The sequence below is a fragment of the Hyperolius riggenbachi genome, chromosome 10, assembly GCF_040937935.1.
Source record: "Hyperolius riggenbachi isolate aHypRig1 chromosome 10, aHypRig1.pri, whole genome shotgun sequence".
Classification (NCBI taxonomy): Eukaryota; Metazoa; Chordata; class Amphibia; order Anura; family Hyperoliidae; genus Hyperolius; species Hyperolius riggenbachi.
The window spans coordinates 278,258,228-278,395,571 of NC_090655.1; the positions used below are offsets into that span (position 1 = coordinate 278,258,228).

The 137,344-nt window shown below is 46.7% G+C and overlaps 1 protein-coding gene across 1 annotated transcript; it reads right to left on the reverse strand.

Moving 5' to 3' along the window:
- Positions 1 to 19,212: 19,212 nt before the first annotated feature.
- On the reverse strand, positions 19,213 to 100,845 carry LOC137537233 (zinc finger protein 850-like). The gene is made up of 15 exons (XM_068259328.1): positions 100,775 to 100,845; positions 90,703 to 90,822; positions 90,442 to 90,576; positions 90,233 to 90,356; positions 89,301 to 89,398; positions 88,531 to 89,188; positions 71,156 to 72,519; positions 46,659 to 46,738; positions 44,035 to 44,110; positions 30,428 to 30,547; positions 30,158 to 30,292; positions 29,949 to 30,072; positions 29,027 to 29,124; positions 28,338 to 28,914; positions 19,213 to 23,457 (listed from the first exon to the last, which is right to left on the reverse strand). The coding sequence occupies exons 1-15, from the start codon at positions 100,817 to 100,819 to the stop codon at positions 22,022 to 22,024; spliced, it is 5,190 nt and encodes a 1,729-aa protein (XP_068115429.1). The 5' UTR covers positions 100,820 to 100,845; the 3' UTR covers positions 19,213 to 22,021.
- Between the last annotated feature and the right edge of the window lie 36,499 nt (positions 100,846 to 137,344).

Below are 137,344 nucleotides of genomic sequence, written 5' to 3' on the forward strand. Positions count from 1 at the left end.
CCTTCAGCACGGTACACGGCACGTATATTTGGGGGAGGTTGAGCTGTTACTTTTTGTTTTTTGATACATAGTTAGCAGGGATGTCACTGAAGTGAAAATACATTTGATATGATTGATAATTATCACAATAAGTATGATACAGAAAATTGGTATTTTAAAAAAAACGATATCGTAAAATGGACTAATAAGATCTTGCAGTGAGAGCAAATTTGTACTAAACATATTTAGATGTCGAAGGCTCAGTAATGTGGGGGAGACAATAACGCCTATAGACAGCAGGCAGAAGTAGTTTTGTGCTTAAATTCCTTTACACATCAATGGCAAATAACAGATAGATTTCCATAATAGCCTAAAGGTGGCCACAAACTGTACAATAAAATCACCAAATTTCCAAGCAATTCGATAAAATGGTTCTCGGTGCTAAAATTAAAATCCAGCAGCCATCCTATGAAAGAAAGTTTATACTTACCTGCGCTGCCTTGTCCCTGGAAGCCAATCCGAAGACCCCGCATCACCTGACTTTACAATCTATGTCCTTACTATTGTTATATCCCCCAGCCAGAGACCTCAGGCCTAGATCAGGACTCTGCTGTAGGGAATCAATGTCCTTACTATTGTTATATCCCCCCAGCCAGAGACCTCAGGCCTAGATCAGGACTCTGCTGTAGGGAATCAGTGTCCTTACTATTGTTATATCCTCCAGCCAGAGATCTCAGGCCTAGGTCAGGACTCTGCTGTAGGGAATCAATGTCCTTACTATTGTTATATCCTCCAGCCAGAGACCTCAGGCCTAGATCAGGACTCTGCTGTAGAGAATCAGTGTCCTTACTATTGTTATATCCTCCAGCCAGAGACCTCAGGCCTAGATCAGGACTCTGCTGTAGTGAATCAGTGTCCTTACTATTGTTATATCCCCCCAGCCAGAGACCTCAGGCCTAGATCAGGACTCTGCTGTAGAGAATCAGTGTCCTTACTATTGTTATATCCTCCAGCCAGAGACCTCAGGCCTAGATCAGGGCTCTGATGAAGGAATCAATGTCCTTACTATTGTTATATCCCCAGAGCCAGAGACCTCAGGCCTAGATCAGGACTCTGCTGTAGGGAATCAGTGTCCTTACTATTGTTATATCCCCAGAGCCAGAGACCTCAGGCCTAGATCAGGACTCTGCTGTAGGGAATCCATGTCCTTACTATTGTTATATCCCCCCAGCCAGAGACTGCAGAGACTCCTTAGTAGGAGTAGCTGATCCCAGTGCGGTTACTGATTGGCTGAGTGGCGCAGGGCGGCGCAGAGGAGCGCTGCAGTATATATAGATCTTGCTGGTCAGTCTCTGGTTGTCTGCCGTTGCGAATACTTACGTGTGAGCACTCAGACCTCAGTCAGATCCCACAGTGTGTTAGAACCAGGTGGACCTGGGAATTCACACTTAGCCAGATTACTGCTGTATTATACTTTAGACCAGTTCCGGGGTGTTGAGACCAAGGACCTCACACCCAAGCTTAGGATCACTGTGTCATTGCTGTGTTATACTTTAGACCAGTTCCGGGGTGTTGAGACCAAGGACCTCACACCCAAGCTTAGGATCACTGTGTCATTGCTGAGTTATTATCTAGACTAGTTCCTGGGTGTCGAGACCAAGGACCTCACACCTCAGACTAGGACTGTGCTTTATATCTGTTATGACTATTTGCTCTGTCGACCTCTCTCTTGCTTTCTGATTCGGTACCTCTGCATATCTGCCTACCTGATGCCAAACCCTGCCTGTACCCGGTTACCGAATCAGCCTTCTGTCTCTGTACCTTATCTGCTCGTGTGTTGCCGACCTGGCCTGCCCGACCCTCCAGGCTGTCACTCATCCCTTGAGTGCTCAGTCTATCTGTACTAGCTGTGACACTATTCCACCAAGTGTCAGTTAGCTATTAGGACTCCTGCTCCTCAGAGAGTCCGGCCTGCTAGCAGCCAGTGGCCTCTACTCCTCTGGAGTCCCCTGGCTGCAGTACAGTCCATTATCTGATCACCAAGTATCACTGGTTGCCAGGTTCTCTCTATTCCCTCTCTCAAGGAGATAGTCCCTGCACAGCCGAGGGCCACTTGCCCCTCAGGTGGTTCCTGGCCGAGCTGCCTGTTTCTCCCGCCTCACGGGAGATAGCCTACAGTTACACCAAACACTTACACTTCATTGGGTGTCCAGAGGTTAGTCATACTTGTATTATTGGTGATTCTGCAGATCATTGATAATCAAGTATACATCTGTATTATTGATGATTCTGCAGATCATCAATAATCAGATTCTCTCTGTGTGCTGACACCAATTGTTTACAGGGATATAACAATAGTAAGGACACTGATTCCCTACAGCAGAGTCCTGATCTAGGCCTGAGGTCTCTGGCTGGGAGAATATAACAATAGTAAGGACACTGATTCCCTACAGCAGAGTCCTGATCTAGGCCTGAGGTCTCTGGCTGGAGGATATAACAATAGTAAGGACACTGATTCCCTACAGCAGAGTCCTGATCTAGGCCTGAGGTCTCTGGCTGGGGGATATAACAATAGTAAGGACATTGATTCCCTACAGCAGAGTCCTGATCTAGGCCTGAGGTCTCTGGCTGGGGGATATAACAATAGTAAGGACACTGATTCCCTACAGCAGAGTCCTGATCTAGGCCTGAGGTCTCTGCTGGGGATATAACAATAGTAAGGACACTGATTCCCTACAGCAGAGTCCTGATCTAGGCCTGAGGTCTCTGGCTGGGGGGATATAACAATAGTAAGGACACTGATTCCCTACAGCAGAGTCCTGATCTAGGCCTGAGGTCTCTGGCTGGGGGGATATAACAATAGTAAGGACATTGATTCCCTACAGCAGAGTCCTGATCTAGGCCTGAGGTCTCTGGCTGGGGGATATAACAATAGTAAGGACATTGATTCCCTACAGCAGAGTCCTGATCTAGGCCTGAGGTCTCTGGCTGGGGGATATAACAATAGTAAGGACACTGATTCCCTACAGCAGAGTCCTGATCTAGGCCTGAGGTCTCTGCTGGGGATATAACAATAGTAAGGACACTGATTCCCTACAGCAGAGTCCTGATCTAGGCCTGAGGTCTCTGGCTGGGGGGATATAACAATAGTAAGGACACTGATTCCCTACAGCAGAGTCCTGATCTAGGCCTGAGGTCTCTGGCTGGGGGGATATAACAATAGTAAGGACATTGATTCCCTACAGCAGAGTGCTGATCTAGGCCTGAGGTCTCTGGCTGGGGGATATAACAATAGTAAGGACACTGATTCCCTACAGCAGAGTCCTGATCTAGGCCTGAGGTCTCTGGATGGGGATATAACAATAGTAAGGACATTGATTCTCTACAGCAGAGTCCTGATCTAGGCCTGAGGTCTCTGGCTGGGGGATATAACAATAGTAAGGACACTGATTCCCTACAGCAGAGTCCTGATCTAGGCCTGAGGTCTCTGGCACTGGGGATATAACAATAGTAAGGACAATGATTCCCTACAGCAGAGTCCTGATCTAGGCCTGAGGTCTCTGGCTGGGGGATATAACAATAGTAAGGACACTGATTCCCTACAGCAGAGTCCTGATCTAGGCCTGAGGTCTCTGGCTCTGGGGATATAACAATAGTAAGGACACTGATTCCCTACAGCAGAGTCCTGATCTAGGCCTGAGGTCTCTGGCTGGGGATATAACAATAGTAAGGACATTGATTCCCTACAGCAGAATCCTGATCTAGGCCTGAGGTCTCTGGCTGGGGATATAACAATAGTAAGGACATTTATTCCCTACAGCAGAGTCCTGATCTAGGCCTGAGGTCTCTGGCTGGGAATATAACAATAGTAAGGACACTGATTCCCTACAGCAGAGTCCTGATCTAGGCCTGAGGTCTCTGGCTGGGGGGATATAACAATAGTAAGGACACTGATTCCCTACAGCAGGGTCCTGATCTAGGCCTGAGGTCTCTGGCTGGGGATATAACAATAGTAAGGACACCGATTCCCTACAGCAGAGTCCTGATCTAGGCCTGAGGTCTCTGGCTGGGGGGATATAACAATAGTAAGGACACTGATTCCCTACAGCAGAGTCCTGATCTAGGCCTGAGGTCTCTGGCTGGGGGGATATAACAATAGTAAGGACACTGATTTCCTACAGCAGAGTCCTGATCTAGGCCTGAGGTCTCTGGCTTGGGATATAACAATAGTAAGGACATGGATTCCCTACAGCAGAGTCCTGATCTAGGCCTGAGGTCTCTGGCTGGGGGATATAACAATAGTAAGGACATTGATTCCCTACAGCAGAGTCCTGATCTAGGCCTGAGGTCTCTGGCTGGGGGATATAACAATAGTAAGGACATTGATTCTATACAGCAGTCCTGATCTAGGCCTGAGGTCTCTAGCTGGAGGATATAACAATAGTAAGGACACTGATTCTCTACAGCAGAGTCCTGATCTAGGCCTGAGGTCTCTAGCTGGAGGATATAACAATAGTAAGGACACTGATTCTCTACAGCAGAGTCCTGATCTAGGCCTGAGGTCTCTGGCTGGGGGGGATATAACAATAGTAAGGACACTGATTCCCTACAGCAGAGTCCTGATCTAGGCCTGAGGTCTCTGGCTGGGGGATATAACAATAGTAAGGACACTGATTCCCTACAGCAGAGTCCTGATCTAGGCCTGAGGTCTCTGGCTGGGGATATAACAATAGTAAGGACATTGATTCCCTACAGCAGAGTCCTGATCTAGGCCTGAGGTCTCTGGCTGGGGGATATAACAATAGTAAGGACACTGATTCCCTACAGCAGAGTCCTGATCTAGGCCTGAGGTCTCTGGCTGGGGGATATAACAATAGTAAGGACATGGATTCCCTACAGCACAGTCCTGATCTAGGCCTGAGGTCTCTGGCTGGGGATATAACAATAGTAAGGACATTGATTCCCTACAGCAGAGTCCTGATCTAGGCCTGAGGTCTCTGGCTGGGGGGATATAACAATAGTAAGGACACTGATTCCCTACAGCAGAGTCCTGATCTAGGCCTGAGGTCTCTGGCTGGGGGATATAACAATAGTAAGGACACTGATTCCCTACAGCAGAGTCCTGATCTAGGCCTGAGGTCTCTGGCTGGGGATATAACAATAGTAAGGACATTGATTCCCTACAGCACAGTCCTGATCTAGGTCTGAGGTCTCTGGCTGGGGATATAACAATAGTAAGGACATGGATTCCCTACAGCAGAGTCCTGATCTAGGCCTGAGGTCTCTGGCTTGGGATATAACAATAGTAAGGACATGGATTCCCTACAGCAGAGTCCTGATCTAGGCCTGAGGTCTCTGGCTGGGGGATATAACAATAGTAAGGACATGGATTCCCTACAGCAGAGTCCTGATCTAGGCCTGAGGTCTCTGGCTGGGGGGATATAACAATAGTAAGGACACTGATTCTCTACAGCAGAGTCCTGATCTAGGCCTGAGGTCTCTGGCTGGGGGGGATATAACAATAGTAAGGACATTGATTCTCTACAGCACAGTCCTGATCTAGGTCTGAGGTCTCTGGCTGGGGATATAACAATAGTAAGGACATGGATTCCCTACAGCAGAGTCCTGATCTAGGCCTGAGGTCTCTGGCTGGGGATATAACAATAGTAAGGACATTGATTCCCTACAGCAGAGTCCTGATCTAGGCCTGAGGTCTCTGGCTGGGGGATATAACAATAGTAAGGACACTGATTCCCTACAGCAGAGTCCTGATCTAGGCCTGAGGTCTCTGGCTGGGGGGATATAACAATAGTAAGGACACTGATTCCCTACAGCAGAGTCCTGATCTAGGCCTGAGGTCTCTGGCTGGGGGGATATAACAATAGTAAGGACACTGATTTCCTACAGCAGAGTCCTGATCTAGGCCTGAGGTCTCTGGCTTGGGATATAACAATAGTAAGGACATGGATTCCCTACAGCAGAGTCCTGATCTAGGCCTGAGGTCTCTGGCTGGGGGATATAACAATAGTAAGGACATTGATTCCCTACAGCAGAGTCCTGATCTAGGCCTGAGGTCTCTGGCTGGGGGATATAACAATAGTAAGGACATTGATTCTATACAGCAGTCCTGATCTAGGCCTGAGGTCTCTAGCTGGAGGATATAACAATAGTAAGGACACTGATTCTCTACAGCAGAGTCCTGATCTAGGCCTGAGGTCTCTAGCTGGAGGATATAACAATAGTAAGGACACTGATTCTCTACAGCAGAGTCCTGATCTAGGCCTGAGGTCTCTGGCTGGGGGGGATATAACAATAGTAAGGACACTGATTCCCTACAGCAGAGTCCTGATCTAGGCCTGAGGTCTCTGGCTGGGGGATATAACAATAGTAAGGACACTGATTCCCTACAGCAGAGTCCTGATCTAGGCCTGAGGTCTCTGGCTGGGGATATAACAATAGTAAGGACATTGATTCCCTACAGCAGAGTCCTGATCTAGGCCTGAGGTCTCTGGCTGGGGGATATAACAATAGTAAGGACACTGATTCCCTACAGCAGAGTCCTGATCTAGGCCTGAGGTCTCTGGCTGGGGGATATAACAATAGTAAGGACACTGATTCCCTACAGCAGAGTCCTGATCTAGGCCTGAGGTCTCTGGCTGGGGGATATAACAATAGTAAGGACATGGATTCCCTACAGCACAGTCCTGATCTAGGCCTGAGGTCTCTGGCTGGGGATATAACAATAGTAAGGACATTGATTCCCTACAGCAGAGTCCTGATCTAGGCCTGAGGTCTCTGGCTGGGGGGATATAACAATAGTAAGGACACTGATTCCCTACAGCAGAGTCCTGATCTAGGCCTGAGGTCTCTGGCTGGGGGATATAACAATAGTAAGGACACTGATTCCCTACAGCAGAGTCCTGATCTAGGCCTGAGGTCTCTGGCTGGGGATATAACAATAGTAAGGACATTGATTCCCTACAGCAGAGTCCTGATCTAGGCCTGAGGTCTCTGGCTGGGGATATAACAATAGTAAGGACATTGATTCCCTACAGCACAGTCCTGATCTAGGTCTGAGGTCTCTGGCTGGGGATATAACAATAGTAAGGACATGGATTCCCTACAGCAGAGTCCTGATCTAGGCCTGAGGTCTCTGGCTTGGGATATAACAATAGTAAGGACATGGATTCCCTACAGCAGAGTCCTGATCTAGGCCTGAGGTCTCTGGCTGGGGGATATAACAATAGTAAGGACATGGATTCCCTACAGCAGAGTCCTGATCTAGGCCTGAGGTCTCTGGCTGGGGGGATATAACAATAGTAAGGACATTGATTCTCTACAGCACAGTCCTGATCTAGGTCTGAGGTCTCTGGCTGGGGATATAACAATAGTAAGGACATGGATTCCCTACAGCAGAGTCCTGATCTAGGCCTGAGGTCTCTGGCTGGGGATATAACAATAGTAAGGACATTGATTCCCTACAGCAGAGTCCTGATCTAGGCCTGAGGTCTCTGGCTGGGGGATATAACAATAGTAAGGACACTGATTCCCTACAGCAGAGTCCTGATCTAGGCCTGAGGTCTCTGCTGGGGATATAACAATAGTAAGGACACTGATTCCCTACAGCAGAGTCCTGATCTAGGCCTGAGGTCTCTGGCTGGGGGGATATAACAATAGTAAGGACACTGATTCCCTACAGCAGAGTCCTGATCTAGGCCTGAGGTCTCTGGCTGGGGGGATATAACAATAGTAAGGACATTGATTCCCTACAGCAGAGTGCTGATCTAGGCCTGAGGTCTCTGGCTGGGGGATATAACAATAGTAAGGACACTGATTCCCTACAGCAGAGTCCTGATCTAGGCCTGAGGTCTCTGGATGGGGATATAACAATAGTAAGGACATTGATTCTCTACAGCAGAGTCCTGATCTAGGCCTGAGGTCTCTGGCTGGGGGATATAACAATAGTAAGGACACTGATTCCCTACAGCAGAGTCCTGATCTAGGCCTGAGGTCTCTGGCACTGGGGATATAACAATAGTAAGGACAATGATTCCCTACAGCAGAGTCCTGATCTAGGCCTGAGGTCTCTGGCTGGGGGATATAACAATAGTAAGGACACTGATTCCCTACAGCAGAGTCCTGATCTAGGCCTGAGGTCTCTGGCTCTGGGGATATAACAATAGTAAGGACACTGATTCCCTACAGCAGAGTCCTGATCTAGGCCTGAGGTCTCTGGCTGGGGATATAACAATAGTAAGGACATTGATTCCCTACAGCAGAATCCTGATCTAGGCCTGAGGTCTCTGGCTGGGGATATAACAATAGTAAGGACATTTATTCCCTACAGCAGAGTCCTGATCTAGGCCTGAGGTCTCTGGCTGGGAATATAACAATAGTAAGGACACTGATTCCCTACAGCAGAGTCCTGATCTAGGCCTGAGGTCTCTGGCTGGGGGGATATAACAATAGTAAGGACACTGATTCCCTACAGCAGGGTCCTGATCTAGGCCTGAGGTCTCTGGCTGGGGATATAACAATAGTAAGGACACCGATTCCCTACAGCAGAGTCCTGATCTAGGCCTGAGGTCTCTGGCTGGGGGGATATAACAATAGTAAGGACACTGATTCCCTACAGCAGAGTCCTGATCTAGGCCTGAGGTCTCTGGCTGGGGGGATATAACAATAGTAAGGACACTGATTTCCTACAGCAGAGTCCTGATCTAGGCCTGAGGTCTCTGGCTTGGGATATAACAATAGTAAGGACATGGATTCCCTACAGCAGAGTCCTGATCTAGGCCTGAGGTCTCTGGCTGGGGGATATAACAATAGTAAGGACATTGATTCCCTACAGCAGAGTCCTGATCTAGGCCTGAGGTCTCTGGCTGGGGGATATAACAATAGTAAGGACATTGATTCTATACAGCAGTCCTGATCTAGGCCTGAGGTCTCTAGCTGGAGGATATAACAATAGTAAGGACACTGATTCTCTACAGCAGAGTCCTGATCTAGGCCTGAGGTCTCTAGCTGGAGGATATAACAATAGTAAGGACACTGATTCTCTACAGCAGAGTCCTGATCTAGGCCTGAGGTCTCTGGCTGGGGGGGATATAACAATAGTAAGGACACTGATTCCCTACAGCAGAGTCCTGATCTAGGCCTGAGGTCTCTGGCTGGGGGATATAACAATAGTAAGGACACTGATTCCCTACAGCAGAGTCCTGATCTAGGCCTGAGGTCTCTGGCTGGGGATATAACAATAGTAAGGACATTGATTCCCTACAGCAGAGTCCTGATCTAGGCCTGAGGTCTCTGGCTGGGGGATATAACAATAGTAAGGACACTGATTCCCTACAGCAGAGTCCTGATCTAGGCCTGAGGTCTCTGGCTGGGGGATATAACAATAGTAAGGACATGGATTCCCTACAGCACAGTCCTGATCTAGGCCTGAGGTCTCTGGCTGGGGATATAACAATAGTAAGGACATTGATTCCCTACAGCAGAGTCCTGATCTAGGCCTGAGGTCTCTGGCTGGGGGGATATAACAATAGTAAGGACACTGATTCCCTACAGCAGAGTCCTGATCTAGGCCTGAGGTCTCTGGCTGGGGGATATAACAATAGTAAGGACACTGATTCCCTACAGCAGAGTCCTGATCTAGGCCTGAGGTCTCTGGCTGGGGATATAACAATAGTAAGGACATTGATTCCCTACAGCAGAGTCCTGATCTAGGCCTGAGGTCTCTGGCTGGGGATATAACAATAGTAAGGACATTGATTCCCTACAGCACAGTCCTGATCTAGGTCTGAGGTCTCTGGCTGGGGATATAACAATAGTAAGGACATGGATTCCCTACAGCAGAGTCCTGATCTAGGCCTGAGGTCTCTGGCTTGGGATATAACAATAGTAAGGACATGGATTCCCTACAGCAGAGTCCTGATCTAGGCCTGAGGTCTCTGGCTGGGGGATATAACAATAGTAAGGACATGGATTCCCTACAGCAGAGTCCTGATCTAGGCCTGAGGTCTCTGGCTGGGGGGATATAACAATAGTAAGGACACTGATTCTCTACAGCAGAGTCCTGATCTAGGCCTGAGGTCTCTGGCTGGGGGGGATATAACAATAGTAAGGACATTGATTCTCTACAGCACAGTCCTGATCTAGGCCTGAGGTCTCTGGCTGGGGGATATAACAATAGTAAGGACACTGATTCCCTACAGCAGAGTCCTGATCTAGGCCTGAGGTCTCTGGCTGGGGGGATATAACAATAGTAAGGACACTGATTCTCTACAGCAGAGTCCTGATCTAGGCCTGAGGTCTCTGGCTGGGGGGGATATAACAATAGTAAGGACATTGATTCTCTACAGCACAGTCCTGATCTAGGTCTGAGGTCTCTGGCTGGGGATATAACAATAGTAAGGACATGGATTCCCTACAGCAGAGTCCTGATCTAGGCCTGAGGTCTCTGGCTGGGGATATAACAATAGTAAGGACATTGATTCCCTACAGCAGAGTCCTGATCTAGGCCTGAGGTCTCTGGCTGGGGATATAACAATAGTAAGGACATTGATTCCCTACAGCAGAGTCCTGATCTAGGCCTGAGGTCTCTGGCTGGGGATATAACAATAGTAAGGACACTGATTCCCTACAGCAGAGTCCTGATCTAGGCCTGAGGTCTCTGGCTGGGGGATATAACAATAGTAAGGACACTGATTCCCTACAGCAGAGTCCTGATCTAGGCCTGAGGTCTCTGGCTGGGGATATAACAATAGTAAGGACATTGATTCCCTACAGCAGAGTCCTGATCTAGGCCTGAGGTCACTGGCTGGGGATATAACAATAGTAAGGACATTGATTCCCTACAGCAGAGTCCTGATCTAGGCCTGAGGTCACTGGCTGGGGATATAACAATAGTAAGGACACTGATTCTCTACAGCAGAGTCCTGATCTAGGCCTGAGATCTCTGGCTGGGGGGATATAACAATAGTAAGGACACTGATTTTCTACAGCAGAGTCCTGATCTAGGCCTGAGGTCTCTGGCTGGAGGATATAACAATAGTAAGGACATGGATTCCCTACAGCAGAGTCCTAATCTAGGCCTGAGGTCTCTGGCTGGGGATATAACAATAGTAAGGACAATGATTCCCTACAGCACAGTCCTGATCTAGGCCTGAGGTCTCTGGCTGGGGGATATAACAATAGTAAGGACAATGATTCCCTACAGCAGAGTCCTGATCTAGGCCTGAGGTCTCTGGCTGGGGATATAACAATAGTAAGGACAATGATTCCCTACAGCAGAGTCCTGATCTAGGCCTGAGGTCTCTGGCTGGGGATATAACAATAGTAAGGACATTGATTCTGTACAGCAGAGTCCTGATCTAGGCCTGAGGTCTCTGGATGGGGATATAACAATAGTAAGGACACTGATTCCCTACAGCAGAGTCCTGACCTAGGCCTGAGGTCTCTGGCTGGAGGATATAACAATAGTAAGGACATTGATTCCCTACAGCAGAGTCCTGATCTAGGCCTGAGGTCTCTGGCTGGGGGGGATATAACAATAGTAAGGACACTGATTCTGTACAGCAGAGTCCTGATCTAGGCCTGAGGTCTCTGGCTGGGGGGATATAACAATAGTAAGGACACTGATTCTGTACAGCAGAGTCCTGATCTAGGCCTGAGGTCTCTGGCTGGGGGATATAACAATAGTAAGGACATGGATTCCCTACAGCAGAGTCCTGATCTAGGCCTGAGGTCTCTGGCTGGAGGATATAACAATAGTAAGGACATTGATTCCCTACAGCAGAGTCCTGATCTAGGCCTGAGGTTTCTGGCTGGGGAATATAACAATAGTAAGGACACTGATTCCCTACAGCAGAGTCCTGATCTAGGCCTGAGGTCTCTGGCTGGGGATATAACAATAGTAAGGACATTGATTCCCTACAGCAGAGTCCTGATCTAGGCCTGAGGTCTCTGGCTGGGGGGATATAACAATAGTAAGGACATTGATTCTCTACAGCAGAGTCCTGATCTAGGCCTGAGGTCTCTGGCTGGGGGGATATAACAATAGTAAGGACACTGATTCCCTACAGCAGAGTCCTGATCTAGGCCTGAGGTCTCTGGCTGGGGGGTATAACAGTAGTAAGGACATTGATTCCCTACAGCAGAGTCCTGATCTAGGCCTGAGGTCTCTGGCTGGGGGATATAACAATAGTAAGGACATTGATTCCCTACAGCAGAGTCCTGATCTAGGCCTGAGGTCTCTGGCTGGGGGATATAACAATAGTAAGGACATTGATTCCCTACAGCAGAGTTCTGATCTTGGCCTGAGGTCTCTGGTTGGGGGAATATAACAATATTAAGGACATCAGTGTTCTCCCCAGAATTTTTTTCCAGCCGGGTGGCATGAAATAGTAGCCGGGTGGCATAAAAAAGTAGCCGAGTGGGGCAATATGAGAGAATGCAGGGCTGGTGCTTCTTTGCGCAACTCTGCTTATAGCAGAGGGGGAGGTGAGCCAATGACAGCCTGGTGCTCACAAATACTAGCTGGGTGGAGCACCCGGCTAAAAGAGCCTGGGGAGGACACTGGACACTGATTCTCTACAGCAGAGTCCTGATCCAGGCCTCAGATCTTTGGCTTAGATTTGTTAAAAAAAAATAAAAATGCAAAACTGACACGTCTGAATAAAAAACATGAATTTTTCATTTTGAGGTTATATTTTCCATTAATTTCCACCAATAATCTATGCTGCCAAAATTATCAACGTACCCATCAATGGATACCTCAGTGGGTGTAGTTTCACTAATGGGGTCATTTTTGGTGGGAATTGAACAGTATCTTTACCTCAGACTTCAATGAATGCGGCCTGTGCTGGAAAATACAAGCATGTGATTTCTGCTCTTAGAAAGTTCAATTTTTGACAACATTTTTTTTTTTTACAGCTATTGAGAAGCTGAGTGAGGAATGCTATATAGTATGCTACCTTCTTGGAACAAGCTGTTTGTGCATCCGATTACTTCAACATTTGTGCACATATTACTGATCTGCCTAAATTATTTTGAAGGAGGATGCCAGTTATTTTCCTTATTACATTAAACTGTGCTTATTCACTTTAAAGGAGAGTGTCAGCCATGGTGCATCCACGTATGTGCTATACACAGATTTGATGTCGGATGAAATCCACTGTTGCACTTTTCATTGTCATTTTATATGTGTAGACGGTTTTATGGTTATTTGACGTCTAAAGTTTTCATTCGTATATTCCATTTTTGAGAACAAATAAAATTGAGTCCTTTATACCGCCAATTATGTATTTTTCTTATGATAAACAATTGTTCAAAACTGAGGTGCCAGATAAGTATAAAATTGTTAAAAACACAATCAGTTATTCACTGAAAAATATCTTTATTCAAGTATACTCCAGAATGATAGCAATGCGTTTCATGGGCTACATCCCGCTTCATCAGGCAATATGTGGAGCTAGGAGGAACAAATATACAGTGGTGTGAAAAACTATTTGCCCCCTTCCTGATTTCTTATTCTTTTGCATGTTTAACACACTTAAATGTTTCTGCTCATCAAAAACCATTAACTATTAGTCAAAGATAACATGATTGAACACAAAATGCAGTTTTAAATGATGGTTTTTATTATTTAGTGAGAAAAAAAACTCCAAATCTACATGGCCCTGTGTGAAAAAGTGATTGCCCCCCCTTGTTAAAAAATAACTTAACTGTGGTTTATCACACCTGAGTTCAATTTCTGTAGTCACCCCCAGGCCTGATTACTGCCACACCTGTTTCAATCAAGAAATCACTTAAATAGGAGCTATCTGACACAGAGAAGTAGACCAAAAGCACCTCAAAAACTAGACATCATGCCAAGATCCAAAGAAATTCAGGAACAAATGAGAACAAAGTACTGTAATTGAGATCTATCAGTCTGGTAAAGGTTATAAAGCCATTTCTAAAGCTTTGGGACTCCAGCGAACCACAGTGAGAGCCATTATCCACAAATGGCAAAAACATGGAACAGTGATGAACCTTCCCAGGAGTGGCTGGCCGACCAAAATTACCCCAAGAGCGCAGAGAAAACTCATCCAAGAGGCCACAAAAGACCCCAAGACAACATCTAAAGAACTGCAGGCCTCACTTGCCTCAATTAAGGTCATTGTTCATGACTCCACCATAAGAAAGAGACTGGGCAAAAACGGTCTGCATGGCAGATATCCAAAGCGCAAACCACTTTTAAGCAAAAAGAACATTAAGGCTCGTCTCAATTTTGCTAAAAAAACATCTCAATGATTGGCAAGACTTTTGGGAAAATACCTCTTGGACCGACGAGACAAAAGTTGAACTTTTTGGAAGGTGCGTGTCCCATTACATCTGGCGTAGAAGTAACACAGCATTTCAGCAAAAGAACATCATACCAACAGTAAAATATGGTGGTGGTAGTGTAATGGTCTGGGGTTGTTTTGCTGCTTCAGGACCTGGGAGGCTTGCTGTGATAGATGGAACCATGAATTCTACTGTCTACCAAAAAATCCTGAAGGAGAATGTCCGGCCATCTGTTTGTCAACTCAAGCTGAAGCGATCTTGGGTGCTGCAGCAGGACAATGACCCAAAACACACCAGCAAATCCACCTCTGAATGGCTGAAGAAAAACAAAATGAAGACTTTGGAGTGGCCCAGTCAAAGTCCTGACCTAAATCCTATTGAGATGTTGTGGCATGACCTTAAAAAGGCGGTTCATGCTAGAAAACCCTCAAAAAAAGCTGAATTACAACAATTCTGCAAAGATGAGTGGGCCAAAATTCCTCCAGACCGCTGTAAAAGACTCGTTGCAAGTTATCGCAAACGCTTGATTGCAGTTATTGCTGCTAAGGGTGGCCCAACCAGTTATTAGGTTCAGGGGGCAATTTCTTTTTCACACAGGGCCATGTAGGTTTTGAGTTATTTTTCTCACTAAATAATAAAAAAACATCATTTAAAACTGCATTTTGTGTTCAATTATGTTATCTTTGACTAATAGTTAACGGTTTTTGATGAGCAGAAACATTTAAGTGTGACAAACATGCAAAAGAATAAGAAATCAGGAAGGGGGCAAATAGTTTTTCACACCACTGGACATGCAAGGAAATTATTTAATATCAAAAATGAGTTTCTGCATCAAAAATCCCAGTATTCTATAAAATTATATACAACAGTAAAAAAACAATTGTATGTGTATGAGAGGTCAATCTGAACAATTACACATGATTATAACACTACAATAAAACTCCGTAGCAATAATAAAAAAAAAAATTAAAACATTAAAAAGTCATTAAATACCAAAATTATATATTCACCTGTGTCTATTCCAGGCATGGGCAAACTTGGCCCTCCAGCTGTTAAGGAACTAGAAGTCCCACAATGCATTGCAGGAGTCTGACAGCCACAGTCATGACTCATAAAGGCAAATGCATTGTGGGACTTGTAGTTCCGTAATAGCTGGAGGGCCAAGTTTGCCCATGCCTGGTCTATTCACGATTTTAGATGCATTTGCCAATAATCAATTTAGTTCCTCTAGTCTGTAAAGCATTAAGTTATTCTTTTTATGAAGTTATCTGGTGGGATTCTATGTATCACATGTTTTTTTCTTTTCCCCTACCCACATTTATAAAACATTAAAGTGGATAAAGCGGATTAAGACAAAGACTCAGAGAGAGGGAAATCTCCTTAACTCCGCTCAGTCTGGATGAATGGGAGCTTCTAATATCCCCACATCTGCAGCTCACAACAGGTAAATAACAATGTTATATAGAACTTTCCTGGATTCTCACATTCTTATTTTCACTTTAAGGGAAACCTTAACAACTTGCCGACCGCCCACTACCTATGGGCGGCGGCAAAGTGGACCCCGCAACGACCGCAATACGCCGATCGGCGGCGGCTCATTGCAGACTAGCTGGCATGGGGATCGCACGCTGGATGCGCGTGCATCCGCCGGCAATAGGCTCTGCCCACCTGCCGGCAAATTAGCAGCGCCGGTCGGGTTGTTAACCCCGATCTGCTGCGACATAAGCATATAATACGCTTTGTAATTTGCAGCCCCCCTAGTACACAAACACACACACACTGATTCTGCCCCCAACCCCCCTCCCCCCTGCCTTCTGATCGCCCACATCGATAATTTTTTTAAATTTTTTTTTTTAAACACAACTCTCATTTACAGAGACATTTCTCCCACCCAGCATGGGTATGTGTAAAAATACACCCCAAAACACATTATACTACTTCTCCTGAGTACGGCGGTACCACATGTGTGGCACTTTTTTGCAGCCTAACTGCGCTAAGGGGCCCACGTCCTATTCACAGGTCATTTTGAGGCATTTGTTTTCTAGACTACTCCTCACGGTTTAGGGCCCCTAAAATGGCAGGGCAGTATAGGAACCCCACAAATTACCACATTTTCGAAAGTAGACACCCCAAGGTATTCCGTTCGGTGTATGGTGAGTTCATAGAAGATTTTATTTTTTTTGTCACAAGTTAGTGGAAAATGACACTTTGTGAAAAAAAAAACCAATTTCCGCTAACATGTGACAAAAAAAAATAATAATCTATGAACCCACCATACCCCTAACAGAATACCTTGGGGTGTCTTCTTTCTAAAATAGGGTCACTTGTGGGGTTCCTATACTGCCTTGGCATTTTAGGGGCCCTAAAGCGTGAGGAGTAGTCTAGAAACCAAATGCCTCAAAATGACCTGTGAAATCCTAAAGGTATTAATAGGACGTTGGGCCCCTTAGCGCACCTAGGCTGCAAAAAAGTGTCAGCACACCAATTTTGCTTAGTGAATATATATATTGACAAAGGCAAAAATACATACAGCATTAGCAGAAAAAGTTGAAGCACACAGCATAGCAGTTAAACTGGAATGACTGAAACCTTATGCAATCCAGTGAGAGCACAAAACAGACGCAGGAAACATATGTACAAAGTTTAGGTTGCTAGACAAGTAGCAGCAAGTGATGTGTATAATATAGTATTTGAACAAAAGGCTAACAATCCAAAATGTACACACAGTTAACTGCACAGAAAATCACCCTGCATAGTTTACAATGAGAAAAAAGCATCAGAGTTCAAAAAGAGCAAGTAGAGCTACAGGGATGCAGGGGATGCCAAGAAACAAAAAGTGCTCAGAGATCCATTTACCCTGACAGCGCTGTTTCGGAGTGAATACTCCTTCCTCAGAGGGTAGCCAGGTACTGCTGCAGTGGGTGGGTGCACCCACTGCAGCAGTACCTGGCTACCCTCTGAGGAAGGAGTATTCACTCCGAAACAGCGCTGTCAGGGTAAATGGATCTCTGAGCACTTTTTGTTTCTTGGCATCCCCTGCATCCCTGTAGCTCTACTTGCTCTTTTTGAACTCTGATGCTTTTTTCTCATTGTAAACTATGCAGGGTGATTTTCTGTGCAGTTAACTGTGTGTACATTTTGGATTGTTAGCCTTTTGTTCAAATACTATATTATACACATCACTTGCTGCTACTTGTCTAGCAACCTAAACTTTGTACATATGTTTCCTGCGTCTGTTTTGTGCTCTCACTGGATTGCATAAGGTTTCAGTCATTCCAGTTTAACTGCTATGCTGTGTGCTTCAACTTTTTCTGCTAATGCTGTATGTATTTTTGCCTTTGTCAATATATATATTCACTAAGCAAAATTGGTGTGCTGGTATTTTTCTAGTTACATTGTTATTTAGGACCTCCCCACGGGTCTGTCTTACTGTACCAAGCACCCAGCAGATCTGCTTCATACTATGCTCAGGGTGTGCAAACCTCTTATTTAATATTGCAAAAAAGTGTCACACATATGGTATCACCGTACTCAGGAGAAGTAGTATAATTCACTTTTGGCACCATAGTTTGTAAACGCTATAACTTTTACCCAAACCAATAAATAGATACTTATTGGATTTTTTTTAATCAAAAGACATGTAGCACAATAAATGTGGACAAAAATGTATATAGCAATTTTACTTTATTTGAAAAATGTCAGCACAGAAAGTTAAAAAAAAAAATCATTTTTTTTGACAAAATTCATGTCTTTTTTGATGAATATATTAAAAACTAAAAATCACAGCAGCAATCAAATAGCACCAAAAGAAAGCTTTATTAGTGACAAGAAAAGGAGGTAAAATTCATTTAGGTGGTAGGTTGTATGACCGAGCAATAAACCGTGAAAGCTGCTGTGGTTTGAATGGAAAAAAAGGCTCTGGTCCTTAAGGGGTGTAAAGACTGTGGTCCTTATGTGGTTAAAAATGTATACATACCTGGGGCATCCTCCAGCCCCCTCCGGCCATATTGCTCCCACACTGCCATCCTACCCGCAGCCTCCGCAAATGTCCCTGAAAAGTCCTCCAGTCAGGGGCATACCGCATCCTGATTGGCCCTGACTGGAAGACTTACTGAGTGTAGGCAGTGGATGAGAGCGGCGTGGGAGCGATCTGGCCAGAGGGGGCTGGAGGAAGCCCAAAGTAAATATACATTAAAGGGGCACTACAGCGAAAAAAATGTAAAATTTTAAATATGTGCAAACATATACAAATAAGAAGTATGTTTTTTTCAGAGTAAAATGAGCCATAAATTACTTTTCTCCTATGTTGCTGTCACTTACAGTAGGTAGTAGAAATCTCACAGAAGTGACAGGCTTTGGTCTAATCCATCTCTTCATAGGGGGATTCTCAGCAAGGCTTTTTTTCTTTATAAAGATATTCCCTAAAAAGAATTTAAACAATGATGCTGGCCAGCATCCCTGCTTCCTACACAGTTTGTTGGCAGTTGGAAAGAGCAACTACCATTCACTAAGTGCTTTTGAAAATAGATATATCCCTGAGAATCCCCTATAAAGAGATGGATTAATCCAAAGCCTTCTCAGGGATATATCTATTTTCAAAAGCACTTAGTGAATGGTAGTTGCTCTTTCCAACTGCCAACAAACTGTGTAGGGAGCAGGGATGCTGGCCAGCATCATTGTTTAAATTCTTTTTAGGGAATATCTTTATAAAGAAAAAAAGCCTTGCTGAGAATCCCCCTATGAAGAGATGGATTAGTCCAAAACCTGTCACTTCTCTCAGATTTCTACTGCCTACTGTAAGTGACAGCAACATAGGAGAAAAGTAATTTATGGCTCATTTCACTCTGAAAAAAATGTACTTCTTATTTGTATATGTTTGCACATATTTAAACTTTTGCAGTTTTTCGCTGTAGTGCACCTTTAAGTGGGATGTGAACTCCTCCATAACTCAAAAGAAAGCGCAGCAGAGGTTGTTCTTCCTCAGGCAGCTGAGGAAGTTTGAAATGTCGCAGGAACTGATGACCAACTTCTACACTGCCACCATTGAGTCTGTCCTCTGCTCCTCAATCATCGTCTGGTACTCCGGAGCGAATGCAAAGGACAAGCACAAACTCCAGAGGGTAATCAGTGCAGCTGAGAAGATCATTGGGTCACCCCTGTCCCCCTTGGACCTCCTCTATACATCGAGAATGACCTCCAGGGCCAACAGGATTACGCTAGACCCCTCTCACCCTTGCAGTCGATTCTTCATCCCCCTTCCCTTAGGCAGCCGCTACAGGACCATTCTCACCAAAATCACCAGGCATAGAAACACCTCCTTTCCCAAGCGGTCCTCCTACTCAACTCAAGCTCCCTCTACACTGACTAATTTACCTAAGCCGCCCCAGCGGACGAGAGTACGCGGCCTGCAGGCTTGCCCCCAGCCGGTTGCACTGCACCATACCGTGTCTGTCTTAAATAATTGACTTGCCTAAATGCACTAGAGTGGTCGCTATGTGTTGCATTGCTGCCATTGTGTTCTTGTTCTTGTAGCGAATATCTGTACCATATTGAGTCATTAATGCACTATTGTAAAATGCCAATTGCCATGTGTCCACAAATAATTCCGGGTGCGTGCTTGTCGTACTTGGCGAATAAAGTGGATTCTGAAGTGCGCTTACAGCACCCAGCACAGCACTACAAACAGCCTGTGCCTTTAGCACCATACTGGCAGGGGCCACCTCTCCTCCACCTAAGTGCGCTTACAGCACCCAGCGGAGCACTACAAACAGCCTGTGCCTTTAGCACCATACTGGCTGGGGCCACCTCTCCTCCACCTAAGTGCGCTTACAGCACCCAGCGCAGCACTACAAACAGCCTGTGCCTTTAGCACCATACTGGCAGGGGCCGCCTCTCCTCCACCTAAGTGCGCTTACAGCACCCAGCGCAGCACTACAAACAGCCTGTGCCTTTAGCACCATACTGGCTGGGGCTGCCTCTCCTCCACCCAATTGGGTTGCAGCACTACAAACTGCCTGTGCTTTTTGCTCCCAGTGCAGCACTACCAACCTCACACTGGGTTTAACCCAGCACTCGCCCTCCACCTATTACCTCTAATCAAAACCGCATTATTATCCAGCCAAAACGCTGGTCTAAATTACTTTTAAAGAGAATCTGTACTGTGAAAATCTTACATAAATAAATGTACCAGCCTGTTTGTCGTCTTCTCCTAGCCCCCCCTCTGTGACATTTTTGCTGCTTCCTGCTGCTTTCTTGGTGATAAAATCACTGTTGTATTCATTGTTTTTGTAAACAATGAAGATGGCCGTCAAACAGGAAATACATCATCAGAGCAGGTGCTTGTTTGCAGAGGCTCCTCTCAAACGTGACTTCACTGCTGTAATATTTCTCCTACTTGTTGCCTTAGCTGCTTGTCTGGGCTTTGAACTGATCTTTTTGCACTCACAGCTGTTCACAAGGTCACATACAGGCTGGCTGTGAGCAGAGACGCTGGCTGTGACTCATACACACAGAGCCTGCAGGGGGCATGGAGGGGCGTGCATAACTTCTCCCTATCACAGCACATTACTCTCTGGGCTGACAAGGTTCGACAAAGGAAAGATGATTAGTTATATTACAGAATCAGTGTAACTAGTAAAGGCTGCAGTAATGCAGACTACATTAGAACATGTATAGGAACTTATAGGATAGAACAAATAAGGCTGAAAATGTTGTTACAGAGTCTCTTTAAGCCTTTACACAGACAGATTGATTCCCATATAGGCACCCTAATAAAGCCCCTGGGATACATTGGTATGGCATATTTGTGCCTGAATATGCAATATATTAATAATCCTTGATTAATCTTTGACTAAATTACAGACACTTTTATGCAAATATTGTGCCCTACTCTCCATAGACTATTGAATATACCGTATTACCCGAGGACTCCATATGCCCCCAAAAACGTTTTTAACTGTATATAAAGACCTGATGTATGATGTATTAATGCAAATTTTATCTGAAGTGGTTCAAGAATGCAATTTTATGTGAAGTGTTTTTATTTGATTGTAATTGGTCCTATGAAATGTCATTGATAATTGAAATCTTCAGTTTCTGAGTGCCCTGTTTGATTTATCTAAGGCACTATTACTCAACCTGAGGAAGCAGCTTACGCCATGAAACGTGTTGTCTTTTTGAGTGCTCAATAAATGTCCTTTATTATAGCAAGGCCTACTGAATCCTTAAGATAGGACCACATTACATTTATGTATTCCAATAGAGATTTTGCTATCACTAAGACACACTATATTGATCTGGGCACCTCCTACCACTCTGCTATCTCATTTTGGACACTTTCTGTTCAAATGTAAATAAAAGCTGAGAAATGTTTTGGTTTCCCCCCCACAATAATGCCTCTTGTACGTCGTCTTTTCTTTTGGGAGACACCGATGTCATTTCCCGTCACAAAATGAGTTGCTGGTTGAATAAAAGTAACTTTAAGTCAAAATTTGCCAGGATTATGAATAATTATGGGCAGCACTGTATGTCACAGGCAGAGTCCTTTACCAGTACACTATCCTGTCACAGCTGGGCACATATTTATCTCATCATGTCAGCTCACAGTTCAGGGACTTTAATGCTTTACAAACCAATGCACTGAGCAAACATGCTTTCTTTTGCAAATCAACAAAGTACATCAGAACATTTATAGCGAATACATTTTCCACACTCAACACAAGTGTCTAATAAGGAGTGACTTACACCCAAAACATTTCCCGCACTCAGCACATGAATAGGGCTTCACAGCAGTATGAGATCTCTCATGTTTGACAAGATTTGAATTCTGTGCAAAACATTTCCCACACTCAGCACAGGAATAGGGCTTCTCTCCAGTATGAGATAGCTCATGTCTGGCAAGACTTGGTTTCTGTGTAAAACATTTCCCACACTCAGCACATGAATAGGGCTTCTCACCAGTGTGGGATCTCTCATGTCTGACAAACGCTGATTTAAAGCTAAAACATTTCCCACATTCAGCACATGAATAAAAATTCTCACCAGTGTGAGATCTCTCATGACTGACAAGACTTGATTTACTCACAAAACATTTCCCACACTCAGCACATGAATAGGGCTTCACACCAGTGTGAGATCTCTCATGCCTGACAAGATGTGATTTACATCTAAAACATTTCCCACACTCAGCACAAAAATAGGGCTTCTCTCCAGTATGAGATAGCTCATGTCTGCCAAGAATTTGTTTCTTTGCAAAACATTTCCCACACTCAGCACATGAATAGGGCTTCTCACCAGTGTGAGATCTCTCATGTGTGACAAGGTCTGCTTTATATCTAAACCATTTCCCACACTCAGCACAAAAATAGGGCTTCTCTCCAGTATGAGATAGCTCATGTCTGCCAAGAATTTGTTTCTTTGCAAAACATTTCCCACACTCAGCACATGAATAGGGCTTCTCACCAGTGTGAGATCTCTCATGTATGACAAGGTCTGCTTTATATCTAAACCATTTCCCACACTCAGCACAAGAATAGGGCTTCTCACCAGTGTGAGATCTCTCATGTGTGACAAGGTCTGCTTTATATCTAAACCATTTCCCACACTCAGCACAAGAATAGGGCTTCACTCCAGTATGAGATAGCTCATGTCTGGCAAGACTTGGTTTCTGTGTAAAACATTTCCCACACTCAGCACATGAATAGGGCTTCTCACCAGTGTGGGATCTCTCATGTCTGACAAACGCTGATTTAAAGCTAAAACATTTCCCACATTCAGCACATGAATAAAGATTCTCACCAGTGTGAGATCTCTCATGACTGACAAGCTTTGATTTACTCACAAAACATTTCCCACACTCAGCACATGAATAGGGCTTCTCACCAGTGTGAGATCTCTCATGTGCGACAAGATGTGATTTCCATGCATAACATTTTCCACACGTGGAACAGGTATGAGACCCTCCAGCAGGAGGAGAGCTGTGCTGGGTAGGAGGCCCCTCAGGGTTAGACAGGTGAGGGGAGTCTGGAGGAATATTTGGGGTCACCAGGATATCTGCAGGGGACTCTTGTCCAGTGACATCATCCGTTGTACAGTCTGTGGATACAGAGAGATGGGTCTCTGAGAGGTTCCTGATGCCGGGACTCCGCCCTGCAAATAGAGAAACATCATCACTTCCTGTTAGAGAATTCTGAGGGAGGAACAATTATCATTAGGGATGAAAGGAAAGAGGATGGTCGGCACTGCTGTACAACTTCCTATATTTGGCAATGTGCAGACAAGTAGGTTGTGTGTTACATCATCACCTCACAGTCCATAAGAAGAGACTAAACAGGTACCGGTGCGGGGGTGGATAATGGTGGGTGCTGGTTGCTGGGAGCCTGACGGCAGTTTCACACACAAGTGCTTCTTCGGAGGCTATGACAAGAGGGCGGGGCTATATCTGCTCTAGTTGGAGAATAGTAACCTGCAATCCAAGATTACAGTGTGGGGAGGTCAGGGAGAGCGAGGCCAAACAACACGGCCGCTATTCCTAATGGAATTACAAGTCCTGCTGCAGCAGCTAATTATACAAGCCACTAACATAATATCCCATGATGAATATAGGTCAGGCCATGCAGAGCAGAGAATCTGGCTGACCTCATCCTCATATACAAGGACTGCCTGATTAGGGGAAGCCGGGGTTAGGAAGGTTTAACAGTTGTGAAAAACTTAACTCATTTCAATTTAAAAGAAACAGGGAGATTGGCCATTAGATGATGGGCAACAGCGAAATTCGAACTGGGGAGGAGATTGTGTCTCAGAAGTTCAGCAGAATAGGTGCTGTATCTATTCCTGATTCTCTCCTCTCTCACTTCAATTCAGCCGTGGGACAGATTAAGAAAGATGCCTGCTGGGTAAGTTTAACCACACCCACCCCTCCCCCTGCACACAACCACACTAATTAGGATTTAGAGTTGATCTCTGGATTTCATCCGGAGATCAACACTAATTACCACATATCGATCAGTATTTTAAAAGGACAACTGTAGCAAGAGGTATGTGGAGGCTGCCATATTTATTTCCTTTTAAGCAATACCACTTGCCTGGCAGCCCTGATGATCCACTGCCTCTAATACTTTGAACTATAGACCCTGAACAAGCATGCAGCAGATCAGGTGTTTCTGACATTGTCAGATCTGACAAGATTAGTTGCATGCTTGTTTCTGGTATGATTCAGACACTACTGCAAATAAATAGACCAGCAGGGCTGCCAGGCAACTGGTATTGTTAAAAAGGAAATAAATATGGCAGCCTCCTTATTCAACTCACTACAGTTCTCCTTAAAGTGTTAATTCACTAAAAAGCAAGACGTTGAGAGTCAGGATGACAGGATAACTTAAAAGAAGAGTAAGCTTTTGGCTGGGCAGCCTTCGTCAGACTCAATCCTGTTTGCTTACAAGCTGTAGGAACAGACAGCTGTATACATGCAACATCAGAAGGGACATATAGATTTTTTTATTTTTGCAAGCATAAATATATGTCATTAACTACTTGCCGATCGCTCCATGCCAATTGGCGTGAACGCGGCAGCAGGCCCAGGACCGCTCCACGCCGATTGAAGCCTATGACAGACGATCACACTGATTGGCTGGCGGGGGGAGGGTGGGAGTGGGTAGAATAAAAAAAATAATAATGAAATTTATTATAAAAATAATATAGAAAATATGTATACAAAAAACGGGGGAGCAATCAGACCCCACCAACAGAGAGCTCTGTTGGTGGGGAGAATGGGGGGGGGGGGGAATCACTTATTTGCTGAGTTGTGTGGCCCTGCAGCGAGGCCTTAAAGCTACAGTGGCCAATTTGACAAAAAAATGGCCTGGTCTTTAGGGGGGGGTTTAACACTGCGGTCCTCAAGTGGTTAAGATACCTTAAAGGGAACCTTAACAGAGGGATACGGATGTTTCCTTTTAAACAAGACCAGTTGCTTGTCAGTCCTGCTGATATCTATGGCTGCAGTAGTGGCTGAATCACACAACTGGAACAAGCATGCAGCTAATCCCGTCTGACTTCAGTCAGAGCACCTGATCTGCATGCTTGTTGAGGGGCTGTGGCTAAAAGTATTAGAGACACAGGATCAGCAGGAGAGTCAGGCAACTGGTATTATTTTAAAAAGGAAAAATCCATATCCTTTTCAGTTTAGGTCCCCTTTAAATGAAACAGAACATCTAAATGGGGTCTTCAGAGGTTGTTAGCTGATGCTGATTTATGACTAATAGATAAGACTCCTTGTTTACCGAATCCTCCCATAATTGGGACTCAGACTGTCACAGAGGCATAGTAAATTCTGAGTTCACAAGTTTTAGCTACAAGCAAAGTGAATGCAATGTTTTTCGAGGCTGTCACTGCCCTGAAGGGGGGCTTCAAATCATCAACAGAGAGATTAATAGCAGAGACAAAATGTATAAATTGGTTTCAAAGCTGCGGACAAAGGATTGAATAAAGACAAGAACTTTTTATATTGGTATGAGGCCAATGATGTTTAAAGAGGAACCGTAACCAAGAATTGAACTTCATCCCAATCAGTAGCTGATACCCCCTTTCCCATGAGAAATCGTCTCCTTTTCTAAAACAGATCACCAGGCGCTCTGTATGGCTGATATTGTGGCAAAACCCCTCCCACAGTGTGATATCAGGACCATGGTTCTGACATCACACTGTGGGAGCATTATTGCATTGTGGAAAATAACAGCGTTTTCCAACTGCCATAAAAGCAATCAGCATCTCCTTCCACTGACATCACCTGCCAGCAGTAAAAATGTCACCATGTGCTAAATGTCAGAATGTAAATCAGGGAGAGGAAAGATTTTAAAATGGGCAAACACTGACTCAATCATCTAAACATAATTATATAATTATTGTAAAAATGAAGCACTTTTTTATTACATTATTTTCAATGGAGTTCCTCTTTACTGGAATAACTCTTTCTCAGCCTAGATAAATATAGCATCCATTCTGCTTGTAGCTAAAACTTGTGAACTAAGAATTTACGATTCCTCTGTGACAGTCCGAGTCCCAATTGTGTGAGGATTGAGTACACAAGGAGTCTTATCTATTAGTCATAAATCAGCTAACAACCTCTCACCCCATTTAGCTGTTCTTTTTCATTTAAGGCATCTTAATGACATGTATTTATGCTTGCAAAAAATCTATGTATTCCTTTTGATGTTGCATGTTTACAGCTATCTGTTCCAACATCTTGTAAGCAAACAGGACTGAAATCTGACAAAGGCTGCCCAACCGAAAGCTTACCCTTACTTCACTGACTCACTAAAGAGGCTTTCTTTATTAATATATAGGGATAAGCTTTCACAGTGAGAGTGTTGTCTTATCACTCTAGTCCTTAAGTTATCACCTTATTTTCACATGCAGTAGGTGGAGAGGGGAGGAGCACGAGCAGGCAGGATGTAGCTCCACCCACCCACTGCTGCCAGGATGATTACAGCAAGCCTGTGTAGGACAGCAACGGAAGGAGAGAGAGAGGCTGTGTCTGTGTGTAGTGTTTGTGCGCAGTGTATGTGTATACACACTTGGGGCTTGATTCACAAAGCGGTGCTAACCTACTTAGCACGTCTAAAGTCTTTAGACGCGCTAACCAGGGTGCTAAGTAGGTTAGCACCGGATTTCTCAATCAGATCGCGCGCTAACTTTGCGCGCGCAAAGTCTTACGCGCGCTAAGTGCCATAGGCTTTAATGGGCACTTCGCGCGGAGCGCCCTGCGCTCTGTGCAGTACGCGCGTAAAGTTTTACGCGCATAAAGTTTTGCGCGCGTAAAGTTTTATGCGCGAAAACCTTGTTTAGACGTGCTAAGGGGGTTTTCACAGGCGTGCTAACAGTTAGCACCGCTTTGTGAATCAAGCCCTTGGTGTCTCTCTCTCCCTCCCTACCTCTCTGTCTATGACAATGAGCATGTTTACTCAGCTTCCTTGGTCGCCCATGGCGAGGCCTATTCTGAGTGGAACCTGTCCTGTTGAACCTCTGAATGGTCTTGGCCACCCTGCTGCAGCTCAGTGTCAGAGTGTTGGCAATCGTCTTATAGTCTAGGCCATCTTTATGTGGAGCAACAATTCTTTTTTTTAAGCTCCTCAGAGTGTTCTCTGCCATGAGGAGCCATGCTGAGCTTCCAGTGACCAGTATGAGGGAGTGTGAGAGCGATAACACCAAATGTACCACACCTGCTCCCCATTCGCACCGGAGACCTTGTAACACTAACCAGTCACATGACCCCAGGGAGGGAAAGGGCCGGAACCAATTCCCTTCCTCTGCTAAGTTCTCTCCTAGGACATCATTCTTCATCTTCTGCTTAAAATAACTTCTCAACACTCTGTAAATGAAAAAGTACTGCAAAATTATGTTTTTTGTTGCTTGCTGGTGGCTTAAATGGCCATTTATTGATAAGATATGAAAATATCACCAAGGAGAAAACTTAGGAAATAAGTGAATTGGATTGGGCCCTGAATTGTCTAATAGAGTAGAATTTTGACATTTGTCACTTATAATCTGATCTGATAATAATAATCTGAACATTTGTATAGCGCTTTTCTCCTGTCGGACTCAAAGCGCTCAAGAGCTGCAGCCACTGGGACGCGCTCAAGAGGCCACCCTGCAGTGTTAGGGAGTCTTGCCTTGAACTCCGTACTGAATAGGTACTTGACCTAGCCAGGATTCGAACCCTGGTCTCCCATGTCAAAGGCAGAGCCCTTAACCAGTACTCTTTCCAGCCACCACTTAGGGGTGTCCTCACTTTTGTTCCCAGCGGTTTAGACATTAATGGCTGTGTGTTGAGTTATGTTGGTGGAACAGCAAATTTACACCATTATACAAGCTGTACACTGACTGCTTTACATTGTATCAAAGGGGTAGATTCATGAAACTGTGGTAATATTACCCCACATACTGAGAGGAAGATGATCTATACTGTGCCCAGCAGGGACATATCTGTTACTCAGTTTAGTAAGGCTTTTGAATATCTAATGTTTATCACTCACCAATTCTCATCTCTGCAATAATGTCTTCCTCCTTAGATGTCATCATCAGGTTCCCCTCCTCCATAGGCTGCTGATCACTCTTCACATACGCCTCTTCCTCTTTAATTGTCCTCATGTCTCCCTCCTCCATAGCCTTCTGATCACTCCTCACATATGTCTCTTCTTCCTGTTTAATTGTCCTCATCATGTCACCCTCCTCCATAGACTGCAGATCACTCCTCACATACGTCTCTTCTTCCTCTTTACTTGTCCTCATCATGTCACCCCCCTCTATAGACTGCTGATCACTCCTCACATACATCTCTTCTTCTTCCTCTTTCTTTATCCTCATCATGTCACCCTCCTCCATAGGCTGCTGATCACTCCTCACATACGTCTCTTCTTCTTCCTCTTTACTTGTCCTCATCATGTCACCCCCCTCTATAGACTGCTGATCACTCCTCACATACGTCTCTTCTTCTTCCTCTGTACTTGTCCCCATCATGTCACCCCCCTCTATAGACTGCTGATCACTCCTCACATACGTCTCTTCTTCTTCCTCTTTAACCACAGCACTTACATGAATCCGTTCTCCACCCTAATCACACAAAATAAGAAGCACTTTATAATGTGAGCACAGATAACAGCATAGACAACAGGAAACAATATCACATAGTTTGGGGTCTCTAATGACACTCAGTTCCACCTACCTGATAATGGCGGGGGGTGGTGGGAACTTCCTGTGGACAATCCCGGGAATAAAGAGGGCCTGTATATCTCTCTGGTGGGTCTCTGTTACTGGATCCATCTGTAGGAAACACACACACTGACTTTATACCATGGACTCAATTAACTAAGCGTTCCCTCATTGGAAAGTAAAAATTACAGACTAGTGAGGTAAATTACCGACTTGTGCAGTAAATACATACAAAATGTAAATTCACTAAGATTAGAGCATTTGGTAAAACAAATAAAATGTTGGGTATTTTTAAGATCTGGCTGGACCTGTCAATAACTAGAAATCAGCATGTGGTAAAATTCACAGACTAGGGAGAAAGCCAATAGGAAGAGCCACCTGGTCCTGCTACTCATCCCATTTGATCAGATGCACTGCCGGGAGGGACATCAGAAAGATAAACAAAATACAATAAAGAGACATTTACAGAGGCTGCCCTGTATCCCTTTAGACATGCAGATCTATATACTGGTACACAGAAGAGGCCCTTTAGTGGCATGCATACACATCTAAAGGGATGCAGGAAGCCCTTTACTCTCTAGTAAGCTGTCACACAGGAATGGGATATGCAGACACTTGTAGGAGAGAACCTCAGCTTGCTGCAGAGACCTCCTCCACAGCTGTGAGACTTCTGCATTACCGAGCAGGTCTTACTGAACTGAAGCAACATTTCTCGTTAGATTACCTATTACAGCATGTGTGACAATCTTACTGCACTTGGGAAAGAAAAGTCTTAAATACAGAATTCAGTATTTTACCAAACATTTTTTTTTCTGCGCCAAACTGCCCTTAGTGAATTGAGGTCATTGTGTGTTTGTGTTTATCTGATGAGGGGAATCTAGGAGGACCCCAAGCACTGCTTTCTCCATTACAAGTAATAAAGAATCTCCTCTTACCCGGTGATGTGAGGGGTGGCTGATTCTCCATCATGGCGTCCTTGTAGAGGTCCTGGTGTCCTTCTATATACTGCCCCTCCTCCATGGAGAAACTGATGGTGACATCCTGACACCTAATGGGAACCTGACACACACAATGATACAGTCACCACCCAGACACACCCCTTGCTGTTACTGGATAATATCCCATAATTCCCAGCACCGCTCACCTCTCCTGTCAGCAGCTCCATCATCTTCCTGGTGATTTCCAGAATCTTCTGCTTGTTGTGTTCCTCAGATATCAGGGAATGAGGTGGGGGCACCGTGGTTGTCACATGATCACCAGACTTCACTGGAGCAAAACTCTGTATTGAAAGACCAACATTAACGTTGCATGACTGTCCAAGAATTCACTTTCACCTCTCCTTTCACACCAGTCAGGTGTGTTTTATTAATAGAGATAAGAGTTATGTCATGTGACCTCCCAGAATACTCCTCACCTCTCCAGTCAGCAGATAGATGATCTCCAGGGTGAGGTTGAATATTCTCTCAGTCATGTGACTCTGGTCCTCATCCATACTCAGTGATTTGGTCATGTGATCTGTACAGGATGCTGCTGCCTTTGGATAGATAATATGGGAAGGATAATCTATGTTATACGGCTGTCAGTGGTGAAACTACCAATACAGGACCCCCCTCTCCAGCACTCCCCATTGCTGTCACTTGTGGGTGGTGGGGCCATGCAGAGTATTGCAGGAAAGCATAATAAGCTGGCTTAAAGGCTACATGTGCACAGTAGAATCCCTTTATAGTAAATTCCAAGGGACCAGGAAAACTAGTTTATTATATCAGAAGTTTACTATATCAGAATAGGTCGTACATTGTATATTTCTACAGACACATTTGCTGGGACCTGTAGACTGAGATTACAAAAGCCAGAGGTTAACTATATCAGAGTTTACATTAATTAGATTCTACAGTACTGGGAAAGAAATGGCATTACTGGGGTGGGGACATTACATACTGGAGGATAATGGCAATGCTGGGGGACACAGGAGGGACATGGCTATACTGGGGGAGAAATGGCATTACTGGGGTGGGGGACATTACATACTGGAGGATAATGGCAATGCTGGGGGACACGGGGGGGGGGGGGGCATGGCTATACTGGGGGAGAAATGGTATTACTGGGGAGGGGGACATTACATACTGGAGGATAATGGCCATTCTGGGGGACACGGAAGGACATGCCTATACTGGGGTGGGGGACATTACATACTGAAGAATAATGGCAATGCTGGGGGACACAGGGGGGACATGGCTATACTGGGAAAGAAATGGCATTACTGGGGTGGGGGACATTATATACTGGAGGATAATGGCAATGCTGGGGTACACAGGGGGGACATGGCTATACTGGGAAAGAAATGGCATTACTGGGGTGGGGGACATTACATACTGGAGGATAATGGCAAGGCTGGGGGACACAGGGGGGACATGGCTATACTGGGAAAGAAATGGCATTACTGGGGTGGGGGACATTATATACTGGAGGATAATGGCAATGCTGGGGACACATGGGGACATGGCTACACTGGGAAAGAAATGGCATTACTGGGGTGGGGACACTACATACTGGAGGATAATGGCAATGCTGGGGGACACAGGAGGGACATGGCTACACTGGGGGAGAAATGGCATCACTGGGGTGGGGGACATTATATACTGGAGGATAATGCCAATGCTGGGGGACACGGGGTGGGGAACATTACATACTGGAGGATAATGGCAATGCTGGGGGACACAGGAGGGACATGGCTATACTGGGGGAGAAATGGCATTACTGGGGTGGGGGACATTACATACTGGAGGATAATGGCAATGCTGTGGGACACGGGGGGGGGGGGCATGGCTATACTGGGGGAGAAATGGTATTACTGGGGAGGGGGACATTACATACTGGAGGATAATGGCAATTCTGGGGGACACGGAAGGACATGCCTATACTGGGGTGGGGGACATTACATACTGAAGGATAATGGCAATGCTGGAGGACACAGGGGGGACATGGCTATACTGGGAAAGAAATGGCATTACTGGGGTGGGGGACATTATATACTGGAGGATAATGGCAATGCTGGGGTACACAGGGGGGACATGGCTATACTGGGAAAGAAATGGCATTACTGGGGTGGGGGACATTACATACTGGAGGATAATGGCAATGCTGGGGGACACAGGGGGGACATGGCTATACTGGGAAAGAAATGGCATTACTGGGGTGTGGGACATTATATACTGGAGGATAATGGCAATGCTGGGGACACAGGGGGACATGGCTATACTGGGGGAGAAATGGCATTACTGGGGTGGGGGACATTACATACTGGAGGATAATGGCAATGCTGGGGGACACGGGGGGGGGGGGGCATGGCTATACTGGGGGAGAAATGGTATTACTGGGGAGGGGGACATTACATACTGGAGGATAATGGCAATTCTGGGGGACACGGAAGGACATGCCTATACTGGGGTGGGGGACATTACATACTGAAGGATAATGGCAATGCTGGGGGACACAGGGGGGACATGGCTATACTGGGAAAGAAATGGCATTACTGGGGTGGGGGACATTATAGACTGGAGGATAATGGCAATGCTGGGGTACACAGGGGGGACATGGCTATACTGGGAAAGAAATGGCATTACTGGGGTGGGGGACATTACATACTGGAGGATAATGGCAATGCTGGGGGACACAGGGGGGACATGGCTATACTGGGAAAGAAATGGCATTACTGGGGTGGGGGACATTATATACTGGAGGATAATGGCAATGCTGGGGACACAGGGGGACATGGCTACACTGGGAAAGAAATGGCATTACTGGGGTGGGGACATTACATACTGGAGGATAATGGCAATGCTGGGGGACACAGGAGGGACATGGCTACACTGGGGGAGAAATGGCATCACTGGGGTGGGGGACATTACATACTGGAGGATAATGGCAATGCTGGGGGACACGGGGTGGGGAACATTACATACTGGAGGATAATGGCAATGCTGGGGGACACAGGAGGGACATGGCTATACTGGGGGAGAAATGGCATTACTGGGGTGGGGGACATTACATACTGGAGGATAATGGCAATGCTGTGGGACACGGGGGGGGGGGGCATGGCTATACTGGGGGAGAAATGGTATTACTGGGGAGGGGGACATTACATACTGGAGGATAATGGCAATTCTGGGGGACACGGAAGGACATGCCTATACTGGGGTGGGGGACATTACATACTGAAGGATAATGGCAATGCTGGAGGACACAGGGGGGACATGGCTATACTGGGAAAGAAATGGCATTACTGGGGTGGGGGACATTATATACTGGAGGATAATGGCAATGCTGGGGTACACAGGGTGGACATGGCTATACTGGGAAAGAAATGGCATTACTGGGGTGGGGGACATTACATACTGGAGGATAATGGCAATGCTGGGGGACACAGGGGGGACATGGCTATACTGGGAAAGAAATGGCATTACTGGGGTGTGGGACATTATATACTGGAGGATAATGGCAATGCTGGGGACACAGGGGGACATGGCTATACTGGGGGAGAAATGGCATTACTGGGGTGGGGGACATTACATACTGGAGGATAATGGCAATGCTGGGGGACACGGGGGGGGGGGGGGCATGGCTATACTGGGGGAGAAATGGTATTACTGGGGAGGGGGACATTACATACTGGAGGATAATGGCAATTCTGGGGGACACGGAAGGACATGCCTATACTGGGGTGGGGGACATTACATACTGAAGGATAATGGCAATGCTGGGGGACACAGGGGGGACATGGCTATACTGGGAAAGAAATGGCATTACTGGGGTGGGGGACATTATATACTGGAGGATAATGGCAATGCTGGGGTACACAGGGGGGACATGGCTATACTGGGAAAGAAATGGCATTACTGGGGTGGGGGACATTACATACTGGAGGATAATGGCAATGCTGGGGGACACAGGGGGGACATGGCTATACTGGGAAAGAAATGGCATTACTGGGGTGGGGGACATTATATACTGGAGGATAATGGCAATGCTGGGGACACAGGGGGACATGGCTATACTGGGAAAGAAATGGCATTACTGGGGTGGGGACATTACATACTGAAGGATAATGGCAATGCTGGGGGACACAGGGGGACATGGCTACACTGGGAAAGAAATTACATTACTGGGGTGGGGGACATTACATACTGGAGGATAATGGCAATGCTGGGGGACACATGGAGGACATGGGTATACTGGGGAAGAAATGGCATTACTGGGGTGGGGGACATTACATACTGGAGGATAATGGCAATGCTGGGGGACACATGGAGGACATGGGTATACTGGGGAAGAAATGGCATCACTGGGGTGGGGGATATTACATACTGGAGGATAATGGCAATGCTGGAGGACACAGGGAGGACATGGCTATACTGGGAAAGAAATGGAATTACTGGGGAGGGAGATATTACATACTGGAGGATAATGGCAATGTGTGAGGAAACGCGAAAAAGCCGCCGCTAATACTCAGAGTAAGGCGGCTGACTCCGCGTTCAACATGGCAGCTGGTGCGCAGTCGGAGCGCGGAGAAACCGCCGCATGCTCAAACAACAGGGCGGCGTATTCCGCGTCAGACGCGGCAAGTTGCACGCATAGGCCTGTTCCTCACAGTAATGCGGAATGCGGAGAAAACGCTGCATGCACAGGCAGCGGTGCGGCGGATTCCGCATCCAATACAGCTGAAACATTACAACAAATGACTGGTGTGGCTGGGACTGATAGTCCACACTGGTTTAGGAGGACGCGCGCGCAGAGAGGCAGGGCCTTTATGACAGTCAGAAGGGGGTCAGCTGACCAAGCCGGTCAGCTGACAATTTCAGCAACTTTCATTGGTCCAGCACTTAGGGGAGGCGCTGGAGAGCGCTGGTGTATATATACTGGGTGCTGGTCATTCATCTGGTGTCTGGCGTTGCGATCACTACGTGGTAGCACTCAGACCTTGTCTGTATCTGTGTTATTAGACCAGTTTCTTAGGTGTTGATGATCACGGAGCTCACACCTTAGTCTAGGAATTCTGTTATTATCTGTGTTATTATCTAGACCAGTTTCCTAGGTGTTGACGATCAAGGAACTCACACCTTACTCTAGGAATTCTGTACCATCTGTATTATTGTTATTATAGTCTAGTTCCAGGAGTGTTGAGTAACTTGGCGCTCACACTCAAGCCTAGGCATTGTTGATTATCTGTTATGACCTTCTGCTTTCCTGACCATTCTTCTGATCTCTGATTCTGTACCTTTGTCATTCTGATACCCCATTGCCAAACTCTGCTATTCCAAGTATTCTGCATCTGTCTCCTGTCTCTGTACTGTATCTGTCCGTGTGTTAACGACCTGGCCTGCCCGACCTCGAGAATTATCTCTCCTGTTAAGAGATAGTTCACAGATCTGTTAGTGACACTTCCCTATTTGGTGTCACTCACGTTCTGTCCTTCCCACTCTCTCAGCCTGGCTCCTCCCCTTGGGGAGCATCAGACCTGTGGAAGGAATCTGATCCTTAGCAGTATCTCTTACTGTCTAGCACCCTTCTCACGGGTGCTTTCCTCAAAGTATTACTGTTGCACCAAACACTTGTATCTCTCAGGTGTCCAGAGGTTAGAGATATATCTGATTATCGGTGATACTGCAGATCATCAATAATCGGGTATATATCTGCATTCTCGGTGATACTGCAGATCACCGGTAATCAGACCCTCTCTGTGTTACACCGATCGTTACACAATGCTGGGGACACAGGGGGACATGGCTATACTGGGGAAGAAATGGCATTACTGGGGTGGGGGATATTACATACTGGAGGATAATGGCAATGCTGGAGGACACAGGGAGGACATGGTTATACTAGGAAAGAAATGGCATTACTGGGGTGGGGGACATTACATACTGGAGTTTAATGGCAATGCTGGGGGGGGGACAACAGGGGGACATGGCTATACTGGGAAAGAAATGGCATTACTGGGGTGGAGGACATTACATACTGGAGGATAGTGACAATGCTGGGGGACACAGGGGGACATGGCTATACTGGGGGAGAAATGGCATTACTGGGGTGGGGGACATTACATACTGGAGGATAATGGCAATGCTGGGGGACACAGGGGGACATGGCTATACTGGGGGAGAAATGGCATTACTGGGGTGGGGGACATTACATACTGGAGGATAATGGTAATGCTGGGGGACACAGGGGGGGCATGGCTATACTGGGGGAGAAATGTCATTACTGGGGTGGGGACATTACATACTGGAGGATAATGGCAATGCTGGGGACACAGGGGGGACATGGCTGTACTGGGGAGAAATGGCATTACTGGGGTGGGGGACATTACATACTGAAGGATAATTGGTGGTATTCTTCAATGTAATTTTGCCAGAAATTTCCTGTTGAATATACAGAAATGTGTAAAGGTGAAATTTATTGTGAATTTTCTTCAGTTCTGCAAAAAAGTTCAGTGAATGAAAATGGGCCAATTCCCATGAGATCAAGCTTAAAGAATGTGCTGCTCTTCCCTATTCACAGGCTTAGAAGGCATCTGTGAGAGCAATAGGGAGAGGGGAGATTGCAGTACATGAGCTGGTATTCTGCACATTATCAGCTGTATCGGGTGTAACAGGAGCTGTATAGAGATAGTGCTGGTATTCTGCACATTATCAGCTGTATGGGGTGTAACAGGAGATGTATAGAGAAAGTGCTGCTATTCTGCACATTATCAGCTGTATGGGGTGTAACAGGAGCTGTATAGAGATGGTGCTGGTATTCTGCACATTATCAGCTGTATGGGATGTAAAAGGAGATGTATAGAGATAGTGCTGCTATTCTGCACATTATCAGCTGTATGGGGTGTAACAGGAGCTGTATAGATATAGAGCTGGTATTCTGCACATTATCAGCTGTATGGGGGTGTAACAGGAGCTGTATAGAGATAGTGCTGGTACTCTGCACATTATCAGCTGTATGGGGTGTAACAGGAGCTGTATAGAGATAGTGCTGGTATTCTGCACATTATCAGCTGTATGGGGTGTAACAGGAGCTGTATAGAGATAGTGCTGGTATTCTGCACATTATCAGCTGTATGGGGTGTAACAGGAGCTGTACAGAGATAGTGCTGGTATTCTGCACATTATCAGCTGTATGGGGTGTAACAGGAGCTGTACAGAGATAGTGCTGGTATTCTGCACATTATCAGCTGTATGGGGTGTAACAGGAGCAGTATAGAGATAGTGCTGGTACACTGCACATTATCAGCTGTATGGGGTGTAACAGGAGCTGTATAGAGATAGTGTTGGTATTCTGCACATTATCAGCTGTATGGGGTGTAACAGGAGCTGTATAGAGATAGTGCTGGTACTCTGCACATTATCAGCTGTATGGGGTGTAACAGGAGCTGTGTAGAGATAGTGCTGGTACTCTGCACATTATCGGCTGTATGGGGTGTAACAGGAGCTGTATAGAGATAGTGCTGGTACTCTGCACATTATCAGCTGTACGGGGTGTAACAGGAGCTGTATAGAGATACTGCTGTTACTCTGCACATTATCAGCTGTATGGGGTGTAACAGGAGCTGTATAGAGATAGTGCTGGTACTCTGCACATTATCAGCTGTATGGGGTGTAGCAGGAGCTGTATAGAGATAGTGCTGGTACTCTGCACATTATCAGCTGTATGGGGTGTAACAGGAGCTGTATAGAGATAGTGCTGGTACTCTGCACATTATCAGCTGTATGGGGTGTAACAGGAGCTGTATAGAGATAGTGCTGGTACTCTGCACATTATCAGCTGTATGGGGTGTAAAAGGAGCTGTATAGAGATAGTGCTGGTATTCTGCACATTATCAGCTGTATGGGGTGTAACAGGAGCTGTATAGAGTTAGTGCTGGTACTCTGCACATTATCAGCTGTATGGGGTGTAACAGGAGCTGTATAGAGATAGTGCTGGTATTCTGCACAGTATCAGCTGTATGGGGTGTAACAGGAGCTGTATAGTGATAGTGCTGGTACTCTGCACATTATCAGCTGTATGGGGTGTAACAGGAGCTGTATAGAGATAGTGCTGGTACTCTGCACATTATCAGCTGTATGGGGTGTAACAGGAGCTGTATACAGATAGTGCTGGTACTCTGCACATTATCAGCTGTATGGGGTGTAACAGGAGCTGTATAGAGATAGTGTTGGTATTCTGCACATTATCAGCTGTATGGGGTGTAACAGGAGCTGTATAGAGATAGTGCTGGTATTCTGCACATTATCAGCTGTATGGGGTGTAACAGGAGCTGTATAGAGATAGTGCTGGTACTCTGCACATTATCAGCTGTATGGGGTGTAACAGGAGTTGTATAGTGACAGTGCTGGTATTCTGCACATTATCAGCTGTATGGGGTGTAACAGGAGCTGTATAGAGATAGTGCTGGTACCCTGCGCATTATCAGCTGTATGGGGTGTAACAGGAGCTGTATAGAGATAGTGCTGGTACCCTGCGCATTATCAGCTGTATGGGGTGTAACAGGAGCTGTATAGAGATAGTGCTGGTATTCTGCACATTATCACCTGTATGGGGTGTAACAGGAGCTGTATAGAGATAGTGCTGGTATTCTGCACATTATCAGCTGTATGGGGTGTAACAGGAGCTGTATAGAGATGGTGCTGGTATTCTGCACATTATCAGCTGTATGGGGTGTAGCAGGAGCTGTATAGAGATAGTGCTGGTACTCTGCACATTATCAGCTGTATGGGGTGTAACAGGAGCTGTATAGAGATAGTGCTGGTATTCTGCACAGTATCAGCTGTATGGGGTGTAACAGGAGCTGTATAGAGATAGTGCTGGTACTCTGCACATTATCAGCTGTATGGGGTGTAACAGGAGCTGTATAGAGATAGTGCTGGTATTCTGCACATTATCAGCTGTATGGGGTGTAACAGGAGCTGTATAGAGATAGTGCTGGTACTCTGCACATTATCAGCTGTATGGGGTGTAACAGGAGCTGTATAGAGATAGTGCTGGTACTCTGCACATTATCAGCTGTATGGGGTGTAACAGGAGCTGTATAGAGATAGTGCTGGTATTCTGCACAGTATCAGCTGTATGGGGTGTAACAGGAGCTGTATAGAGATAGTGCTGGTACTCTGCACATTATCAGCTGTATGGGGTGTAACAGGAGCTGTATAGAGATGGTGCTGGTATTCTGCACATTATCGGCTGTATGGGGTGTAACAGGAGCTGTATAGAGATAGTGCTGGTACTCTGCACATTATCAGCTGTATGGGGTGTAACAGGAGCTGTATAGAGATAGTGCTGGTATTCTGCACATTATCGGCTGTATGGGGTGTAACAGGAGCTGTATAGAGATAGTGCTGGTATTCTGCACATTATCAGCTGTATGGGGTGTAACAGGAGCTGTATAGATATAGAGCTGGTATTCTGCACATTATCAGCTGTATGGGGTGTAACAGGAGCTGTATAGAGATAGTGCTGGTACTCTGCACATTATCGGCTGTATGGGGTGTAACAGGAGCTGTATAGAGATAGTGCTGGTATTCTGCACATTATCAGCTGTATGGGGTGTAACAGGAGCTGTACAGAGATAGTGCTGGTATTCTGCACATTATCAGCTGTATGGGGTGTAACAGGAGCTGTATAGAGATAGTGCTGACACTCTGCACATTATCAGCTGTATGGGGTGTAACAAGAGCTGTATAGAGATAGTGCTGGTACTCTGCACATTATCAGCTGTATGGGGAGTAACAGGAGCTGCATAGAGATAGTGCTGGTACTCTGCACATTATCAGCTGTATGGGGTGTAACAGGAGATGTATAGAGATAGTGCTGGTACTCTGCACATTATCAGCTGTATGGGATGTAACAGGAGCTGTATAGAGATAGTGCTGGTATTCTGCACATTATCGGCTGTATGGGGTGTAACAGGAGATGTATAGAGATAGTGCTGGTACTCTGCACATTATCGGCTGTATGGGGTGTGACAGGAGCTGTATAGAGATAGTGCTGGTATTCTGCACATTATCGGCTGTATGGGGTGTAACAGGAGCTGTATAGAGATAGTGTTGGTACTCTGCACATTATCAGCTGTATGGGGAGTAACAGGAGCTGTACAGAGATAGTGCTGGTACTCTGCACATTATCAGCTGTATGGGGTGTAACAGGCGCTGTATAGAGATGGTGCTGGTATTCTGCACATTATCAGCTGTATGGGGTGTAACAGGAGCTGTATAGAGATGGTGCTGGTATTCTGCACATTATCAGCTGTATGGGGTGTAACAGGAGCTGTATAGAGATAGTGCTGCTATTCTGCACATTATCAGCTGTATGGGGTGTAACAGGAGCTGTATAGAGATGGTGCTGGTATTCTGCACATTATCAGCTGTATGGGGTGTAACAGGAGATGTATAGAGATAGTGCTGCTATTCTGCACATTATCAGCTGTATGGGGTGTAACAGGAGCTGTATAGAGATAGTGCTGGTACTCTGCACATTATCAGCTGTATGGGGTGTAACAGGAGCTGTATAGAGCTAGTGCTGGTATTCTGCACATTATCAGCTGTATGGGATGTAACAGTAGCTGTATAGAGATAGTGCTGGTACTCTGCACATTGTCAGCTGTATGGGGTGTAACAGGAGCTGTATAGATATAGTGCTGGTACTCTGCACATTATCAGCTGTATGGGGTGTAACAGGAGCTGTATAGAGATGGTGCTGGTATTCTGCACATTATCAGCTGTATGGGGTGTAACAGGAGCTGTATAGAGATAGTGTTGGTACTCTGCACATTATCGGCTGTATGGGGTGTAACAGGAGCTGTATAGAGATAGTGCTGGTACTCTGCACATTATCAGCTGTATGGGGTGTAACATGAGCTGTATAGAGATAGTGCTGGTACTCTGCACATTATCAGCTGTATGGGGTGTAACAGGAGCTGTATAGAGATAGTGCTGGTATTCTGCACATTATCGGCTGTATGGGGTGTGACAGGAGCTGTATAGAGATAGTGCTGGTACTCTGCACATTATCGGCTGTATGGGGTGTAACAGGAGCTGTATAGAGATAGTGCTGGTACTCTGCACATTATCGGCTGTATGGGGTGTGACAGGAGCTGTATAGAGATAGTGCTGGTACTCTGCACATTATCAGCTGTATGGGATGTAACAGGAGCTGTATAGAGATAGTGTTGGTACTCTGCACATTATCAGCTGTATGGGGTGTGACAGGAGCTGTATAGAGATAGTGCTGGTACTCTGCACATTATCAGCTGTATGAGGTGTAACAGGAGCTGTATAGAGATAGTGCTGGTACCCTGCGCATTATCAGCTGTACGGGGTGTAACAGGAGCTGTATAGAGATAGTGCTGGTACTCTGCACATTATCAGCTGTATGGGGTGTAACAGGAGCTGTATAGAGCTAGTGCTGGTACTCTGCACATTATCAGCTGTATGGGGTGTAACAGGAGCTGTATAGAGATAGTGCTGGTACTCTGCACATTATCAGCTGTATGGGGTGTAACAGGAGCTGTATAGAGTTAGTGCTGGTACTCTGCACATTATCAGCTGTATGGGGTGTAACAGGAGCTGTATAGAGATAGTGCTGGTACTCTGCACATTATCAGCTGTATGGGGTGTAACAGGAGCTGTATAGAGATAGTGTTGGTACTCTGCACATTATCGGCTGTATGGGGTGTAACAGGAGCTGTATACAGATAGTGCTGGTACTCTGCACATTATCAGCTGTATGGGGTGTAACAGGAGCTGTATAGAGATAGTGCTGGTATTCTGCACATTATCAGCTGTATGGGGTGTAACAGGAGCTGTATAGAGATAGTGCTGGTACTCTGCACATTATCAGCTGTATGGGGTGTAACAGGAGCTGTATAGAGATAGTGCTGGTATTCTGCACATTATCAGCTGTATGGGGTGTAACAGGAGCTGTATAGAGATAGTGCTGGTACTCTGCACATTATCAGCTGTATGGGGTGTAACAGGAGCTGTATAGAGATAGTGTTGGTACTCTGCACATTATCAGCTGTATGGGGTGTAACAGGAGCTGTATAGATATAGTGCTGGTACTCTGCACATTATCAGCTGTATGGGGTGTAACAGGAGCTGTATAGAGATAGTGCTGGTACTCTGCACAGTATCAGCTGTATGGGGTGTAACAGGAGCTGTATAGAGATAGTGCTGGTATTCTGCGCATTATCAGCTGTATGGGGTGTAACAGGAGCTGTATAGAGATAGTGCTGGTACTCTGCACATTATCAGCTGTATGGGGTGTAACAGGAGCTGTATAGAGATAGTGCTGGTACTCTGCACATTATCGGCTGTATGGGGTGTAACAGGAGCTGTATAGAGATAGTGCTGGTATTCTGCACATTATCGGCTGTATGGGGTGTAACAGGAGCTGTATAGAGATAGTGTTGGTACTCTGCACATTATCAGCTGTATGGGGTGTAACAGGAGCTGTATAGAGATAGTGTTGGTACTCTGCACATTATCGGCTGTATGGGGTGTAACAGGAGCTGTATAGAGATAGTGCTGGTACTCTGCACATTATCAGCTGTATGGGGTGTAACAGGAAGCTGTATAGAGATAGTGCTGGTATTCTGCACATTATCAGCTGTATGGGGTGTAACAGGAGCTGTATAGAGATAGTGTTGGTACTCTGCACATTATCAGCTGTATGGGGTGTAACAGGAGCTGTATAGAGATAGTGCTGGTATTCTGCACATTATCAGCTGTATGGGGTGTAACAGGAGCTGTATAGAGATAGTGCTGGTATTCTGCACATTATCAGCTGTATGGGGTGTAACAGGAGCTGTATAGAGATAGTGCTGGTATTCTGCACATTATCAGCTGTATGGGGTGTAACAGGAGCTGTATAGAGATAGTGCTGGTACTCTGCACATTATCGGCTGTATGGGGTGTGACAGGAGCTGTATAGAGATAGTGCTGGTACTCTGCACATTATCGGCTGTATGGGGTGTAACAGGAGCTGTATAGAGATAGTGTTGGTACTCTGCACATTATCAGCTGTATGGGGTGTGACAGGAGCTGTATAGAGATAGTGCTGGTACTCTGCACATTATCAGCTGTATGGGGTGTAACAGGAGCTGTATAGAGATAGTGCTGGTACTCTGCACATTATCAGCTGTATGGGGTGTAACAGGAGCTGTATAGAGTTAGTGCTGGTACTCTGCACATTATCAGCTGTATGGGGTGTAACAGGAGCTGTATAGAGATAGTGCTGGTATTCTGCACATTATCAGCTGTATGAGGTGTAACAGGAGCTGTATAGAGATAGTGCTGGTACTCTGCACATTATCGGCTGTATGGGGTGTAACAGGAGCTGTATAGAGATAGTGCTGGTACTCTGCACATTATCAGCTGTATGGGGTGTAACAGGAGCTGTATAGAGATAGTGCTGGTACTCTGCACATTATCAGCTGTATGGGGTGTAACAGGAGCTGTATAGATAACGTGCTGAGTGCTTAGTTGTGGACCCAGAAGAGGATATAAGTGTCGGGGTGCAGATTGTAGGCGGAGCTCTGCAGTGATGGGCTGATGAAGCCCAGAAATCCAAACTGCTAAAAGTACACTTGAAGTGTGAGGTATGTAGAGGCTGCCATATTTATTTTCTTATAAACAATATCAGCCTGGTATTCTGCTGATCTCTTTGGTTGCAGTTGTGTCTGTGTATATAGTGGACATAGGAGTATAGTAGGGATTAAATTATGAGCTCCTTTGAGGACAGTCAGTGACTTGACTATGTACTCTGTAAAGCCCAAACTATTAACCTTCCCTTCCTCCGATACAGGGGACTATACTACAGTTCAGGTGTTTTCAGGGCCTTAGGGGCCACGTTCGCAGCAATCACCTGTGCGACCGGGCCCGGGGTCCCTGAGGGGCCCGCTCGTCCTCCCAACGTACTGCGTGGGGGGCAGTGACACGTGCAGCAGCAGTGGATGAGGGGTTATCAATTACTCACTTTGCCGGGAGCCAGCGACGTGTGTACTACAAACGTCTTCCTGTCCTGCGTTCCAAGCTCACAGTAACAGCACCCCCTAGGGTGAAGAGGAAGAAGTAAATAGAAGCAGCACATGGATCCCGGCAAAATGAGTAATTGATGAACCCTCAGCCCCCAAGCTTGTGTGTGTGACCACTGCATCCTCCCTCCATCTGGCTACCTATACTGAGGCACCTATCCCTGACTATCTATACTGAGGCATCTATCCCTGACTATCTATACTGAGGCGCCTATCCCTGACTATCTATACTGAGGCGCCTATCCCTGACTATCTATACTGAGGCACCTATCCCTGGCTATCTATACTGAGGCACCTATCCCTGGCTATCTATACTGAGGCACCTATTCCTGGCTATCTATACTGAGGCACCTATTCCTGGCTATCTATACTGTAGCACCTATCCCCGGCAATCTATACTGTAGCACCTATCCCTGGCTATCTATGCTGAGGCACCTATTCCTAGCTATCTTTACTGAGTCACCCATCCCTGGCTACCTATACTGAGGCACCTATCTCTGACTATTTATACTGAGGCACAATCCCTGACTATCTATACTGAGGCACCTATCCCTGGCTATCTATACTGAGGCACCTATCCCTGGCTATCTATACTGAGGCACCTATCCCTGGCTATCTATACTGAGGCACCTATCCCTGGCTATCTATACTGAGGCACCTATCCCTGGCTACCTATACTGAGGCACCTATCTCTGACTATTTATACTGAGGCACAATCCCTGACTATCTATACTGAGGCACCTATCCCTGGCTATCTATACTGAGGCACCTATCCCTGGCTATCTATACTGAGGCACCTATCCCTGGCTATCTATACTGAGGCACCTATCCCTGGCTATCTATACTGAGGCACCTATTCCTGGCTATCTATACTAAGGCATCTATCCCTGGCTATCTATACTAAGGCACCTATTCCTGGCTATTTATACTGAGGCACCTATCCCTGGCTATCTATACTGAGGCACCTATCCCTGGTTATCTATACTGAGGTACCTAATCCTGGCTATCTATACTGAGGCACCTATCCCTGGCTATCTATACTGAGGCACCTATTCCTGGCTATCTATACTGAGGCACCTATTCCTGGCTACCTATACTGAGGCACCCATCCCTGGCTATCTATACTGAGGCACCTATTCCTGGCTATCTATACTGAGGCACCCATTCCTGGCTATCTATACTGAGGCGCCCATCCCTGGCTATCTATACTGAGGCATCTATCCCTGACTATCTATATTGAGGCATCTATCCCTGACTATCTATACTGAGGCACCTATCCCTGGCTATCTATACTGAGGCACCTATCCCTGGCTATCTATACTGAGGCACCTATTCCTGGCTATCTATACTGAGACACCTATCCCCGGCTATCTATACTGAGGCACCTATTCCTGGCTATCTATACTGAGGCACCCATCCCCGGCTATCTATACTGAGGCACCTATTTCTGGCTATCTATGCTGAGGCATCTATCCCTGGCTATCTATACTGAGGCACCTATCCCTGGCTATCTATACTGAGGCACCTATTCCTGGTTATCTATACTGAGGCACCTATTCCTGGTTATCTATACTGAGGCACCTATCCCTGGCTATCTATACTGAGGAACCTATCCCTGGCTATCTATACTGAGGCACCTATCCCTGGCTATCTATACTGAGGCACCCATCCCTGTCTATCTATACTGAGGCACCTATCCCTGGCTATCAATACTGTAGCACCTATTCCTGGCTATCTATACTGACGCACCTATTCCTGGCTATCTATACTGAGGCATCTATCCCTGGCTATCTATACTGAGGCACCTATTCCTGGCTATCTATACTGAGGCACCTATCCCTGGCTATCTATACTAAGGCACCTATTCCTGGCTATCTATACTGAGGCACCTATTCCTGGCTATCGATACTGTAGCACCTGTTCCTGGCTATCTATACTGAGGCACCCATCCCTGGCTATCTATACTGAGGCACCTATCCCTGGCTATCTATACTGAGGCACCTATCCCTGGCTATCTATACTGAGGCACCCATCCCTGGCTATCTATACTGAGGTACCCATTCCTGGCTATCTATACTGAGGCACCCATTCCAGGCTACCTATACTGAGGCAACTATCCCTGGCTATCTATACTGAGGCACCTACTCCTGGCTATCTATACTGAGGCACCTATTCCTGGCTATCTATACTGAGGCACCTATCCCTGGCTATCTATACTGAGGCACCTATTCCTGGCTATCTATACTGAGGCACCCATCCCTGGCTATCTATACTGAGGCACCTATCCCTGGCTATCTATACTGAGGCACCTATTCCTGGCTATCTAAACTGAGGCACCCATCCCTGGTTATCTATACTGAGACACCCATCCCTGGCTATCTACACTGAGGCATCTATTCCTGGTTATCTATACTGAGACACCCATCCCTGGCTATCTATACTGAGGCATCTATCCCTGGCTATCTATACTGAGGCATCTATCCCTGGCTATCTATACTGAGGCACCCATCCCTGGCTATCTATACTGAGGCATCTATCATGCGGGTGATAAATGAATCAGGCTCACCTGTAACAATGGAATCTCATGATTGGGCACCTCTGCATCTGCCATGGCTCTGTGTACAGCACACACACTCTCAGGGACTTCTGGGTAATGGCAGCCAGTGGGCGGTGGAATTATGACATCATACATGCATGTGTGAGGCTAGGGTCGCCATTTTAGAGACTGGCAGGAGGTATCCATACATAGTACTGTCTGCCCTTACTATGTATGAGTCATGTAGAGTGGGCAGTTATCAGATGTATAGGAGTTTTATACCTCTGTACACAGGGAAATATTCAGAACACAATTATGTGGTGAACTTATGGCCACAAAAGACGACATTAGCACAAATGTAATTACAGTTTATTCTCTGCTGCCATCTAGTGATCAGTTGTCAGAATTGCACTTGATAGTTATTTCTTAACCCCTACACTGCCAGCTTTTTTTTAAGGACAACTGTAGTGAGAAGTATACGAAGGCTGCCATATTTATTTCCTTTTAACCTTTACCAATTTCCCGGAAGCCCTGCTGATCTATTTGGCTGCAGTAGTGTCTGAATCACACCAGAAACAAGCATGCAGCTAGTCTTATCAGAATTGACAGTAATGTCAGAAACACCTGATCTGCTGCATGCTTGTTCAGGGTCTATGGCTAAAAGTATTAGAGGCAGAGGATCAGCAGGATGCCAGGCAACTGGTATTGTTTACAAGGAAATAAATATGGCAGCCTCCATATCCCTCTCACTTCAGTTGTCCTTTAATGCTACACACCAGTCCCAGTTATGTTAGAATTGTGTTGATTGACTGTCTTGCCCAAATCTACATAAAGCAGAAGCCGAAACTAGTTAGCAGGGATGATCAAAGAGATTCCTCCGCACACCTTCCATAGAGTAAAAGCAGTCCTTTTTATCAAATAATCTTAGAAAAATAGCAAAAATACAACAGCATGCAAGCTGACGCGTTTCTGACCCTACCGGGTCCTTAGTCGTAGCTAATGTGATAATCACAAGGGATCTTAACTACCTGGAGGCCACACCCCCTAACCACCACACCTACACAGGTGACTAACATGTTTAAAGGAGAATACCCCTGGTGGGAGAGGAGTGGGATAAGGGGGTGTGGCCTCCAGGTAGTTAAGATCTACGACTAAGGACCCGGTAGGGTCAGAAACGCGTCAACTACCTGGAGGCCACACCCCCTAACCGCCACACCTACACAGGTGACTAACATGTTTAAAGGAGAATACCCCTGGTGGGAGAGCAGTGTGCTCCAGCATATTGTACATAAACCTACATACATACATTAAAATTACATTTAAAAAGACACCATCATAATAGTGGGGCCAACCTACTATTTTTTTAATTAACGTAACCCCTAGAGCAAAAAGAGGGCGGGGGGGGGGGGGTTATGTTAATTAACAAATAGTAGGTTGGCCTCACTATTATCATGGTGTCTTTTTAAATGTAATTTTAATGTATGTATGTAGGTTTATGTACAATATGCAGGAGCCCACTCCTCTCCCACCTGGGGTTTTCCCCTTTAAACATGTTAGTCACCTGTGTAGGTGTGGCGGTTAGGGGGTGTGGCCTCCAGGTAGTTGACGCGTTTCTGACCCTACCGGGTCCTTAGTCGTAGATCTTAACTACCTGGAGGCCACACCCCCTTATCCCACTCCTCTCCCACCAGGGGTATTCTCCTTTAAACATGTTAGTCACCTGTGTAGGTGTGGTGGTTAGGGGGTGTGGCCTCCAGGTAGTTAAGATCCCTTGTGATGTATCACATTAGCTACGACTAAGGACCCAATAGGGTCAGAAACGCGTCAGTTTGCATGCTGTTCTATTTTTGCTATTTTTCTAAGATGATTTAATAAAAAGGACTGTTTTTACTCTATGGAAGGTGTGAATCTCTTTGATCATCTCTGCTGCCTTAGGGCTGGCTGCCATTGCTCCAGCACCCTTCAGCACGGTACACGGCACGTATATTTGGGGGAGGTTGAGCTGTTACTTTTTGTTTTTTGATACATAGTTAGCAGGGATGTCACTGAAGTGAAAATACATTTGAGATTATTGATAATTATCACAATGAGTATGATACAGAAAATTGGTATTTAAAAAAAAAACGATATCGTAAAATGGACTAATAAGATCTTGCAGTGAGAGCAAATTTGTACTAAACATATTTAGATGTCGAAGGCTCAGTAATGTGGGGGAGACAATAACGCCTATAGACAGCAGGCAGAAGTAGTTTTGTGCTTAAATTCCTTTACACATCAATGGCAAATAACAGATTTCCATAATAGCCTAAAGATGGCCACACACTGTACAATAAAATCACCAAATTTCCAAGCAATTCGATAAAATGGTTCTCGGTGCTAAAATTAAAATCCGGCAGCCATCCTATGAAAGAAAGTTTATACTTACCTGCGCTGCCTTGTCCCTGGAAGCCAATCCGAAGACCCCGCATCACCTGACTTTACAATCTAACTCCTTACTATTGTTATATCCCCCCAGCCAGAGACCTCAGGCCTAGATCAGGACTCTGCTGTAGGGAATCAATGTCCTTACTATTGTTATATCCCCCCAGCCAGAGACCTCAGGCCTAGATCAGGACTCTGCTGTAGGGAATCCATGTCCTTACTATTGTTATATCCTCCCAGCCAGAGACCTCAGGCCTAGATCAGGACTCTGCTGTAGAGAATCAATGTCCTTACTATTGTTATATCCCCCCAGCCAGAGACCTCAGGCCTAGATCAGGACTCTGCTGTAGGGAATCAATGTCCTTACTATTGTTATATCCCCATCCAGAGACCTCAGGCCTAGATCAGGACTCTGCTGTAGGGAATCAATGTCCTTACTATTGTTATATCCCCAGCCAGAGACCTCAGGCCTAGATCAGGACTCTGCTGTAGGGAATCAATGTCCTTACTATTGTTATATCCCCAGCCAGAGACCTCAGGCCTAGATCAGGACTCTGCTGTAGGGAATCCATGTCCTTACTATTGTTATATCCCCCAGCCAGAGACCTCAGGCCTAGATCAGGACTCTGCTGTAGGGAATCAATGTCCTTACTACTGTTATATCCCCAAGCCAGAGACCTCAGGCCTAGATCAGGACTCTGCTGTAGGGAACCAATGTCCTTACTATTGTTATATCCCCAGCCAGAGACCTCAGGCCTAGATCAGGACTCTGCTGTAGGGAACCAATGTCCTTACTATTGTTATATCCCCATCCAGAGACCTCAGGCCTAGATCAGGACTCTGCTGTAGGGAACCAATGTCCTTACTATTGTTATATCCCCATCCAGAGACCTCAGGCCTAGATCAGGACTCTGCTGTAGGGAATCAATGTCCTTACTATTGTTATATCCCCAGCCAGAGACCTCAGGCCTAGATCAGGACTCTGCTGTAGGGAACCAATGTCCTTACTATTGTTATATCCCCCAGCCAGAGACCTCAGGCCTAGATCAGGACTCTGCTGTAGGGAATCAGTGTCCTTACTATTGTTATATCCCCCAGCCAGAGACCACAGGCCTAGATCAGGACTCTGCTGTAGGGAATCAATGTCCTTACTATTGTTATATCCCCAGCCAGAGACCTCAGGCCTAGATCAGGACTCTGCTGTAGGGAATCAGTGTCCTTACTATTGTTATATCCCCAGCCAGAGACCTCAGGCCTAGATCAGGACTCTGCTGTAGGGAATCAGTGTCCTTACTATTGTTATATCCCCAGCCAGAGACCTCAGGCCTAGATCAGGACTCTGCTGTAGGGAATCAGTGTCCTTACTATTGTTATATCCCCCAGCCAGAGACCTCAGGCCTAGATCAGGACTCTGCTGTAGAGAATTAATGTCCTTACTATTGTTATATCCCCCCAGCCAGAGACCTCAGGCCTAGATCAGGACTCTGCTGTACAGAATCAATGTCCTTACTATTGTTATATCCCCCCAGCCAGAGATGTCAGGCCTAGATCAGGACTCTGCTGTAGGGAATCAATGTCCTTACTATTGTTATATCCTCCCAGCCAGAGACCTCAGGCCTAGATCAGGACTCTGCTGTAGAGAATCAATGTCCTTACTATTGTTATATCCCCAGCCAGAGACCTCAGGCCTAGATCAGGACTCTGCTGTAGGGAATCCATGTCCTTACTATTGTTATATCCCCAGCCAGAGACCTCAGGCCTAGATCAGGACTCTGCTGTAGGGAATCAATGTCCTTACTATTGTTATATCCCCAGCCAGAGACCTCAGGCCTAGATCAGGACTCTGCTGTAGGGAATCAGTGTCCTTACTATTGTTATATCCCCAGCCAGAGACCTCAGGCCTAGATCAGAACTCTGCTGTAGGGAATCAGTGTCCTTACTATTGTTATATCCCCAGCCAGAGACCTCAGGCCTAGATCAGGACTCTGCTGTAGGGAATCAATGTCCTTACTATTGTTATATCCCCCAGCCAGAGACCTCAGGCCTAGATCAGGACTCTGCTGTAGGGAATCAATGTCCTTACTATTGTTATATCCCCAGCCAGAGACCTCAGGCCTAGATCAGGACTCTGCTGTAGGGAATCAGTGTCCTTACTATTGTTATATCCCCAGCCAGAGACCTCAGGCCTAGATCAGGACTCTGCTGTAGGGAATCAGTGTCCTTACTATTGTTATATCCCCAGCCAGTGACCTCAGGCCTAGATCAGGACTCTGCTGTACAGAATCCATGTCCTTACTATTGTTATATCTCCCAGCCAGAGACCTCAGGCCTAGATCAGGGCTCTGCTGTAGGGAATCAATGTCTTTACTATTGTTATATCCCCAGCCAGAGACCTCAGGCCTAGATCAGGACTCTGCTGTAGGGAATCAGTGTCCTTACTATTGTTATATCCCCATCCAGAGACCTCAGGCCTAGATCAGGGCTCTGATGTAGGGAATCAATGTCCTTACTATTGTTATATCCCCAGCCAGAGACCTCAGGCCTAGATCAGGACTCTGCTGTAGAGAATCAGTGTCCTTACTATTGTTATATCCCCAGCCAGAGACCTCAGGCCTAGATCAGGACTCTGCTGTAGGGAATCAGTGTCCTTACTATTGTTATATCCTCCAGCCAGAGACCTCAGGCCTAGATCAGGACTCTGCTGTAGAGAATCAGTGTCCTTACTATTGTTATATCCCCAGCCAGAGACCTCAGGCCTAGATCAGGACTCTGCTGTAGGGAATCAGTGTCCTTACTATTGTTATATCCTCCAGCCAGAGACCTCAGGCCTAGATCAGGGCTCTGCTGTAGAGAATCAGTGTCCTTACTATTGTTATATCCCCAGCCAGAGACCTCAGGCCTAGATCAGGACTCTGCTGTAGGGAATCAGTGTCCTTACTATTGTTATTTCCTCCAGCCAGAGACCTCAGGCCTAGATCAGGGCTCTGCTGTAGAGAATCAGTGTCCTTACTATTGTTATATCCCCAGCCAGAGACCTCAGGCCTAGATCAGGACTCTGCTGTAGGGAATCAGTGTCCTTACTATTGTTATATCCCCCCAGCCAGAGACCTCAGGCCTAGATCAGGACTCTGCTGTAGAGAATCAGTGTCCTTACTATTGTTATATCCCCAGCCAGAGACCTCAGGCCTAGATCAGGACTCTGCTGTAGGGAATCAATGTCCTTACTATTGTTATATCCTCCAGCCAGAGACCTCAGGCCTAGATCAGGGCTCTGCTGTAGGGAATCAATGTCCTTACTATTGTTATATCCCCAGCCAGAGACCTCAGGCCTAGATCAGGGCTCTGATGTAGGGAATCAATGTCCTTACTATTGTTATATCCCCAGCCAGAGACCTCAGGCCTAGATCAGGACTCTGCTGTAGGGAATCAGTGTCCTTACTATTGTTATATCCTCCAGCCAGAGACTTCAGGCCTAGATCAGGGCTCTGCTGTAGGGAATCAATGTCCTTACTATTGTTATATCCCCAGCCAGAGACCTCAGGCCTAGATCAGGGCTCTGATGTAGGGAATCAATGTCCTTACTATTGTTATATCCCCAGCCAGAGACCTCAGGCCTAGATCAGGACTCTGCTGTAGGGAATCAATGTCCTTACTATTGTTATATCCTCCAGCCAGAGACCTCAGGCCTAGATCAGGACTCTGCTGTAGGGAATCAATGTCCTTACTATTGTTATATCCCCCCAGCCAGAGACCTCAGGCCTAGATCAGGACTCTGCTGTAGGGAATCAGTGTCCTTACTATTGTTATATCCTCCAGCCAGAGACCTCAGGCCTAGATCAGGGCTCTGCTGTAGGGAATCAATGTCCTTACTATTGTTATATCCTCCAGCCAGAGACCTCAGGCCTAGATCAGGGCTCTGATGTAGGGAATCAATGTCCTTACTATTGTTATATCCCCAGAGCCAGAGACCTCAGGCCTAGATCAGGACTCAGCTGTAGGGAATCAATGTCCTTACTATTGTTATATCCCCAGCCAGAGACCTCAGGCCTAGATCAGGACTCTGCTGTAGGGAATCAATGTCCTTACTATTGTTATATCCCCCAGCCAGAGACCTCAGGCCTAGATCAGGACTCTGCTGTAGGGAATCAATGTCCTTACTATTGTTATATCCCCAGCCAGAGACCTCAGGCCTAGATCAGGACTCTGCTGTAGGGAATCAGTGTCCTTACTATTGTTATATCCCCAGCCAGAGACCTCAGGCCTAGATCAGGACTCTGCTGTAGGGAATCAGTGTCCTTACTATTGTTATATCCCCAGCCAGTGACCTCAGGCCTAGATCAGGACTCTGCTGTACAGAATCCATGTCCTTACTATTGTTATATCTCCCAGCCAGAGACCTCAGGCCTAGATCAGGGCTCTGCTGTAGGGAATCAATGTCTTTACTATTGTTATATCCCCAGCCAGAGACCTCAGGCCTAGATCAGGACTCTGCTGTAGGGAATCAGTGTCCTTACTATTGTTATATCCCCATCCAGAGACCTCAGGCCTAGATCAGGGCTCTGATGTAGGGAATCAATGTCCTTACTATTGTTATATCCCCAGCCAGAGACCTCAGGCCTAGATCAGGACTCTGCTGTAGAGAATCAGTGTCCTTACTATTGTTATATCCCCAGCCAGAGACCTCAGGCCTAGATCAGGACTCTGCTGTAGGGAATCAGTGTCCTTACTATTGTTATATCCTCCAGCCAGAGACCTCAGGCCTAGATCAGGACTCTGCTGTAGAGAATCAGTGTCCTTACTATTGTTATATCCCCAGCCAGAGACCTCAGGCCTAGATCAGGACTCTGCTGTAGGGAATCAGTGTCCTTACTATTGTTATATCCTCCAGCCAGAGACCTCAGGCCTAGATCAGGGCTCTGCTGTAGAGAATCAGTGTCCTTACTATTGTTATATCCCCAGCCAGAGACCTCAGGCCTAGATCAGGACTCTGCTGTAGGGAATCAGTGTCCTTACTATTGTTATTTCCTCCAGCCAGAGACCTCAGGCCTAGATCAGGGCTCTGCTGTAGAGAATCAGTGTCCTTACTATTGTTATATCCCCAGCCAGAGACCTCAGGCCTAGATCAGGACTCTGATGTAGGGAATCAGTGTCCTTACTATTGTTATATCCCCCCAGCCAGAGACCTCAGGCCTAGATCAGGACTCTGCTGTAGAGAATCAGTGTCCTTACTATTGTTATATCCCCAGCCAGAGACCTCAGGCCTAGATCAGGACTCTGCTGTAGGGAATCAATGTCCTTACTATTGTTATATCCTCCAGCCAGAGACCTCAGGCCTAGATCAGGGCTCTGCTGTAGGGAATCAATGTCCTTACTATTGTTATATCCCCAGCCAGAGACCTCAGGCCTAGATCAGGGCTCTGATGTAGGGAATCAATGTCCTTACTATTGTTATATCCCCAGCCAGAGACCTCAGGCCTAGATCAGGACTCTGCTGTAGGGAATCAGTGTCCTTACTATTGTTATATCCTCCAGCCAGAGACCTCAGGCCTAGATCAGGGCTCTGCTGTAGGGAATCAATGTCCTTACTATTGTTATATCCCCAGCCAGAGACCTCAGGCCTAGATCAGGGCTCTGATGTAGGGAATCAATGTCCTTACTATTGTTATATCCCCAGCCAGAGACCTCAGGCCTAGATCAGGACTCTGCTGTAGGGAATCAATGTCCTTACTATTGTTATATCCTCCAGCCAGAGACCTCAGGCCTAGATCAGGACTCTGCTGTAGGGAATCAATGTCCTTACTATTGTTATATCCCCCCAGCCAGAGACCTCAGGCCTAGATCAGGACTCTGCTGTAGGGAATCAGTGTCCTTACTATTGTTATATCCTCCAGCCAGAGACCTCAGGCCTAGATCAGGGCTCTGCTGTAGGGAATCAATGTCCTTACTATTGTTATATCCTCCAGCCAGAGACCTCAGGCCTAGATCAGGGCTCTGATGTAGGGAATCAATGTCCTTACTATTGTTATATCCCCAGAGCCAGAGACCTCAGGCCTAGATCAGGACTCAGCTGTAGGGAATCAATGTCCTTACTATTGTTATATCCCCAGCCAGAGACCTCAGGCCTAGATCAGGACTTAGCTGTAGGGAATCCATGTCCTTACTATTGTTATATCCCCAGCCAGAGACCTCAGGCCTAGATCAGGACTCTGCTGTAGGGAATCAATGTCCTTACTATTGTTATATCCCCAGCCAGAGACCTCAGGACTAGATCAGGACTCTGCTGTAGGGAATCCATGTCCTTACTATTGTTATATCCTCCAGCCAGAGACCTCAGGCCTAGATCAGGACTCTGCTGTAGGGAATCAGTGTCCTTACTATTGTTATATCCCCCCAGCCAGAGACCTCAGGCCTAGATCAGGGCTCTGCTGTAGGGAATCTATGTCCTTACTATTGTTATATCCTCCAGCCAGAGACCTCAGGCCTAGATCAGGGCTCTGATGTAGGGAATCAATGTCCTTACTATTGTTATATCCCCCAGCCAGAGACCTCAGGCCTAGATCAGGACTCTGCTGTAGGGAATCAATGTCCTTACTATTGTTATATCCCCAGCCAGAGACCTCAGGCCTAGATCAGGACTCTGCTGTAGGGAATCAATGTCCTTACTATTGTTATATCCCCAGCCAGAGACCTCAGGCCTAGATCAGGACTCTGCTGTAGGGAATCCATGTCCTTACAATTACTCAGTCCTAAATGAGGGAAGACGAGACCGCAGAGGAGGGGGTGTAGCAATTTGTGGCAAAACAACTCTGCAGCTCAGAGCCCTGAATGTTGGCTCAACAAAGTCTTTTGAATGTATAGGTGCCCAGATCTCAGCTGGTAAAGGCTTCAAAATTTTAGTGGTTTATCGTCCCCCCGGAGATGCTGACCCATTCCTACAGGAATTCTCAGAACTTCTGGCAATGCTAACTCTGTCTTATCCGAGATGGATAATCCTTGGTGACTTCAACGTCTGGGCTGATGACACTCAATCACAAAATGCAAATGAACTAATAAATCTCATGGGTGGACTAGGCTTCACACAAGTTGTAAAATCAGCTACCCACAGAGGAGGGCATACGCTAGACTTACTGTTCCACCTTGGAATGGACATTAGTAACATAACAGTAACCCCAGTGGTGTGGTCAGACCATCACATAATACAGTTTACTATTGAACATCACCCTATCAAGCAGCTCCCTAAAGAAACAATCAAAATCCGTCCCCTGAATAAATTAACACCGGAGAGGATAACTGCCAACCTGGATTTTACAAATCTGCTCCACAGTCAAATGGACCCAAACACTCTAGTAACCCAGTACAACAACACGATATATGAAACACTGGACAGTATTGCCCCATGGCGCACCAAATCGGCAACCAAAAAGCAGAAAGCTAATTGGTTTGACAAAACCATCATGGATCTAAAAAAGAAAGGGCGCAGACTTGAAAGACAGTGGCGTAAATCAGGGTCTGAGGAGCACAAATCGAACCTAATTTAGCACCTCAGACAATACCAACAAGCAATAACCAAGAAAAAAAATCAGACTTTATCTCGCACAAAATATCTACAGCCAACAACAGAGCTGGTCAACTCTTCCACACAGTGGAATCACTCTGCAATCCTTCCTGCCTAAAAGCCCCAACCACATTCTCCAGGGAAAGGTGTGAAGAATTCTCTGCCTTCTTCACAAACAAGGTGTCTACCATCCGTGCCAGCATTACACCAACATCAATTGACCACTGGACTTTGCATCTGCCTACTACCGTACCACCATGGCAAGTCTTTGACACTCTGAGTGTAGAAGATTTTGGAATTCTCATTCAAAGTCTCCGCCCCACTACCTGCGACCTGGATCCTGGCCCAACTGGATCCTTAATGCAGTGCCCAGCGCTGTTCAGGCCAGCACTTCACAAAATCACTCAGTGCTCCTTGCAAAGTGGACTTTTCCCAGAAGAACTAAAGAAAGCAATCATAAAACCCCTCTTGAAGAAACCATCACTAGATCCTGATTCTGTAACCAACTACAGACCTGTTGCGAACTTACCATTCCTATCAAAAGTTATCGAGAAAGTAGTCGCCAACCAGCTGGAAGCCAGGCTAACAGATAACAACATCTTTGATAATTTTCAGTCAGGATTCAGGAAAAGGCACAGCACTGAAACAGCATTAGTCCGAGTAATGAATGATCTACTTACTGCAAGGGACAAGGGTGATTGCTCAATTTTGATTCTTCTTGACTTGTCTGCAGCATTTGATACTGTGGATCATGAAATACTAATCCAGCGACTGAAGAATTACTGTGGCCTAAGGGGTACTGTTCTTAGCTGGTTTCAGACCTTCCTATCTGGCAGGACACAGCAAGTATGTCTGGGCACACACTACTCTAATCCAGTGCCACTTCCCTATGGAGTTCCACAGGGTTCTGTACTATCACCATTACTCTTTGCAGTCTACCTGCTCCCACTGGGCAAAATAATCCAGAACTATGGTTTAGGATACCATTGTTATGCAGATGACACACAACTGTATCTGTCCTTCAAGCCTGGCACCCAAGACCCACCAGCATCCATAAATGCGTGTCTAGTGGATTTACAAAATTGGATGAACACCAGCTGGCTGAGGCTGAACTCTGACAAAACAGAGGTGTTGGTGGTAGGTGGTCCACACATGATGGATAAAGTTCAAAACGCTCACCACCTCAAACTAGCAATTGGGGGAGATACTGTACAGTATAAAGACTCTGTGCGAAACCTTGGGGTGATCCTGGATGGAAATCTAAAACTCAGACAGCAGATATCAGCTGTCGTCAAGTCTTCCTTCTTCCATCTAAGAAATATAGCGAAAATCAAACACCTTATCCCAGCTGAAGACCTACCTGCCCTGGTTCATGCATTTGTATCCTCCCGCCTAGACTACTGCAACGCCCTGTTCATCGGATCTACAGAAAAGGTTCTGCGCCCCTTAAAGCTAGTACAGAATGCTGCAGCCAGACTCCTAGCCAATGCCCCCCGCAGCTCACACATCACCCCAGTACTGCAATGCCCCCCGCAGCTCACACACCACCCCAGTACTGCAAACTCTTCACTGGTTGCCAGTAAAATGGAGAATTAATTTTAAGATCTGCCTGCTGACATTCAAGGCTCTACACCACATGAGACCCAAATACATAGCGGATCTATTGGAACTTTATGCCCCTCCACGCACCCTCTGCTCTGCCAACAAGATGAAGCTGGTTATTCCCAGGATACACTTAACATTTGGTGCTCGGGCCTTTTCCTACGCAGCCCCTACTCTATGGAACTCACTTCCACAATCAGTACGAGAGGCTCCCTCTCTGGACAGCTTTAAAAAAAGGCTAAAAACTCACCTCTTTTCCCTAGCCTTTGAGACTGCATAATGCAGGGTCACAGCGCTTTGAGTCCCCAGGGAGAAAAGCGCTATATAAATATTATTGTTATTGTTGTTATATCCCCCCAGCCAGAGACTGCAGAGACTCCTTAGTAGGAGAGGGATCAGTTGATCAGGTCGATCAGCTGATGCCAGCGTGGTTACTGATTGGCTGAGTGGCGCAGGGCGGCGCAGAGGAGCGCTGCAGTATATATAGATCTTGCTGGTCAGTCTCTGGTTGTCTGCCGTTGCGAATACTTACGTGTGAGCACTCAGACCTCAGTCAGATCCCACAGTGTGTTAGAACCAGGTGGACTACTGCTGTATTATACTTTAGACCAGTTCCGGGGTGTTGAGACCAAGGACCTCACACCCAAGCTTAGGATCACTGCGTCATTGCTGTGTTATACTTTAGACCAGTTCCGGGGTGTTGAGACCAAGGACCTCACACCCAAGCTTAGGATCACTGCGTCATTGCTGTGTTATACTTTAGACCAGTTCCGGGGTGTTGAGACCAAGGACCTCACACCCAAGCTTAGGATTACTGTGTCATTGCTGAGTTATTATCTAGACTAGTTCCTGGGTGTCGAGACCAAGGACCTCACACCTCAGACTAGGACTGTGCTTTATATCTGTTATGACTATTTGCTCTGTTGACCTCTCTCTTGCTTTCTGATTCGATACCTCTGCATATCTGCCTACCTGTTGCCAAACCCTGCCTATACCCGGTTACCGAATCAGCCTTCTGTCTCTGTACCTTATCTGCTCGTGTGTTGCCGACCTGGCCTGCCCGACCCTCCAGGCTGTCACTCATCCCTTGAGTGCTCAGTCTATCTGTACTAGCTGTGACACTATTCCACCAAGTGTCAGTTAGCTATTAGGACTCCTGCTCCTCAGAGAGTCCGGCCTGCTAGCAGCCAGTGGCCTCTACTCCTCTGGAGTCCCCTGGCTGCAGTACAGTCTATGATCTGATCACCAAGTATCACTGGTTGCCAGGTTCTCTCTATTCCCTCTCTCAAGGAGATAGTCCCTGCACAGCCGAAGGCCACTTGCCCCTCAGGTGGTTCCTGGCCGAGCTGCCTGATTCTCCCGCCTCACGGGAGATAGCCTACAGTTACACCAAACACTTACACTTCATTGGGTGTCCAGAGGTTAGTCATACTTGTATTATTTGTGATTCTGCAGATCATCCATAATCAAGTATACATCTGTATTATTGATGATTCTGCAGATCATCAATAATCAGATTCGCTCTGTGTGCTGACACCAATCGTTACAGGGATATAACAATAGTAAGGAGACCGATTCTCTACAGCAGAGTCCTAATCTAGGACTGAGGTCTCTGGCTGGGGATATAACAATAGTAAGGACACTGATTCCCTACAGCAGAGTCCTGATTTAGGCCTGAAGTCTCTGGCTGGGGATATAACAATAGTAAGGACACTGATTCCCTACAGCAGAGTCCTGATCTAGGCCTGAGGTCTCTGGCTGGGGGGATATAACAATAGTAAGGACATTGATTCCCTACAGCAGAGTCCTGATCTAGGCCTGAGGTCTCTGGCTGGGGGATATAACAATAGTAAGGACATTGATTCCCTACAGCAGAGTCCTGATCTAGGCCTGAGGTCTCTGGCTGGGGGATATAACAATAGTAAGGACATTGATTCTCTACAGCAGAGTCCTGATCTAGGCCTGAGGTCTCTGGCTGGAGGATATAACAATAGTAAGGACATTGATTCCCTACAGCAGAGTCCTGATCTAGGCCTGAGGTCTCTGGCTGGGGGATATAACAATAGTAAGGACATTGATTCCCTACAGCAGAGTCCTGATCTAGGCCTGAGGTCTCTGGCTCTGCTGTAGGGAATCAATGTCCTTACTATTGTTATATCCCCAGAGCCAGAGACCTCAGGCCTAGATCAGGACTCTGCTGTAGGGAATCAATGTCCTTACTATTGTTATATCCCCAGAGTCCTGATCTAGGCCTGAGGTCTCTGGCTGGGGGATATAACAATAGTAAGGACACTGATTCCCTACAGCAGAGTCCTGATCTAGGCCTGAGGTCTCTGGCTGGGGGATATAACAATAGTAAGGACATTGATTCTGTACAGCAGAGTCCTGATCTAGGCCTGAGGTCTCTGGCTGGGGATATAACAGTAGTAAGGACATTGATTCCCTACAGCAGAGTCCTGATCTAGGCCTGAGGTCTCTGGCTGGGGGATATAACAATAGTAAGGACATCAGTGTTCTCCCCAGAATTTTTTCCCAGCCGGGTGGCATAAAAAAGTAGCCGGGTGGGGCAATATGAGAGAATGCAGGGCTGGTGCTTCTTTGCACAACTCTGCTTATAGTAGAGGGGGAGGTGAGCCAATGACAGCCGGGTGCTCACAATTACTAGCTGGGTGGAGCACCCGGCTAAAAGAGCCTGGGGAGGACACTGGACACTGATTCTCTACAGCAGAGTCCTGATCCAGGCCTCAGATCTTTGGCTTAGATTTGTTAAAAAAAAATAAATGCAAAACTGACACGTCTGAATAAAAAACATGAATTTTTCATTTTGATGTTAAATTTTCCATCAATTTCCACCAATAATCTATGCTGCCAAAATTATCAACGTACCTATCGATGGATACCTCAGTGGGTGTAGTTTCACTAATGGGGTCATTTTTGGCGGGAATTGAACAGTATCTTTACCTCAGACTTCAATGAATGTGGCCTGTGCTGGAAAATACAAGCATGCGATTTCTGCTCTTAGAAAGTTCCATTTTTGACAATTTTTTTTTTTACAGCTATTGAGAAGCTGAGTGAGGAATGCTATACAGTGTGCTACCTTCTTGGAACAAGCTGTTTGTGCATCCGATTACTTCAACATTTGTGCACATATTACTGATCTGCCTAAATTATTTTGAAGGAGGATGCCAGTTATTTTCCTTATTACATTAAACTGTGCTTATTTACTTTAAAGGAGAGTGTCAGCCATGGTGCATCGATGTAGAAGCTATACACAGATTTGATGTCCAATTACGTATTTGATACCACCAATTATGTATTTTTCTTATGATAAACAATTGTTCAAAACTGAGGTGCCAGATAAGGATAAAATTGTTAAAAACACAATCGGTTATTCACTGAAAAATATCTTTATTCAAGTATACTCCAGAATGATAGCAATGCGTTTCATGGGCTACATCCCGCTTCATCAGGCAATATGTGGAGCTAGGAGGAACAAATATACATGCAAGGAAATTATTTAATATCAAAAATGAGGTTCTGCATCAAAAATCCCAGTATTCTATAAAATTATATACAACAGTAAAAAAACAATTGTATGTGTATGAGAGGTCAATCTGAACAATTACACATGATTATAACACTCCAATAAAACTCCGTAGCAATATTAAATAAAAAAAAAAATTAAAAAAATTAAAAAGTCATTAAATACCAAAATTATATATTCACCTGTGTCTATTCCAGGCATGGGCAAACTTGGCCCTCCAGCTGTTAAGGAACTAGAGGTCCCACAATGCATTGCAGGAGTCTGACAGCAACAGTCATGACTCATAAAGGCAAATGCATTGTGGGACTTGTAGTTCCGTAATAGCTGGAGGGCCAAGTTTGCCCATGCCTGGTCTATTCACGATTTTAGATGCATTTGCCAATAATCAATTTAGTTCTTCTAGTCTGTAAAGCATTAAGTTATTCTTTTTATGAAGTTATCTGGTGGGATTCTATGTATCACATGTTTTTTTCTTTTCCCCTACCCACATTTATAAAACATTAAAGTGGATAAAGCGGATTAAGACAAAGACTCAGAGAGAGGGAAATCTCCTTTCCTCCGCTCAGTCTGGATGAATGGGGGCTTCTAATATCCCCACATCTGCAGCTGGTAAATAACAATGTTATATAGAACTTTCCTGGAGTCTCACATTCTTATTTTCACTTTAACCCTCCTGGCGGTTTGCTAAAAAAAATCGCCAGGGGGCAGCAAATCTTTTTTTTTTCATGTAGCGAGACAAAGTCTCGCTACATGATAGCCGCTGCTCAGCGGCATCCCCCCAGCCCCTCCGATCAGGAGATCCCGTTCAAAGAACGGGATCTCCTGGAGGGCTTCCCCCGTCGCCATGGCGACGGGGCGGGATGACGTCACCGACGTCGTGACGTCAAAGGGGATTCCGATCCACCCCATAGAGCTGCCTGGCACTGATTGGCCAGGCAGCGCACGGGGTCTGGGGGGGGGGCGGCTGCGGCGCGACGGATAGCGGCGGATCGGCGCGTAGCGGCGGCGATCGGGCACTGCACGCAGCTAGCAAAGTGCTAGCTGCGTGCAGCAAAAAAAAAAAAATTATGCAAATCGGCCCAGCGGGGCCTGAGCGGTGCCTTCCGGCGGCATAGCCCGAGCTCAGCTCGGGCTTACCGCCAGGAAGGTTAAGGGAAACCTGAGACGGGGATATTAACAACTTGGCGACCGCCCACTACCTATGGGTGGCAGCAAAGTGGACCCCGCAACGACCGCAATACGCCGATCGGCGGTGGCTCATTGCAGACTAGCTGGCTGGGGATCGCACGCTGGATGCGCGCGCATCCGCCGGCAATAGGCTCTGCCCACCTAATTAGCAGCGCCGGTCGGGTTGTTAACCCCGATCTGCTGCGACATAAGCATATAATACGCTTTGTAATTTATACACAGCGTATTATACAGGCTGCCTCCTGCCCTGGTGGTCCCAGTGATCGAGGGACCACCAGGGCAGGTTGGAGCCCCCCTAGTACACAAACACACACACACACTGATTCTGCCCCCAACCCCCCTCCCCCCTGCCTTCTGATCGCCCACATCGACAATTTTTTTTATTTATTTTTTTTTAAACACAACTCTCATTTACAGAGAGATTTCTTCCACTCAGCATGGGTATGTGTAAAAATACACCCCAAAACACATTATACTACTTCTCCTGAGTACAGCGGTACCACATGTGTGGCACTTTTTTGCAGCCTAACTGCGCTAAGGGGCCCAACGTCCTATTCACAGGTCATTTTGAGGCATTTGGTTTCTAGACTACTCCTCACGGTTTAGGGCCCCTAAAATGGCAGGGCAGTATAGGAACCCCACAAATTACCCCATTTTCGAAAGAAGACACCCCAAGGTATTCTGTTAGGTGTATGGTGAGTTCATAGAAAATTTTATTTTTTTGTCACAAGTTAGTGGATAATGACACTTTGTGGAAAAAAAAAAAAACAATTTCCGCTAACATGTGACAAAAAAAAAAATCTATGAACCCACCATACCCCTAACAGAATACTTTGGGATGTCTTCTTTCTAAAATGGGGTCACTTGTGGGGTTCCTATACTGCCTTGGCATTTTAGGGGCCCTAAAGCGTGAGGAGTAGTCTAGAAACCAAATGCCTCAAAATGACCTGTGAAATCCTAAAGGTACTCATAGGACGTTGGGCCCCTTAGCGCACCTAGGCTGCAAAAAAGTGTCACACATATGGTATCACCGTACTCAGGAGAAGTAGTATAATGTGTTTTGGGGTGTATTTTTACACATACCCACGCTGGGTGGGAGAAATCTCTCTGTAAATGACAATGTTTTGATTTTTTTTTTTTTACACACAATTGTCCATTTACAAAGATATTTCTCCCACCCAGCATGGGTATGTGTTAAAAATACACCCCAAAACACATTATACTATTTCTCCTGGGTACGGCAATACCACATGTGTGACCCCTTTTTGCAGCCTAGGTGCGCTAAGGGGCCCAAAGTCCTATGAGCACCTTTAGGCTTTACAGGGGTGCTTACAATTTAGCACCCCCCAAAATGCCAGAACAGTAAACACACCCCACAAATGACCCCATTTTGGAAAGAAGACACCCCAAAGTATTCAGAGAGGGGCATGGTGAGTCTGTGGCAGATTTCATTTTTTTTTGTCACAAGCAGAAATGGAAACTTTTTTGTTTTGTTTTTTGTTTTTTGTTTCAAAGTGTCATTTTCCGCTAACTTGTGACAAAAAATATAATCTTCTATGAACTCACCATGCCTCTTAGTGAATACTTTGGGATGTCTTCTTCCCAAAATGGGGTCATTTGGGGGGTATTTATACTATCCTGGAATTTTAGCACCTCATGAAACATGACAGGTGCTCAGAAAAGTCAGAGATGCTTCAAAATGGGAAAATTCACTTTTGGCACCATAGTTTGTAAACGCTATAACTTTTACCCAAACCAATAAATAGATACTTATTGGATTTTTTTTATCAAAGACATGTAGCACAATAAATTTGGACAAAAATGTATATAGAAATTTTACTTTATTTGAAAAATGTCAGCACAGAAAGTTAAAAAAAAAAATCATTTTTTTGACAAAATTCATGTCTTTTTTGATGAATATAATAAAAACTAAAAATCACAGCAGCAATCAAATAGCACCAAAAGAAAGCTGTATTAGTGACAAGAAAAGGAGGTAAAATTCATTTAGGTGGTAAGTTGTATGACCGAGCAATAAACCGTAAAAGCTGCTGTGGTTTGAATGGAAAAAAAGGCTCTGGTCCTTAAGGGGTGTAAAGGCTGTGGTCCTTATGTGGTTAAAAATGTATACATACCTGGGGCATCCTCCAGCCCCCTCCGGCCAGATTGCTCCCACACTGCCATCCTACACGCAGCCTCCGCAAATGTCCCCGAAAAGTCCTCCAGTCAGGGGCATACCGCATCCCGACTGGCCCTGACTGGAAGACTTACTGAGTGTAGGCAGTGGATGAGATCGGCGTGGGAGCGATCTGGCCGGAGGGGGCTGGAGGAAGCCCAAAGTAAATATACATTAAAGGGGCACTACAGCGAAAAACTATAACATTTTAAATATGTGCAAACATATACAAATAAGAAGTACATTTTTTTCAGAGTAAAATGAGCCATAAATTACTTTTCTCCTATGTTGCTGTCACTTACAGTAGTTAGTAGAAATCTCACAGAAGTGACAGGCTTTGGGCTAGTCCATCTCTTTATAGGGGATTCTCAGGGATATATCTATTTTCAAAAGCACTTAGTGAATGGTAGTTGCTCTTTCCAACTGCCAACAAACTGTGTAGCGAGCAGGGAAGCTGGCCAGCATCATTGTTTAAATTCTTTTTAGGAAATATCTTTATCAAGAAAAAAAAGCCTTGCTAGAATCCCCCTATGAAGAGATGGATTAGTCCAAAACCTGTCACTTCTCTCAGATTTCTACTGCCTACTGTAAGTGACAGCAACATAGGAGAAAAGTAATTTAAGGCTCATTTCACTCTGAAAAAAATGTACTTCTTATTTGTATATGTTTGCACATATTTAAACTTTTGCAGTTTTTCGCTGTAGTGCACCTTTAAGTGGGATGTGAACTCCTCCATAACTCAAAAGAAAGCGCAGCAGAGGTTGTTCTTCCTCAGGCAGCTGAGGAAGTTTGAAATGTCGCAGGAACTGATGACCAACTTCTACACTGCCACCATTGAGTCTGTCCTCTGCTCCTCAATCATCGTCTGGTACTCCGGAGCGAATGCAAAGGACAAGCACAAACTCCAGAGGGTAATCAGTGCAGCTGAGAAGATCATTGGGTCACCCCTGTCCCCCTTGGACCTCCTCTATACATCGAGAATGACCTCCAGGGCCAACAGGATTACGCTAGACCCCTCTCACCCTGGCAGTCGATTCTTCATCCCCCTTCCCTTAGGCCGCCGCTACAGGACCATTCTCACCAAAACCACCAGGCATAGAAACACCTCCTTTCCCAAGCGGTCCTCCTACTCAACTCAAGCTCCCTCTACACTGACTAATTTACCTAAGCAGCCCCAGCGGACGAGAGTACGCGGCCTGCAGGCTGGCTCCCAGCCGGTTGCACTGCACCATACCGTGTCTGTCTTAAATAATTGACTTGCCTAAATGCACTAGAGTGGTCGCTATGTGTTGCATTGCTGCTATTGTGTTCTTGTAGCGAATATCTGTATCATATTGAGTCATTAATGCACTATTGTAAAATGCCAATTGCCATGTGTCCACAAATAATTCCGGGTGCGCCCTTGTCGTACTTGGCGAATAAAGTGGATTCTGAAGTGCGCTTTCAGCACCCAGCGCAGCAGTACAAACAGCCTGTGCCTTTAGCACCATACTGGCAGGGGCCACCTCTCCTCCACATAAGTACGCTTACAGCACCCAGCGCAGCACTACAAACAGCCTGTGCCTTTATCACCATACTGGCTGGGGCCGCCTCTCCTCCACCTAAGTGCGCTTACAGCACCCAGCGCAGCACTACAAACAGCCTTGGCCTTTAGCACCATACTGGCTGGGGCCACCTCTCCTCCACCTAAGTGTGCTTACAGCACCCAGCGCAGCACTACAAACAGCCTGTGCCTTTAGCACCATACTGGCAGGGGCCGCCTCTCCTCCACCTAAGTGCGCTTACAGCACCCAGCGCAGCACTACAAACAGCCTGTGCCTTTAGCACCATACTGGCTGGGGCCACCTCTCCTCCACCTAAGTGCGCTTACAGCACCCAGCGCAGCACTACAAACAGCCTGTGCCTTTAGCACCATACTGGCAGGGGCCGCCTCTCCTCCACCTAAGTGCGCTTACAGCACCCAGCGCAGCACTACAAACAGCCTGTGCCTTTAGCACCATACTGGCTGGGGCCACCTCTCCTCCACCTAAGTGCGCTTACAGCACCCAGCGCAGCACTACAAACAGCCTGTGCCTTTAGCACCATACTGGCAGGGGCCGCCTCTCCTCCACCTAAGTGCGCTTACAGCACCCAGCGCAGCACTACAAACAGCCTGTGCCTTTAGCACCATACTGGCTGGGGCCACCTCTCCTCCACCTAAGTGTGCTTACAGCACCCAGCGCAGCACTACAAACTGCCTGTGCCTTTATCACCATACTGGCAGGAACCGCCTCTCCTCCACCTAAGTGCGCTTACAGCACCCAGCGCAGCACTACAAACAGCCTGTGCCTTTAGCACCATACTGGCTGGGGCCGCCTCTCCTCCACCTAAGTGCACTTACAGCACCCAGCGCAGCACTACAAACAGCCTGTGCCTTTAGCACCATACTGGCTGGGGCCACCTCTCCTCCACCTAAGTGCGCTTATAGCACCCAGCGCAGCACTACAAACAGCCTGTGCCTTTAGCACCATACTGGCTGGGGCCACCTCTCCTCCACCTAAGTGCGCTTACAGCACCCAGCGCAGCACTACAAACAGCCTGTGCCTTTAGCACCACACTGGCAGGGGCCGCCTCTCCTCCACCTAAGTGCGCTTACAGCACCCAGCTCAGCACTACAAACAGCCTGTGCCTTTAGCACCATACTGGCTGGGGCCACCTCTCCTCCACCTAAGTGCGCTTACAGCACCCAGCGCAGCACTACAAACAGCCTGTGCCTTTAGCACCATACTGGCTGGGGCCGCCTCTCCTCCATCTAAGTGCGCTTACAGCATCCAGCGCAGCACTACAAACAGCCTGTGCCTTTAGCACCATACTGGCTGGGGCCACCTCTCCTCCACCTAAGTGCGCTTACAGCACCCAGCGCAGCACTACAAACAGCCTGTGCCTTTAGCACCATACTGGCTGGGGCCACCTCTCCTCCACCTAAGTGCACTTACAGCACCCAGCGCAGCACTACAAACAGCCTGTGCCTTTAGCACCATACTGGCTGGGGCCACCTCTCCTCCACCTAAGTGCGCTTACAGCACCCAGCGCAGCACTACAAACAGCCTGTGCCTTTAGCACCATACTGGCTGGGGCCACCTCTCCTCCACCTAAGTGCGCTTACAGCACCCAGCGCAGCACTACAAACAGCCTGTGCCTTTAGCACCATACTGGCTGGGGCCGCCTCTCCTCCATCTAAGTGCGCTCACAGCATCCAGCGCAGCACTACAAACAGCCTGTGCCTTTATCACCATACTGGCTGGGGGCACCTCTCCTCCACCTAAGTGCGCTTACAGCACCCAGCGCAGCACTACAAACAGCCTGTGCCTTTAGCACCATACTAGCAGGGGCCGCCTCTCCTCCACCTAAGTGCGCTTACGGCACCCAGCGCAGCACTACAAACAGCCGGTGCCTTTAGCACCATACTGGCTGGGGCCACCTCTCCTCCACCTAAGTGCGCTTACAGCACCCAGCGCAGCACTACAAACAGCCTGTGCCTTTAGCACCATACTGGCAGGGGCCGCCTCTCCTCCACCTAAGTGCACTTACAGCACCCAGCGCAGCACTACAAACAGCCTGTGCCTTTAGCACCATACTGGCTGGGGATGCCTCTCCTCCACCTAAGTGCGCTTACAGCACCCAGCGCAGCACTACAAACAGCCTGTGCCTTTAGCACCATACTGGCAGGGGCCGCCTCTCCTCCACCTAAGTGCGCTTACAGCACCCAGCGCAGCACTACAAACAGCCTGTGCCTTTAGCACCATACTGGCTGGGGCCACCTCTCCTCCACCTAAGTGCGCTTACAGCACCCAGCCCAGCACTACAAACAGCCTGTGCCTTTAGCACCATACTGGCTGGGGCCACCTCTCCTCCACCTAAGTGCGCTTACAGCACCCAGCGCAGCACTACAAACAGCCTGTGCCTTTAGCACCATACTGGCTGGGGCCGCCTCTCCTCCACCCAATCAGGTTGCAGCACTACAAACTGCCTGTGCTTTTTGCTCCCAGTGCAGCACTACCAACCTCACACTGGGTTTAACCCAGCACTCGCCCTCCACCTATTACCTCTAATCAAAACCGCATTATTATCCAGCCAAAACGCTGGTCTAAATTACTTTTAAAGAGAATCTGTACTGTGAAAATCTTACATAAATAAATGTACCAGCCTGTTTGTCGTCTTCTCCTAGCCCCCCTCTGTGACATTTTTGCTGCTCCCTGCTGCTTTCTTGGTGATAAAATCACTGTTGTATTCATTGTTTTTGTAAACAATGAAGATGGCCGTCAAACAGGAAATACATCATCAGAGCAGGTGCTTGTTTGCAGAGGCTCCTCTCAAACGTGACTTCACTGCTGTAATATTTCTCCTACTTGTTGCCTTAGCTGCTTGTCTGGGCTTTGAACTGATCTTTTTGCACTCACAGCTGTTCACAAGGTCACATACAGGCTGGCTGTGAGCAGAGACGCTGGCTGTGACTCATACACACAGAGCCTGCAGGGGGCATGGAGGGGCGTGCATAACTTCTCCCTATCACAGCACATTACTCTCTGGGCTGACAAGGTTCGACAAAGGAAAGATGATTAGTTATATTACAGAATCAGTGTAACTAGTAAAGGCTGCAGTAATGCAGACTACATTAGAACAGGTATAGGAACTTATAGGATAGAAGAAATAAGGCTGAACATTTTGTTACAGAGTCTCTTTAAGCCTTTACACAGACAGATTGATTCCCATATAGGAACCTTAATAAAGCCCATGGGATACATTGGTATGGCATATTTGTGCCTGAATATGCAATATATTAAAATCCCTGATTAATCTTTGACTAAATTACAGACACTATTTTATGCAAATATTGTGCCCTCCTCTCCATAGACTATTGAATATACAAGACAAGACAAATAACATTTATATTGCGCTTTTCTCCTTGCGGACTCAAAGCGCCAGAGCAGAGCAGCAGCCACTAGGGCGCGCTCTATTGGCAGTAGCAGTGTAAGGGAGACTTGCCAAAGGTCTCCTACTGAATTAGTGCTGGCTTACTGAACAGGCAGAGCCGAGATTCGAACCCAGGTCTCCTGTGTCAGAGGCAGCGCCCTTAACCATTACACCATCAGCCAATATACCGTATTACCCGAGGACTCCATATGCCCCCAAAAACGTTTTGAACTGTATATAAAGACCTGATGTATGATGTATTAATGCAAATTTTATCTGAAGTGGTTCAAGAATGCAATTTTATGTGAAGTGTTATTATTTGATTGTAATTGGTCCTATGAAATGTCATTGATAATTGTAATCTTCAGTTTCTGAGTGCCCTATTTGATTTATCTAAGGCACTATTACTCAACCTGAGGAAGCAGCTTACGCCATGAAATGCGTTGTCTTTTTGAGTGCTCAATAAATGTCCTTTATTATAGCAAGGCCTACTGAATCCTTAAGATAGGACCACATTACATTTATGTATTCCAATAGAGATTTTGCTATCACTAAGGCACACTATATTGATCTGGGCACCTCCTACCACTCTGCTATCTCATTTTGGACACTTTCTGTTCAAATGTAAATAAAAGCTGAGAAATGTTTTGGTTTCCCCCCCCCCCCCCCCCCCACAATAATGCCTCTTGTACGTCGCCTTATCTTTTGGGAGACACCGATGTCATTTCCCGTCACAAAATGACTTGCTGGTTGAATAAAAGTAACTTTAAGTCAAAATTTGCCAGGATTATGAATAATTATGGGCAGCACTGTATGTCACAGGCAGAGTCCTTTACCAGTACACTATCCTGTCACAGCTGGGCACATATTTATCTCATCATGTCAGCTCACAGTTCAGGGACTTTAATGCTTTACAAACCAATGCACTGAGCAAACATGCTTTCTTTTGCAAAAAAAAAAAAAAAAAAATATACAAAAGTACATCAAAACATTTATAGCGAATAGATTTTCCACACTCAACGCAAGTGTCTAATAAGGAGTGACTTACACCCCAAACATTTCCCACACTCAGCACATGGCTAGGGCTTCACAGCAGTATGAGATCTCTCATGTATGACAAGTTGTGATTTGCATGTAAACCATTTCCCACACTCAGAACAAGAATGGGACTTTTTACTAGTATGAGTTCTTTCATGACAGACAAGCACTGATTTCCATTTAAAACATTTCCCACACTCAGCACATGAATAGGGCTTCTCATCAGTATGAGATCTCTCATGTGAGACAAGATGTGGTCTACATCTAAAGCACTTCCTACACTTCGCACATGAATAGGGCTTCTCACCAGTGTGAGATCTCTTATGAATGACCAACGCCGATTTAAAGTTAAAACATTTCCCACACTCAGCACATGAATAGGGCTTCTCACCAGTGTGAGTTCTCTCATGAATGACAAGCTGCGATTTACATCTAAAACATTTCCCACACTCAGCACAAAAATAGGGCTTTTCTCCAGTATGAGATAGCTCATGTCTGCCAAGAATTTGTTTCTTTGCAAAACATTTCCCACACTCAGCACATGAATAGGGCTTCTCACCAGTGTGAGATCTCTCATGTGTGACAAGGTCTGCTTTATATCTAAACCATTTCCCACACTCAGCACAAGAATAGGGCTTCTCTCCAGTATGAGACAGCTCATGTCTGGCAAGACCTGGTTTCTGTGTAAAACATTTCCCACACTCAGCACATGAATAGGGCTTCTCACCAGTGTGAGATCTCTCATGTCTGACAAATGCTGATTTAAAGCTAAAACATTTCCCGCACTCAGCACATGAATAAAGATTCTCACCACTGTGAGTTCTCTCATGACTGACAAGCTCTGATTTATATCTAAAACATTTCCCACATTCAGCACATGAATAGGGCTTCTCACCAGTGTGAGATCTCTCATGTGTGACAAGGTCTGATTTATATCTAAACCATTTCCCACACTCAGCACAAGAATAGGGCTTCTTTCCAGTATGAGATAGCTCATGTCTGGCAAGATTTGTTCTCTGTGCAAAACATTTCCCACACTCAGCACATGTATAGGGCTTCTCACCAGTGTGAGATCTCTCATGACTGACAAGACTTGATTTACTCACAAAACATTTCCCACACCCAGCACATGAATAGGGCTTCTCACCAGTGTGAGATCTCTCATGTATGACAAGATTTGATTTACGATCAAAACATTTCCCACACGTGGAACAGGAACGAGACCCTCCAGCAGGGGGAGAGCTGTGCTGGGTATGAGGCCCCTTGAAGTTAGAAAGGTGAGGAGAGTTTGAGGAAATATTTGGGGTAACCAGGATATCTGCAGGAAACTCTTGTCCAGTGACATCATCATCCGTTGTACAGTCTGTGGATACAGAGAGACGAGTCGCTGAGAGGTTCCTGATGCTGGGACTCCGCGCTGCAAATAGAGAAACATCATCACTTCCTGTTAGAGAATTCTGAGGGGAGGAGCAATTATCATTAGGGATGAAAGGAAAGAGGATGGTCGGCACTGCTGTACAGCTTCCTTTATTTGGCAATGGGCAGACAAGTAGGCTGTGTGTTACATCATCACCTCACAGTCCATAAGAAGAGACTAAACACGTACCGGTGCGGGGGTGGATAATGGTGGGTGCTGGTTGCTGGGAGCCTGACGGCAGTTTCACACACAAGTGCTTCTTCAGAGGCTATGACAAGGGGGCGGGGCTATATCTGCTCTAGTTGGAGAAAGTGCGTTACTGTAATAGTAACCTGCAATCCAAGATTACAGTGTGGGGATGTCAGGGAGAGCGAGGCCAAACAACACGGCCACTATTCCTAATGGAATTACAAGTCCTGCTGCAGCAGCTAATTATACAAGCCACTGACATAATATTCCATGATGAATATAGGTCAGGCCATGCAGAGCAGAGAATCTGGCTGACCTCATCCTCATATACAACAAGGACTGCCTGATTAGGGGAAGCCGGGGTTAGGAAGGTTTAAATGTTGTGAAAAACTTTACTCATTTTAATTTACTTAACTTAACCTTTATTTTAATGTAAAAGAAACAGGGAGATTGGCCATTAGAGGATGGGCAACAGCGACATTCAGGGAGAACTGGGGAGGAGATTGTGTCTCAGAAGTTCAGCAGAATAGGTGCCGCATCTATTCCTGATTCTCTCCTCTCTCACTTCAATTCAACAGTTACTATTTACATGCTACAAAACACAATGGCCAAAATTGACTAACATCCTTCTGGTGATAATAAGGCAAGTGAAAACATCACCACACATCAATCAGTATTTTAAGTGTTAATTTACTAAAAAGCAAGAAGTTTTGAGTTGGGATGATACCATTTATAGCAGGGGTGCCCACACTTTTTCGGCTCGCGAGCTACTTTAAAATTTGCCAAGTCCAGGAGATCTACCAACATTTAAAGTGTTGCAGACCCCCCCCCCCCCCCCCCGTCACGAATAGCCCCCAGGTACAAGTGCCTCCAGTATAGGTAGCTAAGTATAGGTTCCTTCAGCAAAGGTAGCTGGGTACAGGTGCCTTTAGCATAGGTAGGTGGGGATAGGTACCTTTAGCATAGGTAGGTGGGGATAGGTGCCTTTAGCATAGGTAGGTGGGGATAGGTGCCTTTAGCATAGGTAGTTGGGGATGGGTCCCATTAGTATAGGTAGGTGGGGATGGGTCCCTTTAGTATAGGTAGGTGGGGATGGGTCCCTTTAGCATAGTTAGGTGGGGATGGGTCCCTTTAGCATAGTTAGGTGGGGATGGGTCCCTTTAGCATAGGTAGGTGGGGATGGGTCCCTTTAGCATAGGTAAGTAGGTGGGGGTGGGTCCCTTTAGCATAGGTAGGTAGGTGGGGATGGGTCCCTTTAGCATAGGTAGGTAGGTGGGGATGGGTCCCTTTAGCATAGGTAGGTGGGGATGGGTCCCTTTAGCATAGGTAGGTGGGGATGGGTCCCTTTAGCATAGTTAGGTGGGGATGGGTCCCTTTAGTATAGGTAGGTAGGGATGGGTCCCTTTAGCATAGGTAGGTGGGGATGGGTCCCTTTAGTATAGGTCAGGGGTGCCCACACTTTTTCGGCTCGCGAGCTACTTTAAAATTTGCCAAGTCCAGGAGATCTACCAACATTTAAAGTGTTGCAGACCCCACCCCCCCCCCCCCCCCCCCCCCCCCTCACGAATAGCCCCCAGGTACAAGTGCCTCCAGTATAGGTAGCTAAGTATAGGTTCCTTCAGCAAAGGTAGCTGGGTACAGGTGCCTTTAGCATAGGTAGGTGGGGATAGGTACCTTTAGCATAGGTAGGTGGGGATAGGTGCCTTTAGCATAGGTAGGTGGGGATAGGTGCCTTTAGCATAGGTAGGTGGGGATGGGTCCCATTAGTATAGGTAGGTGGGGATGGGTCCCTTTAGTATAGGTAGGTGGGGATGGGTCCCTTTAGCATAGTTAGGTGGGGATGGGTCCCTTTAGCATCGTTAGGTGGGGATGGGTCCCTTTAGCATAGGTAGGTGGGGATGGGTCCCTTTAGCATAGGTAAGTAGGTGGGGGTGGGTCCCTTTAGCATAGGTAGGTAGGTGGGGATGGGTCCCTTTAGCATAGGTAGGTAGGTGGGGATGGGTCCCTTTAGCATAGGTAGGTGGGGATGGGTCCCTTTAGCATAGGTAGGTGGGGATGGGTCCCTTTAGCATAGTTAGGTGGGGATGGGTCCCTTTAGTATAGGTAGGTAGGGATGGGTCCCTTTAGCATAGGTAGGTGGGGATGGGTCCCTTTAGTATAGGTAGGTAGGGATGGGTCCCTTTAGCATAGGTAGGTGGGGATGGGTCCCTTTAGCATAGTTAGGTGGGGATGGGTCCCTTTAGTATAGGTAGGTAGGGATGGGTCCCTTTAGCATAGGTAGGTGGGGATGGGTCCCTTTAGTATAGGTAGGTGGGGATGGGTCCCCTTTAGCATAGGTAGGTGGGGATGGGTCCCTTTAGCATAGGTAGGTGGGGATGGGTCCCTTTAGCATAGGTAGGTAGGTGGGGATGGGTCCCCTTTAGCATAGGTAGGTAGGTGGGGATGGGTCCCTTTAGCATAGGTAGGTAGGTGGGGATGGGTCCCTTTAGTATAGGTAAGTAGGTGGGGGTGGGTCCCTTTGGCATAAGTAGGTAGGTGAGGGATAGGTCCCTTTAGCATAGGTAGGTGGGGATGGGTCCCTTTAGTATAGGTAGGTGGGGGATGGGTCCCTTTAGTATAGGTAAGTAGGATAGGTGCCTCTAGCGTAGGTAGGTAGGGATAGGTTGCATTAGCATAGGTAGGATGGGTGCTCAATCACTTACCTCTCTCCAGCGGCGATGTCTGGTCTCCCCTCTCGGACTCGGAGCGATCCGGTGTAGCGTGAGCAGCCCCGCATGCGCAGTAGGAGCCAGCGTCCTGTGCAGCCACCGTCCAGCGTGTGCGCGTGTGCCCGGCGCCGCCAGCCATGACGTCGCGTCATGGCCTCTTCAGCCGCGCCTCCTCTCTCTTCCCCGCTTCCTATTGGCCGGCGGCTGGCAGCAAAATATGATGGGAAAGCTGCCGGCCGCAAATTGTGATGGGACGCGGCCAAGAGGCCGCGATCTACCCAAATAGGCGGTCGCGATCTACCGGTAGATCGCGATCGACCTATTGGGCACCCCTGATTTATAGGCTATCTTAAAAGAACAAGCGTAAGCTTTCGGCTGGGCAGCCTTCATCAGACTCACTCCTGTTTGCTTACAAGATGTTGGAACAGACAGCTGTATACATGCAACATCAGAAGGGATGCATAGATTTTTTTTTAAAAGCATAAATACATGTCATTAAGATACCTTAAAGGGAACCTTAACTGAGAGGGACACAGATGTCTTTTAAACAATACCAGTTGCCTGGCAGTCCTGCTGACCTCTGTGGTTGCAGTAGTGGCTGAATCACACACCTGAAATAAGCACGCAGCTAATCCAGTTTGACTTCAGTCAGAGTAGCTGATCTGCATGCTTGTTGAGGGGCTGTGGCTAAAAGTATTAGAGACACAGGAGCAGCAGGTGAGTCAGGCAACTGGTATTATTTTAAAAGGAAAAATCCATATCCTTCTCAGTTTAGGTCCCCTTTAAATGAAACAGAACATCTAAATCAGGGGTGCCCAATAGGTCGATCGCGATCTACCGGTAGATCGCGACCGCCTATTTGGTAGATCGCGGCCTCTTGGCCGCGTCCCATCACAATTTGCGGCCGGCAGCTTTCCCATCATATTTTGCTGCCAGCCGCCGGCCAATAGGAAGCGGGGGAAGAGAGAGGAGGCGCGGCTGAAGAGGCCATGACGCGACGTCATGGCTGGCGGCGCCGGGCACACGCGCACACGCTGGACGGTGGCTGCACAGGACGCTGGCTCCTACTGCGCATGCGGGGCTGCTCACGCTACACCGGATCGCTCCGAGTCCGAGAGGGGAGACCAGACATCGCCGCTGGAGAGAGGTAAGTGATTGAGCACCCATCCTACCTATGCTAATGCAACCTATCCCTACCTACCTACGCTAGAGGCACCTATCCTACTTACCTATACTAAAGGGACCCATCCCCCACCTACCTATACTAAAGGGACCCATCCCCACCTACCTATGCTAAAGGGACCTATCCCCCACCTACCTACCTATGCCAAAGGGACCCACCCCCACCTACTTACCTATACTAAAGGGACCCATCCCCACCTACCTACCTATGCTAAAGGGACCCATCCCCACCTACCTACCTATGCTAAAGGGACCCATCCCCACCTACCTATGCTAAAGGGACCAACCCCCACCTACCTACCTACCTATGCTAAAGGGACCCATCCCCACCTACCTATGCTAAAGGGACCAACCCCCACCTACCTACCTATGCTAAAGGGACCCATCCCCACCTACCTATGCTAAAGGGACCCATCCCCACCTACCTATGCTAAAGGGACCCATCCCCACCTACCTATGCTAAAGGGACCCATCCCCACCTACCTATGCTAAAGGGACCCATCCCCACCTACCTATGCTAAAGGGACCCATCCCTACCTACCTATACTAAAGGGACCCATCCCCACCTACCTATGCTAAAGGGACCCATCCCTACCTACCTATGCTAAAGGCACCTATCCCCACCTACCTATGCTAAAGGCACCTATCCCCACCTACCTATGCTAAAGGTACCTATCCCCACCTACCTATGCTAAAGGGACCCATCCCCACCTAACTATGCTAAAGGGACCCATCCCCACCTACCTATGCTAAAGGGACCCATCCCTACCTACCTATACCAGGGGTGCCCAATAGGTCGATCGCGATCTACCGGTAGATCGCGACCGCCTATTTGGTAGATCGCGGCCTCTTGGCCGCGTCCCATCACAATTTGCGGCCGGCAGCTTTCCCATCATATTTTGCTGCCAGCCGCCGGCCAATAGGAAGCGGGGAAGAGAGAGGAGGCGCGGCTGAAGAGGCCATGACGCGACGTCATGGCTGGCGGCGCCGGGCACACGCGCACACGCTGGACGGTGGCTGCACAGGACGCTGGCTCCTACTGCGCATGCGGGGCTGCTCACGCTACACCGGATCGCTCCGAGTCCGAGAGGGGAGACCAGACATCGCCGCTGGAGAGAGGTAAGTGATTGAGCACCCATCCTACCTATGCTAATGCAACCTATCCCTACCTACCTACGCTAGAGGCACCTATCCTACTTACCTATACTAAAGGGACCCATCCCCCACCTACCTATACTAAAGGGACCCATCCCCACCTACCTATGCTAAAGGGACCTATCCCCCACCTACCTACCTATGCCAAAGGGACCCACCCCCACCTACTTACCTATACTAAAGGGACCCATCCCCACCTACCTACCTATGCTAAAGGGACCCATCCCCACCTACCTATGCTAAAGGGACCAACCCCCACCTACCTACCTATGCTAAAGGGACCCATCCCCACCTACCTATGCTAAAGGGACCCATCCCCACCTACCTATGCTAAAGGGACCCATCCCCACCTACCTATGCTAAAGGGACCCATCCCCACCTACCTATGCTAAAGGGACCCATCCCTACCTACCTATACTAAAGGGACCCATCCCCACCTACCTATGCTAAAGGGACCCATCCCTACCTACCTATACTAAAGGGACCCATCCCCACCTAACTATGCTAAAGGGACCCATCCCCACCTACCTATGCTAAAGGGACCCATCCCCACCTACCTATGCTAAAGGGACCCATCCCCACCTACCTACCTATGCTAAAGGGACCCATCCCCACCTACCTACCTATGCTAAAGGGACCCACCCCCACCTACTTACCTATGCTAAAGGGACCCATCCCCACCTACCTATGCTAAAGGGACCCATCCCCACCTAACTATGCTAAAGGGACCCATCCCCACCTAACTATGCTAAAGGGACCCATCCCCACCTACCTATACTAAAGGGACCCATCCCCACCTACCTATACTAATGGGACCCATCCCCACCTACCTATGCTAAAGGCACCTATCCCCACCTACCTATGCTAAAGGCACCTATCCCCACCTACCTATGCTAAAGGTACCTATCCCCACCTACCTATGCTAAAGGCACCTGTACCCAGCTACCTTTGCTGAAGGAACCTATACTTAGCTACCTATACTGGAGGCACTTGTACCTGGGGGCTATTCGTGACGGGGGGGGGGGGGGGGGGTCTGCAACACTTTAAATGTTGGTAGATCTCCTGGACTTGGCAAATTTTAAAGTAGCTCGCGAGCCGAAAAAGTGTGGGCACCCCTGATCTAAATGGTGTCTTCAGAGGTTGTTAGCTGATGCTGATTTATGACTAATAGATAAGACTCCTTGTTTACTGAATCCTCCCATAATTGGGACTCAGACTGTCACAGAGGAATAGTAAAGATGTCTTCACTTACGGTAAAGTCTTTTCTGGTAGTCATGAGGACAGCACCCCTGGATGAGACCCATCTCCCTCCGCACTGTGGACAGGAAACTGTTAAAACAAACATTTGCATAAGCAATAGGCAGCAGTACATAAGATACATTCAGGCTACAGTACCTCAGTTATCACAAAAGATGACACAAACATAACTCCTGCTTACACAAATACTTACCTTCTTTTCCACCCAATTAGGGTGGGTTGCAGGGGTGCTGTCCTCATGACTACCGGAAAAGACTTTACCGTAAGTAAAGAGATCTTTCCCAGAACGTCATTTCGGACAGCACCCCTGGATGAGACGATAAACAAGAGATAAAGACTTAGGGTGGGACCACTGCTTGCAACACTTTTCGTCCGAAGGATAAATCTGTGCTTGCAGAAACGTTCAGACGATAGTGTCTCACGAATGTATTGTGACTTGACCAGGTTGCAGCTCTACAAATCTGATCTATAGAGGCCCCTGTCCTCTCTGCCCAAGACGTTGAAATACCTCTTGTAGAATGAGCCTTCATAGTAGTTTTCAATTGTTTTCCCTGAAGTTGGTATGCAGAGACAAGTGTTTGTCTAATCCACCGCGCCAAAGTAGTTTTTGAAGCTCTATTACCTCTGGATTTTCCCGCAAACAGAACGAAGATTGCCTCTGTCTTTCTCCAGGAAACAGTACGTTCCAGGTAGTACATAAGACATCTTCTGACATCCAGATTATGGAGCTTTCTTTACTTGTCATTTGATGGATTCTCGCAAAAGGATGGTAGAAAAATTTCCTGATTTCTGTGAAATGAAGACACTACCTTTGGAAGAAACAACATATCCGGACGTAGGGTTATCCTATCCTCGGAAATAATGCAGTAAGGTTCCTTTATGGATAGTGCCTGTAATTCTCCTATTCTCCTAGCACTAGTAATTGCTAGAAGATAAATAGTTTTAAGAGTTAGATATTTGTCCGAAATCTGCTCTAAAGGCTCAAATGGAGACTCACATAAGGTCTGTAAGACAGTATTCAAGTCCCAGGCTGGTACTCTAGACCTAGTTGCAGGTTTCAACCTTTTTAAAGCCGGAAAGAAGCGGATCACCAGATCTTCTTGTGCCAATCATCTTTCCAAAAACACACTCAGGGCTGACACCTGTACTTTAAACACTTAAGGACCAGGCTATGCTGCACTGATCTGTGCTGTGTGGGCTCTCCAGCCCACAGCACAGATCGTGTAATAGCCAGGGCGACCAGACTTCCCCCCCCCTTTTTTCCCCACTAGGGGGATGTCCTGCTGGGGGGGGGGTCTGATCGCCACCGGCTTGCTGCGTGTAGCGGGGGGGGCTCCTCAAAGCCCCCCTCGACAGCGATTCCCAGTCTCCCTGTCCTTCCCTCCCTCCTTCCTATGGGCGGCACAGGACGGCGATCCGTCCTGCGCCGCCTCTGATAGGCTTCAGCCTAGCAGATGCCGGCGATCCCCGGCCAATCAGAGGCCGGGGTTCGCCGATCTCCTTCACGGCGCTGCTACGCAGCAGCACCGTATGATGTAAACAGCGGGATTTCTTCCCCGCGTGTTTACATTTAGCCTGCGAGCCGCGATCGGAGGCTCGCAGGCTGTTCACGGAGACATCATCCGTGAATTGACATGGAAAGGCCACTCGAACGAGCGGCCGTTTCCATGGGAAACCACTTACGACCTGCCGATGCCCATCGGCGTTAGGCGGTCGTTAAGTGGTTAACAGTACTGACACTGAGACCTTTCTTGTACCCACACTGCAGGAATTCCAGAATAGACATGAGTGAAGTTCTATTGAATGATCTTTCCACACACCAGTCATTAAATACCTTCCATGCCTTCTGGCAAATTACACGGGTAACTTTCTTTCTACTTTCTATCAAAGTCTGTGACAATTCATCTGAGAAACCTTTCGACTTCAAGATTTCCCACTCAGGTTCCATGCTGATAAGTGAAGACGCCCCAGATCCGGATGGACAATTGGCCCCTGTGTCAACAGATCCGGTAAAAGTGGAAATATAATTGGTTCTGAAACTGCCAGTGACTGAAGACCTGTGTACCATGCTCGTTTCGGCCATAGAGGGGCAATCAGGATTACCTGTGCTTTGTCCTGAGCAATCTTCTTTATCACTCTTGGGATTAACGGAATTGGAGGAAATGCGTACATTGTTGCCTTTCCCCAATTGATCGTGAAGGCATCTATTATCCAGGGGGAGTCCTCTGGATAAAGGGGACAGAACTTTGGACACTTCGCATTGCCCCTTCTGGCAAAGAGGTCCACATCTGGACGTCGCCACTGAGCAACAATCTCCTGGAACATCCCCTGATTTAGAGACCATTCGTTCTGGTCCAGTTTCTTCCTGCTGAGAAAATCTGCAGTCTGGTTTGACACACCTCTCAAGTGTACAGCTGTCAGAGAACTGAGGTTTGCTTCCGACTAGAACAGGATCTTTGCAGTCTGTTTCCATAAACTTCTGCTTCTTGAACCTCCCTGCCTGTTCAGGAAGGCCACCACACTCCTGTTGTCAGTCTTTATCAAGACATGAGAACATCTGATCTGCGTACTGAAATGTTGTAAGGCCTGCCACACAGCCTCCAGTTCCCTGTTGTTTGAGGATTGTGAACTTACTTCCATAGACCACTGACCCTGTGCTGGTAGAAAATTCAGGTGAGCTCCCCAGCCCCATAAACTGGCATCTGTTGTTATTGTTGTCTGAACTGGATAACTCCAAAGTCGTCCCCGGGATAGATGTGTTTGATTCTGCCACCACATCAAAGACACTTTTATGCTGTGAGGCACCAGTACTTTCTTGTCCAGAGCTGTGAGTGACCTATTCCAAGATCTGAGGATCCATAATTGCAGGAACTTTGAGTGGATTTGTCCCCACTGAACCGCTGGAAAGGAAGCAGTGAGAAGTCCTAGTAGAGCCATAGCCTATCTTAATGATATGCTTCTTGACTTCTGATAAGAGAAAACAGTATTAAGAATAGTGTATTTCTTTCTGGAAGGTAAAAACAGTCTTTCCTCCCTAGTAGACACATTAAACCCCAATAATTCTATAAACTGGGTAGGGATTAAGGGAGATTTCTCCCAATTAATGATCCAGCCTAAATGTTGTAGGAAGTCTATTGTAGTATCAATCTGCTCCTTTACCTTATCAGGTGACCTACCCCAAAACAGGAAATCATCAAGATAACTAACAATGTTAATGCTGGGAATACACGTTTCGTTTTTGCCTTCGTTTTAGCCTTCGATTCGTTCGGTAAACGAATCGAGTGTTGAAAACGTATGTGAAAATAGTCATAATCTCATTATAGTTTCGATTAATAGACCCCAAAAACGAACGACTAGTGATCGAACATGTTTGATATTATCTCTCTTTATCCATCTAATCGAGCCATTGGTAGGCTTGATGGCTGTTCAGATCGATTATATATTCGTTTATGCTAGTCCGTCCCTGTAAAAGGGGATTTTCGTTTCGTTTCTTTGCAGCCTTCGATCATTGGAAAAACGAAACCATCAGAATCGAAAAAAAAAACGAAACCGTGGGTGGTGATATTAACCGTATGATCGATTATTTCGGGATCGAAAAGGACAAAAGGCACAATCGAAACGAAGGTTTAAACGAAGGCAAAAACGAACCGTGTATTCCCAGCATTACTCCTCTTTGTCTAAGAACCGCCAGGACTTCAGACATAACCTTAGTGAATAACCATGGGGCTGAAGACAATCCAAAAGGCAAAACATTGAACTGATAATGTCTTACCTCTGCCTCCATCTGTATTGCAAACCTTAGATATTGTTGTTAGGATAGATGTATTGGCAGGTGAAGATATGCATCCTTTAGGTCTAGGGATGCTAGATAATCGTCCCTCTGCAAAAGACGGATTACTGACTGGATGTTGTCCATCTTGAATCTTCTGTACCTTACAATCTGGTTCAGATCCTTTAAGTTTAGAATAAAACAAAAACTGCCCTGTGGCTTTTTTACTAGAAAAAACGGGGAATAGAACCCCTGTTCTCTTTGGCATCTTGGAACCTCTCGAATCACTCTTTTTTGTAGTAGAGAGAGAACTTCTGTCTGGAGAGCTACACGTTTTTCTAGATCTCTTGGGCGAAGTGAGTTGGAGGAAGTTGGCTGAATTCTATACTGTAACCTTCCAATATTATGTTTAGCAACCACTGGTTTGTGAACTGAGGTTGCCATAACTCGATGAAGTTTGCAATTCAAACACTGAGATCCCGGCGTCATTGTTTATCTGGCTTCTTAGAGGGAACAAAATTGGATCTGGGCTTTTGCGATCTGTAAGGGGCCCATCTTTTACCCTTAGAGGACCTGGCATCTGGCTCGTTCTTGGATGAAGGAGGAAAGGGACACTTATTCTGAAAAGGTCTTTTCTTAACTGGGAAATTCTTCTTGGTATCTGCTGTTCTGTCCAGAGTATCATCCAGCTTTGAACCAAACAGCAAACCCCCTTCACAGGGAATACCACACAATTTTGATTTTGAAGAAGTGTCCCCATTCCAGGTTTACACCCATACTCCTCTCCTTGCCGAATTATCCAATGCTGTAGTTCTAGCAGTTAGCTTAACAGTATCATCTGAGGCATCAATTAAATAATTGGAAGCATTCAAAACTTTAGGAAAGTCATTTAAAATTTCCTCTCTAGGTACTCCAGAAGCAATCTTATTCTGTACATCTAAAAGCCAGGTTTTCAAAGATCTGCTTACGGCTGTGGAAGCTATGGCAGGCTTAAAGAGAGTCTGAAGCGAGAATAGATCTCGCTTCAGACCTCATAGCTAGCAGGGGCATGCGTGCCCCTGCTAAAACGCCGCTATAGCGCGGCTTAACGGGGGTCCCTGTCCCCCCAAACCCCCTCCGTGCAGCGGGGGAGCGCTTCCTGGTTGGGGCAGGGCTAACCGCCGCAGCCCTGCCCCATGCGCGTCTGTCAGACGCGTATCTCCGCCTCTCCCCCGCCCCTCTCAGTCTTCCTTCACTGAGAGGGGCGGGGGAGAGGCGGCGATGCGCGTCTGATAGACGCGCTGTGAGGCAGGGCTGCAGCCGTTAGCCCTGCCTCTAGGAGGAGACAGCCAGCGACCATTTTCCGACCAACTTTTGCGGGGGGTGGGTTGGGGGTGAAGGGACCCCCGTTAAGCCGCGGGATAGCAGCGTTTTAGCAGGGGCACACATGCCCCTGCTATATATAAGACCTGAAGCGAGATTTAGTCTCGCTTCAGTGTCTCTTTAAAAGTTAAGAAAGAAGAGTCCCATGCTCTTCTTAGGACATTCTCCATCTTTTTATCAATTGGATCTTTAAGATTTCCAAAGTCTTCAAAGAGCAAGTCAGTCTTCTTTGATACCCTTGAAAAAGATGGATCTAATTTAGGCGGAGTGCCCCAAAAAACCTGATCCTCAGGACTGAAAGGGTAACGTTTGGATAAGGATTTGGGCCAAAAAGCCCTCTTTTCCAGACTATCCCACTCCTTTTTAATCATATTTCTAAGGGTATTATGGACTGGGATAAACCTGGATTGGGGATCCACCAAACTCTCATACATTTCATCCAAGGGTGTCAAAGATTTCTGCTCAGACCTGATACCCATTGTCTCATGCATGGCGATCAATAAGTCCTTCATTAATCCGGGTGAAAATGCAAACTTTGGTTTATCAGATCTAGATAAATCATCTTCTTCATTAGAAATCTCATCAAAAGGCGAAATTTCCCCTTCTGATAAACCAGACCCTTCAATATCGCTTTCTTTTCTATATCTTTTAGTAGTAGGAGGCACAGATGGGAGGTACAGTTGCCCCCGGACATGATGGATTAATTAGTATAGGTATTGAGTCTACAGCAGTACTGGTTCCATGATTATCTGAAGCAGCTGAGGCGGTAGAGGCAATAGCAGAATCCTTAATTTCCTTAATAGCTGTGGACATTTCAGCCCGCATTCAGCCCATTAAATCTTTAAAGATAACAGGAGACTCATCCTTAACAAGCTTTTCTGTGCAGTGACGACAATTTCTTAGTAGAAGAAGATGATAAATGTCTGTTACAAATGGCGCATTTCTTTTCCGTCTTGCTAGATCCATGCTGGCTGGAATGAGCAGAAGATCTGTCAGACCTTTCAGCTTCCTTAGCTTTATCACTCTTGTCTTTTAGGCTACAAGACATAATAAACAATAACCAGCCATTAGATCATTCCCTCCAGATATAATAAATATATATCAAATGTATAGCTAGCTAAGCAGAATAACTTAATCCATCTACTTGCCAGAGAGGGTACTTGGGCAGTCTTAGCAGATTGTGCAGGAGCTGACCCAGCGGCATCCTCCATGATTCACAGTCACAAACCAACTGAATCATGTTCTCACACATTTTAAATAGATGCTGCCGACCTCATTAATTATGCGTTAGCTGCCGCCCATTGTATGTAAATTCCGCCTCTTACCTCCAGGGATCAGCTGTGTGCTGATCCCAATCACCGCCGCGGCCCCTGCCGCGCAGCTCAGACCTCAGATCACGCGGGACGCCATGCGCGTGACTACTTCCGGTGCAACCGGAAGTGACCTTTCTTCCATGCGCGCGCCTGTGCGCATAAATCCGCTGCCACCAATGGAGAAGCCTCCTACACGCTGCAGGGCTCCAGACTGTCTTCATGTACAGCTGCTCCTGGAGCCCTGAAAACGCTGCCCCTGCCGCCTGACATGGATGGCACCCCTGGAGACCTCTCCCACGCATCCCGTCCGGGACAGGAAACTAAACTGAGGTACTGTGGCCTGAATGTATCTTATGTACTGCTGCCTATTGCTTATGCAAATGTTTGTTTTAACAGTTTCCTGTCCACAGTGCGGAGGGAGATGGGTCTCATCCAGGGGTGCTGTCCAAAATGACGTTCTGTGAAATTCGGAGTTCTGAGTTAGCTACAAGCAGAATGGATGCTTTATTTCTCGAGGCTGTCACTGCCCTGAAGGGTGGCTTCAAATCGTGAAAAGAGAGATTAATAGAAGAGACAAAAATTTATAAATTGGTTCAAAGCTGCGGACAAAGGCTTCAATAAAGACAAGAACTTCTTATATTGGTATGAGGCCAATGATATTTAAAGAGAAACCGTAACCAAGATTTGAACTTCATCCCAATCAGTAGCTCAGTGGTCCTCAAACTACGGCCACAGGCTGAATGCGGCCCTCTGAGGCTTTTTCCCTGGCCCTCGAACACAAAATGGATAACTTATAGATGTGGTCCACTGCACCTTTAAATAACGGCGGCCCTCCTATAGAATAGCAGTGCTGGCACCACCCATCCACGTACTGTAGCAGTCATTTGCTGGCTTCCAATCCAATTCTGCATCAGGTGACACTACTGTTCAACTGGAAAGCAGGTTGTTTCCTGGGTAGGCTTCACTGTGTGGTGCACCAAGACGTTGTTCAAGCGCCTCATGACTGAACGACTGCTGCTAGAAATTCTCCTCCAGGCATGACTGTGGGGAAATCAATACCTAGATTGTAATGTTTTTCAACATCATTTTATGTATGTTCCGGCCCCCCAGCAGTCTGAGGTACGTTGACCTGGCCCTTGACGGAAAAAGTTTGGGGGCCCCTGCAGTAGCTGATACCCCTTTTCCCATGAGAAATATTTTCCTTTTCTCAAATGGATCATCAGGGGGCTCTGTATGGCCGATATTGTGTTGAAACCCCTCCCACAGTGTGATGTCAGGACCATGGTTCTGACATAACACCGTGAGACCATTGTTGCATTGTGGAAAACAACAGCTGTTTCCAACTGCCAAAAAAGCAAGTAGCAACTCCTTCCACTGACATCACCTGCCAGCAGTAAAAATGTCACCATGTGCTAAATGTCAGAACGTAAATCAGGGAGAGGAAAGATTTTAAAATGGGCAAACACTGACTCAATCATCTATACATAATTATATAATTATTGTACAAATGAAGCACTTTTTTATTACATTATTTTCAATGGAGTTCCTCTTTACTGGAATAACTCTCTCAGCCTAGATAAATATAGCATCCATTCTGCTTGTAGCTAAAACTTGTGAACTAAGAATTTACGATTCCTCTGTGACAGTCCAGTCCCAATTGTGTGAGGATTGAGTACACAAGGAGTCTTATCTATTAGTCATAAATCAGCTAACAACTTCTCACCCCATTTAGCTGTTCTGTTTCATTTAAGGCATCTTAATGACATGTATTTATACTTGCAAAAAAATCTATGTATTCCTTTTGATGTTGCATGTATACAGCTATCTGTTCCAACATCTTGTAAGCAAACAGGATTGAAATCTGAGGAAGGCTGCCCAGCTGGAAGCTTACTCTTGTTCTTTTAAGTTAGCCTATATATGGTATCATCCTGATTCAAAACTTCTTGCTTTTATGGCTAACATGGTAAACTACTTCACTAAAGAGGCTTTCCTTATTAATATATAGGGATAAGCTTTCACAGTGAGAGTGTTGTCTTATCACTTTAGTCCTTAAGTTATCACCTTGTTTTCACGCGCAGTAGGTGGAGAGGGGAGGAACACACGCAGGCAGGATGTAGCTCCACCCACCCACTGCTGCCAGGACGATTACAGCAAGCCTGTGTAGGACAGCAACGGAAGGAGAGAGAGAGGCTGTGTCTGTGTGTAGTGTTTGTGCGCAGTGTGTGTGTATACACACTTGGTGTCTCTCTCTCTCCCTACCTCTCTGTCTATGACAATGAGCATGTTTACTCAGCTTCCTTGGTCGCCCATGGTGAGGCCTATTCTGAGTGGAACCTGTCCTGTTAAACCTCTGTATGGTCTTTTTATATCTTTATGTGGAGCAACAATTCTTTTTTAAACTCCTCAGAGAGTTCTCTGCCATGAGGAGCCATGCTGAGCTTCCAGTGACCAGTATGAGGGAGTGTGAGAGCGATAACACCAAATGTACCACACCTGCTCCCCATTCACACCTGAGACCTTGTAACACTAACCAGTCACATGACCTCAGGGAGGGAAAGGGCCGGAACCAATTCCCTTCCTCTTCTAAGTTCTCTCCTAGGACATAATTTTTCATCTTCTGTTTAAAATAACTTCTCAACACTCTGCAAATGAAAAAGTAATGTAAATGTATTCAAAGTACATATTTGTTGTTGCTTGCTGGTGGCTTAAAAGGCCATAAGATATGAAAATATCACCAAGAAGAAAACTTAGGGAAAAAGTGAATTGGATTGGGCCCTGAAATGTCTAATTGAGTAGAATTTTGACATTTGTCACTTAGGGGGGTGTCCTCACTTTTGTTGCCAGTGGTTTAGACATTAATGGCTGTGTGTTGCGTTATGTTGGTGGGACAGCAAATTTACTGCGTTATACAAGCTGTACACTGACTGCTTTACATTGTATCAAAGGGGCAGATTCATGAAATTGTGGTAATATTACCCCACATACTGAGAGGAAGATGATCTGTACTGTGCCCAACAGGGACATATCTGTTAGTCAGTTTAATAAGGCTTTTGAATATCTAATGTTTATCACTCACCAATTCTCATCTCTGCAATAATGTCTTCCTCCTTAGATGCTCTCATCACGTCCCCCTCCTCCATAGACTGCTGATCACTCCTCACACACGCCTCTTCTTCCTCTTTCTTTATCCTCATCATGTCACCCTCCTCCATACACTGCTGATCACTCCTCACATACGTCTCTTCTTCTTCCTCTTTACATGTCCTCATCATGTCACCCTCCTCCATAGACTGCTGATCACTCCTCACATACGTCTCTTCTTCTTCCTCTTTACTTGTCCTCATGTCTCCCTCCTCCATAGGCTGCTGATCACTCCTCACATACGTCTCTTCTTCTTCCTCTTTATTTGTCCTCTTCATGTCACCCTCCTCCATAGACTGCTGATCACTCCTCACATACGTCTCTTCTTCTTCCTCTTTATTTGTCCTCTTCATGTCACCCTCCTCCATAGATTGAAGATCACTCCTCACATATGTCTCTTCTTCCTGTTTAATTGTCCTCATCATGTCACCCTCCTCCATAGACTGCTGATCACTCCTCACATACGTCTCTTCTTCTTCCTCTTTACTTGTCCCCATCATGACACCCTCCTCCATAGACTGCTGATCACTCCTCACATATGGCTCTTCTTCTTCCTCTTTAACCACAGCACTTACATGTATCAGTTCTCGACCCTAATCACGCAAAATAAGAAGCACTTAATAATGTGACCACAGATAACAGCATAGACAACAGGAAACAATATCACATAGTTTGTGGTCTCTAATGACACTCAGTTCCACCTACCTGATAATGGCGGGGGGTGAGGGGATCTTCCTGTGGACAATCCCGGGAATATAGAGGGCCTGTATATCTCTCTGGTGGATTTCTGTTACTGCATACACCTGTAGGAAACACACACACTGACTTTATACCATGGGCTCAATTAACTAAGCGTTACCTCATTGGAAAGTAAAAATTACAGACTAGTGAGGTAAATTACCGGCTTGTGCAGTAAATACATGAAAAAAATGTAAATTCACTAAGATAACAGCATTTGCTAACACAAATAAAATGTTGGGTATTTTTAAGATCTGGCTGGACCTGTCAATAACTAGAAATCAGCATGTGGTAAAATTCACAGACAAGGGAGAAAGCCAATAGGAAGAGCCACCTGGTCCTGCTACTCATCCCATTTGATCAGATGCATTGCCGGGAGGGACATCAGAAAGATAAACAAAATACAATAAAGAGACATTTAAAGAGGCTTTCCTGTATCCCTTTAGACATGCAGATCTATATACTTGTACATGGAAGAGTCCCTTTAGTCTTTAGTGGCATGCCTACACATCTAAAGGGATGCAGGAAGCCCTTTACTCTCTAGCAAGCTGTCACACAGGAATGGGTTATGCAGACACTTGTAGGAGAGAACCTCAGCTTGCTGCAGAGACCTCCTCCACAGCTGGGAGACTTCTGCATTACCGAGCAGGTCTTACTGAACTGAAGCATCATTTCTCAGTAGATTAACTATTACCGCATGTGTGACAATCTTACTGCACTTGGGAAAGAAAAGTCTTAAATACAGAATTCAGTATTTTACCAAACACTTTTTTTTTCTGTGCCAAACTGCCCTTAGTGAATTGAGGACATTGTCTGTTTGCGTTTATCAGATGCGGGGGATCTATGAGGACCCCAAGCACTGCTTTCTCCATTACAAGTAATAAAGAATCTCCTCTTACCTAGTGATGTGAGGGGCGGCTGATTCTCCATCATGGCGTCCTTGTAGAGGTCCTGGTGTCCTTCTACATACTGCCCCTCCTCCATGGAGAAACTGACGGTGACATCTTGACACCTTATAGAAACCTGACACACACAATAATACAGTCACCACCCAGACACACCCCTTGCTGTTACTGGATAATATCCCATAATTCCCAGCACCACCCACCTCTCCTGTCAGGAGCTCCATCATCTTCCTGGTGATTTCCAGAATCTTCTGCTTGTTGTTTCCCTCAGATATCAGGGAGTGAGGTGGGGGCACTGTGATGGTCACATGATCACCAGACTTCACTGGAGCAAAACTCTGTATTGAAAGACCAACATTAACGTTGCATGACTGTCCAAGAATTCTCTTTCACCTCTCCAGTCAGGTGTGTTTTATTAATAGAGATAAGAGTGATGTCATGTGACCTCCCAGAATACTCCTCACCTCTCCAGTCAGCAGACAGATGATCTCCAGGGTGAGGTTAAATATTCTCTCAGTCATGTGACTCTGGTCCTCATCCATACTCAGTGATTTGGTCATGTGATCTGTACAGGATGCTGCTGACTTTGGATAGATAATAAGGGAAGGATAATCTAGGTTATACGGCTGTCAGTGGTGAAACTACCAATACAGGACCCCCCTCTCCAGCACTCCCCATTGCTGTCACTTGTGGGTGGTGGGGCCATGCAGAGTATTGCAGGAAAGCATAATAAGCTGGCTTAAATGCTACATGTGCACAGTAGAATCCCTTTATAGTAAATTCCAAGGGACCAGGAAAACTAGTTTATTATATCAGAAGTTTACTATATCAGAATAGGTCTTACATTGTATATTTCTACAGACACATTTGCTGGGACCTGTAGACTGAGATTACTATAGCCAGAGGTTAACTATATCAGAGTTTACTTTAATAAGATTCTACAGTACTGGGAAAGAAATGGCATTACTGGGGTGGGGACATTACATACTGGAGGATAATGGCAATGCTGCGGGACACAGGAGGGACATGGCTATACTGGGGGAGAAATGGCATTACTGGGGTGGGAGACATTACATACTAGAGGATAATGGCAATGCTGGGGGACACAGGGGGTGGGGGACATTACATACTGGAGGATAATGGCAATGCTGGGGAACACAGGAGGGACATGGTTATACTGGAAAAGAAATGACATTACTGGGGTGAGGGACATTGCATACTGGAGGATAATGGCAATGCTGGGGGACACAGGGGGGGGGGGGCATGGCTATACTGGGGGAGAAATGGTATTACTGGGGAGGGGGACATTACATACTGGAGGATAATGGCAATGCTGGGGGACACAGGGGGACATGGCTATACTGGAAAAGAAATAGCATTACTGGGGTGGGGGACATTACATACTGGAGGATAATGGCAATGCTGGGGGACACAGGGGGACATGGCTATACTGGGAAGAAATGGCATTAATGGGGTGGGGGACATAACATGCTGGAGGATAATGGCAATGCTGGGGGACACAGGGGACATGGCTATACTGGGAAAGAAATGGAATTACTGGGTGGGGGGGCATTACATACTGGACGATAATGGCAATGCTGGGGGACACGGGGGACATGGCTATACTGGGGGAGAAATGGCATTACTGGGGAGGGGGGCATTACATACTGGAGGATAATGGCAATGCTGGGGGACACAGGGGAACATCGCTACGCTGGGAAAGAAATGGCATTACTGGGGTGGGGACATTACATACTGAAGTATAATGGCAATGCTGGGGGACACAGGGGGACATGGCTACAATGGGAAAGAAATTACATTACTGGGGTAGGGGACATTACATACTGGAGGATAAAGGCAATGCTGGGGGACACAGGGAGGACATGGCTATACTGGGAAAGAAATGGCATTACTGGGGTGGGAGACATTACATACTGGAGGATAATGGCAATGCTGGGGGACACAGGGAGGACATGGCTATACTGGGGAAGAAATGGCATTACTGGGGTGGGGGACATAACATGCTGGAGGATAATGGTAATGCTGGGGGACACGGGGGACATGGCTATACTGGGAAAGAAATGGCATTACTGGGGTGGGGGATATTACATACTGGAGGATAATGGCAATGCTGGAGGACACGGCTATACTGGGAAAGAAATGGCATTACAGGGGTGGGAGACATTACATACTGGAGGATAATGGCAATGCTGGGGACACAGGGAGGACATGGCTATACTGGGGAAGAAATGGCATTACTGGGGTGGGGGATATTACATACTGGAGGATAATGGCAATGCTGGGGACACAGGGAGGACATGGTTATACTGGGGAAGAAATGGCATTACTGGGGTGGGGGACATTACATACTGGAGGATAATGGCAATGCTGGGGGACATGGCTATACTGGGGAGAAATGACATTACTGGGGTGGGGGACATTACATACTGGAGGATAATGGCAATGCTGGGGGACACAGGGGGGCATGGCTATACTGGGGGAGAAATGGCATTACGGTGCTGGGGGACATTACATACTGAAGGATAATTGGTGGTATTCTTCAATGTAATTTTGCCAGAAATTTCCTGTTGAATACACAGCAATGTGTAAAGGTGAAATTTATTGTGAATTTTCTTCAGTTCTGCAAAAAAAAGTTCAGTGAATGAAAATGGGCCAATTCCCATGAGATCAAGCTTAAAGAATGTGCTGCTCTTTCCTATTCACAGGCTTAGAAGGCATCTGTGAGAGCAATAGGGAGAGGGGAGATCGCAGTACATGAGCTGGTATTGTGCACATTATCAGCTGTATGGGGTGTAACAGGAGCTGTATAGAGATAGTGCTGGTATTCTGCACATTATCAGCTGTATGGGGTGTAACAGGAGCTGTATAGAGATAGTGCTGGTACTCTGCACATTATCGGCTGTATGGGGTGTAACAGGAGCTGTATAGAGATAGTGGTGGTACTCTGCACATTATCAGCTGTATGGGGTGTAACAGGAGCTGTATAGAGATAGTGCTGGTACTCTGCACATTATCGGCTGTATGGGGTGTAACAGGAGCTGTATAGAGATAGTGCTGGTACTCTGCACATTATCAGCTGTATGGGGTGTAACAGGAGCTGTATAGAGATAGTGCTGGTATTCTGCACATTATCAGCTGTATGGGGTGTAACAGGAGCTGTATAGAGATAGTGCTGGTACTCTGCGCATTATCGGCTGTATGGGGTGTAACAGGAGCTGTATAGAGATAGTGCTGGTACTCTGCACATTATCGGCTGTATGGGGTGTAACAGGAGCTGTATAGAGATAGTGCTGGTATCCTGCACATTATCAGCTGTATGGGGTGTAACAGGAGCTGTATAGAGATAGTGCTGGTACTCTGCGCATTATCGGCTGTATGGGGTGTAACAGGAGCTGTATAGAGATAGTGCTGGTCCTCTGCACATTATCGGCTGTATGGGGTGTAACAGGAGCTGTATAGAGATAGTGCTGGTACTCTGCACATTATCAGCTGTATGGTGTGTAACAGGAGCTGTATAGAGATAGTGCTGGTACTCTGCACATTATCGGCTGTATGGGGTGTAACAGGAGCTGTATAGAGATAGTGCTGGTATTCTGCACATTATCGGCTGTATGGGGTGTAACAGGAGCTGTATAGAGATAGTGCTGGCACTCTGCACATTATCAGCTGTATGGGGTGTAACAGGAGCTGTATAGAGATAGAGCTGGTAATCTGCACATTATCAGCTGTATGGGGTGTAACAGGAGCTGTATAGAGATAGTGCTGGTACTCTGCGCATTATCAGCTGTATGGGGTGTAACAGGAGCTGTATAGAGATAGTGCTGTTACTCTGCACATTATCAGCTCTATGGGGTGTAACAGGAGCTGTATAGAGATAGTGCTGGTACTCTGCGCATTATCAGCTGTATGGGGTGTAACAGGAGCTGTATAGAGATAGTGCTGGTACTCTGCACATTATCAGCTGTATGAGGTGTAACAGGAGCTGTATAGAGATAGTGCTGGTACTCTGCACATTATCAGCTGTATGAGGTGTAACAGGAGCTGTATAGAGATAGTGCTGGTACTCTGCACATTATCAGTTGTATGGGGTGTAACAGGAGCTGTATAGAGATAGTGCTGGTACTCTGCACATTATCAGCTGTATGGGGTGTAACAGGAGCTGTATAGAGATAGTGCTGGTATTCTGCACATTATCAGCTGTATGGGGTGTAACAGGAGCTGTATAGAGATAGAGCTGGTACTCTGCACATTATCAGCTGTATGTGGTGTAACAGGAGTTGTATAGAGATAGTGCTTGTAGTCTGCACATTATCAGCTGTATGGGGTGTAACAGGAGCTGTATAGAGATAGTGCTGGTACTCTGCACATTATCAGCTGTATGGGGTGTAACAGGAGCTGTATAGAGATAGAGCTGGTACTCTGCACATTATCAGCTGTATGGGGTGTAACAGGAGCTGTATAGAGATAGTGCTTGTAGTCTGCACATTATCAGCTGTATGGGGTGTAACAGGAGCTGTATAGAGATAGTGCTGGTACTCTGCACATTATCAGCTGTATGGGGTGTAACAGGAGCTGTATAGAGATAGTGCTAGTACTCTGCGCATTAACAGCTGTATGGGGTGTAACAGTAGCTGTATAGAGATAGTGATGGTACTCTGCACATTATCAGCTGTATGGAGTGTAACAGGAGCTGTATAGAGATAGTGCTGGTACTCTGCACATTATCAGCTGTATGAGGTGTAACAGGAGCTGTATAGAGATAGTGCTGGTACTCTGCACATTATCGGCTGTATGGGGTGTAACAGGAGCTGTATAGAGATAGTGCTGGTACTCTGCACATTATCGGCTGTATGGGGTGTAACAGGAGCTGTATAGAGATAGTGCTGGTACTCTGCGCATTAACAGCTGTATGGGGTGTAACAGTAGCTGTATAGAGATAGTGATGGTACTCTGCACATTATCAGCTGTATGGAGTGTAACAGGAGCTGTATATAGAGTTGAGCTGAAATTTTCGTAATTTCGCATTACTATAATTACGCATGCGAAATTTGCGATTACGATGCGAAATTAGCGTAGCGAAATTGCCATTAAAATCGTAATTGAAAATACCGTAAGCGTAATTTTCAATGCGAAATTTCGCGTTTCGTTCATGCCGTAATTTCGCATTAAACGCTACCGTAATTTCGCGTTAAACCGTAACGCTCCGTATAATATAAAAAAGCCGCCGACTTTAAGGGTTAATAGCAAAGCCCCCTTAAATGCTAAGAGCCTCAAATTTGGAGTCAGTTACAATGTAACAAAGTTATTGCAATGTAACAACTTTGTTACATTGTAACTACGCCGCACCCAACGTCACTCACCGCCGCCGCCGCCACCGCGTCTGCGCTGCAGGACCCGACAGAGCTCTGAGCTATATAGCTCAGAGCTCTCTAAGCATCTTTGTATTTGGGCTCCAAGGAGCCCCATTGGTCCTTAGCAGACCAATGGGGTTCCTTCTGATTTGAAGGAACCCCATTGGTCTGCTAAGGACCAATGGGGCTCCTTGGAGCCCAAATACAAAGATGCTTCTCAGAGCTCTGAGCTATATAGCTCAGAGCTCTGTCGGGTCCGTGCAGGACGCTAAGTCCCCGCCGGCTCCGCTGCCCTCCCCGCCTCTCCCACATGTCACCCACATGTCACCCACATGTGGGTGACAGATGTGGGCGGGGTGGACAGCGGGAGCTGCGGGGACTTAGCGTCCTGCACGAACGCGTATGCGGCGGCTGAGCGGCGAGTGGCGTCGGGTGCGGCGTAGTTACAATGTAACAAAGTTGTTACATTGTAATAACTTTGTTACATTGTAACTGATAGAACATTTCCGAGGATATTGCGAGGGATCATTTATTTAAAGGGACAGGTAAGTATTAATGGTTAATTAAGAATATTAAAGGACTTTTTTCGTGGTTATGTTTTTTGTTCAATTAAAATACTTTTTCTAAGTGTCTGTGTGTTTATTTACTTTAACTCTTAAAGGAAATGGGTATGGGGTACAAGTACCTCTATACTCATTTCTCCTGGGAGGGGGGGGTGGGCATCTGGGGGACCCCTTTTTAAAGGGGACTCCCAGATTCCACCATGAACCTCCCCCCCAGGAAATCGCGGCCTCCACCTCCACCGCCCATCGGAGGTGGAGAAGAGCCCCTTGTCCTTGGATTGGACAAGGGCTCGGAGGGGGAGGGGAAAGCTTGGCTGCCCCTCCCCTTCCGAGACCCCCCAATCCATGGACCATGCGGGCTGGTATAGTCAGGGTGCGGAGCCCCACGCGGCCGGTGCTCCGCATTCTGGCTATACCAGCCTGCATGGGGGACAAGGGGTTAAAGAGGTCTGGGAGGGGGGACCCCACGTCGTTTTTTTTTTATATTTCCCACACTCAGAACGAAGTAAGTAAAACTCTTCCCACTTGGGGGAATCTATGAAAATAATACACTATTGTTTCCTGTGCAAAAAAAACTGACATTTTCCGCATTTAAAAGACATTTTCGCCCTTAAAAATTAAAAATCGATTTTCTCAAAAACTATAAGGTCTTTTTGAAAAAAAAAAATTTCCTCTTATTCCCACTGATCCCCTTAATATACCCTGGGAATTTGGTGTTCCTAAACTTTAAGCAGGCTTTGCTATTAACCGTTAAATTCGGCGGGTTTTTAAATGTTTACATTTTTCCTTTGAAACTTTAACATCGATTTTCTCAAAAACTATAAGGTCTTTTTGAAAAAAAAATGTTTCCTCTTATTCCTCCTGATCTCCTTAATATATTCTCCAAATTTGAGGCTCTTAGCATTTAAGGGGGCTTTGCTATTAACCCTTAAAGTCGGCGGCTTTTTTATATTATACGGAGCGTTACGGTTTAAGTTTAACGCGAAATTACGGTAGCGTTTAATGCGAAATTACGGCATGATACGACTGTAATGCGAAAATTACGCTTACGCGAAATTTCGCGAAATCCTTCTTCATTACGATTATGTACTTACGGCCATAATCGTAATTACACTAATTACGCGAAATTTCGCAAAATCGTAATTAGGTCATTACGCTCATCTCTAGCTGTATAGAGATAGTGCTGGTACTCTGCACATTATCAGCTGTATGAGGTGTAACAGGAGCTGTATAGAGATAGTGCGGAGTGCTTAGTTGTGGACCCAGAAGAGGATAGAAGTGTCGGGGTGCAGATTGTAGGTGGAGCTCTGCAGTGATGGGCTGATCAAACCCAGAAATCCAAACTGTACACTTGAAGTGTGAGGTATGTGGAGGCTGCCATATTTATTTTCTTATAAACAATATCAGCCTGGTATTCTGCTGATCTCTTTGGCTGCAGTTGTGTCTGAATATATAGTGGACATATGACTGTGGCAGGGATTAGAGTATGAGCTCCTCTGAGGACAGTCAGTGACTTGACTATGTACTCTGTAAAGCCCAAACTATTAACCTTCCCTTCCTCCGATACAGGGGACTATACTACAGTTCAGGTGTTTTCAGGGGCTTAGGGGCCACGTTCGCAGCAGTCACCTGTGCGACCGGGCCTGGGGTCCCTGAGGGGCCCGCTCATCCTCCCAACGTACTGCGTGGAAGGCAGTGACATGCGCAGCAGCAGCGGATGAGGGGTTATCAACTACTCACTTTGCCGGGAGCCAGCGACGTGTGTACTACAAACATCTTAATGTCCTACGTTCCAAGCTCACAGTAACAGCGCCCCCTAGGGTGAAGAGGAAGAAGTAAATAGAAGCAGCGCGTGGATCCCGGCAAAATGAGTAATTGATGACCCCTCAGCCCTCCCCGCTTGTGTGTGTGACCACTGCATCCTCCCTCCATCTGACTATCTATACTGAGGCACCTATCCCTGGCTATCTATACTGAGGCACCCATCCCTGGCTACCTATACTGAGGCATCTATCCCTGGCTACCTATACTGAGGCATCTATCCCTGGCTATCTATACTGAGGCATCTATCCCTGACTATCTATACTGAGGCACCTATTTCTGGCTATCTATACTGAGGCACCTATTCCTGGCTATCTATTCTGAGGCACCTATTCCTGGCTATCTATTCTGAGGCACCTATTCCTGGCTATCTATTCTGAGGCACCTATCCCTGGCTACTGAGGCACCTATTCCTGACTATCTATGCTGAGGCACCTATCCCTGGCTATCTATACTGAGGCACCTATCCCTGGCTATCTATACTGAGGCACCTATTCCTGGCTATCTATACTGAGGCACCCATCCCCGGCTATCTATACTGAGGCACCCATCCCCGGCTATCTATACTGAGGCACCCATCCCCGGCTATCTATACTGAGGCACCTATTCCTGGCTATCTATGCTGAGGCATCTATCCCTGACTATCTATACTGAGGCACCTACCCCTGGCTATCTATACTGAGGCACCTATCCCTGGCTATCTGTACTGAGGCACCTATTCCTGGTTATCTATACTGAGGCACCTATCCCTGGTTATCTATACTGAGGCACCTATCCCTGGCTATCTATACTGAGGCACCTATCCCTGGCTATCTATACTGAGGCACCTATCCCTGGCTATCTATACTGAGGCACCTATTCCTGGCTATCTATACTGAGGCACCTATCCCTGGCTATCTATACTGAGGCACCTATCCCTGGCTATCTATACTGAGGCACCCATCCCTGGCTATCAATACTGTAGCACCCATCCCTGGCTATCTATACTGAGGCACCCATCCCTGTCTATCTATACTGAGGTACCTATTCCTGGCTATCTATACTGAGGTACCCATCCCTGGCTATCTATACTGAGGCACCTATCCCTGGCTATCTATACTGTAGCACCTATTCCTGGCTATCTATACTGAGGCACCCATTCCTGGCTACCTATACTGAGGCACCTATCCCTGGCTACCTATACTGAGGCACCTATCCCTGGCTATCTATACTGAGGCACCCATCCCTGGCTATCTATACTGAGGCACCCATCCCTGGCTATCTATACTGAGGCACCCATCCCTGGCTATCTATACTGAGGCACCCATCCCTGGCTATCTATACTGAGGCACCCATCCCTGGCTATCTATACTGAGGCACCCATCCCTGACTATCTATACTGAGGCACCTATCCCTGACTATCTATACTGAGGCACCTATCCCTGACTATCTATACTGGGGCACCTATCCCTGGCTATCTATACTGAGGCACCCATCCCTGGCTATCTATACTGGGGCACCTATCCCTGGCTATCTATACTGAGGCACCTATCCCTGGCTATCTATACTGGGGGCACCTATCCCTGGCTATCTATACTGGGGGCACCTATCCCTGGCTATCTATACTGAGGCACCCATCCCTGGCTATCTATACTGAGGCACCCATCCCTGGCTATCTATACTGAGGCACCCATCCCTGACTATCTATACTGAGGCACCCATCCCTGGCTATCTATACTGAGGCACCCATGCCTGGTTATCTATACTGAGGCACCTATCCCTGACTATCTACACTGAGGTACCTATTCCTGGCTATCTATACTGAGGTACCCATCCCTGGCTATCTATACTGAGGCACCTATCCCTGGCTACCTATACTGGGGCACCTATCCCTGGCTATCTATACTGAGGCACCTATCCCTGGCTATCTATACTGGGGGCACCTATCCCTGGCTATCTATACTGGGGGCACCTATCCCTGGCTATCTATACTGAGGCACCCATCCCTGGCTACCTATACTGAGGCACCCATCCCTGGCTACCTATACTGAGGCACCCATCCCTGACTATCTATACTGAGGCACCTATCCCTGGCTATCTATACTGAGGCACCTATCCCTTGCTATCTATACTGAGGCACCTATCCCTTGCTATCTATACTGAGGCACCTATCCCTGGCTATCTATACTGAGGCACCCATCCCTGACTATCTATACTGAGGCACCCATCCCTGGCTACCTATACTGAGGCACCCATCCCTGGCTACCTATACTGGGGCACCTATTCCTGGCTACCTATACTGGGGCACCTATTCCTGGCTACCTATACTGAGGCACCTATTCCTGGCTACCTATACTGGGGCCCCTATTCCTGGCTACCTATACTGGGGGCCCCTATTCCTGGCTACCTATACTGAGGCACCTATTCCTGGCTACCTATACTGAGGCACCTATTCCTGTGTGGGGGACCGGGTCCAAGGACTGTAGCTATGCCACTGGGTGAGTTTGTGGCTACACTTGGTATGAGTGTGAAGATCAGGATGGCCACACTTGTTTTATGACCTTTGTGAGATGGGCCTCCAAGCTGTGAAGGGCATCCAGGGGAGGCAAGGAACATTGGGAGGGGGGGGGGGGGCATTAAAGTTTTGCTGGGGCCTCATGAATTGTAGTTATGCCCCTGCTTGCATTGTATAAAAGGAAATAAATATGTCAGCCTGCATATCACTGTCACTTCAGGTGAGCTATAATGCCCATCAGGAGTAGAAGGTGCTGGGGTGCGGGTGATAAATGAATCAGGCTTACCTGTAACAATGGAATCTCATGATTGGGCACCTCTACATCTGCCATGTGTACAGCACACACACTCTCAGGGACTTCTGGGTAATGGCAGCCAGTGGGCGGTGGAATTATGACATCATACATGCATGTGGAAGGCTGGGGTCGCCATTTTAGAGACTGGCAGGAGGTATCCATACATAGTACTGTCTGCCCTTGCTATGTAAGAGTCATGTAGTATGAGCAGTTATCAGATGTATAGGAGTTTTATACCTCTGTACTCCAGGAAATATTCAAAACACAGTTATGTGGTAAACATAAGGCCACAAAAGACGACATTAGCACAAATGTAATTACCGTTTATTCTCTGCTGCCATCTAGTGGTCAGTTGTCAGAATTGCACTTGATAGAGTCATTTCTCAACCCCTACACTGCCAGCTATTTTTTTTAAAGGACAACTGTAGTGAGAAGTATATGAAGGCTGCCATATTTATTTCCTTTTAACCTTTACCAATTTCCTGGAAGCCTTGCTGATCTATGTGGCTGCAGTAGTGCCTGAATCACACCAGAAACAAGCATGCAGCTAGTCTTGTCAGAACTGACAGTAATGTCAGAAACACCTGATCTGCTGATCAGCAGGATGCCAGGCAACTGGTATTGTTTACAAGGAAATAAACATGGCAGCCTCCATATTCCTCTCACTTCAGTTGTCCTTTAATGCTACACACCAGTCCCAGTTATGTTAGAATTGTGTTGATTGACTGTCTTGCCCAAATCTACATAAAGCAGAAATTAGTTAGCAGGGATGATCAAAGAGATTTCTTCTCACACCTTCCACAGAGTAAAAACAGTCCTTTTTATCAAATCCTCTTAGGAAAAAAGCAAACATAGAACAGCATGCAAGCTGACGTGTTTCTGACCCTACCGGGTCCTTAGTCGTAGCTAATGTGATAATCACAAGGGATCTTACCACCTGGAGGCCACACCCCCTAACCACCACACCTACACAGGTGATTAACATGTTTAAAGGAAAATACCCCTGGTAGGAAAGGAGTGGGCTCCAGCATATTGTACATAAACCTACATACATACATACATTAAAATTACATTTAAAAAGACACCATGATAATAGTGGGGCCAACCTACTATTTTTTTAATTAACGTAACCCCTAGAGCAAAAAGAGGGGGGGGGGGGGGGTATGTTAATTAAGAAATAGTAGGTTGGCCCCACTATGATCATGGTGTCTTTTTAAATGTAATTTTAATGTATGTATGTAGGTTTATGTACAATATGCTGGAGCCCACTCCTCTCCCACCTGGTATTTTCACCTTTAAACATGTTAGTCACCTGTGTAGGTGTGGCGGTTAGGGGGTGTGGCCTCCAGGTAGTTGACGCGTTTCTGACCCTACCGGGTCCTTAGTCGTAGATCTTAACTACCTGGAGGCCACACCCCCTTATCCCACTCCTCTCCCACCAGGGGTATTCTCCTTTAAACATGTTAGTCACCTGTGTAGGTGTGGTGGTTAGGGGTGTGGCCTCCAGGTAGTTAAGGTCCCTTGTGATTATCACATTAGCTACGACTAAGGACCCGGTAGGGTCAGAAACGCATCCGTTTGCATGCTGTTCTATTTTTGCTATTTTTCTAAGATGATTTGATAAAAAGGACTGTTTTTACTCTATGGAAGGTGTCCGGAGGAATCTCTTTGATCATCTCTACTGACTTAGGACTGGCTGCCATTGCTCCAGCAACCTTCAGCACGGTACACGGCACGTATATTTGGGGGAGGTTGAGCTGTTACTTTTTGTTTTTTGATACATACCGTATTTTTCGGACTATAAGACGCACCGGACTATAAGACGCACCTAGGTTTAGAGGACAAAAATTAAGGGAAAAAAATTATATTGAACCTGGTGCATCCATAGTGCCGTTGTGTCTTCTATACCTTCCCTCCCACAATGATTGTTCCTCTTGTGCCTTTCTGATACCTCTTGTGTCTCCGTGTCCTCCTTTATTCTTTGTCCTGTGTCCTTTGTCCCCCTGTGTCCTTTGTCCTCCTGTGTGCTCTATGCCCATGTGTCCTGATGTCCTCTTTGCCTCTATGTAGCCCTGTGTCCTCTGTCCCCATGTCTCTTATCCTCCTGTGTCCTCCATACCCATGTCATCCTGCCTTCCAGTATCCCTGTGTGTTGGAGTGCCTGTCCCCCTGTTCCCTCTGATGTCCGCTGTGCCACCTCCTTAGTCCTCTGCAGTGTTGATACCCCCGCACCCTCAGTCCTCTCCAATGTCGCTGTTCCCCGCCCCTCTAGAGAGTGGCCACCATCCTGTCCCCTCGGCATCCATTACATGCCTGAGATGACGGCTGCAAACGTTTTGTTCAGGCTACGTCCCCTCCGGCGTCCATTAAATATCGGAGGTGAAAGCTGCAAAAGTATTCTTCAGGCCATGTCCCCTCCGGCCATTACATACCGGACATGACCGCTGCGCGGTTACCCAGAAGTGGCTACGGAACTAGTAGCCTCACAACTTTGAAAAAGATTGGCGAATCAGGAGGAGGGGCGCTGCCCCAGACCGCCAATCACAGCTCTCGCTGCTCTCTCCTCCTTGCCGATAGGAGCCGCGGTCTTTCGGGCGGGACAAGTCTTGGCATTGGGGCCAATCACTGCACTCCATGCACGGACAGCAGTGATTGGCCCCAATGCCGAGACTTGTCCCGCCCGAAAGACCGCGGCTCCTATCAGCAAGGAGGAGAGAGCAGGGAGAGCTGTGATTGGCGGTCTGGGGCAGCGCCCCTCCGCCTGATTCGCCGATCTTTTTTAAAGTTGTGAGGCTACTAGTTCCGTAGCCACTTCTGGGTACAGCGGTCATGTCCGGTATGTAATGGCCGGAGGGGACATAGCCTGAAGAATACTTTTGCAGCTTTCACCTCCGATATTTAATGGACGCCGGAGGGGACGTAGCCTGACGAAAACGTTTGCAGCCGTCATCTCAGGCATGTAATGGACGCCGGAGGGGACAGGATGGTGGCCACTCTCTAGAGGGGCGGGGAACAGCGACATTGGAGAGGACTGAGGGTGCGGGGGTATCAACACTGCAGAGGACTAAGGAGGTGGCACAGCAGACAGCAGAGGGAACAGGTGGGCCAAAGGACAGGGGACATGGGAAGTAAAAAAAAGTAGTATTCGGAGTATAAGACGCACCAACTTTTTCACCCCACTTTTGGGGGAGAAAAAGTGCGTCTTATAGTCCGAAAAATACGGTAGTTAGCAGGGATGTCACTGAAGTGAAAATACTTTGATATGATTGTTAGGTATTTATCACAATAAGTATGATACAGAAAATTGGTATTAAAAATATATATATATATATATCTAACGTACAATGGACTAATAAGATCTTGCAGTGAGAGCAAATTTGTACTAAACGTATTTAGATGAGAAGATGTACAGAGGCGCCAAAAGGATAAAATATGATAAAATGTTTAAAATATTCTGGTGACGGCGGTGGACCGATCACCCAGAAAAAGACTCGATGCTGTCGTTTGGGACAAAGACAATTTATTCACGTACTCCACGAACAATATCGCAACGCGTTTCACGGGCACAATCCCGCTTCATCAGGCATTAAACAAAGGGAGTATCACACTAAAAAGATGACAGAGATAAAGGCATATCAGAGTGCTATACGTGTATGATTGTGTCAGGCAAAAATATCTAGTGATTTATAAGCAACTATAATAATCAAATAATTCATAGGCAGATAAAATAACCGGGGTGAAGTACAGTATATTGATTGTTGATGGGCATGGGTGATACGCAAATATATTTAAATATTGGGTTCGAATATGTCATAGTGAGGGAGATGATTATTATAGTTGCTTATAAATCACTAGATATTTTTGCCTGACACAATCATACACGTATAGCACTCTGATATGCCTTTATCTCGGTCATCTTTTTAGTGTGATAGTCCCTTTGATTAATGCCTGATGAAGCAGGATTGTGCCTGTGAAACGCATTGCGATATTGTTCGTGGAGTATGTGAATAAATTGTCTTTGTCCCAAACGACAGCATCGAGTCTTTTTCTGGGTGATCGGTCCACCGCCGTCACCAGAATATTTTAAACATTTTATCCTTTTGGCGCCTCTGTACATCTTCTCGTCAAGATATCCACCCTGGGTGGAAGGGTGACAAACCCTCTTTTCCTTCTTCAGAGAGCGACATCTTAATCCTGAGTGAGGACAGGTCTAACCTCCTCACCTTCCTATTCAGTGGTTGCCTGAACAGTAACCCATGTTTGTAGGTATAATACTTACTTGTCAGAATTCCTTCTTGATCCAATACATATTACACCATATCGGGCTCTCGGTTTCTCTGCTGTATTTAGATGTCGTGGCTCAGTAATGTGGGGGAGACAATAACGCCTATAGCCAACAGGCAGAAGTAATTTTGTGCTTAAATTCCTTTACACATCAATGGCAAATAACAGATTTCCATAATAGCCTAAAGGTGGCCACAAACTGTACAATAAAATCACCAAATTTCACAGCAATTCGATAAAACGGATCTCAGTGCTAAAATTAAAATCCAGCAGCAATCCTATGAAAGAAAGTTTATACTTACCTGCACTGCCTTGTCCCTGGAAGCCAATCCGAAGACCCCGCATCACCTGACTTTACAATCTATGTCCTTACTATTGTTATATCCCCAGAGCCAGAGACCTCAGGCCTAGATCAGGACTCTGCTGTAGGGAATCCATGTCCTTACTATTGTTATATCCCCCCAGCCAGAGACCTCAGGCCTAGATCAGGACTCTGCTGTAGGGAATCCATGTCCTTACTATTGTTATATCCCTAGCCAGAGACCTCAGGCCTAGATCAGGACTCTGCTGTAGGGAATCCATGTCCTTACTATTGTTATATCCCCAGCCAGAGACCTCAGGCCTAGATCAGGACTCTGCTGTAGGGAATCAATGTCCTTACTATTGTTATATCCCCCCACCCAGAGACCTCAGGCCTAGCTCAGGACTCTGCTGCAGGGAATCAGTGTCCTTACTATTGTTATATCCCCAGCCAGAGACCTCAGGCCTAGATCAGGACTCTGCTGTAGGGAATCAGTGTCCTTACTATTGTTATATCCCCAGCCAGAGACCTCAGGCCTAGATCAGGACTCTGCTGTAGGGAATCAGTGTCCTTACTATTGTTATATCCCCAGCCAGAGACCTCAGGACTAGATCAGGACTCTGCTGTAGGGAATCAGTGTCCTTACTATTGTTATATCCCCCAGCCAGAGACCTCAGGCCTAGATCAGGACTCTGCTGTAGAGAATCAGTGTCCTTACTATTGTTATATCCCCCAGCCAGAGACCTCAGGCCTAGGTCAGGACTCTGCTGTAGTGAATCAGTGTCCTTACTATTGTTATATCCTCCAGCCAGAGACCTCAGGCCTAGATCAGGACTCTGCTGTAGGGAATCTATGTCCTTACTATTGTTATATCCCCAGCCAGAGACCTCAGGCCTAGATCAGGACTCTCCTGTAGGGAATCAGTGTCCTTACTATTGTTATATCCCCCAGCCAGAGACCTCAGGCCTAGATCAGGACTCTGCTGTAGGGAATCAATGTCCTTACTATTGTTATATCCCCCAGCCAGAGACCTCAGGCCTAGATCAGGACTCTGCTGTAGGGAATCAATGTCCTTACTATTGTTATATGCCCCAGCCAGAGACCTCAGGCCTAGATCAGGACTCTGCTGTAGGGAATCAATGTCCTTACTATTGTTATATCCCCAGCCAGAGACCTCAGGCCTAGATCAGGACTCTGCTGTAGGGAATCCATGTCCTTACTATTGTTATATCCCCCAGCCAGAGACCTCAGGCCTAGATCAGGACTCTGCTGTAGGGAATCAGTGTCCTTACTATTGTTATATCCCCCAGCCAGAGACCTCAGGCCTAGATCAGGACTCTGCTGTAGGGAATCAGTGTCCTTACTATTGTTATATCCCCCAGCCAGAGACCTCAGGCCTAGATCAGGACTCTGCTGTAGGGAATCAATGTCCTTACTATTGTTATATCCTCCAGCTAGAGACCTCAGGCCTAGATCAGGACTCTGCCGTAGGGAATCAGTGTCCTTACTATTGTTATATCCCCAGCCAGAGACCTCAGGCCTAGATCAGGACTCTGCTGTAGGGAATCAGTGTCCTTACTATTGTTATATCCCCAGCCAGAGACCTCAGGCCTAGATCAGGACTCTGCTGTAGGGAATCAGTGTCCTTACTATTGTTATATCCCCAGCCAGAGACCTCAGGCCTAGATCAGGACTCTGCTGTAGGGAATCCATGTCCTTACTATTGTTATATCCTCCCAGCCAGAGACCTCAGGCCTAGATCAGGACTCTGCTGTAGAGAATCAATGTCCTTACTATTGTTATATCCCCAGCCAGAGACCTCAGGCCTAGATCAGGACTCTGCTGTAGGGAATCCATGTCCTTACAATTGTTATATCCCCCAGCCAGAGACCTCAGGCCTAGATCAAGACTCTGCTGTAGGGAATCAGTGTCCTTACTATTGTTATATCCCCCAGCCAGAGACCTCAGGCCTAGATCAGGACTCTGCTGTAGGGAATCAATGTCCTTACTATTGTTATATCCCCAGCCAGAGACCTCAGGACTAGATCAGGACTCTGCTGTAGGGAATCAGTGTCCTTACTATTGTTATATCCCCCAGCCAGAGACCTCAGGACTAGATCAGGACTCTGCTGTAGAGAATCAGTGTCCTTACTATTGTTATATCCCCCAGCCAGAGACCTCAGGCCTAGGTCAGGACTCTGCTGTAGTGAATCAGTGTCCTTACTATTGTTATATCCTCCAGCCAGAGACCTCAGGCCTAGATCAGGACTCTGCTGTAGGGAATCTATGTCCTTACTATTGTTATATCCCCAGCCAGAGACCTCAGGCCTAGATCAGGACTCTCCTGTAGGGAATCAGTGTCCTTACTATTGTTATATCCCCCAGCCAGAGACCTCAGGCCTAGATCAGGACTCTGCTGTAGGGAATCAATGTCCTTACTATTGTTATATCCCCCAGCCAGAGACCTCAGGCCTAGATCAGGACTCTGCTGTAGGGAATCAATGTCCTTACTATTGTTATATGCCCCAGCCAGAGACCTCAGGCCTAGATCAGGACTCTGCTGTAGGGAATCAATGTCCTTACTATTGTTATATCCCCCAGCCAGAGACCTCAGGCCTAGATCAGGACTCTGCTGTAGGGAATCAATGTCCTTACTATTGTTATATCCCCAGCCAGAGACCTCAGGCCTAGATCAGGACTCTGCTGTAGGGAATCAGTGTCCTTACTATTGTTATATCCCCAGCCAGAGACCTCAGGCCTAGATCAGGACTCTGCTGTAGGGAATCCATGTCCTTACTATTGTTATATCCCCCAGCCAGAGACCTCAGGCCTAGATCAGGACTCTGCTGTAGGGAATCAGTGTCCTTACTATTGTTATATCCCCCAGCCAGAGACCTCAGGCCTAGATCAGGACTCTGCTGTAGGGAATCAATGTCCTTACTATTGTTATATCCCCCAGCCAGAGACCTCAGGCCTAGATCAGGACTCTGCTGTAGGGAATCAATGTCCTTACTATTGTTATATCCTCCAGCTAGAGACCTCAGGCCTAGATCAGGACTCTGCTGTAGGGAATCAGTGTCCTTACTATTGTTATATCCCCAGCCAGAGACCTCAGGCCTAGATCAGGACTCTGCTGTAGAGAATCAATGTCCTTACTATTGTTATATCCCCAGCCAGAGACCTCAGGCCTAGATCAGGACTCTGCTGTAGGGAATCCGTGTCCTTACTATTGTTATATCCCCCAGCCAGAGACCTCAGGCCTAGATCAGGACTCTGCTGTAGGGAATCAGTGTCCTTACTATTGTTATATCCCCCAGCCAGAGACCTCAGGCCTAGATCAGGACTCTGCTGTAGGGAATCAATGTCCTTACTATTGTTATATCCCCAGCCAGAGACCTCAGGCCTAGATCAGGACTCTGCTGTAGAGAATCAATGTCCTTACTATTGTTATATCCCCCCAGCCAGAGACCTCAGGCCTAGAGCAGGACTCTGCTGTATAGAATCAGTGTCCTTACTATTGTTATATCCCCAGCCAGAGACCTCAGGCCTAGATCAGGACTCTGCTGTAGGGAATCAATATCCTTACTATTGTTATATCCCCAGCCAGAGACCTCAGGCCTAGATCAGGACTCTGCTGTAGGGAATCCATGTCCTTACTATTGTTATATCCCCAGCCAGAGACCTCAGGCCTAGATCAGGACTCTGCTGTAGGGAATCCATGTCCTTACTATTGTTATATCCCCAGCCAGAGACCTCAGGCCTAGATCAGGACTCTGCTGTAGGGAATCAATGTCCTTACTATTGTTATATCCCCAGCCAGAGACCTCAGGCCTAGATCAGGACTCTGCTGTAGGGAATCCATGTCCTTACTATTGTTATATCCCCACCAGAGACCTCAGGCCTAGATCAGGACTCTGCTGTAGGGAATCAGTGTCCTTACTATTGTTATATCCCCAGCCAGAGACCTCAGGCCTAGATCAGGACTCTGCTGTAGGGAATCAATGTCCTTACTATTGTTATATCCCCAGCCAGAGACCTCAGGCCTAGATCAGGACTCTGCTGCAGGGAATCAGTGTCCTTACTATTGTTATATCCTCCCAGCCAGAGACCTCAGGCCTAGATCAGGACTCTGCTGCAGGGAATCAGTGTCCTTACTATTGTTATATCCCCCAGCCAGAGACCTCAGGCCTAGATCAGGACTCTGCTGTAGGGAATCCATGTCCTTACTATTGTTATATCCCCAGGCCAGCCAGAGACCTCAGGCCTAGATCAGGACTCTGCTGTAGGGAATCCGTGTCCTTACTATTGTTATATCCCCAGCCAGAGACCTCAGGCCTAGATCAGGACTCTGCTGTAGGGAATCAATGTCCTTACTATTGTTATATCCCCCAGCCAGAGACCTCAGGCCTAGATCAGGACTCTGCTGTAGGGAATCAGTGTCCTTACTATTGTTATATCCTCCAGCCAGAGACCCCAGGCCTAGATCAGGAGTCTGCTGTAGGGAATCAATGTCCTTACTATTGTTATATCCCCCAGCCAGAGACCTCAGGCCTAGATCAGGACTCTGCTGTAGGGAATCCATGTCCTTACTATTGTTATATCCCCAGCCAGAGACCTCAGGCCTAGATCAGGACTCTGCTGTAGGGAATCCATGTCCTTACTATTGTTATATCCCCAGCCAGAGACCTCAGGCCTAGATCAGGACTCTGCTGTAGGGAATCCATGTCCTTACTATTGTTATATCCCCTCCAGCCAGAGACCTCAGGCCTAGATCAGGACTCTGCTGTAGGGAATCCATGTCCTTACTATTGTTATATCCCCTCCAGCCAGAGACCTCAGGCCTAGATCAGGACTCTGCTGTAGGGAAACAGTGTCCTTACTATTGTTATATCCCCAGCCAGAGACCTCGGGCCTAGATCAGGACTCTGCTGTAGGGAATCAATGTCCTTACTATTGTTATATCCCCCAGCCAGAGACATCAGGCCTAGATCAGGACTCTGCTGTAGGGAATCAATGTCCTTAATATTGTTATGTCCCCAGCCAGAGACCTCAGGCCTAGATCAGGACTCTACTGTAGGGAATCAATGTCCTTACTATTGTTATATCCCCAGCCAGACACATCAGGCCTAGATCAGGACTCTGCTGTAGGGAATCAATGTCCTTACTATTGTTATATCCCCCCAGCCAGAGACCTCAGGCCTAAATTAGGACTCTGCTGTAGGGAATCAGTGCCCTTACTATTGTTATATCCCCCCAGCCAGAGACCTCAGGCCTAGATCAGGACTCTACTGTGCGAATCAATGTCCTTACTATTGTTATATCCCCAGCCAGAGACCTCAGGCCTAGATCAGGACTCTGCTGTAGGGAATCAGTGTCCTTACTATTGTTATACCCCCCAGCCAGAAACCTCAGGCCTAGATCAGGACTCTGCTGTAGAGAATCCATGTCCTTACTATTGTTATATCCCCCAGCCAGAGACCTCAGGCCTAGATCAGGACTCTGCTGTAGAGAATCAGTGTCCTTACTATTGTTATATCCCCCAGCCAGAGACCTCAGGCCTAGATCAGGACTCTGCTGTAGGGAATCAATGTCCTTACTATTGTTATATCCCCCAGCCAGAGACCTCAGGCCTAGATCAGGACTCTGCTGTAGGGAATCAATGTCCTTACTATTGTTATATCCCCCAGCCAGAGACCTCAGGCCCAGATCAGGACTCTGCTGTAGGGAATCAGTGTCCTTACTATTGTTATATCCCCAGCCAGAGACCTCAGGCCTAGATCAGGACTCTGCTGTAGGGAATCAATGTCCTTACTATTGTTATATCCCCAGCCAGAGACCTCAGGCCTAGATCAGGACTCTGCTGTAGGGAATCAATGTCCTTACTATTGTTATATCCCCAGCCAGAGACCTCAGGCCTAGATCAGGACTCTGCTGTAGGGAATCAATGTCCTTACTATTGTTATATCCCCAGCCAGAGACCTCAGGCCTAGATCAGGACTCTGCTGTAGGGAATCAGTGTCCTTACTATTGTTATATCCCCCAGCCAGAGACCTCAGGCCTAGATCAGGACTCTGCTGTAGGGAATCAATGTCCTTACTATTTTTATATCCCCAGCCAGAGACCTCAGGCCTAGATCAGGACTCTGCTGTAGGGAATCAATGTCCTTACTATTGTTATATCCCCAGCCAGAGACCTCAGGCCTAGATCAGGACTCTGCTGTAGGGAATCAGTGTCCTTACTATTGTTATATCCCCCCAGCCAGAGACCTCAGGCCTAGATCAGGACTCTGCTGTAGGGAATCAATATCCTTACTATTGTTATATCCCCCCAGCCAGAGACCTCAGGCCTAGATCAGGACTCTGCTGTAGGGAATCCATGTCCTTACTATTGTTATATCCCCAGCCAGAGACCTCAGGCCTAGATCAGGACTCTGCTGTAGGGAATCAATGTCCTTACTATTGTTATATCCCCAGCCAGAGACCTCAGGCCTAGATCAGGACTCTGCTGTAGGGAATCAATGTCCTTACTATTGTTATATCCCCCCAGCCAGAGACCTCAGGCCTAGATCAGGACTCTGCTGTAGGGAATCAGTGTCCTTACTATTGTTATATCCCCAGGCCAGCCAGAGACCTCAGGCCTAGATCAGGACTCTGCTGTAGGGAATCAGTGTCCTTACTATTGTTATATCCCCAGCCAGAGACCTCAGGCCTAGATCAGGACTCTGCTGTAGGGAATCAATGTCCTTACTATTGTTATATCCCCAGCCAGAGACCTCAGGCCTAGATCAGGACTCTGCTGTAGGGAATCAATGTCCTTACTATTGTTATATCCCCAGCCAGAGACCTCAGGCCTAGATCAGGACTCTGCTGTAGGGAATCAATGTCCTTACTATTGTTATATCCCCCCAGCCAGAGACCTCAGGCCTAGATCAGGACTCTGCTGTAGGGAATCAGTGTCCTTACTATTGTTATATCCTCCAGCCAGAGACCTCAGGCCTAGATCAGGACTCTGCTGTAGGGAATCCATGTCCTTACTATTGTTATATCCTCCAGCCAGAGACCTCAGGCCTAGATCAGGACTCTGCTGTAGGGAATCAATGTCCTTACTATTGTTATATCCCCAGCCAGAGACCTCAGGCCTAGATCAGGACTCTGCTGTAGGGAATCAGTGTCCTTACTATTGTTATATCCCCAGCCAGAGACCTCAGGCCTAGATCAGGACTCTGCTGCAGGGAATCCATGTCCTTACTATTGTTATATCCCCTCCAGCCAGAGACCTCAGGCCTAGATCAGGACTCTGCTGTAGGTAATCAATGTCCTTACTATTGTTATATCCCCCAGCCAGAGACCTCAGGCCTAGATCAGGACTCTGCCGTAGGGAATCAGTGTCCTTACTATTGTTATATCCCCAGCCAGAGACCTCAGGCCTAGATCAGGACTCTGCTGTAGGGAATCAGTGTCCTTACTATTGTTATATCCCCAGCCAGAGACCTCAGGCCTAGATCAGGACTCTGCTGTAGGGAATCAGTGTCCTTACTATTGTTATATCCTCCAGCCAGAGACCTCAGGCCTAGATCAGGACTCTGCCGTAGGGAATCAGTGTCCTTACTATTGTTATATCCCCAGCCAGAGACCTCAGGCCTAGATCAGGACTCTGCTGTAGGGAATCAGTGTCCTTACTATTGTTATATCCCCAGCCAGAGACCTCAGGCCTAGATCAGGACTCTGCTGTAGGGAATCAGTGTCCTTACTATTGTTATATCCCCAGCCAGAGACCTCAGGCCTAGATCAGGACTCTGCTGTAGGGAATCCATGTCCTTACTATTGTTATATCCTCCCAGCCAGAGACCTCAGGCCTAGATCAGGACTCTGCTGTAGAGAATCAATGTCCTTACTATTGTTATATCCCCAGCCAGAGACCTCAGGCCTAGATCAGGACTCTGCTGTAGGGAATCCATGTCCTTACTATTGTTATATCCCCCAGCCAGAGACCTCAGGCCTAGATCAGGACTCTGCTGTAGTGAATCAGTGTCCTTACTATTGTTATATCCTCCAGCCAGAGACCTCAGGCCTAGATCAGGACTCTGCTGTAGGGAATCTATGTCCTTACTATTGTTATATCCCCAGCCAGAGACCTCAGGCCTAGATCAGGACTCTCCTGTAGGGAATCAGTGTCCTTACTATTGTTATATCCCCCAGCCAGAGACCTCAGGCCTAGATCAGGACTCTGCTGTAGGGAATCAATGTCCTTACTATTGTTATATCCCCCAGCCAGAGACCTCAGGCCTAGATCAGGACTCTGCTGTAGGGAATCAATGTCCTTACTATTGTTATATGCCCCAGCCAGAGACCTCAGGCCTAGATCAGGACTCTGCTGTAGGGAATCAATGTCCTTACTATTGTTATATCCCCAGCCAGAGACCTCAGGCCTAGATCAGGACTCTGCTGTAGGGAATCCATGTCCTTACTATTGTTATATCCCCCAGCCAGAGACCTCAGGCCTAGATCAGGACTCTGCTGTAGGGAATCAGTGTCCTTACTATTGTTATATCCCCCAGCCAGAGACCTCAGGCCTAGATCAGGACTCTGCTGTAGGGAATCAGTGTCCTTACTATTGTTATATCCCCCAGCCAGAGACCTCAGGCCTAGATCAGGACTCTGCTGTAGGGAATCAATGTCCTTACTATTGTTATATCCTCCAGCTAGAGACCTCAGGCCTAGATCAGGACTCTGCTGTAGGGAATCAGTGTCCTTACTATTGTTATATCCCCAGCCAGAGACCTCAGGCCTAGATCAGGACTCTGCTGTAGGGAATCAGTGTCCTTACTATTGTTATATCCCCAGCCAGAGACCTCAGGCCTAGATCAGGACTCTGCTGTAGGGAATCAGTGTCCTTACTATTGTTATATCCCCAGCCAGAGACCTCAGGCCTAGATCAGGACTCTGCTGTAGGGAATCCATGTCCTTACTATTGTTATATCCTCCCAGCCAGAGACCTCAGGCCTAGATCAGGACTCTGCTGTAGAGAATCAATGTCCTTACTATTGTTATATCCCCAGCCAGAGACCTCAGGCCTAGATCAGGACTCTGCTGTAGGGAATCCATGTCCTTACTATTGTTATATCCCCCAGCCAGAGACCTCAGGCCTAGATCAGGACTCTGCTGTAGGGAATCAGTGTCCTTACTATTGTTATATCCCCCAGCCAGAGACCTCAGGCCTAGATCAGGACTCTGCTGTAGGGAATCAATGTCCTTACTATTGTTATATCCCCAGCCAGAGACCTCAGGCCTAGATCAGGACTCTGCTGTAGAGAATCAATGTCCTTACTATTGTTATATCCCCCCAGCCAGAGACCTCAGGCCTAGAGCAGGACTCTGCTGTATAGAATCAGTGTCCTTACTATTGTTATATCCCCAGCCAGAGACCTCAGGCCTAGATCAGGACTCTGCTGTAGGGAATCAATATCCTTACTATTGTTATATCCCCAGCCAGAGACTCAGGCCTAGATCAGGACTCTGCTGTAGGGAATCAATGTCCTTACTATTGTTATATCCCCAGCCAGAGACCTCAGGCCTAGATCAGGACTCTGCTGTAGGGAATCCATGTCCTTACTATTGTTATATCCCCACCAGAGACCTCAGGCCTAGATCAGGACTCTGCTGTAGGGAATCAGTGTCCTTACTATTGTTATATCCCCAGCCAGAGACCTCAGGCCTAGATCAGGACTCTGCTGTAGGGAATCAATGTCCTTACTATTGTTATATCCCCAGCCAGAGACCTCAGGCCTAGATCAGGACTCTGCTGCAGGGAATCAGTGTCCTTACTATTGTTATATCCTCCCAGCCAGAGACCTCAGGCCTAGATCAGGACTCTGCTGCAGGGAATCAGTGTCCTTACTATTGTTATATCCCCCAGCCAGAGACCTCAGGCCTAGATCAGGACTCTGCTGTAGGGAATCCATGTCCTTACTATTGTTATATCCCCAGGCCAGCCAGAGACCTCAGGCCTAGATCAGGACTCTGCTGTAGGGAATCCGTGTCCTTACTATTGTTATATCCCCAGCCAGAGACCTCAGGCCTAGATCAGGACTCTGCTGTAGGGAATCAATGTCCTTACTATTGTTATATCCCCCAGCCAGAGACCTCAGGCCTAGATCAGGACTCTGCTGTAGGGAATCAGTGTCCTTACTATTGTTATATCCTCCAGCCAGAGACCTCAGGCCTAGATCAGGACTCTGCTGTAGGGAATCCATGTCCTTACTATTGTTATATCCCCAGCCAGAGACCTCAGGCCTAGATCAGGACTCTGCTGTAGGGAATCCATGTCCTTACTATTGTTATATCCCCTCCAGCCAGAGACCTCAGGCCTAGATCAGGACTCTGCTGTAGGGAATCCATGTCCTTACTATTGTTATATCCCCTCCAGCCAGAGACCTCAGGCCTAGATCAGGACTCTGCTGTAGGGAAACAGTGTCCTTACTATTGTTATATCCCCAGCCAGAGACCTCGGGCCTAGATCAGGACTCTGCTGTAGGGAATCAATGTCCTTACTATTGTTATATCCCCCAGCCAGAGACCTCAGGCCTAGATCAGGACTCTGCCGTAGGGAATCAGTGTCCTTACTATTGTTATATCCCCAGCCAGAGACCTCAGGCCTAGATCAGGACTCTGCTGTAGGGAATCAATGTCCTTACTATTGTTATATCCCCCAGCCAGAGACATCAGGCCTAGATCAGGACTCTGCTGTAGGGAATCAATGTCCTTACTATTGTTATGTCCCCAGCCAGAGACCTCAGGCCTAGATCAGGACTCTACTGTAGGGAATCAATGTCCTTACTATTGTTATATCCCCAGCCAGACACATCAGGCCTAGATCAGGACTCTGCTGTAGGGAATCAATGTCCTTACTATTGTTATATCCCCCCAGCCAGAGACATCAGGCCTAGATCAGGACTCTGCTGTAGGGAATCAATGTCCTTACTATTGTTATGTCCCCAGCCAGAGACATCAGGCCTAGATCAGGACTCTGCTGTAGGGAATCAATGTCCTTACTATTGTTATATCCCCCAGCCAGAGACATCAGGCCTAGATCAGGACTCTGCTGTAGGGAATCAATGTCCTTACTATTGTTATATCCCCCAGCCAGAGACCTCAGGCCTAGATCAGGACTCTGCTGTAGGGAATCAGTGTCCTTACTATTGTTATATCCCCCAGCCAGAGACCTCAGGCCTAGATCAGGACTCTGCTGTAGGGAATCAATGTCCTTACTATTGTTATATCCTCCAGCTAGAGACCTCAGGCCTAGATCAGGACTCTGCTGTAGGGAATCAGTGTCCTTACTATTGTTATATCCCCAGCCAGAGACCTCAGGCCTAGATCAGGACTTCACTGTAGGGAATCAGTGTCCTTACTATTGTTATATCCCCAGCCAGAGACCTCAGGCCTAGATCAGGACTCTGCTGTAGGGAATCAGTGTCCTTACTATTGTTATATCCCCCCAGCCAGAGACCTCAGGCCTAGATCAGGACTCTGCTGTAGGGAATCAATATCCTTACTATTGTTATATCCCCCCAGCCAGAGACCTCAGGCCTAGATCAGGACTCTGCTGTAGGGAATCCATGTCCTTACTATTGTTATATCCCCAGCCAGAGACCTCAGGCCTAGATCAGGACTCTGCTGTAGGGAATCAATGTCCTTACTATTGTTATATCCCCAGCCAGAGACCTCAGGCCTAGATCAGGACTCTGCTGTAGGGAATCAATGTCCTTACTATTGTTATATCCCCCCAGCCAGAGACATCAGGCCTAGATCAGGACTCTGCTGTAGGGAATCAATGTCCTTACTATTGTTATGTCCCCAGCCAGAGACATCAGGCCTAGATCAGGACTCTGCTGTAGGGAATCAATGTCCTTACTATTGTTATATCCCCCAGCCAGAGACATCAGGCCTAGATCAGGACTCTGCTGTAGGGAATCAATGTCCTTACTATTGTTATGTCCCCAGCCAGAGACCTCAGGCCTAGATCAGGACTCTACTGTAGGGAATCAATGTCCTTACTATTGTTATATCCCCAGCCAGACACATCAGGCCTAGATCAGGACTCTGCTGTAGGGAATCAATGTCCTTACTATTGTTATATCCCCCCAGCCAGAGACCTCAGGCCTAAATTAGGACTCTGCTGTAGGGAATCAGTGCCCTTACTATTGTTATATCCCCCCAGCCAGAGACCTCAGGCCTAGATCAGGACTCTACTGTGCGAATCAATGTCCTTACTATTGTTATATCCCCAGCCAGAGACCTCAGGCCTAGATCAGGACTCTGCTGTAGGGAATCAGTGTCCTTACTATTGTTATACCCCCCAGCCAGAGACCTCAGGCCTAGATCAGGACTCTGCTGTAGAGAATCCATGTCCTTACTATTGTTATATCCCCCAGCCAGAGACCTCAGGCCTAGATCAGGACTCTGCTGTAGAGAATCAGTGTCCTTACTATTGTTATATCCCCCAGCCAGAGACCTCAGGCCTAGATCAGGACTCTGCTGTAGGGAATCAATGTCCTTACTATTGTTATATCCCCCAGCCAGAGACCTCAGGCCTAGATCAGGACTCTGCTGTAGGGAATCAATGTCCTTACTATTGTTATATCCCCCAGCCAGAGACCTCAGGCCCAGATCAGGACTCTGCTGTAGGGAATCAGTGTCCTTACTATTGTTATATCCCCAGCCAGAGACCTCAGGCCTAGATCAGGACTCTGCTGTAGGGAATCAATGTCCTTACTATTGTTATATCCCCAGCCAGAGACCTCAGGCCTAGATCAGGACTCTGCTGTAGGGAATCAATGTCCTTACTATTGTTATATCCCCAGCCAGAGACCTCAGGCCTAGATCAGGACTCTGCTGTAGGGAATCAATGTCCTTACTATTGTTATATCCCCAGCCAGAGACCTCAGGCCTAGATCAGGACTCTGCTGTAGGGAATCAGTGTCCTTACTATTGTTATATCCCCCAGCCAGAGACCTCAGGCCTAGATCAGGACTCTGCTGTAGGGAATCAATGTCCTTACTATTTTTATATCCCCAGCCAGAGACCTCAGGCCTAGATCAGGACTCTGCTGTAGGGAATCAATGTCCTTACTATTGTTATATCCCCAGCCAGAGACCTCAGGCCTAGATCAGGACTCTGCTGTAGGGAATCAGTGTCCTTACTATTGTTATATCCCCCCAGCCAGAGACCTCAGGCCTAGATCAGGACTCTGCTGTAGGGAATCAATATCCTTACTATTGTTATATCCCCCCAGCCAGAGACCTCAGGCCTAGATCAGGACTCTGCTGTAGGGAATCCATGTCCTTACTATTGTTATATCCCCAGCCAGAGACCTCAGGCCTAGATCAGGACTCTGCTGTAGGGAATCAATGTCCTTACTATTGTTATATCCCCAGCCAGAGACCTCAGGCCTAGATCAGGACTCTGCTGTAGGGAATCAATGTCCTTACTATTGTTATATCCCCCCAGCCAGAGACCTCAGGCCTAGATCAGGACTCTGCTGTAGGGAATCAGTGTCCTTACTATTGTTATATCCCCAGGCCAGCCAGAGACCTCAGGCCTAGATCAGGACTCTGCTGTAGGGAATCAGTGTCCTTACTATTGTTATATCCCCAGCCAGAGACCTCAGGCCTAGATCAGGACTCTGCTGTAGGGAATCAGTGTCCTTACTATTGTTATATCCCCAGCCAGAGACCTCAGGCCTAGATCAGGACTCTGCTGTAGGGAATCAATGTCCTTACTATTGTTATATCCCCAGCCAGAGACCTCAGGCCTAGATCAGGACTCTGCTGTAGGGAATCAGTGTCCTTACTATTGTTATATCCCCAGCCAGAGACCTCAGGCCTAGATCAGGACTCTGCTGTAGGGAATCAGTGTCCTTACTATTGTTATATCCTCCAGCCAGAGACCTCAGGCCTAGATCAGGACTCTGCCGTAGGGAATCAGTGTCCTTACTATTGTTATATCCCCAGCCAGAGACCTCAGGCCTAGATCAGGACTCTGCTGTAGGGAATCAGTGTCCTTACTATTGTTATATCCCCAGCCAGAGACCTCAGGCCTAGATCAGGACTCTGCTGTAGGGAATCAGTGTCCTTACTATTGTTATATCCCCAGCCAGAGACCTCAGGCCTAGATCAGGACTCTGCTGTAGGGAATCCATGTCCTTACTATTGTTATATCCTCCCAGCCAGAGACCTCAGGCCTAGATCAGGACTCTGCTGTAGGGAATCCATGTCCTTACTATTGTTATATCCCCCAGCCAGAGACCTCAGGCCTAGATCAGGACTCTGCTGTAGGGAATCAGTGTCCTTACTATTGTTATATCCCCCAGCCAGAGACCTCAGGCCTAGATCAGGACTCTGCTGTAGGGAATCAGTGTCCTTACTATTGTTATATCCCCCAGCCAGAGACCTCAGGCCTAGATCAGGACTCTGCTGTAGAGAATCAGTGTCCTTACTATTGTTATATCCCCCAGCCAGAGACCTCAGGCCTAGGTCAGGACTCTGCTGTAGTGAATCAGTGTCCTTACTATTGTTATATCCTCCAGCCAGAGACCTCAGGCCTAGATCAGGACTCTGCTGTAGGGAATCCATGTCCTTACTATTGTTATATCCCCAGAGCCAGAGACCTCAGGCCTAGATCAGGACTCTGCTGTAGGGAATCAGTGTCCTTACTATTGTTATATCCCCAGCCAGAGACCTCAGGCCTAGATCAGGACTCTCCTGTAGGGAATCAGTGTCCTTACTATTGTTATATCCTCCAGCTAGAGACCTCAGGCCTAGATCAGGACTCTGCTGTAGGGAATCAGTGTCCTTACTATTGTTATATCCCCAGCCAGAGACCTCAGGCCTAGATCAGGACTCTGCTGTAGGGAATCAGTGTCCTTACTATTGTTATATCCCCAGCCAGAGACCTCAGGCCTAGATCAGGACTCTGCTGTAGGGAATCAGTGTCCTTACTATTGTTATATCCCCAGCCAGAGACCTCAGGCCTAGATCAGGACTCTGCTGTAGGGAATCCATGTCCTTACTATTGTTATATCCTCCCAGCCAGAGACCTCAGGCCTAGATCAGGACTCTGCTGTAGAGAATCAATGTCCTTACTATTGTTATATCCCCAGCCAGAGACCTCAGGCCTAGATCAGGACTCTGCTGTAGGGAATCCATGTCCTTACTATTGTTATATCCCCCAGCCAGAGACCTCAGGCCTAGATCAGGACTCTGCTGTAGGGAATCAGTGTCCTTACTATTGTTATATCCCCCAGCCAGAGACCTCAGGCCTAGATCAGGACTCTGCTGTAGGGAATCAATGTCCTTACTATTGTTATATCCCCAGCCAGAGACCTCAGGCCTAGATCAGGACTCTGCTGTAGAGAATCAATGTCCTTACTATTGTTATATCCCCCCAGCCAGAGACCTCAGGCCTAGAGCAGGACTCTGCTGTATAGAATCAGTGTCCTTACTATTGTTATATCCCCAGCCAGAGACCTCAGGCCTAGATCAGGACTCTGCTGTAGGGAATCAATATCCTTACTATTGTTATATCCCCAGCCAGAGACCTCAGGCCTAGATCAGGACTCTGCTGTAGGGAATCCATGTCCTTACTATTGTTATATCCCCAGCCAGAGACCTCAGGCCTAGATCAGGACTCTGCTGTAGGGAATCCATGTCCTTACTATTGTTATATCCCCAGCCAGAGACCTCAGGCCTAGATCAGGACTCTGCTGTAGGGAATCCATGTCCTTACTATTGTTATATCCCCACCAGAGACCTCAGGCCTAGATCAGGACTCTGCTGTAGGGAATCAGTGTCCTTACTATTGTTATATCCCCAGCCAGAGACCTCAGGCCTAGATCAGGACTCTGCTGTAGGGAATCAATGTCCTTACTATTGTTATATCCCCAGCCAGAGACCTCAGGCCTAGATCAGGACTCTGCTGCAGGGAATCAGTGTCCTTACTATTGTTATATCCTCCCAGCCAGAGACCTCAGGCCTAGATCAGGACTCTGCTGCAGGGAATCAGTGTCCTTACTATTGTTATATCCCCCAGCCAGAGACCTCAGGCCTAGATCAGGACTCTGCTGTAGGGAATCCATGTCCTTACTATTGTTATATCCCCAGGCCAGCCAGAGACCTCAGGCCTAGATCAGGACTCTGCTGTAGGGAATCCGTGTCCTTACTATTGTTATATCCCCAGCCAGAGACCTCAGGCCTAGATCAGGACTCTGCTGTAGGGAATCAATGTCCTTACTATTGTTATATCCCCCAGCCAGAGACCTCAGGCCTAGATCAGGACTCTGCTGTAGGGAATCAATGTCCTTACTATTGTTATATCCTCCAGCCAGAGACCCCAGGCCTAGATCAGGAGTCTGCTGTAGGGAATCAATGTCCTTACTATTGTTATATCCCCCAGCCAGAGACCTCAGGCCTAGATCAGGACTCTGCTGTAGGGAATCCATGTCCTTACTATTGTTATATCCCCAGCCAGAGACCTCAGGCCTAGATCAGGACTCTGCTGTAGGGAATCCATGTCCTTACTATTGTTATATCCCCAGCCAGAGACCTCAGGCCTAGATCAGGACTCTGCTGTAGGGAATCCATGTCCTTACTATTGTTATATCCCCTCCAGCCAGAGACCTCAGGCCTAGATCAGGACTCTGCTGTAGGGAATCCATGTCCTTACTATTGTTATATCCCCTCCAGCCAGAGACCTCAGGCCTAGATCAGGACTCTGCTGTAGGGAAACAGTGTCCTTACTATTGTTATATCCCCAGCCAGAGACCTCGGGCCTAGATCAGGACTCTGCTGTAGGGAATCAATGTCCTTACTATTGTTATATCCCCCAGCCAGAGACATCAGGCCTAGATCAGGACTCTGCTGTAGGGAATCAATGTCCTTACTATTGTTATGTCCCCAGCCAGAGACCTCAGGCCTAGATCAGGACTCTACTGTAGGGAATCAATGTCCTTACTATTGTTATATCCCCAGCCAGACACATCAGGCCTAGATCAGGACTCTGCTGTAGGGAATCAATGTCCTTACTATTGTTATATCCCCCCAGCCAGAGACCTCAGGCCTAAATTAGGACTCTGCTGTAGGGAATCAGTGCCCTTACTATTGTTATATCCCCCCAGCCAGAGACCTCAGGCCTAGATCAGGACTCTACTGTGCGAATCAATGTCCTTACTATTGTTATATCCCCAGCCAGAGACCTCAGGCCTAGATCAGGACTCTGCTGTAGGGAATCAGTGTCCTTACTATTGTTATACCCCCCAGCCAGAGACCTCAGGCCTAGATCAGGACTCTGCTGTAGAGAATCCATGTCCTTACTATTGTTATATCCCCCAGCCAGAGACCTCAGGCCTAGATCAGGACTCTGCTGTAGAGAATCAGTGTCCTTACTATTGTTATATCCCCCAGCCAGAGACCTCAGGCCTAGATCAGGACTCTGCTGTAGGGAATCAATGTCCTTACTATTGTTATATCCCCCAGCCAGAGACCTCAGGCCTAGATCAGGACTCTGCTGTAGGGAATCAATGTCCTTACTATTGTTATATCCCCCAGCCAGAGACCTCAGGCCCAGATCAGGACTCTGCTGTAGGGAATCAGTGTCCTTACTATTGTTATATCCCCAGCCAGAGACCTCAGGCCTAGATCAGGACTCTGCTGTAGGGAATCAATGTCCTTACTATTGTTATATCCCCAGCCAGAGACCTCAGGCCTAGATCAGGACTCTGCTGTAGGGAATCAATGTCCTTACTATTGTTATATCCCCAGCCAGAGACCTCAGGCCTAGATCAGGACTCTGCTGTAGGGAATCAATGTCCTTACTATTGTTATATCCCCAGCCAGAGACCTCAGGCCTAGATCAGGACTCTGCTGTAGGGAATCAGTGTCCTTACTATTGTTATATTCCCCAGCCAGAGACCTCAGGCCTAGATCAGGACTCTGCTGTAGGGAATCAATGTCCTTACTATTTTTATATCCCCAGCCAGAGACCTCAGGCCTAGATCAGGACTCTGCTGTAGGGAATCAATGTCCTTACTATTGTTATATCCCCAGCCAGAGACCTCAGGCCTAGATCAGGACTCTGCTGTAGGGAATCAGTGTCCTTACTATTGTTATATCCCCCCAGCCAGAGACCTCAGGCCTAGATCAGGACTCTGCTGTAGGGAATCAATATCCTTACTATTGTTATATCCCCCCAGCCAGAGACCTCAGGCCTAGATCAGGACTCTGCTGTAGGGAATCCATGTCCTTACTATTGTTATATCCCCAGCCAGAGACCTCAGGCCTAGATCAGGACTCTGCTGTAGGGAATCAATGTCCTTACTATTGTTATATCCCCAGCCAGAGACCTCAGGCCTAGATCAGGACTCTGCTGTAGGGAATCAATGTCCTTACTATTGTTATATCCCCCCAGCCAGAGACCTCAGGCCTAGATCAGGACTCTGCTGTAGGGAATCAGTGTCCTTACTATTGTTATATCCCCAGGCCAGCCAGAGACCTCAGGCCTAGATCAGGACTCTGCTGTAGGGAATCAGTGTCCTTACTATTGTTATATCCCCAGCCAGAGACCTCAGGCCTAGATCAGGACTCTGCTGTAGGGAATCAATGTCCTTACTATTGTTATATCCCCAGCCAGAGACCTCAGGCCTAGATCAGGACTCTGCTGTAGGGAATCAATGTCCTTACTATTGTTATATCCCCAGCCAGAGACCTCAGGCCTAGATCAGGACTCTGCTGTAGGGAATCAATGTCCTTACTATTGTTATATCCCCCCAGCCAGAGACCTCAGGCCTAGATCAGGACTCTGCTGTAGGGAATCAGTGTCCTTACTATTGTTATATCCTCCAGCCAGAGACCTCAGGCCTAGATCAGGACTCTGCTGTAGGGAATCCATGTCCTTACTATTGTTATATCCTCCAGCCAGAGACCTCAGGCCTAGATCAGGACTCTGCTGTAGGGAATCAATGTCCTTACTATTGTTATATCCCCAGCCAGAGACCTCAGGCCTAGATCAGGACTCTGCTGTAGGGAATCAGTGTCCTTACTATTGTTATATCCCCAGCCAGAGACCTCAGGCCTAGATCAGGACTCTGCTGCAGGGAATCCATGTCCTTACTATTGTTATATCCCCTCCAGCCAGAGACCTCAGGCCTAGATCAGGACTCTGCTGTAGGTAATCAATGTCCTTACTATTGTTATATCCCCCAGCCAGAGACCTCAGGCCTAGATCAGGACTCTGCTGTAGGGAATCAGTGTCCTTACTATTGTTATATCCCCAGCCAGAGACCTCAGGCCTAGATCAGGACTCTGCTGTAGGTAATCAATGTCCTTACTATTGTTATATCCCCAGCCAGAGACCCCAGGCCTAGATCAGGACTCTGCTGTAGGGAATCAATGTCCTTACTATTGTTATATCCCCCAGCCAGAGACCTCAGGCCTAGATCAGGACTCTGCTGTAGGGAATCCATGTCCTTACTATTGTTATATCCCCCAGCTAGAGACATCAGGCCTAGATCAGGACTCTGCTGTAGGGAATCAATGTCCTTACTATTGTTATATCCCCCCAGCCAGAGACCTCAGGCCTAGATCAGGACTCTGCTGTAGGGAATCAATGTCCTTACTATTGTTATATCCCCAGCCAGAGACCTCAGGCCCAGATCAGGACTCTGCTGTACAGAATCCATGTCCTTACTACTGTTATATCCCCCGAGGTCTCTGGCTGGGAGATATAACAATAGTAAGGACATTGATTCCCTACAGCAGAGTCCTGATCTAGGCCTGAGGTCTCTGGCTGGGGATATAACAATAGTAAGGACATGGATTCCCTACAGCAGAGTCCTGATCTAGGCCTGAGGTCTCTGGCTGGGGATATAACAATAGTAAGGACATGGATTCCCTACAGCAGAGTCCTGATCTAGGCCTGAGGTCTCTGGCTGGGAGGATATAACAATAGTAAGGACATGGATTCTCTACAGCAGAGTCCTGATCTAGGCCTGAGGTCTCTGGCTAGAGGATATAACAATAGTAAGGACACTGATTCCCTGCAGCAGAGTCCTGATCTAGGCCTGAGGTCTCTGGTTGGAGGATATAACAATAGTAAGGACACTGATTCCCTACAGCAGAATCCTGATCTAGGCCTGAGGTCTCTGGCTGGGGGGGATATAACAATAGTAAGGACACTGATTCCCTACAGCAGAGTCCTGATCTAGGCCTGAGGTCTCTAGCTGGAGGATATAACAATAGTAAGGACATGGATTCCCTACAGCAGAGTCCTGATCTAGGCCTGAGGTCTCTGGCTGGGGATATAACAATAGTAAGGACATTGATTCCCTACAGCAGAGTCCTGATCTAGGCCTGAGGTCTCTGGCTGGGGGATATAACAATAGTAAGGACACTGATTCCCTACAGCAGAGTCCTGATCTAGGCCTGAGGTCTCTGGCTGGGGATATAACAATAGTAAGGACATTGATTCCCTACAGCAGAGTCCTGATCTAGGCCTGAGGTCTCTAGCTGGGGGATATAACAATAGTAAGGACATGGATTCTCTACAGCAGAGTCCTGATCTAGGCCTGAGGTCTCTAGCTGGAGGATATAACAATAGTAAGGACATGGATTCCCTACAGCAGAGTCCTGATCTAGGCCTGAGGTCTCTGGCTGGGGATATAACAATAGTAAGGACATTGATTCCCTACAGCAGAGTCCTGATCTAGGCCTGAGGTCTCTGGCTGGGGGATATAACAATAGTAAGGACACTGATTCCCTACAGCAGAGTCCTGATCTAGGCCTGAGGTCTCTGGCTGGGGATATAACAATAGTAAGGACACTGATTCCCTACAGCAGAGTCCTGATCTAGGCCTGAGGTCTCTGGCTGGGAGGATATAACAATAGTAAGGACATGGATTCTCTACAGCAGAGTCCTGATCTAGGCCTGAGGTCTCTGGCTGGGGATATAACACTAGTAAGGACATTGATTCCCTACAGCAGAGTCCTGATCTAGGCCTGAGGTCTCTGGCTGGAGGATATAACAATAGTAAGGACATGGATTCCCTACAGCAGAGTCCTGATCTAGGCCTGAGGTCTCTGGCTGGAGGATATAACAATAGTAAGGACATTGATTCTCTACAGCAGAGTCCTGATCTAGGCCTGAGGTCTCTGGCTGGGGGATATAACAATAGTAAGGACACTGATTCCCTACAGCAGAGTCCTGATCTAGGCCTGAGGTCTCTGGCTGGGGATATAACAATAGTAAGGACATTGATTCCCTACAGCAGAGTCCTGATCTAGGCCTGAGGTCTCTGGCTGGGAGGATATAACAATAGTAAGGACATTGATTCCCTACAGCAGAGTCCTGATCTAGGCCTGAGATCTCTGGCTGGAGGGATATAACAATAGTAAGGACATTGATTCTCTACAGCAGAGTCCTGATCTAGGCCTGAGGTCTCTGGCTGGGGATATAACAATAGTAAGGACATTGATTCCCTACAGCAGAGTCCTGATCTAGGCCTGAGGTCTCTGGCTGGGGGATATAACAATAGTAAGGACATTGATTCTCTACAGCAGAGTCCTGATCTAGGTCTGAGGTCTCTGGCTGGGGATATAACAATAGTAAGGACATTGATTCCTTACAGCAGAGTCCTGATCTAGGCCTGAGGTCTCTGGCTGGGGATATAACAATAGTAAGGACACTAATTCCCTACAGCAGAGTTCTGATCTAGGCCTGAGGTCTCTGGCTGGGGATATAACAATAGTAAGGACACTGATTCTCTACAGCAGAGTCCTGATCTAGGCCTGATGTCTCTGGCTGGGGATATAACAATAGTAAGGACATGGATTCCCTACAGCAGAGTCCTGATCTAGGCCTAAGGTCTCTGGCTGGGGATATAACAATAGTAAGGACATTGATTCCTTACAGCAGAGTCCTGATCTAGGCCTGAGGTCTCTGGCTGGGGATATAACAATAGTAAGGACACTAATTCCCTACAGCAGAGTCCTGATCTAGGCCTGAGGTCTCTGGCTGGGGATATAACAATAGTAAGGACATTGATTCCCTACAGCAGAGTCCTGATCTAGGCCTGAGGTCTCTAGCTGGAGGATATAACAATAGTAAGGACATTGATTCTCTGCAGCAGAGTCCTGATCTAGGCCTGAGGTCTCTGGCTGGGAGGGGATATAACAATAGTAAGGACACTGATTCCCAACAGCAGAGTCCTGATCTAGGCCTGAGGTCTCTGGCTGGGGATATAACAATAGTAAGGACATTGATTCCCTACAGCAGAGTCCTGATCTAGGCCTGAGGTCTCTAGCTGGAGGATATAACAATAGTAAGGACATTGATTCTCTGCAGCAGAGTCCTGATCTAGGCCTGAGGTCTCTGGCTCAGGGGATATAACAATAGTAAGGACATGGATTCCCTACAGCAGAGTCCTGATCTAGGCCTGAGGTCTCTGGCTCAGGGGATATAACAATAGTAAGGACATGGATTCCCTACAGCAGAGTCCTGATCTAGGCCTGAGGTCTCTGGCTGGGAGATATAACAATAGTAAGGACATTGATTCTGTACAGCAGAGTCCTGATCTAGGCCTGAGGTCTCTGGCTGGGGGGATATAACAATAGTAAGGACATTGATTCTCTGCAGCAGAGTCCTGATCTAGGCCTGAGGTCTCTGGCTGGGGGGATATAACAATAGTAAGGACATTGATTCTCTGCAGCAGAGTCCTGATCTAGGCCTGAGGTCTCTGGCTGGGGGGATATAACAATAGTAAGGACATTGATTCCCTACAGCAGAGTCCTGATCTAGGCCTGAGGTCTCTGGCTGGGGATATAACAATAGTAAGGACATTGATTCCCTACAGCACAGTCCTGATCTAGGCCTGAGGTCTCTGGCTGGGGATATAACAATAGTAAGGACACTGATTCTCTACAGCAGAGTCCTGATCTAGGCCTGAGGTCTCTGGCTCTGGGGATATAACAATAGTAAGGACACTGATTCCCTACAGCAGAGTCCTGATCTAGGCCTGAGGTCTCTGGCTGGGGATATAACAATAGTAAGGACACTGATTCCCTACAGCAGAGTCCTGATCTAGGCCTGAGGTCTCTGGCTGGGAGAATATAACAATAGTAAGGACACTGATTCCCTACAGCAGAGTCCTGATCTAGGCCTGAGGTCTCTGGCTGGAGGATATAACAATAGTAAGGACATTGATTCTCTACAGCAGAGTCCTGATCTAGGCCTGAGGTCTCTGGCTGGGAGGATATAACAATAGTAAGGACATTGATTCCCTACAGCAGAGTCCTGATCTAGGCCTGAGGTCTCTGGTGGGGATATAACAATAGTAAGGACACTGATTCCCTACAGCAGAGTCCTGATCTAGGCCTGAGGTCTCTGGCTGGGGATATAACAATAGTAATGACATTGATTCCCTACAGCAGAGTCCTGATCTAGGCCTGAGGTCTCTGGCTGGGGATATAACAATAGTAAGGACATGGATTACCTACAGCAGAGTCCTGATCTAGGCCTGAGGTCTCTGGCTGGGGGGATATAACAATAGTAAGGACATTGATTCTCTACAGCAGAGTCCTGATCTAGGCCTGAGGTCTCTGGCTGGGGATATAACAATAGTAAGGACATTGATTCTCTACAGCAGAGTCCTGATCTAGGCCTGAGGTCTCTGGCTGGGGATATAACAATAGTAAGGACACTGATTCCCTACAGCAGAGTCCTGATCTAGGCCTGAGGTCTCTGGCTGGGGGATATAACAATAGTAAGCACATTGATTTTCTACAGCAGAGTTCTGATCTAGGCCTGAGGTCTCTGGCTGGGGGATATAACAATAGTAAGCACATTGATTTTCTACAGCAGAGTTCTGATCTAGGCCTGAGGTCTCTGGCTGGGGATATAACAATAGTAAGGACACTGATTCCCTACAGCAGAGTCCTGATCTAGGCCTGAGGTCTCTGGCTGGGGGAATATAACAATAGTAAGGACATTGATTTTCTACAGCAGAGTCCTGATCTAGGCCTGAGGTCTCTGGCTGGGGGGATATAACAATAGTAAGGACATTGATTCCCTACAGCAGAGTCCTGATCTAGGCCTGAGGTCTCTGGCTGGGGATATAACAATAGTAAGGACATTGATTCCCTACAGCAGAGTCCTGATCTAGGCCTGAGGTCTCTGGCTGGGGATATAACAATAGTAAGGACATTGATTCCCTACAGCAGAGTCCTGATCTAGGCCTGAGGTCTCTGGCTGGGGATATAACAATAGTAAGGACACTGATTCCCTACAGCAGAGTCCTGATCTAGGCCTGAGGTCTCTGGCTGGGGATATAACAATAGTAAGGACACTGATTCCCTACAGCAGAGTCCTGATCTAGGCCTGAGGTCTCTAGGTGGGGATATAACAATAGTAAGGACATAGATTCCCTACAGCAGAGTCCTGATCTAGGCCTGAGGTCTCTGGCTGGGGATATAACAATAGTAAGGACATTGATTCTCTACAGCAGAGTCCTGATCTAGGCCTGAGGTCTCTGGCTGAGGATATAACAATAGTAAGGACATTGATTCCCTACAGCAGAGCCCTGATCTAGGCCTGAGGTCTCTGGCTGGGGGATATAACAATAGTAAGGACATTGATTCCCTACAGCAGAGTCCTGATCTAGGCCTGAGGTCTCTGGCTGGGGATATAACAATAGTAAGGACACTGATTCCCTACAGCAGAGTCCTGATCTAGGCCTGAGGTCTCTGGCTGGGGGGGAATATAACAATAGTAAGGACATTGATTCCCTACAGCAGAGTCCTGATCTAGGCCTGAGGTCTCTGGCTGGGGATATAACAATAGTAAGGACAATGATTCCCTACAGCAGAATCCTGATCTAGGCCTGAGGTCTCTGGCTGGGAGGATATAACAATAGTAAGGACATGGATTCCCTACAGCACAGTCCTGATCTAGGCCTGAGGTCTCTGGCTGGGGATATAACAATAGTAAGGACACTGATTCCCTACAGCAGAGTCCTGATCTAGGCCTGAGGTCTCTGGCTGGGGATATAACAATAGTAAGGACACTGATTCCTTACAGCAGAGTCCTGATCTAGGCCTGAGGTCTCTGGCTGGGGATATAACAATAGTAAGGACACTGATTCCCTACAGCAGAGTCCTGATCTAGGCCTGAGGTCTCTGGCTGGGAGGATATAACAATAGTAAGGACATGGATTCCCTACAGCACAGTCCTGATCTAGGCCTGAGGTCTCTGGCTGGGGTATATAACAATAGTAAGGACACTGATTCCCTACAGCAGAGTCCTGATCTAGGCCTGAGGTCTCTGGCTGGGGGATATAACAATAGTAAGGACATGGATTCCCTACAGCAGAGTCCTGATCTAGGCCTGAGGTCTCTGGCTGGGAGGATATAACAATAGTAAGGACATTGATTCCCTACAGCACAGTCCTGATCTCGGCCTGAGGTCTCTGGCTGGGGGGATATAACAATAGTAAGGACATTGATTCCCTACAGCAGAGTCCTGATCTAGGCCTGAGGTCTCTGGCTGGGGGGATATAACAATAGTAAGGACATTGATTCTCTGCAGCAGAGTCCTGATCTAAGCCTGAGGTCTCTGGCTGGGGGATATAACAATAGTAAGGACATTGATTCCCTACAGCAGAGTCCTGATCTAGGCCTGAGGTCTCTGGGTCGGGGGATATAACAATAGTAAGGACATTGATTCTATACGGCAGAGTCCTGATCTAGGCCTGAGGTCTCTGGCCTAGATTTGTGAAAAAAAAAATGCCAAACTGACACGTATGAATAAAAAAAATGAATTTTTCACTTTGATATGTTTTCCATCAAATTCCACCAATAATCTATGCTGCCAAAATTATCAACGTACCCATGGATGGATTCCTCGGGGGGTGTAGTTTCACTAATGGGGTCATATTTGGCGGGAATTGGACAGTATCTTTACCTCAGACTTCAATGAATGTGGCCTGCGCTGGAAAATACAAGCATGTGATTTCTGCTCTTAGAAAGGTCAATTACTGACAACTTTTTTTTTTTTTTTTTTTTTACAGCTATTGAGAAGCTGAGTGAGGAATGCTTTACAGCATGCTACCTTCTTGGAACAAGCTGTTTGTGCATCCGATTACTTCAACATTTGTGCGCATATTACTGATCTGCCTAAATTATTTTGAAGGAGGATGTCAGTTATTTTCCTTATTACATTAAACTGTGCTTATTCACTTTAAAGGAGAGTGTCAGCCATGGTGCATCCACGTATGTGCTATACACAGATTTGATGTCGGATAAAATCCAGTGTTGCACTTTTCATTGTCATTTTATATGTGTAGATGGTTTTATAATTATTTGACGTCTAAAGTTTTCATTCGAATATTCCATTTTTGAGAACAAATAAAATTGAGTCCTTTATACCGCCAATGATGTATTTTTCTTATGATAAACAATTGTTCAAAACTGAGGTGCCAGATAAGGATAAAATTGTTAAAAACTGTTTAAAAAGGGGGAGGAAGTGGTGGACTTACCTCCAACAAGTAGTCACACAATCAGTTATTCACTTAAAAATATCTTTATTCAAATATACTCCAGAATGATAGCAATGCATTTCATGGGTAACATCCCGCTTCATCAGGCAATATGTGGAGCTAGGAGGAACGAATATACATGCAAGGAAATTATATAATATCAAAAATGGGGTTCTGCATCAAAAATCCCAGTATTCTCTAAAATTATATACAACAGTAAAAAATCAATTGTATGTGTATGAGCGGTCAATCTGAAGAATTACACGATTATAAAACTACAATAAAAATCTGTAGCAATATTAAATAAAAAAATAAAATAAAAAATAAAAGTCATTAAATACCAAAAATTATATATTCATTATAAATTGGTAGAATGTTCAACTTGTGTCTGTTCACTATTTTATATGCATTTGCCAATAATCAATTTAGTTCCTCTAGTCTGTAAAGCATTAAGTTATTCTTCTTATGAAGCTATCTGGTGGGATTCTATGTATCACGTTTTTTCTTTTTCCCCTACCCCCATTTATAAAACATTAAAGCAGATCAGAGATGAAAAACGAACTATAACAAGTAACTTGTCTATATTACTTATCTAAAGTTCAAATAATTTACACAGCACATCTAGCTGCAAACAACTTCAACAGTATATGATTATTTCTTCCTGTGATACAAGAGCAGCTATATTCTGTTTGTGATCATTACACACAGGCAAGCTGCTGTGCATCTCCACCCCTCAGCCTGTGAAAACTTCACTCCCCTCTACTCCTCCCATCTGCCTCTGAAATCTCTGGCTAGTAACACCTCCTCTTCCTCCTGCCCAGACTGAGCTCCCATAAGCTCTTGCTACATGAGTCTGAGAGTGCCAAGGCAAGCTGTGGGTGAGGCTTGTTTAGTTTATAGGGAATTAGAGTATTAAAACAAACAAAAAAAAGTATTTGGCTTGAGAAATGCCCTATAAACTATATGAAAGGAACAATTATGCAATGAGTAAAAGTTTATCTCGGATCCACTTTAAGCTTAGTAAAGGTTGCAGGTGACAGCCGTATGGAAGGGGGATGCCAAACTACATGCAAAATCTTGGGGAGCATAATCACTTTAGAAAGATTGGCTCTCCCTACCAGAAGAAGCAATTTCTCCCATGCCTTTAACCACCCTGGCGTTCTGATTAAATCGCCAGGGTGGCTGCGGGAGGGTTTTTTTTAAATAAAAAAAAAACTATTTCATGCAGCCAACTGAAAGTTGGCTGCATGAAAGCCCACTAGAGGGCGCTCCGGAGGCGATCTTCCGATCGCCTCCGGCGCCCAGAATAAACAAGGAAGGCCGCAATGAGCGGCCTTCCTTGTTTTGCTTATATCGTCGCCATAGCGACGAGCGGAGTGACGTCATCGACGTCAGCCGACGTCCTGACGTCAGCCGCCTCCGATCCAGCCCTTAGCGCTGGCCGGAACTTTTTGTTCCGGCTACGCTGGGCTCAGGCGGCTAGGGGGGCCCTCTTTCGCCGCTGCTCGCGGCGAATCGCCGCAGAGCGGCGGCGATCAGGCAGCACACGCGGCTGGCAAAGTGCCGGCTGCGTGTGCTGCTTTTTATTTCGTTAAAATCGGCCCAGCAGGGCCTGAGCGGCAGCCGCTGGCGGTGTTGGACGAGCTGAGCTCGTCCAGACCGCTCAGCTGGTTAACTTACATCAGACTGAACGCAGCAGAGGCCCAAGGTTAAGTCCCATGAAGTCCCGAGAAGACCTTGAAATCACTACCAAGGGATATTTCGATGAGCTAACCCACTGCTATGGAAATTCCAGGCAATTTTGTAGCAGAGGAAAATGGTCTACAGACATCAAAAATGACTTGTACCAGTTACTCTTAAAGTGAACCAGAGATGAATAAGGAAAAAGATTTTATACATACCTGGGGCTTCCTCCAGCCCCCTCCGGCCAGATCGCTCCCACACCGCCATCCTCCCCGCAACCTCCGCAAATATCCCCGGAAAGTCCTCCGGTCAGGGGCATACTGCATCCCAACTGCACCTGCACCGACTGGCCCTGACTGGAAGACTTACCGGGTGTAGGCAGTGGATGACAACGGCGTGGGAGCGATCTGGCCGGGGGGGGGGGGGGGCTGGAGGAGGCCAAAAGTAAGAATACATTTTTGATATTCGCCTGTCTCAGGTACATTTTAAGGGGTTGTATCCTAACTCTGAATTATGCACAGCAGCCATATCAGTGTGGATGTAAAATCTGGATCATTCAGCTCCCAAACACACATAATGATCATTTCAGCACTCTTGTTATCAAGGGTGCTTGTTCATCTAGATAAAACAAATATTTGGGCTTTTATTTACTATTCAGGAGTGCCGTGGCTGCATGTGACAGCAGACCCTGCCTCATTTGTATAGCTAAAGCACTTGGATTATGAACCTTTGCAATGGAAGATAAAAACAATGAACACAAGCAAGTTCTAACAAGGCTTAGTACTATATGTGCCCATATTTATAATAATAATTCTGATGCTTGCAAGAAAGCCACTAGAGCACACTCAGTAGCAGTGTTACGGAGTCTTGCCCGGGAACACTTACTGAATGGGGCTATGGGGCTAATAGTTTTATCCTTAGTAGTTTGTATACCCTTCAGTCGTTTGATAGTAAAATATCTTTTATGTGTTAATTTTTGCACACATGCATTTAGGTCAACAGCCATGGGAGCGAGCTTCGTGCCAAGTTACGCGAATCTCACAATGGGCTTCTTTGAAGAATTGCTATTAGGCCCCAACAATCTGTACACTAACAAGATCATCATCTACAGGAGATACATTGACGATCTGTTCATAATCTGGGATGGAGATGCCACATCTATTGAGGACTTCAAGACATACCTTAACAGCAATGAGTGGGGCCTGTCATTCACATCATGTTATAATAAGGACCAAATCGATGTCTTGGATTTGGTCCTCTATCATGAAGATCGTATAACTAAGTCTAAAATCCACATCAGTCGATGCCAACTACATAGATTACAAAAGTAACCACTATAAACCCTGGAAAAACAATATTCCCTACGGTCAGTTTCTCAGAATCCGAAAGAATTGCAGTGACATAAAAACCTTTGACACACAATCCGATATATTGACCAAAAAGTTTGCAGAAAGGCACTTCCCTAATAAACTGGTCAAGAAGGCCAGACGAAAGGCTAGAGGAACAGAGAGAAATACCTTGCTAAAGAAATCTACCAACTAGAAAGGCACCGAGAAGGAAAAAGAAGTCAACTTTGTGACAAGATTTTCCAACCAACACCATACGATCAGAACCATCATGGACAAACACTGGTCACTACTACAGACAGACCCTACGCTGAGAAACAACTCGACAACCAAACCGAGATGTATCTTCCGCAGAGCTAAAACTCTGAAGATGCAGACAGCCCCCAGCAAGATACGACAACAAGGAAAATCATCCTTCTCAAACAGAGAGTCTGTTTGAGATAAATGTGTATAACATTTTATGACTAGCAGCACTAGGAAAAAATCGTGATTTTATCGTTAGACTAGCGGTAGGTCTTCCCCAAGAGGACCTGTCATCGCCGTGGGGAAGTCTAGTAGGGAATAATTTGTGCACATATTATTTATGCTGAAGCTAACGTCCTCCTTTGCGGTACCTGTTTTGAATGCAAGTTGTGTATTTTAGTCCACATTGTGGAGCTCTGTACATCTATTGCAGGTAGTCAATTCGGGTGCAGCCTCTGTTTGGAAGTGCTACCAATGTCTCCTGCTGTACAAAACTCAAGGAAAATCATCATATGGGGTGGTCAACCTGGGAAACAACAAAGAGGGCCAAGCAAAACGCTGTAACCAACAAATATGTCAATGTTGCATGATGCTAGATCATAACCCAACACATTTTAAATCTACAGTCACAGGGGAGACCCATGACAATACCAGTGACAGACTGTGCAACAAACTTTGCCATTTATCTTATCACTTGTCCATGTGGACTTCAATATGTAGCAGGCCGCACAACCCAACAACTCCGTACAAGATGGGGACAACACAGAGGAAACATACAGAAAGGCTACATAAGCCATGGGCTCTCCAGACACTATCAATTATATCACAATCAAAAAGTGTAAAATACTTTATGTCCCATTGAACACATACCAGATACAATCTCCAGTCGGATGAACGAACTCAAGAAGAAAGAAATGTTTTGGATATTTAAACTAGAAACCCTACAACCAGACGGCCTCAATATTTGTCTTGAACATAATCTCTGAAAACCAGATTACCCACCCTGCGATACCTCCTGGGGAATCCTGGGGACGCCTGTTTGGTGCCATACCCAACTCCAATATCTCCCAGTAGACAGCTAAGAAGGTCAGACTACATAAATTAATAGACATGTCCACATTATATCACTTTAGTACAGGGTGAGACATCGGCCTCTTATATTATGCAAGCAAGTTGGATAGCCATCAGACAAATACTAACTCAGTATACCTCTGGCCCCGCCCCTAGTATACCAAAAGGCTACTCTTACACCATACACCTTTAACACCTATAAATGTCTGTCCCCCAGGGTTGAGTGAAAACCCATCAGCTACGGCCCCTATCTACCACCGGAGGGACATAATATACAATACTGGTGATACGACCACTCTATGTGAACACACACACACCCACACAGCCACACCATTTACCTATGGATACTATAATCAATTGCTACTTATCACTTATCTTGGATTTTCCTATTAATTTTTTATTTTTTTTTATTATATTTATGTTTATATGTGCCTTTTTAAATGTATATCTATGAGCTTCTATTTTATGCTCTATTATGAGTATGACATTCATACAATTCAATCCAACTTGCATAGCCCTGCGTGTTAGTAGCAAGGGCATTACTTCACCAAAATGGCCGCTGCTATTACACTAACTGGGGACGGCCACTAGCATGTTTCCACATTAGAGAGGGAAGCGCCTATCCCTCTAACATCCCTAACATCGGACAGACCCGTTTCCGCCCAGAAGCTGACGTCAGTGCGACGTCACTTCCACTTTCGTGCACGGAGCGCAGCTAATTTGCCTTCCAATCTAAAATGCCCAGAGAGCGGCGGCTACACAGACGCCCAGAACTGGAGAAGGTGCAAATACTGGTAATCGCCTTCCTTCTACAAAATACCTATAGACCTGTGTGGACCCACTAGATACAAGTGACAGCCAGTGGCAGCGCTACGATCTATAGATCCCACAAGTCCGCTACTCTAATGTCCACCATACTGGCTGGGGCCGCCTCTCCTCCACCTAAGTGCGCCTACAGTACCCAGCTCAGCACTACAAATTGCCTGTGTCTTTATCACCATACTGGCTGGGGGCACCTCTCCTCCACCTAAGTGTGCTTACAGAACCCAGCGCAGC

Coding starts and splice junctions, on each gene's coding strand:
- LOC137537233 (XM_068259328.1), bottom strand. CDS start 100,819: ATGGCAGATGTAGAGGTGCCCAATCATGAGATTCCATTGTTACAG. Junction 90,577..90,702: donor TCTGTCTGCTGACTGGAGAG/GTGAGGAGTATT, acceptor CTTTCAATACAG/AGTTTTGCTCCAGTGAAGTC. Junction 30,073..30,157: donor TGGAGCTGCTGACAGGAGAG/GTGAGCGGTGCT, acceptor TGTGTGTGTCAG/GTTCCCATTAGGTGTCAGGA.